The following is a 142,999-nucleotide window of genomic DNA, read 5'->3' as shown; positions in this document are numbered from 1 at the left end:
TTTTTTAAAAGTATTGGTCCTGGGGCTTGAACTCAGGGCTTTGGTGCTGTTTGGCCTTAAGCTTATTTTGCTCAAGGCTAGTCCTCTACCACTTGAGCCATAGCTATACTTCCATCATTTTGGTGACTAATTGGAGATGAGTTTCATGGACTTTCCTGACCTGACTCACTTTGAACTGTGATTCTCATATCTCAGCCTCTTGAGTAGCTGGGAATACAAGTAGGGACTACCAGTACCCACTCTGGACTCCCAACTTATTCTTCTTCTTTTTTTTTTTTCTCTCTCTCAGTCATGGGGCTTGAACTCTGGGCTTGGGCGCTGTCCCTCAGCTCTTCAGCTCAAGGCTAGCACTCTACCACTTGAGCCACAGGGCTACTTATGATTTTCTGGTGGTTTATTGAGATAAGTATCTCACAGACTTTCCTGCCTGGGCTGGCTTTGAACAACGATCCTCAGATTTCAGCCTCCTGAGTAGCTAGGATTACAGGTGTGAGCCACCAGCCTCTGGCCCAATTCATTCTTTACAAGCCTTTGGTTGGTGGTTATCTGGATTCAGGTCCCTCCTCCACATGCTCCTGCCATGTGGGAAATAGCAATCAGACTTAGCAAATAAAAATATACTCAGTTGTCTTAGGAATGTGACTTAATGGTAGAGTGCTTGCCTAGTATGCATGAAGCCCTGGGTTCAATTCCTTAATACCCCACAAACAGAAAAAGCCGGAAGTGGTACTGTAGTTCAAGTGGTAGAGCATTAGTCTTGAGCAAAAGAAGCTCAGGGACAGTGCCTGGGCCCTGAGTTAAGTCCTGGCAAAAAAAAAAAGGACTGGTTAAAAAAAAATATATATATATTCTCAGTTAAATTGGAAGACATTCATAAACAGTTGTTCATATGATATTCAAATTTAACTGGATCTTCTGTATTTTATCTTGCAAGCTTAAAAGCGATAGAATTGTAGTTAGAACATGAATAAAGACAGAGTTAGAAAAGGATATTAAAGGCTTTGAGAATAAGTGGGTGTATTTAGGAGAATGATAGGAAATAAGGTCAGAAAAATAGGTAAAGTAGGCTGAGAAGGTAGCTGCCTTCCAGTAGAGTGGTAGAGTGCTTATCTTGTATGCATGAAGCCCTGGGTTTGATTCCTCAGCACCACATATGCAGAAAAAGCTGGAAGTGGCACTGTGGCTCAAGTGGTAGAGCTGAGGGACAGTGCTCAGGCCCCACGACCAACAACAACAAAAAAGAAAGAAAGAAAGAAAGAGAGAGAGAGAGAAAAAAATAGGTAAAGCATTTTGAGAAAGTCTTGAAAGCCAGGGAAAAAGGGAAGGAAAATTAGAGTTGGTGAAAGAGCAGTTAGAGAAGTAGGAAGAGAATTACCATCATACATCATGATGTTTTTCTCACTCATCACATTGACAAAGTTCAAAAAGCCTGAAAATAGTAATATGATAAGGTCAAGAAAGTAAGACAATCTATTGGGAATATAAGTTAACCTATTTGAAGGCAATTTGGCAAAATGATACAACACAGCCTAATGTTATATATATGTATGTGTTTTGCATACCAGGCACCCTCATAAGCAACTTTACATACTAACAAAGTGAACTTTTACAGCAACCCTTCAAAGAGGAGGTGCTATTCCAGATGCGAACACTGTGGCATAGTGGTCAAATGACTTGTCTATGTTCTCTTAACTAGTAAGTGTCTGAACCAGCACTTGACTTTAGGCTGCATTCTTTTTCTAGATTTATGTTCCACCAGAATATGCACAGAGCTGGGAACCTGTTGGGTCTTCGTGCGTCCCACAAAAGACGGACGGGGTCCGAGGAAAGGTAAGTGCGGCGCTCGCCCGTTCCCTAGCCTCCCTCAGCCCAGGAGACAATCAGACACAGCGGGGAGCCAAATCCAGCAGGTAGAAAAACTCGTTTATTAACAGAGAGCAGCCCCTTTTAAAGACAACAAGGGTGGGTGGTATGGTAAGGGAGGAAGAGGAACCAATCACTGTCAAGGTCACACCCTATCATTCACCTGAGCCTTCACGGGCTGGTTAGGCACTGATCAGAAGATCAATTGGGGTCTGCCCACTCAACCCCCTCCCAGAGCCATCTTGGCTGGCCATGTGCTCTACAGTAAATTAGGCTCTGCCCACTCAACCCCCTCCCAGCGCCATATTTGCTGCCCATGTGCTCCACAGGAGCCCATATATCACACCTGTAATCCTAGCTGCTCAGGAGGCTGTGATCTGAGGATTGAGGCAGAAATGGAGCTGGGGCTCAAGTGATTAGAGTGCCACTCATAAGCAAAAAAGGTAGGGGAAGAGTATCTTGGTACTCTTGGTACTCAGGGTACTCTTGGCCTTGATTTTGTTTAAGTACAAGCACACAAAAAATTTACATATACTGTATATGCAAAAGTTATTAATTGCAACATGGTCTGATAAAAAGCATAAGATTAAAAATAACTTGATTGTCTATTGTGAAAGAGACTTTAGAGAACTACATAGAATCTACAAAAACGAGATGGATCTATATATGGGATGATTACTGAGATAAATTAAGTTTTTTTATAAAAAGCAAGGAGCTGGGAATATGGCTCAGTGGTAGAGTGCTTGCCTAGCATTAATGAAGCCCTGTGTTTGATTCCTCAGTACCACATAAATAGAAAAAAGCTGGAAGTAGTGCTATGGCTCAAGTGGTGTTAGCCTTGAGCAAAAGAAGTTCAGGGACAGTGCCTAGACCTGAGTTCAAGCCCCCAGAATTGGCAAAAAAACAAAAAACAAAAAAACCCAAAAAACAAAGAACAAAAACAAAAAACCATATCCCCTTCCCTAAAAGCAAGATATCTTTTGCTATTGTGTGTAAAAAATAATTATAAGGAGCTAGGAATGTCACTCAAAGTTAGAGCATGTGCAAGACCCTTGGCTCAAAAAAAAGTGACTTTAGTAGTTATACGAACACTATAAATGCTGTATATATATGTTTTATCTAAAAGGATGGGTGCTAAGAAAATGATCTAGAAAAGAATCAGTCCCAATGTTACCAGACAGTCTCAAGCGTGGTCCAGGTTCTTGGTGTCTCAAAGAATTGGATTTGGGTTTCTGCTTTGCTACAAAGGAGTGGGCCTGACCAAGGCCCAGAGGAATGTTGTCTAGGACAATTTTAGGTTGGTTTGGTCTGAGGGTTTTGTCTTAATGGACAGTTCTGATTGGCAGGTGGTAGTTACCTAACAGTTTTCCCACTTGTCACAGTTCATGCGTTCTGGTAGAATGCTATTAATGACATACAGTACATAAATATGAAGCCTTTATTAGAGTCTCTCCCAAAAGTTCCTTTAAGGACAGCTAAGTGCAGAATTGCGCATTTATCATTAAGTGGAATTTTATTTTATTTTATTTTTCTGGACAAACATCCTTGTTATTAGGATGTGACACCCATTTGGCTTAAAGGACATATGCTAGTACTATCCCCTTCCTCAATACTGAGATCCTCCTATTCTTAGCATCCCAAGTAGCTAGGATTACAGGCACAAGCCACCAGTGCCACAGTACCACTTCCTGTTTTCTGGTGGTTAATTGGAGATAAGAGTCTCACCTACTTTCCTGTCTTGGCTACCTTTGAACTGTGATCCTCAGAGCTCAGCCTCTTGTGTAGCTAGGATTACAGGCATGTGCCCCAGTGCCTGGCTTACAGATTTTGTTTTATCTACCTGCCTCATCTTTGATATTTAGATGGCTTTACCTTGTGAGCATATAGCTGTTTCAAAAGATTTCTTTTTAGGGCTTGAAAAAGGGGCTGCTCATATAACTTTCTTTGAACTTCAAACGTCTTCAATAACAGCTAGATTTGCCCTTTTCTGGGAATCTTCAGACCTGAATATTCTGTTGGAGATTTCTGTCTGAAATAGATTCCATGGAGTGTCAGAGCAGTGGCCAGGGTGGTTTTTATTATCAACAGGAAGAGCCAGAGGCTTGGACAAAGCAGGGCAGGCCCTGTGTGTTCAGCTGTGTCAGCGCTTAATTCTTCTGCTAGTTAAGCAACCTCTCCCGGCTTAGGGCTTTTATAAGCAGCTCCAACAGCATGATGAGGGCAAAAGAGAGGACTAGTTTAATGAAGTGTGGAGAACAGGTGAGTGTGTATTTCAAGCTATTTGGTACTGAATTAATGAGGATAGCATGCAGACACTGTAGGGTGAAATATAAACTGTGTGAACAGGAAAGAATGGAATAAACATTCCCATCCCAGGTATTTTGGAGGCTGAGGCTGGAGGATTAAGAGTTTGAAACCAGCCTGGGCAACATACTAAGACCCTAGACTTGTTTAAGCTTCTCCACCCATACTGTCCACATTCATATTGAAGTCAGAGATTTATGTGGAGATAGGGCCCTTTAAGAGGTAATTACAGTTAAGTGCAGTCACTAGGCAGGTCCCTAACCCATAGGACTTGTTATTAGAGAAAGTCACACCAGACAGGCTCATATTCTCACTGGTAAAGAAAGCCAAGTGAAAATACTGACAGAAGATAATTATACACAAGCCCAGGATGAAGGCCTCAGGAGAGACCAACCCTGTCAACTTTGACCTCAGATGTTAACATCTTTTTGCTCTAGCAGATTGGGATAGTTTGTAACTTTAAAAGTTATTGTTTTTTCAGTTTAAAATATACAAGGGACTAGGGATGTAGCTTCTTGGCAGAACACTTACCTAGAATGTTTGAGGCCTTCAGTTCAATCCTCAGCACTGCAAAACATAATAAAATATGTCATTGCTCTTTTCCTGCCAAATTGATTTTTTAAAAAACTAGTTGCTACATATATCTACAATATACATTTAGAATAGTTTCACCACACCATTAATATATTGTAAGGTTTCTTACAAGTTTTTACCATTGTGAACAATGTTGCAATGAGTGTCTTTGGACATAGTAAGTGCTGACCCAGAAAACCACTCAGACACACAGTCACATTGAAGAAAGAAGCGTTTATGTCAGCTAGAGGCTGACAGGATATCTCACGGGACAGAGAATAGCAAACTGCTCTCATTGTCTCAGAGGTAGATATAGTGTCAGGAGTCTGAGGGAGAAGAACGAGCTTGGGCAGGAAATCTTCATAGTCATAGCTGGACACTGGAGATATCAAACAGCCAGGGCAGGACATTCTATAGCTTTCTTGCAGCCAGGGAAAACATCCTATCACAGAGACAATACATTTTATATCTAGCACATAGCAAAGTCAATACATCTTATAATTGTCATGTAGTCAGAGAAAACACTATAGCAGAGACAATACATTCTATAACTGGCATGTTGTGATTATACACTAGAACCAGTGTGTGACTGGGACCGAGCATCTGGACTCTGTTGCTGATGCAGCCATGGCCTGTGGGAATAGGCAATTGTGGCTGGGGCTGGCTTGTGAATGACCCAGGGTGAAGGCTGTCAACCCAAAATAAGGGTGAATAAGCTTACAGACATGCAAATAGTGATCATGTTTCCCTATGTCAGGTGTTTAGATACCTAGAATTTGGTTTGCTGAAATGGAAGAATACACTCTTAATTTTTTTTTTTAAGGCAAGGTCTAGCCATGTATTCCAGGCTGCCTTCAAACTTGCTATTTAGCCAAGGCTTGGTTTCTAACTTACGATGATCCCATTTTGGTCTCCTGTGTGCTGGGATTATAAGCATGTGCCACCACACCCAGCTATATCTTAGTAGCTATTTCCAAATTGCCCTATAAAAAGAGCATGTTGGGCCTGTGAATGTGGCTTAGTGATAGGATGTTTGCTTACCATGCATGAAGCCCTGGGTTTAATTCCTCAATACCACATAAACAGAAAAAGCCAGAAGTGGTGTTGTGGCTCAAGTGGTAGAGTGCTATCTTGGAGCAAAAGCTGAGGGACAGTGCCCAGGCCCTGAGTTCAAGCCCCAACACTGGCAAAAAAGATAAAAAGATCATGATGTTAATTTAGATTCCTATCAGGAAAATATGAGAACTCCTTTTTCCTCCTTATTTTGTTAGATCTGGATATTATCAAGCAAATGCCAATTTTATGTGCGAAAAATGTCTTCATTGTTTTATTTTGCATCTCCTCGATTGCTAACCTGTATCTTTTTATATGGTAACTATTATTTGTTCTTTGTCTTCTCTAATTTGCTCGCATCTGCAGCCCATAGTTCATCTCTTCTGCATCCCTATCATTTCCTCTCCCATTGTTTAGCAGAAATTCCATCTGAATGTGCTGGACCCTATCATTCCCAATTCTAGGGTAGCCTCCAGCCTCTCTGCCCAAATCTAATTGATCTAACCTCATTCTCATTTACAAAATAATCAAATCAATGGGATCATCCCATGATGGCCTCTATCAACTAGACGGGAAATATGTATCTTTTATTCTTGGTAGAAACAGTGCATGGTGTCCACAATCCTTCAGGGTACACTAATTTGGGCTTGAATGCAGTGCCAGGGTGCTCTCCCTTAGCCTTTGTGCTCAAGACTCTACCACTTGAGACACAGCTCCACTTCTGGCTTTTCTCTGGTTAACTGGAGATAAGAGTTTCACAGCAGACTGGCTTCAAACCTGGATCCTCAGATCTCAGCTTCCTGAGTGTAAGGTCCACCCTGGAAAGGCTGGGCAGACTCCTCCCTCCTCTTGGCTAAGTCTCCACTCTGTACCTATGTCACCTAGGTAACAGGCACACCTGGAGGCAGTCACATCCCCCTTCTCTGAGGTCACATCTGCATCCCCTGAGGTCACATCCGCATCTGTCCTGGCCACACCTTCTCCACCCTCACCCCAGATAAGTCTTGGGCCAGGGGTGCCTCACCCCTTTTTTTGGTCACTTTGGCCAGAGGCCAGCTAGCAGTTTGGAAATAAACCTTTTTCCCTGCCTGAATACTGCGTGGTATTCTCATTCACCCACAACCTATTTAATTTACCTAACACTGAGTAGGATTTATAGAAATGAGCCATCTTGTACCCAGCAAGTCCCTCACCTTCTTCAGTCCAGGTCTTTAAAACAATGGTAGCTTCTCATACATTTTCTCCCTCTGGAGTAGTCCAGACACTAGCATTCACACTAGTTGATAGGAACAAGGGCCAATACAGGCTCTTGTCATCACAGGACTTTGGTTATCACAGAATGACTTAAGTTTCAGTCTCTAGCAACTGACTGCCAGACAAACCAATCAGCTACAGCCCCACCTTTCTTCTACAGCCTTACTCTTCCTCTTTGTTAAAGCCCTTAAACCCTCCCTTCTTCCTTACAACATTCCCTCATCATCCCCCCCCTCCTCCCTTCTACCTTCTTCCCGCCCCTATCCGTCCCTTCCTTCCTCTCCTTTCTCTCACCCACCCCACCCTCCCTCTTCCTCCTTTCCCTTCTCCCTTTCCTCCACCCCATGGTCAGGACCCCAGATGATGAGAGGCCCTCTCAGGTTTTGTCTAATAAAACCTGACTGTGGGCCTGGGAAAGTGGCTTAATGGTAGAGTCCTAGCCTAGCATGTGTGAAGCCCTGGGTTTGAGTCCTTAGTACCACATAAATAAGAAAAGCTGGAAGTGGTGCTGTGGCTCAAGTGGTACAGTGCTAGCCTTGAGCAAAAGAAGCTGAGGGACAGTGTCCACGGCTGAGTTCAAGCCCCAGGACTGGCCAAAAAACCAAAACCAAAACCAAAACCAAAAAACAAAACCCAGCCCGCCCCCCCCCCCCCCAAAAAAAAAAATCCAAAAAACAAAAATCTGGGGCTGGGAAGGTGGCTCAGTGGTAGAGCGCTTGCCTTGTATGCATGAGGCCCTGGGTTCAATTCCTCAGCACCACATAAGCAAAATGAAAAAAGCCGGAAGTGGCGCTATGGCTTAAGTGGTAGAGCGCTAGCCTTGAGCTGAAATGCTGAGGGACAGCGCCCAGGCCCAGAGTTCAGGCCCTATGACAGGACCCCCCCACCAAAAAAAAAAAAAAAAAAATCCTGCCTGTGAAGCTTCAATCTGGACTCTCCTTGTTCACTCTAACCTTAACTCTCCTTGCTCACTCTAACCTTAAACTTTTCTTACACTAGGTACAAAAGATTTGATTATTTTGAGGGCTTTTTTTTTTTTCACTGCTAAGGATCAACCAAGACCTTGCTTGTCTTAGTAAGTGATATACCACTGAGTTATACTCCTAACCCTATTTTTGAACTGTTAAATGTCTGAAAATATCTCCATTTGCTTTCATCACTTAATCATTAGGGTGAAGTTAAAAGAAGCTTTTCATAAACATACCTACTATATAATCCAGTCGCAGACATGCATTTACTTAAGGGAAATGAATACGCATGTCCACAAAGGGATGTACAATTGGTGTTCATAGTGCTTCTATTTGTAATGGCCTCAAATTGGAAACAGTATCACCAACAGTATTCACCAATAGGGGAATGGATAATCAATTATGGTATATATTCATCCAATGAAATACCAAGTAAAACACAAAACAAAGAATAGTCTAGCTTCAGAACTGCTTTTGCTGAGTCCTTGAATTAGCTAAAAGTGGGCGAACAGCTTGGTATTTCTGTGTCCATTTTGAATGTGTCTGCTTTCAAGCCTTCTATCTGCAGTTGCAATCAACATGGGCTAAGACAAGGACAGGATTTATCACTGATCAACAGCATCTTCATATTAGTGACTGAAACTATCCCTAAGGAACAATAGTGCTTCCAGGACACACCACCTACCAGACAAGGATGACTTGTTTATTCTGACCAATGATAACAGTGGTGAAAGCTCTGGGACCTTTCTGGGACCCTTCCCCAAACAATGCCCAAAGAATGCTCATCCAAAAAAAAAGCTCATCCAGACCCAATCTGTAACTCTTAAACCATGCATGCCTTTTGCTTTCCTGTCACCGAATGGAGATGAGGTTTAATGAAGAATAAGAATTTCTGGACAAGTCACAATGGTAAGAAAACTTGGCAGAGCTTTATTGAGTAAACAAGCAGGCAAGCAGACAACAGACAAAAAAGCAGACAAACAGAAAGGCAGGGACATACTCTAGCCGAGTGTGGGTACTCTCATAGGAAGATAGCGACACAGAGAGACAAACATGCAGAGAGACAAACATAGAGAGACCCAGACCCAGAGAGAGAGAGAGAGAGAGAGAGAGAGAGAGAGAGAGAGAGAGAGAGGGAGAGAGGGAGAGAGGGAGAGAGGGAGAGAGAGAGAGAGAGAGAGAGAGAGAGAGAAGCACACAAGGAGACAGACAGAAACACCCAGCTTCTTGGGCTTTTGGGGTATTTTTGGGTAAAGGCAGGGGGTCTGGCTTCTAAGTTACGCAAAGCACACCAGGTGTTATTCTCTGAGTTTCCAGGTAAGAATGCATCTTGCCATAAAACTGATCCTTATCCTTAACACAAGGAGGTGTCCTGCTATCTGCATTTTGGGGCATCCTGTCAGAAAGTTGCTAATCCTTGGGTGAGAAATGGATTCCTCAGGGAGGAAATGCATCCTGTTGTCTCTCCCTGAAGCCAAGATAGCATTTCTGTGTTTCCAAATACCATATTTCTGAATTGCTTTCACCAGGCCTCAGTTTTCTTAAGTTATCCTGTTTCACTCTGTTCTCAGTTCCTTGACTAATTAAGCATATAGCTCATATCTGTGCCTGAAGACGACAAAAGATGTACCAAAAGTGCTGTCTTCCCAGGACTGCCATGTAATAAATCTCTTTTCTCTGCCCTTCATCATGTCTCTATTTGGTGGATAGGGGTAAGTGGTTAAACCTGAACATGGAATTCCTGGAGTTTGAGTCTGGGGTCTAAAAATTCTGGTTCTAGCTGGGCACTGGTAGCTCACACCTGTAATCCTAGCTACTTAGGAGGCTGAGATCTGAGGACTGCAATTCAAAGCTGTAAGCACTATGCCTACCTTTGGTCCTCAGCTTCACCCAGACCTGAGCCCCTCTCATTCCTGGAGTTCCCACCAGACTGCTGGCCCCTCCCCCTCTCCACCCAGACCCACCTGAACTCCCATCTTCCTCACTTCCTACCCCTCAGATGCTGCTGCTACCGAGATAGTGGAAGCCGCCAAATGCTCTCTCTCCAGGGGAAATATGGCTCCTCTAATAAACCTTATAATATTCTTTCTCCTGTGCCTGCCTGCCTCTGTGTGGTCCCCTGGGATGGATGTGAGGGATCATTTCAAAAGCCAGCCAGGGCAGGAAAGTCTGTGGGACTCTTATCTCCAATTAGCCACCAGAGGGGCTGGGAAGTTGGCTCAGTGGTAGAGTGCTTGCCTTGCATGCCTGAGGCCCTGGGTTTGATTCCTCAGCACCACATAAACAAAAAGAAAAAAGATGGAAGTGGTGCTGTGACTCAAGTGGTAGAACGTTAGCCTTGAGCTGAAGAGCTGAGGGACAGCGCCCAGGCCCAGAGTTCAGGCCCCACAACTGGACCCCCCCCCCAAAAAAAAAACAACAACAAAAAACAATTAGCCACCAGAAAAGCTGGAAGTGGCACTGTGGCTCAAGTGGTAGAGTGCTTACTTGAACTGAAGAGCTGAGGCACAGTGCCTAGGCCCAGAATTCAAGCGCCATGACCAAACAACAACAATAACAACAAAACCCCCAGCTCCCCAAAACCAAACCAAACAAACAAACAAAATAAACCCAATTCTGGTTTCAGTAGAGTAAGGTAGTACATACCTGTAGTCTCATCACTCAGGGACAATGCCCAGGCCCTGAGTTCCAGCCTCAGGATTGGCACAAAGAAAAGAAGGAAGTAAGGAAGATAGGAAGGAAGAAAAGGAATGTTGGGAACATGGAGAGAAAGGAAGGAAACAGGCCAGACTCCATCTTCCACAGGCAAGGACTGTTTATTGAGATAGAACTGCAAAGGGCAGAGTCTTCCTGTGGGCTTGGAGACTGTGTAAAGCTGGGACAGGAGCTGGGTTTTATGAGGTCTGAGCAAGGAGGCAGAGGTTAATGAAAAAGCCGCTAGGTCAAGGGAGGTGGGGGTGGTTGAAGGGTCCCACACATCCATCCCAGGGGACCACGCAGAGGCAGGCAGGCACAGGAGAAAGATTATTATAAGGTTTATTAGAGGAGCATATTTCCCCCAAGAGGGAGCACATGGCCCCTGTCCCCATCCAGGTAGCAGGAGGGTCTGAGGGGTAGGAAATTAGGTCGATGGGAGTTCAGGTGGGTCTGGACGGAGAGAGGGAGGGGCCAGCTGTATGGAGGGAATGCCAGGAATGGGAGGGGGGCCAGGTGTGAGTGGAGCTGAGGACCGAAGGTGAGCATAATACTAACAGTGGTTGTATTTTTTAAATTGAGATTTGTGGCCAGGTGCAGGTGGCTTACACCTGTAATCTTAGCTACTTAGAGGCTGAGATCTGAGAATCACTGTTTGAAGCCTGCCTGTGCATGAAAGTCCTTGAGACTCTTATTCTCAATCAACTAGTAAAAAGCTGGAAGTAGATAGAAGTGGAGGTATGGCTCAAGTGGCAGCACACCAGCCTTGAGCAAAAAGCTAAGCAAGAACTTGCGGCCTTAAGTTCAAACCCCAGTACTACACACACACATGCACATCCTTCAAAAATCCTTTGTACCACTTCTTAATTAAAAAGATATACCAATAGAAAAAGGCAAAGAGTATGGTTAAGGTGCCTGGCAAACAGAGGGCCCTGTTAATACCCCAGTACTGCCTCCCAAACCCAATAATAATAATAATCACAATAATACATTGTTAGTTTCTAAATATCATTGTTACTTTGTTGTACTTTATTTTATTTTATTATTTGGGGGGGGGTCTGGTCATGGGGCCTGAACTCTGGGCCTGGGTGCTGTCCCTCAGCTCTTTAGCTCAAGGCTAGCTCTCTACCACTTGAGCCACAGCACCACTTCCGGCTTTTTTCTTATGTGGTACTGAGGAATAGAGCCCAGGGCCTCAGGCATGCAAGGCAAGCACTCTACCACTGAGCCACCTTCCCAGCTCCACTTTGTTGTACTGTAAATCATATAAATCCAGTCACAAGAAAATAGAGAAGCCACATTTTGAAAGGTCGAATCTTGGAGTCTTTATTGGAGTGCTAGCGATCTGCAGGCAGCCAATTGTCATAAAGACCTGCATCCCTGAACAGAGCTTGCACCAAGCTTTTAAAGACAACAACCACATGTTTAGGTGGAGACCAAGCCTCAGCAAGGCATTATACATAAACACAACACAAGGACCTGGGCTCCCCTGGGGCTAAACAGCATGATGTATCTATATATTTCCCAAAGCAGGACCCTCCTGGCTGTACCCACTGAGCCAGGTATCCACAATTCAAAGGATGTCTTGTCTCACATCTAGGCCTTGATGCTGAGTGGACTGCCCCTATCTCTTGGTTATGTGCCAGGATAACTGTGAAAACAACAGTCCCCATCACCTGGCCTGGCACTGGGATGGCTGAGATATTATTTGAACTCAGATTCCTCACTTCAGTCTTTTCTGACAGAATAGGAGGGAATTACAGAAAAGTATCATTACTGACTTAAGCAAAATTCCAAACCTAATTTTATATTCCCTTGACTGTTTAGAATCCAATTTTTTTTCCAACCTCAATTTCTAATAGGGATGTGAAGTCCCATAAACTGTCATACGTACCTATTTCTGAAACTGGTTTAGGCCCCACATGCTCCCTACTCAGGTTCTTACTTGATTGGAAGTTCACAGAGGACAGGGATTATGTCTGCTTTGTTTTTAGGAGATTATCATTGTGACAGTCACAGTAACCTTCAGGAAATGAATGACACATGTGCCTAGACAATTTTCTAACATATTCCCAATTCCAGAAATCTGAAGTAAAAGAAAAATAATATCTGTCCCAGCAAAGTGCTATGTAACCTTGTTCTCAGAACGGGGTGTGTTTATTTCAGAAGCACATAATTGCTAAATAAGTTTTGTTAATGATTAGATTTGTAGTGGGGAGGTGCTGTGAGACCACTCAGTCCACAATGAAAATGTAAAAGATTTTATTGAGTGAAAAGTGCTGATGCGCCAGGATTGCAACTGGACTCAGGATCCCAGGAAATGGCCCTGAGTGCCAGCCCACCTCTTCTTTTAAGCTTTTTGGGCCAGGGCCAGGAAGGGGGAGGCTGGGTGTTGGATTTAGCCAATGATTGTTACAAGAAATTTGCACCTTAAGTTTAGATTTCCTGCCAAGGTTTTGCTGGCAGGAAGCAGGGGAATAGAATAAAGGGTGGTGATGGTTCAGCTGGGTTAGGGCTCGAATTGTTCAGAAAACAGCAGAAGCGGAGTTACAGAGTTACAGGGTTATGGAGTTACAGAATTACAATTACAGTTACTAGCTAAAATAGCTAGTCACCAGGGAAGTCTTATCCACAGCACACTTATATTCATATCTTAAAATCGTTCATTATCAATTTTACACAATCCAAGTAAAATATTATATACCATCTTTACTTCCTCCACCATATGAAATTGAAGTGGGGAGAATGGGTCTGGCCAGTGCCATCTTGGCCACATAGTGGATGATAGGGCCTGGTATCTTGTTTTCATGTTGTGGGAAGGTGAAGCCTCTGCCTCCCAGGTGATGGGCATGCCGGAATCCCTGGAAGCAGGGGCAGGTACTTGGATGATAGGCTACTAAACCCGTCAGTCTAGTGCCTGAGAATGGAATTTCCTGTGACCCTGTCATCTGACTGGACCCTATTTAGGCTTGAACCAGCTCAGGCACCATTATACCATGCCAGGTATCTCTGTGTTTTGTGTCCTGTCTCCTGTCTGCTGGCTCTTCCTGGTCACCATGGCATCCCACTTCAACTCTCCATTGGAGCTGAATTGGTTTGTTGAAATTGTTTTTATTCTTTCTTTTCTCTCTGGACTTCACGGCTCAGTTTTCTACTGTTAAGTGTATTTGCTGACTGCTGATCTTTGAGATAGGAGTCCACCATGCAGTTGCTGGCCTTTTAATAAAGACTAAAATTTGACCTCCCAAAATGTGGCTTCTTTGTTTTCTGGTCGTACATAAGTAATAGGAGGCATTTACTAGTATCACTAGTATTAAAATATTGAAATATAGATCACCATGAAGCATGAGATGGGTCCTTAGATTCGAGTAGTACCTAATTTTGTTGACTTCATGGAGGGAGAGGCTCTTTTGATGGAGCTAGGAGCCCAATTAAAGTAAGAGCTGATTAACAACAACAAAAAGCATACATTAAAAAAATATTTTTACATGTACAAGAGGAGCTTCAGAAGAGTATGGAGTTTGAGGAAATGACCAAAGCATAATGCTTTTTGTTGTTGTTGTTGTAGGGCCTGAACTCTGGGCCTTGGCACTGTCTCTCAGCTCTTCAGCCCAAACTAGTGCTCTACCACTTGAGCCACAGCGCCACTTCTGGCTTTTTCTGCTTATGAGGTGCTGAGGAATCAAACCTAGGGCCTCATGCATGCAAGGCAAGCACTCTACCACTAAGTTACCTTCCCAGCCCGCATAATGCTTTTATACTTTTTAGACAATACATTTGTGAATAAACAACAAGACAAATGGACATCATGATTAGGCTAATACATTCTAAGGGTGTTACTAAGAGACAGATGGGAGGTTGGAGAAGACAGTGGAAGATAAGGCTGTGTGACTTTTGGTCTGTGAAAGACATCCTTCCTAAAGGAGTCTATGCTTTGCAGCACTCAGAAACACAGGCCAAATGACCCAACTTGCAATTAGTTCCCCAAATGAGTTCAGCTTTAAAGAATTTATATACCCATTTGATATCTTTTGTCCTACCTCCTTCAACTTTCTCGATAATAGTTTCAGTAGAAGCAGCATGCTTCAACATGGGGGAGAGGCAGTTTAGAGTTTAGATTACAAGGGGAAAAGGGAAAATGAGACCAGAGAAAGCAAGGCAGTGATGTTTGGCAATAACGAAAACAATATCAAAAACAGTAGTGTGAGAAAGCAGCTGGGTCTGGGGAGAAACTTTTGGGAGGAGATAAAGACACTCACGTGCTTTAAGGAAAATACAGGAAGTGGAATGCTGAAGAGATAAAGCAGAGGTCATAGGAAAACCCCCACAAACTCCAAGAAGAGAGAGAGATAAAGGCCCCGTGTGTTCAGGGACTGCATTTCACTTTCATTCACGTCCCTTTGTGTGTGTGTGTGTGTGTGTGTGTGTGTGTGGTTGTACTGTGGCTTGATCTCTGAGCCTTAAGCTCTTACTTGGCTTTTTCAATCATGATGTGCACTCTACCCTTTGAACCAAGCGTCCAGTTCCAAATTAAACATTTTTTTTTTCATGTGGGGATCTCTCTGTCTCTGTCTGTGTGTCTCTGTCTGTATGTCTCTCTTTTTGCTGGGGACCAAACCCAGAATCTCACAATGCAAGATAACCATTGTCTTTGGAGCTACACTCCCAGCCCCTGTTCTATCTTTGGTGTGTGTATGGGGGTGGGGTGGGGGGGTGGAGGAAGGGGTTCGTGGGGCTTGAACTCAGGGCGTAGGCACTGTCCCTGAGCTTATCTGTGCAAGGCTAGCACTCTACCATTTTGAGCCACAGCTCCACTTCTGGTTTTCTGACAGTTAATTGGAGATAAGAGTCTCACAGAATTTCCTGTCCAGACTGGCTTTGAACAGTGATCCTCAGACCTTGGTTTTTGAGTAACTAGGACTAAAGGCATGCGCCACCAGCACCTGGCTCTTTTTGATAATAATGTTCTTACTCCGATGAAGTGTTATCTCATTTCCCTGATAATTAGTAATATTGAACATTTTTCATACACCTTTTTATATCTTCTTTTGTTTGCATGTATATATATATGTCTTTATATCTACATATATATATATATATATATTTGTATATCTTTTGCAAAATGTCTATTCAGGCCTATCTACCCTTTTTAATTGTTGTTGTTATTGTGGTTTTGTATGTGGTAGTTCTAGGGTTTTGAACTCAAGGCTGCAGAGCCTCATGCTCGATGGATAAGAGTTCTACCACTCGAGTCTTTATTTTTATTTTTTAATTTTTAATGCTTTACTTTTCAGATGAGTTTTTGCCCTGGGCTTAAACCACAATCCTACCAATTCCTTCCTGTAAGGTCTATTAAATAGGTAGGTTTCATTAGGTAGCCGATGAAGAGACTACCACAGGCTATTCAGGCAGGAAAAGAAGTGCACCAGTGGCTTACACCTGTAATCCTAGCTACTCAGGAGGCTGAGATCTGAGGATCAAAGCCAGCCTGGGCAGGAAAGTCTGTGAGACTCTTATCTCCAATAAACCACTAGAAAACCGGAAATGGCACTGCAGCTCAAGTGGTAGAGTGCTGGCCTTGAGCTGAAGAGCACAGGGATAGCGCCCAAGCCAGAGTTCAAGCCCCATGACCGACAAAAAAAAAAGTTTATTTACCGAACTGCTGCCCCTGCCATATGTGGTGGAGAGGCATGGATAAGTCCTGGGCCAGGAAGAGGTGTGGCCAGGTGGGGGAAAGATGTGGCTACTCAGGATCCAGATGTGACCTCAGGGTTTGGGATCCTCCTAAGGGTCCCAGATAGGAAGCATGTGACCAGAGGTGGCCCAGGATGTGACCTAGCAGGAGGGGAAGGTGACTGCTTCCAGGTCTGCCAGTTACCTAGGTAACAGATAATGGGTGGAAACTTAGCCAAGAGGTAGGGAGGTGTCCCTTTGCAGACCTTACAATTCCCAAAGCAAGGATTACTGGTGCACATCATCACTTAATTCTTTTTGTCTAGGCTGACCTTGAACTAGGGTCTTCTCAGTTTCTTCATCCTGAGTAGCTAGGATTAAAGGTATTTCCAGTAGCATCTAGCTGCTTTCTTTTTTTCTTCAGTACTGTCATTTGAACTCAGGGCCTTATGCTTTCTAGGCAGATATTCTACCACTTGAGCCACACCTCCAGCTCTAAGGTTTTTGAGTTCTATACCCGTGTGAGTGTGCGTTCATGCGTACGCACACGCGTGCGTACACACACATACATACAGGCATGTACACCTCTCCCCACTGGATGTTAACTCTTATCAAAGATATAGTTTGGAAATATTTCTTCTCATTCTATAAGTTGCTTCTTCCCTTTTATTATCTCCTTTGCTGTGTAGAAGCTTAAAGTTTGATGTATTTCCCATTTATCTACTTTTGCTTTTGCTCCCTGTACTTTTGAGATCTTAGCCAAAAAAATCATTGCCTTTCTAGTTTCCTGAAGTGTTTCTCCTACGTCCTTTTCTAGTAGTATCATGGCTTAATTAATGTTGAATTAATTTGTGTCACTACCGAGAATTAGGGCTCTAACATTCTCATTTTCATGTTTTCGCATGTGATGACTTAATTTTCCTAGCATCATCTGTTGAAAAGACTCCTTTCTCCAATGCATTTTTTTTTCCAGTTCTGGAGCTGGGCCTGGTCACTGTTCCTGAGAGCTTCTTTTGCTCAAGGCTAGCACAGTGCCACTTGGGGCCTTTTCTGTTTACATGGTTCTGAGGAATCGAACCTAGGGCTTCATCATGCTAGGCAAGCATACTATCACTAACCTACATTCCCAGCCCCACCCTTCCTTCCTTCCTTCCTTCCTTCCTTCCTTCCTTCCTTCCTTCCTTCCTTCCTTCCTTCCTTCCTTCCTTCCTTCCTTCCCTCCCTTCCTCCCTTTCTACTCTGCTCTCCCCTCCCTTCCCCCATCCTCTCCTCTCCTCCTCCCCATTCTTTTTGTTTGTTGTTGTGGGGCTTGAACTCTGGTCCTGGGCGCTGTCCCTCAGCTTTTCAACTCAAGGCTAGTGCTCTACCACTGGTTTTTTGTTGTTGTTGTTGTCATGGGGCTTGAGCTCTGGGCTTGGGCGCTATCCCTCAGCTCTTCAGCTCAAGGTGAGCTCTCTACCGCTTGAGCCACAGCGCCACTTCTGGTTTTCTAGTGGTTTATTGGAAATAAGAGTCTCATGGACTTTCCTGCCCGGGCTGGCTTTGAACTGTGATCCTCAGATCTCAGCCTCCTCAGTAGCTAGGATTACAGGTGTGAGCCACTGGTGCCCAGCTAGTTGTTCTACCACTTGAGCCACAGTTCCACTTCTGGCTCTCTGGTGGTTTATTGGAGATGAGTTTCACATACTTTGCTGCTTGGGCTGGCTTTGAACCATGATCCTCAGATCTCAGCTTCCTGAGTAGATAGGATTACAGGCGTGAGCCACTGGCAGCCAGCCTTAGCCTTGTTTTTTTAAAGAAAGGTTCTTGCTATGTAGTTCAGTCTCAGTAAATTCATAAACTTCCTGCCTTTGTCTCTCTAGGGTTTGGGATTACAGATAAACCGTGCCTGTTTACAACAAATTTAAGTATGACTCACATACAATTATTTGCTGTTTATCTGAAATTCAAATTTAACATGATGTGCATTTTGATTTGTTAATCCCAGTAACCCTAATACCTAGGAACCAAGGGTATAATTCAACTACCAAGCTGCAGGGAGGAGGGGAGGCAATTAGAGGTTCAATCAGAGCCTATGGTAAATCCAGCTGTCACTAGGCGGCAGTAGAGGACTAAGCAGAGCAGGGGCAGGCTAGTGGTGGGGAGAGAAGAGCAGATGGTGAGGCTCCTCCAGAACCTCTTGGAGAATCTCAGATAGATTCAGCAGGGGTGGGAACATCTGACCTGACTGTGTAAGGTGTACGAAAATAATTGGTTTGGGCTGGGAAGGTGGCTCAGTGGTTGAGTGCTTGCCTTGCATGCATGAGGCCCTGGGTTCGATTCCTCAGCACCACATAAGAAAAAGCCAGAAGTGGCGCTGTGGCTCTAGTGGTAGAGCGCTAGTCTTGAGCTGAAGAGCTGAGGGACAGCACCCAGGCCCAGAGTTCAGGCACCATGACCGACCAAAAAAAAAAAAATCATTTGGTTTGCCCCTGCTACAGCAACCGGAGCTATTTCATAGCAACTAAATTTATATTAAGTAAATCATAATAATGTAAAATTTGAGGGGCAAGCAAGGAAGATTCAGGAAAAAGGTCCCCCACACCTGCCAGATAGAAACAGAGTTGAGGATGGAGCTCAGTGGTAAAGCACTTGTCTAGCAGGTCATGGATTTAAGCCCCAGTAAAGAAGTCAAGAATAGGCAGCTCACAGAAGACCAGCTTGCCCATGACTAATAAGCATGAAAAAAAAAAAGCTTAGTCCCACTGATTATTCATTCAATAAGCCTAAAATAAATGAGTTATTTTCTCTCTCCAATTGGCAAAAATTAAAATATCAGAAACAACTAATAATAGCAAGGTTGTGACAAATGTGAGAAATAATTATATGAGTTCATGCTGGTACCTGATCTTTGGATTAATATCAGAGTAAGAAATAAGAAACAGGGGGGTGGGAAGGTGGCTCAGTAGTAGAGCGTTTGCCTTGCATGCCTGAGGCCTGGGTTTGATTCCTCAGCACCACATAAGCAAAAAGAAAAAAAGCTGGAAGTGGCGCTGTGGCTCAAGTGATAGAGCGCTAGCCTTGAGCTGAAGAGCTGAAGGACAGCTCCCAGGCTCCACGACCGGACCCTCCCCCCCCAAAAAAAAAAAAAAAAAGAAAGAAGAAACACCTGTAGTCTTTAATCAGTGGTTGAACTCCTAGGGATTTATCAAACAGATTAATTCCCCCTTATATGTAGAGGCATAATTTCTGACTAAGCCCCTTGCAGTCCAAGGTAAAAATATAGCAAACCATTGCATAAAACCTCAGAACACAGTCCTGGGGCTTGAACTCAGGGCCTGGGCACTGCCCCTGAGCTTCTTTTGCTCAAGGCTAGCACTCTACTTGAGCCACAATGTCACTTCCGGCTTTTTTTCTGTTTATATGGTACTGAGGAATTGAACCCAGGGCTTCATGCATGCTAGGCAAGCATTCTACCACTAAGCCATATTCCCAGCTCTCAAGATTGCTTTGAGTCTCTGTTTTTGGAATTGCAATACTAATTAGCCCCCAAATAATGTAGTTTTCTTGTTTTTTAAATAGATTGATTTTATTCTCATTTGACAGATCTGTATTATATATTGCTTAGGAAAGAATTCTAAAAGACAAATAAAAAATAGCAAGGTGCAAAGCAATATATATATATGTAGCTTTCTTCAATTTATGTGCAAGATTGTGTATGTGTGTGTGTGTGAGAGAGAGAGAGAGAGAGAGAAAGAGAGAGAAGAAAAAAAAGAGAGAGAGAGAAAAAAAGAGAGAGAGAAATTCATAAAACATTTTTAAAAGGTTATCCAAGATACCATTTAACTTGTGGAAGGAGTCTGTGTTTGTTTATTAATCTTTTTGTTTGTGCCTGTACTAGGGCTTGATCTTGGGGCCTGGCACTGTCCCTGAGCTTTTCTGCTCAAGGTTAGTGTTCTACCACTTAAGACACAGTTCCATTTCCAGCTTTTTGGTAGTTAATTGGAGATAAGAGTCTCATGGACTTTCCTGACCAGATTGGCTTCAAACCTTGATCCTTAGATCTCAGCTTCCTAAGTAGCTAGGGTTACAGATGTGAGCCACTGGCACTTGGCTGCTTATTAATTTTTTTTAACCATGTTCAACCAAACCAAAGGAACTTTGAAGAGGAAAAAAAAAGGCTGTTAAAAACAAAGAAGTAGAGGGCAAAGTGTTCAAAATTGAGAAAGCAAAGTGGAAATGGGTGTGGGTCCTATGGAACGAGTACTAAGGTAGCAGGATCTGGACAGGACTATCTGAAATATATGAGAACTTCCTTGGTTCCTGAGTTGCCTGGCCTCTTCTGGGGTGAGTTAGGGTAATGCCTATAACCTCTGTACTCAGAAAGCTGCTATAGATGAACCTCAGCTGCTGGACCCTCCAGGCAATGAGCACAACGTTCAGATAAACTGGATAAGAGGCCAGCACACTAGGCCCAAGGTCTTTCTTCACCCATGTGCTTTACTTCTTTTAACATAGTCTTTAGCTTCACCAATAGCATGTAGTCAGGTTACCCACTAGAGTTTTTTGATCTTATTCAGTAGCAAGAAGAGACAGTTAGAAGGGACTGAAAGAGGGGCAGTTGCTAAGTTGAAGAAAGAGGCATGTGTTTGTCCCAGGAGAGAGAATTTGGTGTAATAACAATAGTTCTCAACATGTGGGCCATAGACAGGGCCCTAAGTGGGCCATGTGGGCCATAAACCGGGCCCTGACTTCATATACCATATATATAACAAAATAAAAATCATAAAATAAATTTTTCACTCAATTTTGTTGGGTACCTAAAACTGATGTAAAATATTAAGTCTATTTTTAAAAGAACAAGATTTTTTTTTTTAATTTTCCAGGGTAGCTGCTTTGATATTTAAAAAATACCAAACACAAAATATTCTCCCCAGTCTTTTTGTTTCCCTAATTTACTGGTTTCTTGAACTTTGGGGCTAATCTTCTGTTGGGTAATTTAACTCTATATTTAGACTACTAGTATCAAATTTACCTGCTCTTTGATAGCTACTACAATAATTCTAAGTGAGATGCTCTAGGAGTGGGGTGAGGAACCTGAATTCTAACCAGATTATGAAAAATTTGTCTGGCTACGTCAGAAGCCTCAGAAGAGGCAAGTGAGATCCTATTATTGAGTGCAACACTTAGCAATCACCAGCAGATTCTGTAAGTCAAGGTCAATCCCATTATTTGTGTCTGCAAAATTGTAAATTAATGCTGTTTTTTTTGAAAAATAAAAGTTAATGCAAAAGATATGTATATGGTGAATGTAATATCAAAATTTGCAGCAGACAAGATCCCACTCCACTCATATGTGATTCCTCCTTGCTCACCTCTTCCTGATCTCAGTTCTAAGTGGACTTGGCACTGTCCCTGAGCTTCTTTTGCTCAAGGCTAACACTCTACCACTTTGAGCCACAGTACCACTTCTGGCTTTTTCTGCTTATGTGGTACTGAGGAATTGAACTCAGGGCCTGATGCATGCTAGGAAAGCACTCTACCACTAAGCCACATTCCCAGCCTGAGATCTTATTTTTATTTAAAATATTAGAGTAGGAAAAATGAGGGAGGGGATAACAATGTTCGACAAGAATTGTACTCATTTCCTTACTTACATAACTGTAACCCCTCTGTATATCACCTTTACAATAAAAATTAAAAATTTAAATATCAGGATATGATTTATTGTGAATATTCAAATATAGCTGATTTTTTTTTTTTTTTGGCCAGTCTTGGGGCTTGAACTCAGGGCCTGGGCACTGTCCCTCAGCTTCTTTTGCTCAAGGCCAGAATGCTACCACTTGAGCCACAGTATCATTTCTGGCTTTTTCTGTTTATGTGGTACTGAGGAATCAAACCTAGGGTTTCATGCATGCTAGGCAAGCACTCTACCACTGAGCCACATTCCCTGTCCATGGAAATCTCCTTGAAAGAAGTTATTGAACAAGTTTCTTTTTTCTTTTCTTTTTCTTTTTCTGTCAATCATAGGACTTTAACTCTAGACCTGGGCACTGTCCCTGAGCTCTTCAGCTCAGCGCTGAGTGCTCTACCACTTGAGCCACAGTGCCACTTCTGGTTTTCTGATGGTTAATTGAGAAAAGAGTCTCATGGACCTTCCTGCCTGGGCTGGCTTTGAAATCCTCGGATCTCAGCCTCCTGAGTAGCTAGGATTACAGGTGTGAGCAACCGGTGCCTGGCATAGCTGATTTTTAAAATAAGAAATTTGTAGTAGGTAGCCTTCACGATGGCCCTGAATGACTGATTCTTCCTCCCACCTGGTGCTCTATGTGATCAAAAGTACACAAGACATATCATTTTCAAGATTAGATTTTAAATAACTGGGTTCTGTCTTGCACCTCATTATGCTTAGACTTTTCACTCTGCCTTCACATTTTCACACTGACTTCACAGTGTTGTATGTAATCCGTGGAGAAGTCACATGAATAGAAAGAAAATCCATGGATACACAATAGATGGAAGCTTCTCTCCAATTAGTAACTAAAGTGAAGCTTGCCAGCAACCATCTGAGCTGGGATGTCAATTTTCCAACCCTAATTCTTTGCATGAATGATGTTTCAGGGCCCTGTGGACAGTTTGCAAAGTCATGAGAGATCCTGAGCCAGACTACCTTTTGGATCTTGATTCTCAGAGAGCAAGATAACAAATGTCTGTCTTTAAAACTACTTAATCTGAGTCATTTATTACACAGAAATAATGGGTATAAATACCATTTATTGACAGCCTTCTAAACACCACACTTTTCCAAATGTGTAGCCCATGTGAATCTCACAATATATATGGGACATAGAAATTGTCACCTCTAGCTGGGTGCAGGTGCCTCACACCTGTAATCCTAGCTACTTAGGAGACTGAGACTCTTATCTCTAATTAGCCACTCCTAGCCTAAAGTGGTAGAGCAGTAGCCTTGAGCAAAAGAGCTCAGGGAACCTGAGTTCAAGCCCCATGGCCAACAAAAAGAAAAGAAAAGAAAATTAAAGAAGAGAAAAGAAAAGGAAAGAAAATAAAATTGCCATCTCTATTTTACACAGGAAAAAACCCAAATTCTTGGTGAAAGGACTGAAGTAGTTCCCTTACACACACAAAACTCACAAGAGAATTTCCAGAATGTTAAGTGAGAATATTACAACTAGTTCTTTTAACCATAAAGTTTTGCTTATTTGTTTGTTTGTTTGTTTTTGTCGGTTGTGGGGCCTGAACTCTGGGCCTGGGTGCTGTCCCTTAGCTCTTCAGCTCAAGGCTAGCGCTCTACCACTTGAGCCACAGCGCCACTTATGGCGTATTCTGCTTATGTGGAATAGAACCCAGGGCTTCATGCATGAAAGGCAAGCACTCTACCATTGAGCTACCTTCCCAGCCCAAGAATTATTTTTTTATATATTCAAAAATGTACTCCTAGCCTGATGCTAGTAGCTCATGCCAGTAATCCTAGCTACTTGGGAGTATGAGATTTGACCATTAAGGTTTGAGCTGGGTCAGGCAGACAAATCCATGAAACTTTAATCTCTAATTAATAAGTGAAAATCTGGAAGTGGGGTGTGGCTCAAGAGGTAGAGTTCCAGTCTTGAGTGAAAAAGCTAAGCAAGAACATGAGGTGCTGAGTTCAAGTTCCAGTACTGGTACATGCATGCATGTGTGTGCGTGTGTACATGCGTACACATACACACAATGTACTTCTATGTGTACTGAGTAGCTGAACTAGCTAACCGTTCACTGAAATATTTTTTTCTAACATTTTAGAAAGTTCCTGCCCAAATTGACATTAAAAAATATCTGGGCTGGGAATGTGGCTTAGTGGTAGAGTGCTTGCCTAACATGCATGAAGCCCTGGGTTTGAGTCCTCAGAAAGGTTGTAAGAATTCAAGTGGTTAGTTAGTTGACTAACCACTAACTAACAGTGGTTAGTTGACTTGCCTAGCCAGGATCTGAGCATGGGTCACTGTACTGTTAGGCTTGGGCCTTTCCTGTGGCTTGTGGCTGATTTGTTGTTTGTGAGATCATGCAGAGTTGCCCTGTAGGTAGACCTGATTACTGGTCCTGAAGGAACCTTAGATATCAGTGTTGACTCAGCTGTGATACACCGTCACTTGTCAAGTTCTGGTTTAGTGAGTAATTACTCTGCATCTTCCTCGCACCTGTGCTTACCTGTGCTACTCTGAGAACAGCAAGGGACAGAGTCTGGATTTTAAGAGCCATCTAAACTCTGATGTCTAAATCAGCCAGCGCTGCCTCACTCTATTTCAACCCAGTCCCTGAGTTCCATCCCCAGTAGTGGTGCGTGCACACATACAAACACACACACACACACACACACACACACACACACACACACACAAGTGCGCGTGACTTCTGGCCAGCTGGGACTTTAATAGATAGGGATCAATAGGGTAGACCCTGTTTTAATGAACAAACAAACTTACTAGGCATTGGAATTCTTTTTGTGAGTAGGAAAACATACTACATTTTTTAAATCTTTTGTATGGAAGGTTGTTGAGTCTCATCTCTTATGACACTTATTATCTAATGGTGGAGAAGATAATAAAATGAATTTAGCACACAATTGCAAATCAAAATGACATCTGTAGAACTAATTGTGCAGTTATCGCAAACACTGAAGACAGTGGTCATGGTGTTATAAAAAACCAAATGAAGTCACTAGTAAAGTGACTTAATGAAGTCTTAGGGAGTCATAGGGAGTTAATTGTCATAAATTGTTGAGTGAATTCAACCTCTTATGATATACATAGTATATGGCCTTGAACAAACATATTTGTTTTTGGTCAGTCATGGGGCTTGAACTCTGGGCTTAGGCGCTGTCTCTGTGCTCTTCAGCTCAAGGCAAGTGCTCTATGGCTTAAGCCAAAGTACCACTTGCAGTTTTCTAGTGGTTTATTGGAGATAAGAATCTCATAGACTTTCCTGCTGGGGCTGACTTTGAACTGTGATCCTCAGATCTCAGCCTCCTGAGTAGCTAGGTTTACAGGTGTGAGCCACTGGCATCCGGCTACAGCAAACATTTTAATAAAAGTAGTTGCCTATAAAAATATTTACATCCCCCTGGTATAACCCTGTTTTCACTGTATTTGATGTTGGTACAATTTGGGGAGGGGAAGGGAAAAAACAAAATGTTTAAATAGGGATACAGATTGACCCATTGCAACAATGAGATGTACAAGACGCTATGTCGAAAAATGAACTTTACAATTTAGGTGGGGTGGGTAAGTGGGGGGTGTAGTTGAGGAGGTGGGAGGGATAGGATGGTAGGGGAAAAAAAAGAGGAGGCAACAATGCTGGCTAAGAAATGTACTCATTACCTTCCTCATGTAATTGTAACCCCTCTGTACAGTATTTTCACAATAAAAAACTTACTTAAAAATATTTACAATCTCAAGGTTGTTAGTGATCTTTCAAGCCCTTAAAGTCAGCTTGAGCTGGGTATAGTGGCACATGCTTGTAATCTCAGTACTTAAGAGGGATGTAGGAAGATCTTGATTTTTGAGGCCAACGTAGGCTTCATCATGAGACACTATCTCAAAAATCCAAAGTAATCTGGGCATTAGTGGCTCATGCCTGTAGTCCTAGCTACTCAGGAGGCTGAGATCTGAGGATCATGGTTCAAAGCCAGCCTGGGCAGGAAAGTCCATGAGAGTCTCATCTCCAATAAACCACCAAAAAACTGGAAGTGGTGCTGTGGCTCAAGTGGTAGAGCGCTAGTCTTAAGCTGAAGAGCTGAGGGACAGCACCCAGGCCCAGAGTTCAAGTCCCACTATCAAAACAAAAAACAAAAAACAAAATCCAGGGCTGGGAAGACGGCTCAGTGGTAGAGCGCTTGCCTTGCATGCCTGAGGCCCTGGGTTCGATTCCTCAGCATCACATAAGCAAAATGAAAAAAGCTGGAAGTGGCGCTGTGGCTCAAGTGGTAGAGCGCACTAGCCTTGAGCTGAAGAGCTTTGGGACAGTGCCCAGGCTCAGAGTTCAGGCCCAACGACCGGACCCCCCCCCCCAAAAAAAAAAATCCAAAGTAAGTGTCAACTTGAGATATTTTATTTTTTATTTTTGAGTCCGGTCGTGGGGTCTGAACTATGGGCCTGGGCACTGTCCCTCAGCTCTTCAGCTCAAGGCTAGCACTCTACCACTTGAGCCACAGCACCACTTCCGGCTTTTTTTTTTTTTTTTTTCTGCTTATGTGGTGCTGAGGAATTGAACCTAGGGCCTCATGCATGCAAGGTAAGCGCTCTACCACTGAGCCACCTTCCCAGCCCCAACTTGAGATATTATAGGGAAGTCTTTTTTTATTTTTATTTTATTTTTTAAAAAATGTTATTCTATTAAAGAAAGTTAAAAACTATCCTAGTCAGCTGCTATAGCAAATTACTGTAGGCGGTTTGGTTGAAACAGCAGATACTTTTCTTACTGTTTTGGAGGCTGAAAGTCCTAGATCAGGGTGACAGCATGGTCAGGTTCTAAGGATGGCTTCCTTTCCCCTTTATAGACGGCTGCCTTATTGTGTTCTCATTTTCCAGAGAGAAGCTCTGGAAAATTTAATTAAAAAAAATTTATCTGTGTTTGTGTGTGTGTGTGTGTGTGTGTGTGTGTGTGTGCGCGCGCGCGCTAGTAGTGGAGCTTGAACTCAAGGCTCATGTTTTTGCTTAGCTTTTTCTGCTCAAGGCTGGTGCCCTACCTCTTGAGCCACAACTCCACTTTTTACTAGTCAATCGTAGGTAAGAGTTTCTTGGATTTGCTTTCTTGAGCTGGTCTCAAACCAGGATCTTCAAATTTCAGCTTCTTGAGTAGCTAGGATTACATGTGTAAACTACAAGCACCCAGCTTATTTGTCTTTTCTTATAACTGATTTTACTTTAGAGATTCAACCCTTATGACCTGACTTAAACCTAATACTATCATGCAGGGATAGAGCTTCAAATAAATTTTAGGGAGATACAAGTATTTGGTCCATAACAGACAATGACAGATTATAAAACAGTTATAGATTTAAAAATTATAAGGTAATTGACACGGAAATATTCTCAATATAGTCTTATTTCTGCAATGACCAGTTGCCACTTCTGATATGTGTAGAAACCTTTACCACCAGGTTTCTTTTCACAGTTCCTCATTAAATGAGGCACTAAGTCTAGTGGATCTTGGCTTCAGATATAATTTTTGACAAAGGTTTCTTTTAAAGAAGAATTTCCTCATATGTGACCTAGGGCAAGTTCCCTTACCTACCTTGAGTTTCTTTCTTTCTTTTTTTTTTTTTATTGTGAAAATACCGGACAGAGAGGTTACAGTTACATGGGTAAGGTAATGAGTACAAGCATTGTTGCCTCCTCTTTTGTTTCCCCTTTTGCCTTGAGTTTCTTATCTATAAAATGAAGATAATAATAGTTCCTCAACTGGGTGCTCAAGGTTCATATCTGTAATTCTAGCTACTCAGAAGCTAGGACTGGGCAGTTAAGACTCTTGTCTCTCATTGAAAACACACACACACACACACACACACACACACACACACACACACACACACACACACACACACACACACACACACACACACACACACACACACACACACACACACACACACACACACCAGAAATAGAGCTGTAGCTCAAGTGGTAAAGTACCAGCTTTGAGCAAAAATGCTAAAGTGACAGTGCCCAGGCTGAGTTCAAACCACAGTACTGGCACACACACACACACACACACACACACACACACACACACACACACAAATAGTTCTTATTTCATTTAAGTATTGTGAAATGCTAAAAAAGAAAATATAGGGACCTGGCATATGGCAAGCACTAGTTATTTACTTGATAAATTAAGATTCTTCATAAATATTAAGATTCTTAAGAAAAAAAAAAGAAAATAATCAAAGAAAGGTGGGCATGGTGGTACACACCTTGCAATCCTGGCACTTGGGAGGCTGAGGTTGGAGGATCTTGAGTTCCAAGTCAACCTGGACAGTGTAGTGTGACCCTATTACAAAAGAAAAGAAACAAATGTATGAATATAGATTTATTTAGTGGATGTTGTTTATATCATTATTTATAAGAGGGAAATAATTATCCTAAAAGATGCGATTAAATAAATTATGGCAATTTACTCATTCTGTTTGGTACTACTGGGGCTTGTACTCAAGGCTTCCAACTTGCTACTCAGGAACTTTACCACTTGAGCCACACCCTCAGCCTTCTTTTTTGCTTTAGTTATTTTTCAAATAGGGTCTCAAGTTTTTCCCAAGATGATCCTCCCTCCTGTGATTCCTGTCTAGCTGGGTTTACAGGCACAGGCTACCATGCCTGGCCAAATTTACATTTTAAAACCTGACATATGAATAAAAAACAAATTGGAAAGAAAAGATGAAAACATTCAACTCTTAATTGTCTCTGGGCTATGGCATTCTTGTTTGTTCCTATTATATTATCTATGTTTTTCTACATTTCCCAAACTTTTCATAATAAATATATGTATATTTACAATCACAATTTAGTCTCATAGGCAAAAATTTTCCCAATAAGCTTTGTAAAGGGCCACAAAAGGATAACAAAATCATAATACCGGCTTATAGGGTAGAGAGATTCCCTTCTACCCTCTTGAGTTCATATGTTGGCTCTTTGGCTGAATCCAGAAACCCAATTTATATGAGCTGATTAACCAGAGAAAAGCTTTTTTTTTTCTTTTGTCAGTCGTGGGGACTGAACTCTGGGCCTGGGCGCTGTCCCTCAGCAATTCAGCTCACAGTGAGTGCTCCACCACTTGAGCCATAGTGCCACTTCCTGCTTTTTTCTGCTTATGTGGTGCTAAGGAATCAAATCTAGGGCCTTATGCATGCAAGGCAAGCACTCTACCACTAGCCACCTTCCCAGCCCATAAAAGCATAAAGTCTGAGGAAATTAAAAACGCATACTATTATACTTTTCAGACAAAGAATACATTTGTGAGGAAATGATAGAGCAAACAGACATCTGAATTAGGGCAATAAATTCTGGAGTTGTTACTGAGAGACATATGGGGAGGGTAGAAAAGCAAGTGAGCCACTGCTTACACTTGTAATTCTAGCTACTCAGGAGGCTGAGATCTGAGGATTGTGGTTCAGAGCTAGCCAGGACAGAAAAGTCCCTGTGAGACTCTTATCTCCAACTAACTACTCAAAAACTGGAAGTGGAGCTGTGGCTCAAAGTGGTAGAGTGCTAGCCTTGAGCAAAAAAGCTCAGGGACAGCACCTAGGCACTGAGTTCAAGCCCCACAAGAGACAGAATTTTGTCAGGGTGACTGTACTTCAATTACCAGCCTGTGATGGCCAGGACTGCAAACAGCTTTTTACATTTTGTTTGGCAATACTGGGGCTTAACCCAGGGTTTCATACATTCTAGGCTCCAAAACAGCTTTGGTCATTTTGCTGAAGTCTCTACAGCTTAGAGTACTCAGGAAAACACAGGCCAAAAGGTCCTCCTTGCAGTTCTAGTCCTCAAAGTCATTCAATTCCTCCTTCTGAGTCATTTCCTACCCTGCTCCCTGGTCAGAGAATAAGATGCAAACATACCTAGTTATTGTCTGACAACATCTTTAAGTCTCTGTACACATCCACTACTCCGGCTGGTAAACCTTATTCCTCAGATTGTCAAATGCCCCTTTCCTTTTTCTGACAGATTCTACAGGCAGCATTAGTTCCTTTAACTTTTTGCCCGATTTACCTACTGATTTATAGATTTATTATTAATTTATATATCTGTCTCCCTCATAAAATATATCTCCTTGAAGGCTGTTATTTGACAAACAATAAGTGCACATTATAAACAATGACATTTAAAAAAAGAACATTGTTTTCACTTCCTCTGCTCAGCACTGGGCACATGCTTATTGGAAGAACAGCTGGATGAGGTATCTAGTGCAGAGTTTCTCAAGCTTGCATGTGCATATGAATCACTTAGGGACCTTATTAAAATATAGATGAAAGAGTTCCACCTTAAAGCTCTTGCATAAATCAGATGCTCCTGGATGAACTTTGGTCATCTGTGCATTTAATAAGCTTTCTGAGTTATTATGATGCATCCCATAATGTGTTAATGTTGAGAAGTCCTATTCTATTTTCAAATAAGATCATGTTTGAGTCATTTCAGGAATATAAAAGCTCACTCTGAATTTTAGTTTCCTCAGGAAAAAGCAACAACAACAACAACCAGTCAGGCACCAGTGACTCACATCTATAATCCTAGCTACTCTGGAGGCTGTGATCTCAGGATCACCTTATTAAAACATAGATGAAAGAGCTCTACCTTAAAACCCTTGACTTGTAGCATGGTTCAAAGCCAACCAGAGCAGAGCAGGAGACCATGAGAATTTTTTTTTTTTTGGTCAGTCGGGGCCTGAATGCTGTCCCTCAGCTCTTCAGCTCAAGGCTAGTGCTCTACCACTTGAGCCACAGTGCTACTTCTGGCTTTTTATGTTTCTGTGGTGCTGAGGAATCAAATCCAGGGCCACAAGCACTCTCCCACTGAGCCACCTTCTTAGCCCCAATGAGAATCTTTTTATTCTCCAGTCCTGGGGTTGAACTCAGGGCCTGGGCACTGTCCCTGAGTTTCTTTGTCTCAAGGCTATCACTTGAGCCACAGCACCACTTCTCTCTTTTTTTGCTTATGTGGTACTGAGGAGTTGAACCCAGGGCTTCATGCATGCTAGGCAAGCACTCTACCACTATGCCACATTTCTAGCCTTTCATGCGACTCTTATATCTCATGAACCACCAAAAAGCTGGAAGTGGAGCTGAGACTCAAGTGGTAGAGTGCCAGCCTTGAATGAAAAAGCTAAGGGACAGTGACCAAGCCCTGAGTTCAAATCCCAGTACTGGCACCAAAACAAACAAACAAACAACAACAACAACAAGCTAGTTACATAATTCTTTTAAGGTTCCTTCTATTTTAGTACTTTTTATTTTATTTAATTTTTATTTTATTTTTTTTTGCCAGTCGTGGACCTGAACTCTGGGCCTGAGTGCTGTCCCTCAGCTCTTCAGCTCAAGACTAGCACTCTATATTTTTCTTATTTAATTTCTGGGAGAACTAATTGTCTCCCTATTTCAGAGGAAACTAAGACCAGAAGGAATACTCATTCATCTGGGAGAAATTGTTGGTACTAGAAATGTAGCCTGGAATCACTTGCCTTGGAAACTCCATGATCCTTGGCTTCCTCCTCACACCTCCACAACAAATATCTCTCTTCTGTGGGCCTTGTTTTTCGCTGTCTTCAGAGGCCCACCAGCTCACTGCTTCTGGTTCCTGATGATGATTTTACTTGGCTTAGGAGAAATGGGAAAAGTAAAAGAAATGCAACTCTTGTTAGTAAAATCTATTTAAAGGCTTGACCTCAATTCTGAGATTATTCCTTTTATGATGTGATGGTAATGGAAGTCGATTGTTTCCTTTATGCATATCTATATTTGGTAAAATACAAACTAGGCAATCCTAGGTCATTGCCCAATTATTTTTGCAATTTGACTTGTTCTGGAAATCTTAACATGTGGTGTCTGCATGGCAGAACTTCTACAATGAATGCCTGTATTCCAAGCTGGGGGTTCTGAGGAAAGAGGAGATCACTCAGGACACTCCAGGCTCTTCCTCTCTTGTAATAAGAATGGGTCTAACGTGGGTCTGGTGATACATACTTGTAATCTCAGCATGCAAGAAGTTGAGGCAGGCAAGGCTGGAGGATCTGGAGTTCAAGGTCAACCTGGCTATATGTCAAGAGACACTGTTTCAAAAAATAAGCAAACAAAAAAATACGTGGATTTTTCAGTTCTAGAGGAGAGAAGAATGATGGCATATTGCTGTATCTCCCATTTTGATGGTTGCCTTTTCTTTCCTTACCAGCCTGGGGGTCATTAGAGTTGGGGGGCAAAGAAAGAAATCTTTTCAGTTCTTTTTTGGTTTGAAGTTTAAACTTATTGTAGTATGTGAGTCTTAAAAGCTCCCAAAGCTTAAGCTTGCTTTTCTCCAGATGGGAGGAAGGAAACTGAACTAGAATAGGAAAGGGTTTGGAGAAGGCGGGGATATTATAAATAACTTTCCTGACCTTTGTATAGGGTGCTTCAACCACACTGCCACTTGCTCCACTTCTGGTCTGAGAGCAATCTCATCAAAAGGCCCAGGCAGTGCTCACTTTCCCTGTATACTTTTCTGGTCTTGAGAGTTCTGGGGTGAATGAAGTTACTGTGTTGGTTTCTACAGCTGATCCATGAGCTCCATGAGGACAGGGAATGTCTGTTTTATTCCTCAGATACAGTCTGATTGGTTGTAAGTAGTTAATAAGTTTCAGTGAAGTGAATGAATGATTGAATGAATGAATGAATCTGACTGAGGTTAACTAGAGGAGTCTGTGCAAGGGAGACCATCTGTCTTGGAAGATGGAACTCTGAGAGGAAGAGCTAGGCAGTCTGCTCTTACCTGCTATTTCAAGACTGGTCCTTGGCACTGATAATGAAGAGGGAATTACTAATTCAGGGAGCTGGATGACTGGGATTTTTTTTATTTTTTGCAAGTCCTGGGGCTTGAACTCAGGGCCTAGGCACTGTCCCTGAGCTTCTTTTGCTCAAGGTTAGCACTCTACCACTTGAGCCACAGTGCCACTTCTGGCCTTTTCTGTTTATGTGGTACTGAGGAATTGAATCCAGGACTTCATGCATGCTAGACAAGCACTCTATCACTAATCCATATTCCCAGCCCATGACTGGGAATTCCAGCCATTCTTTTGCCTACTTCTCCTTTCTACTTCTTCCTATTACATTTCCATCACTGAAGAAGCAGGAGCCCAAAGGTGTACCCAAAGGTGTACCAAATGTGTATGGGTGTAATGATGGCGACTGGGGTTGATGAGAAAGTTTACTTAGATAACTATAACACAACGACTGAAAATATACTCTTGGGCTTCATAGAGTGTGGACCCTAGAAACTTGGGTACTGGAGGTGATCTTATCCCACATACTCCAATAAAAGGAATCTTCCTTAGTTTGGTTGACTTATAATTAGAACAATTCATTTGTGTCTCAAGCCCTGACAGTGCTTCTTTTGTTATAAGTGAATGGTGTCAGAAATACAGATGGATACATTTGTGTCTTTCCATGTCAGAATTCATTGAATAACAATTTCAGAAGCTATGCCAATTTCATTTCCATTAATTTGCCAAGTACTACCATTTCACTTGATGGCTAGGTCTACTGGCCATCATAGGTTCTTTCGTCTCAATCTTAATACTAATAGATTAGTATCAGACTTCATACAATTATACATGTAATTTTATGCATGGTTATGATTGCACCTACAGTATAAATGTCACTATGTATATGTATATATACAAACACACACATATGCCTCATAATGATTAAGAGAAGGTTAGGGTTCAAAGAGACCTTACTGAAGGCAAGAACTGAGAATTGGTATAGATGCAAAGCACGTCACTGTAGGTGGTTAGAGAAGACATTAACTTAAGGAACCCAAACATGAAGCTGTTGTGTCTAGACTCACTGAGTAGATCAGGCCACCTCAGCAGGACAGAGTTGGTAGTTCATTGTCTGTTGACCCTTGATGCATGCACCAGATGATCTGATGCTGGGTTGGTGGGTGCTGCTCTATCCCAGTGTTAGATGCCCCTCCTTTTATATGATCTAGGAAGAGAGTCCAATCATTCATTCGTCTGTTGTGCTAGATAAACTCATAGGCCTGGTGTGATACTGTTTTGATATGCCCATATGACCATGAGTTCTTGATTTCATTTGTTAAGTTCACAGACAGCAACATTTTATTTATGAAAGTTACTTGTCAGCCTGCCTTGTGATTTATGCTGGACAGATGGCGGCTGTTTACTTGCACCAACAAGATGTAGAGATATTCATCTTCAGCATTTATTCTACTGTTTCAGGGCAAAGCACTGAAAGTTGAAGGCAAGGGCTTGAAAGCTACTGTTCTATAGTAACAGAGTACAATAAAGCCTAATCATTTACACTTTATCAATGGACAAAAGAAAGGAACATCTTATGGGTGAGAGACTGGGCTGAGTGTGTGTGAATGCATTAAAACTTCCTTTCACACTATCCTTGCCAAGTTTGGAATTTCTTTTTTTTTTTTTTTGTTCGTGGGGCCTGAACTTTGGGCCTGGGTGCTGTCCCTCAGCTCTTCAGCTCAAAGCTAGCGCTCTACTACTTGAGCTACAGCGCCACTTCCGGCTTTTTTCTTTTTGCTTATGTGGTGCTGAGGAATGGAACCCAGGGCCTCAGGCATGCAAGGCAAGCGCTCTACCACTGAGCCACCTTCCCAGCCCCAAAGTTTGGTATTTCATAGTAAAGGAAACAGAGTGAAAGTTGGTTAGAAGTTAAACAGTTTGCCAAAGGGATACTGTAGATACAGTGCTGTACTTAAGTCTTGTGTGTATCTGGTCCCAAGCCTGAGGGCGAAAGATACCAGAATGCCCCATAGACATTGAGGATAGTATTAAAATTTAGCCGTTACTCAGGATCTAGAAAGACAACTTCTAGAAGTGGTGCTGTGGCTCAAGTGGTAGAATGCTCACCTTGAGCTGAAGAACTCAGGGACAACACCCAGGCCCAGAGTTCAAGTCCTGCAATTGACAAAAAAAAAAAAAAAAAAAGAGTGTCTTCTATAGGCCCCATGGTTTTCCTTATTTGCAATATCTAGTATATGTCTGAGTCAAGCAGAAAAGGTCAGATAAGGTGATGTTAGGGAAAATGAACCCTAAGATATGTATTCAAATGTTTTTTTTCTTTCATGTGATTGTTTCTAACATATTTATAAGATTATTTCTTTGTTGCTTTGTATGTCCCTCCCCCACAGTATAACCCCTGCTTTCACTGTATTTGATGTCGGTATAATTTGTGGAGGGGAAGGGGAAAAATAAATCGTTTAAATAGGGATACAGGTGGACCCATTGCAACAATGAGATGTACAAGTTGTTATGTCGAAAATGAACTTTACAACTTTGGTGCGGTGGGGGGGGGGGGGTTGAGGGGGTGGAGGTTGGGGGGATGGGGGGAGGTGGGAAGGGATGGGAAGGGGAAATGAAGGAGGAGGCTATAATGCTTGATAAGAAATGTACTCATTAGGGGCTGGGAAGGTGGCTCAGTGGTAGAGTACTTGCCTTGCATGCATGAGGCCCTGGGTTCGATTCCTCAGCACCACATAAGCAAAAAGAAAAAAAAAGCCGGAAGTGGCGCTGTGGCTCAAGTGGTAGAGCACTAGCCTTGAGCTGAAGAGCCGAGGGACAGCGCCCAGGCCCAGAGTTCAGGCCCCACGACAGGACCAAAAACAACCCCCAAAAACAGAAATGTACTCATTATCTTGCCCATGTAATTGTAACCCCTCTGTACAGTATTTTCACAAAAATAATAAAAAAAGAGCCTAGAGGGGGAAAAATAAGAAAGACAACTTCTGTTTCAAATTCTTGTCTTTTTGTTAATTGCCTTAAGGGGCAGACCCTGACTCATGGGTCACATTGACTACTCTAGGTCTCCCCTCCCTGACTTCAGGAGGCTATGCTATGACAGGGGCATTCCAGATGGATGCATTCAGAGGATGGGTAACATTAGGATTTGGTATTAATGGTTGATTTCTGGAAGCAGAAAAGTTATGAAGAACCTGTAGGAATGCTCTGGGCTGGGGCTAGGGGTGTAAAGCATCACAGATCACAGGCTGTGAAGTACACAGTGATGGGTCAATGGTTCATAATCCTCTGACTGCAAAGTGTCTGCAGTATTATGAAGGGGAAGAAGAACCACATCGGTCACCTGTTTTAGAAAGAAGTAGTCATACTACACAAACCAACATATCTGTGTATGTACTTCTCTAGGTATGTAGGTGTGCTTGTCTCTTTTTCTGTGAGTGCACTGGGATCTGGGTATATCAGATGTGTCTTCAGTATATATGTTTAGGCTGTGTGTTTGTTTCTCTCTTGCCCCGCCCCCACTCTCTGTTAGTCCTTAAATAACATTACCATCCAGGCTTGGTCTGGTCCTTTTCATCTCCTTATTCAACACCCTTCTTTGATTAATCATGACCAAATGGCTTTTAGTATGGCTATGACTTCTAAATCTATACCTTAGTCTGCTTTTTTTGGACCTGAGCACTAGATCTGTATCTAGTTCCTTCCAAACACCTCAACTTGGCTAATAGACATTCAACCTCACTTAGAAATCTTATCAGCTATATGTCTCACATTGCTATCAAAACTTTATCTGACCTTTTGCATCCTTACTTTTTTTTTTTGTCAGTCGTGGGGCTTGAACTCTGGGCTTGGGCACTGTCCTTGCACTCTTCAGCTCAAGGTGAGCACTCTACCTCTTGAGCCACAGTGCTACTTCCAGTTTTCTAGTGGTTTATTGGAGATAAGAGTCTCACGGACTTTCCTGCCTGGGCTGGCTTTGAACCGCAATCCTCAGATCTCAGCCTCCTGAATAGCTAAGATTACAGGCGTGAGCCACTGGCGCCCGGCTCTTCTTATCATTTTTAATACTTCTCCAAGTTTGCAGATTGGTTGGGAATGGAATAGGATACATGTGAAGATTCTGGAAGTTGTTTAGAAGTATTCTGAGAGTCTGAAATGGACATACAGAAGTTAGTGAAGATTCAGTGGCAGGTCAGGAATCATTTTAAACATCTTAGAGATGAACTGCAATTCCAAGGAAGTCAAACTAAGAGAAGAGAAGGTGTTGTAGCAAAACTACAGAAGTCAGAGATAGAGAAGGTCATGGAGTAAGAAGAGGCTTCATTGGAGGAAGCAAAGATACTTTTCACAAAATGATGACTATTCACCATTTCTAGCCTTGTCCACCTGTAAGAGCTACCATTAATTAGATAATTTTAGGAATAGTAAACAATAGACATTTGCAAGGTCAAGTCATGATCCCTTTTGACCTGGATCCTGCTTACTTCTCTAATTTCTTCATTTCTACTCCCCAGCCAGTCTAAGTTCTACAAGTATCCCCCTGAATTCAGCATTCTTCTTCTGTTTTTAGGTACACATATGAAGCCTAAAAGTCATATACATTGGCAATGAAGACTAACTTGTCCTTCCAGATTTAGCCACAGCTTCCTCAATTGTGAAAGGTGCAATTAATGATTCTGATGGGATATACTGTCATATCTTAACTATTCTTGTTGTTTGTTTCTGAGACAAGGTGTCAGTGTGTTGTTCAAGTCAGCTTGAATCAGGGCTGACTGGCTGACCTCAGCCTGGGCTCCACTGATTTCACTTCAGCCTCCCAAATAACTAGGACTCCAGGTGTGTGACACCACACCCAGCTTTACATTTATATTAGTTATGACACCACATCATTTTCTGTCTTGCCTGTCTGAAGTAACTTGTATATTATTCAATATCCAATGGAGCTAGCACATATTAGGTACACAGAAAATATGTGTTGGATAATGAATGAGTGAATGAATAGGGTTATAGTTTTTTTTTAATAGAGGAGACAAGCAAGGAAAATTACAAAGCTGTGTAGAAAGGACCAAGTAACAAGTCCTTTTATGTATGGAAAGGAAGGAATATCAATGTTCAGGCATCCCTAACCCACTTTCTGACACCTGATAAAACACTGAATTCGAAAAATTGAAAAAAAAAAAAGTGGGGCTCTGGTGGCTCACACTTGTAATCCTAGCTACTCATGTGGCTAAGATCTGACGATCACAGTTCAAAGCCAGCCCAGGCAGGGAAGTCTGTAAGATTCTTATCTCCAATAAACCACCAGAAAACAGGAAGTGGTGCTATGGCTCAAATGGTAGAGCGCTTACCTTGAGCTGAAGAGCTCAGGGACAGCACCTAGGCCCAGAGTTCAAGCCCTACGATGGAAAAAAAATTGAAAAAAATACCTTATTCATATGAATGAAATTAGGGTAGACTCTTTTTTGGGAAGAGAGCAGTGAGGGCCTCTGGTTTGTTATTGTGTATATTACTCAGGAGGCTGACACCTCAAGAATATAACTGAAGGGCTGAGAACATTGCTTAGTGGTAGAATGCTTGTATAGCATGCATGAGGCCCTGGGTTCTATTCCTTGGAACCACACAAACAAAAAAGTAAGTAAAATTAAAAGGAAGAAAAGGGCTGGGAAGGTGGCTTAGTGGTAGAGTGCTTGCCTTGCATGCACGAGGCCCTGGGTTCGATTCCTTAGCACCACATAAGCAGAAAAAGCCAGAAGTAGCACTGTGGCTCAAGTGGTAGAGCGCTAGCCTTGAGCTGAAGAGCTAAGGGACAGTGTCCAGGCCCAGAGTTCAGGCCCCATGACCGACAAAAAAAAAAAAAAAAGAAAAAAGAAATAAAAAACCCATTAAGAAGGTAACTGAAGAGAATCTAATGACTATTGACAGATACGTGTGTAGGTTAAAGAAACTTACCAATTTCTGATAGCAGACTGAGTCTTTGGAATTTTGGAACCTATAACATGAATTAAACTTTTACTTTTGGCCAAGAATAGTAGTAGGAGACAGACTCACAAATCAACTTTTTGATCCACTGTGGGTCAGAATGTTACAGATTTAGAGCTAAAGAAGGGAGGGAAATAGGCTAAATATGGGTCTTTCTGGGTCTGGATAGAGATTTTCTGGGCATTCAGATGCTACATGTTTTTGCTCCTTTTTTTTTTTTTTTGGTCCGGTCGTGGGGCCTGAACTCTAAGCCTGGCCGCTGTCCCTCAGCTCTTCAGCTCAAGGCGAGCACTCTACCACTTGAGCCACAGCACCACTTCCGGCTTTTTTCTTTTTGCTTATGTGGTGCTGAGGAATCGAACCCAGGGCCTCATGCATGCAAGGCAAGTGCTCTACCACTGAGCCACCTTCCTAGCCCCTGTTTTTGCTCCTTTTATGAGTATTTTCAGTAATCACAGCAATTTTTAACTGAAATGATGCTGTCATGTGTTATGTCATCTAGAATGCAGCCATAAAGGATAATAATGAAGTTAGAGGTTTCTTGGAGGTCACACTGGAAGCCATCTAACCAGTTTTGGTTAGCCCACCTGAAGAGGGACTTCAGACTTATAGGCATTTTGTCTTTAAAGATAAACAAGGTTAGAGCAGCTAGGTCAAGTATGAAGGTGGTAGAGTTCTTTGCCTCCCATGCATGAGCCCCTGGGTTCAATTCCTCAGCATCACATAAACAGGCTGGAAGTGGCACTGTGGTTCAAGTGGTAGACTGCTAGCCTTGAGCTGAAGAGCTTGGGGACAGTGGTTAGGCCTGGAGTTCAAGCCTCACGACCGACAAAAAGAAAAAAAGGTCAAGCACACTTACAAAATCAATCATTAGTGATGAAATAGTTATTTCAGGCCTGAAGTTCCAGGAAGAGAGCATGAAGGTAATCATGAAGAAGTATAGCCTCTAGAATTGCCTCATACTCAGGCCTTATCTATGCTCTTCTATCATCCTCAGATTGGCCTGTGACTCTCATTAGCTCACTCAACTCTAAGCCAGAGTCCTGGTTAGCACATAGACCTTAGGCTTCTGGGGCAGAGTGGAAAAAGACCAAGAATGGATCTGATTGATGGGCAGGTGAGTAAGAATAACCAACATGGAGGAGAGGTATCTGTTTTGTGGGTGACCTATGTACACGATTGCCTATTGGGTAATCAAATACTAACTCAAATTCTGTGGATGACCATTCTAGATATTTTTTTTTGTATATTTAGGTATTTGCTCATGCAAGCTTATTAAAATCTGTGACTAGGTCTTAAGTAGGACAGTGACATTTACATCTTTAAAAAGCTTCACAAGAAATTTTGCTAGGTCACATTAGTTAAGTTAATACAGTATACCTTCTCATTTCTATGCAAGCTAGGTCCAGAGAAATTATTTTTTTATTTTTATTTTTTTGGTCGGTGGTGGGGCCTGAACTCTGAGCCTGGGTGCTGTCTCTCAGCTCTTCAGCTCAAGGCTAGCACTCTACTACTTGAGCCACAGCGCCACTTCTGGCTTTTTCTGCTTATGTGGTGCTGAAGAATCGAACCCAGGGCCTCTTGAATGCAAGGCTTTACCACTGAGCCGCCTTCCCAGACCAAAAATGAAAAAAAATGTCCTGACTTGGATATACTATGAGAAAAAAGTCCTTAAGGGACATTAGAGAGTTTTGGCAGGAAACTTAAAATGTATTTCACCTATTTAATAGCCTGATTCCTCCATTTTGTTGATAAGGAAGCAAAGGCTTTCCAGGCAGCATATTTTGTAGAGATGTAAGTTTCTGGTGTGTGTGTGTGTGTGTGTGTGTGGCAGGGAGGGGGGAGAGAGAGAGAGAGGGAACATTTCTTGGGGGCAACAATTTTCATTCTCCTATTTTGGTAAGGGGATTTCCCATAGCCCTTGACTAGAAAGAAAACAAAGCAGGTAAAATTCATTGACTGCTAGGGCTCCATGCAGGTGGTGCTTGGAGTAGAGGAGGGTGAACTCTACTTTCCTTAGTTCTTTCCCTTGTTAATCCAGGTTCTGAATTTCTGGTTGTCAATTCTATCTTTAGAAGATGGCTGTCCTCTATTTATGTAAGGTCAATACATAGGTTTAGGGAAAGGTGATTAAGGCCCAGAAGAAAAAGTAAGAGACCCATTGTGGGAGGGGGCTCAGTTCCTGTCTCTCCCTGGCAGCACAAGGGTTCCTATCCAGGATGAGACTCCTTGATGGCTGTTAACTAGGGCTGGTTACGTTTCACCCTCCAGTTCCTAAGCCTAACATCACAGGTATTGTCCAACTGAAGATCACAGACAACTTGCCCATCCTTTGAGATGTGTCTGAAATCTTAAATTCTGCAAAGCTTGATAGACTTAAATTTCCTCTTTCTCATCTTACACAACATATTTGGGCTAGGCAAAATTTTAGAGATCATTCACTCATAAATAAGGAAATCAAGGCAAGAGAGGGGAAGTGATTACAGGGAATGGAAATGCAAAATTGGGACTAGATTGGATTCATTTGACTACCTACCATTCCACTCAAGTCTCTCCCTGATTCTGAACAAATACAGTTCCAAATGTGCTTGAGCATTTCTAGTATATATCAACATTATAGTCACTTACAATGTATTTTTTGGCAAAGTTGCTTCACTCCTTTGGGTCTGTTATTATAGTGTGTGTGTGTATGTGTGTGTGTGTGTGATCAATTGTCTGAGTTGTGAGAGGTATGTGCCCAAGGACAACTGAGAATTTGAGTTTGCTTCTATATTAGCGTTATGGGGTCCATAGGTAGGTTACTGCTTGCCTTTTTAGATGTCTCTGTTTTACAGTGAAGGATGGAAGTCAATCCATGGTTGCTGGTTTTGTGCTTGTGTATACTTGTTTAGTGTTTAACAAGTGCCTACATTTGTGTAGTGTGATTGTAATTCTGTATACAAAGAATATAATTCTTTGTATAACGTTGGGTTATGCATCTCTGGCTTCTATCTGTCTATATCGGTATTTAGATCTATATACATACATGTACAGTTAAAATGTTTATCATGCCTGTGTAGACTGAATGTTCAAAGCCTGAAGGGAATTTGTCGTTTTTATTCTCGATCTATGAGAAAATGTTTCTGAATGCGTGCCCTGGGCAGAGATGTGTTTGTCTTTGAGCATAGTTTGCTCCTCACTCAGGCACTAGGGGTCACGGTCACGTTCCGGGATGCACTGGCCCCGCCCCCAGGGCAGGCGTGGCCTCTGGGTCCTGCCTCCGGCCAGCCGGGAAACCTCATTTTTCGGGGCAGAAACCCTGAGAGTGCAGCCGGCGCCGGCAGGCGGGCCCCGCCCACCAAAGATTCAGGCCCGCTCATTGGTGGAGGCTGAGATGACGTCACAGGGCTTACGGACAGAACCCCCAGTCCTCGGCGCGCGGGAGGTATATTGTCCTTCATCCTCGGCTTTGTTCCACGGTCGTTTGCTTAGCTGGCTGTGGGTGCGTCCCGGCCGCTGCAGCCCGGAGCCCGGTGCCAGCCGTCGTCGCAGCCGCCGCCGCCGCCGCCGCCATGGTGTCCCCGGTCACGGTGGTGAGTGAGCGAGCGAGCGAGCGAGTCAGCGGCCGAAGCCCACCGGTCTGAGTGACTGGCCGCAGCAGGCCAACCTGCCGGGGGCCCAGGAGGAGCCCAGCGTCCCCGGGCGGGAGGCGGGGGTTGTCACGATCCCCACCCGCGGCGCCCTCCTCCGCGCGCCCCCCGTCCGCCAGCCCGAGGGAGGAAAACACCGGGCACGTGACTCGGAAGCGTGACTTTGTTGATGAGCGCACAGGCGCGGGTCGGCGGGGTCGTGGCCCGGAGAGCGAGGCTGGCGCGGGGCGCGGGGTGCTGCGTAAGCGGCCCGCGGGGAGGCGTGGGAGCGGGCGGGGGCGCGGTGCGGGGGGGCGGGCAGGCTGACGGGGACCTCCTGGGAATCCTGTCCCAAGTTGGTTTCCTCCTCTTCCTCAACTTAGGAACAGGTCAGAGACGTAGGCGGGGTCGCCCCTGAGTCCCAGCAGTTGGGATAAGGTGTGAGGCGAGGATGGATCCTGCTCCTTTTCAGACTTTCCAACTCCTGCCTTTGTCGTCTTCCTATCCTTTTTCTGTTGCTGGGTTCTCAATATGACTCTCAGGGTCTCCCCACTTTCTCGGCTTCTCCTAGAAAATAGGAGACTGGGAAGAGGAGGGAGAGGACTTGTCTATGCTTCTGAAGCCTAGCAAATGGACATGTGAGGCTCAGCATCCTCTTCCGTCTTCTCCCTTGGACATGCCCCCACCCTGACCAGCCTTGATAGAGGACTTCTCAAGGAAAGCAAAAATCATTTCTGCTCCAGACTGTCCCCTCTGGCAGGACAAGACTAGGCTTGGACCCTGAAATTCTGCCTCTTCCCCACTCCACTCTCTCTAGGTACCTGGTAGGCTAGGAGTTACATGTGTCTTCAGACCCCTGCTCTGGATAGCTTACCCAGGAAGAGACACGAGCATTTTGGGCTCAGTGCGGATTTACAGTGAACCCCATCTGCTCCAAATTATCCTCAGAACCTGAGAACTAGTAGTCCAAGGAAGAGCTTCAGGGGATCACAGACTCAGAACATCTGCAGCAGTCCCCTCCCCCAGCTTGGACCATGCATGCAGCGGCCTTGAGTACAACCTTTCTTTAGCTGCCCTCCCCCCTAATCTGGCTGAGACCAAGTCAGCTGCTCCAACTTCCCCCTCTCAGTTCCCCATCTCCTCCCAGCCTGTCTGCTGGCTCCAGATCAGAAGCTGGGACAAGAAGCCCTCCCCACCCCCCTTCCTGCCTCTTTCTGGTGTGCTTCAAGTCGCTCTTGTTCTCTGGGAAACAAGTCTGACTGACACGCACTCATCCAAGGGCCTGAAATCTCTATTGTTTCAAAACAGTTTTCTTACTCCCAATCCTGGGTCTATTTTGCTATCCATCCTTAGCACCACTCCTTGTTCTTGATGCCTAAGACAAGTAGCTTGGAGGCTAAGGAGCAGGCTGGTCAAGAAGGAGAGCTTGTGGGTTGGAGGTAGTGTTGTTGCCAACTCTCCAACATTCCTGGCACTACCTAGTGTTGCCAAGGCCCTAAGCCTATGTCCTGGTCTCATTGCCCAAGGATCATGAGTTGGACAGTCAGGTGTCTCTGTGGCTTCTCAATGACTTCACTCCAGTTTGCTGGAGGCAGGGAATAATGGGGCTAAAGCAGCTCTAGGATGGAGAATCAGCTCCTGGGGACAGGGTTTAGAAGGGAAAAGCATTGGGCTGCTGAAGGGGATATTAACCAAAGGACTACTATTAGCTACCTAGTGAGCAACCATTCTGGCCTAGCTAGAGTAGACCCGAGTAAGAACAACAGTGGAGCCTTTCCTCCTAAAGCTTGAGCCCCCCGGGCAATGAGTTTATTCACACTGTTGGTTGGTTGGGAAAGGATAGTTTGGGCCTTCTTAGGATAGTGTGGAAAGTGGTGTTAGGAGAGGGGAAGGGGGAAGGGTCCTGGCTCAGAACTATGGGTTTCTGAGCTCTGAATGTTGCGTTTGTCCTGTGTTTTCCAGGTGAAGAGTGAGGGACCCAAACTGGTACCCTTCTTCAAGGCCACCTGCGTGTATTTTGTGCTGTGGCTGCCCTCATCCAGCCCATCCTGGGTCAGCGCCCTCATAAAATGCCTGCCCATCTTCTGCCTCTGGCTCTTCCTTCTGGCCCATGGCTTTGGATTCCTGCTGGCTCATCCAAGTGCCACCCGAATCTTTGTAGGACTTGTCTTCTCTGCTGTAGGTGATGCCTTCCTCATCTGGCAGGACCAGGGCTACTTTGTGCACGGTCAGTGATCATAGAAGCTGCTTGGGTTAAAAGAGGTTAAAAGAGGGTCCTGGGCTGGAGCAAAGAGGAAGAGGGAAATATTAAACAGGGCATTTCAGGGTTCCTGAGGCCAGGGACTGTGGGGTTTTGTTGGAGAATGACCTTGAAGGGGATCTGTTGATCAGTTTTAGAGTTCTTATGGGAGTGTGTGTGAGAGAACCATCTTTACCTTTTAAGGATCTTCTCATCCCTATGACTCCCAAAGCAAACTGCTGGGTTATCCCTAATCCCTTTCCCTCCATCCCTAGTACTCATTAATCACCAAAGGTGCCTTCAGCATCCTTTTTCTTCTCTTATTTTCAGGTCTGCTGATGTTTGCTGTGACCCACATGTTCTATGCCTCAGCCTTTGGCATGCGACCACTGGCTCTCCGGACAGGTCTGGTGATGGGAGTGCTGTCAGGCCTGTGTTATGCCCTCCTTTACCCAGGGCTCTCAGGTGCCTTCACCTATCTGGTGGGGGTCTATGTGGCCCTTATCAGCTTCATGGGTTGGCGAGCTATTGCAGGGCTGCAGCTAGTCGGAGCAGCTTGGCGCTGGACTGAGCTAGCAGCTGGCGGTGGTGCACTGCTGTTTATCATCTCAGATATGACCATCGCTCTCAACAAGTTCTGCTTTCCGGTGCCCTACTCTCGGGCACTCATCATGTCCACCTACTATGCTGCTCAGATGCTCATCGCCCTTTCAGCTGTGGAGAGCCGAGAGCCAGTGGAAGACTACAGACTGAGAAAGGCCAATTGAGGACCCAGGGTCTGCTCACCTCTTTCCTGGGGCTGGGGTCCAGACCCTGGGAACCTGAAGGAGCTAGATCAGGGTGGTTCAGTGATCAGTCCCAGCCTGGGACAGCAGGTACCTCTGGGGGAATTGACAAGTTTGAGGGGGAAAGCAGAAGGATCACCCTGGCAAAGCCAATGGTTCAGGACAATGCTGAGAGCCCAAGAGGCAGCCTCATGCTCCTTGTTGGAGTAGACATTGTCCCACCTGTACTCCATCAGGACTGTCAAAGCCCCACTGGAGGGTGATGGTGCTCAGTTCTTGACCCCTCCATTTATCTGCTAGGTTGAAGAGTCACTCCATCTCTATGCCTAGGACCACTGGCCATGCTGGGCTATTCTACTCTAACCCATTCTGTTCTACACAAAGTTGAGGGAAAGAGGGAACAAATCTGCTGAGATGATGCAGAGGTGGGGCTTGAAGCCCTTTTCCAACTAGGAATTGGGAAGACTGGAAGAGGGTGGAGGCTCCCTTTTCTTGTTACTTGAACAATCTCAATTCTTAAGTGGGAAGGTGAAGGAGTATCTATCTAGGCTAGGCAATAGGAGTAACTTCCTTAGTCTGGGAGGTTGCGAGTACCAAGGATTAAAGTTGGCCCGGTCTCCCGCACTGGTTGGCCCGGAGTTCAGGCCCCATACAACCACCTTTAGATCCTGTCCTCAGGGTTAGGTGAACCATGCCAAAGGAAGGGGCCAGAATGATGATGATGATGATGATGATGATGATGATGATGATGATGATGATGGTGATGTGTGTGAGTGTGTAAGTGTATGTGTGTGTGAGCATGTGTGGAGGTGAGTGATATGTGATCTTGCCTAATTTGTCTATGTCTTTCTCTGTCATATGTCTTTGTCCTGCTGTCTATAAAAGAATCAAGAGAAAGAGGGTCTCAGGGAGTTGCTGAGGGGTGTTGAGCCTGGCTCAGAGAGCTAGGACCCCTCCCCACAATGCACCAACAATGTTTTCCTCCCTGTATCATATGCACTGGGAGCAAGAGGGGGTTCCAGTGACACTCTGGACTCTTAAGCCCCAAGTCACATGCAATGCAAGGGGAGTAAGGATGGACAACTCCATCCTCGACTTCCCATGTGAAAAAGAAATAAAATAAAAACCAAGGGCTATTGGCTTCCCTACTTTGTCTGTCTGTGTGGCACGTGCCTGTCCTGGACAGGGGATAGAGGCATGGTGCCAGGGAACCTAGTTGTCCTCACAGCTTGGGTCACAGTTTTGGCCAGAGAAGCTTGGCGCCAGCCTGGTTCCCTGGCTGTGGTGACACTATGCTGGATTAAGTGGGTCTCACTTCCCTAGTCACATGTGAGTATAAGGCACTTCAGCAGGATGGGGGATGGGTATACTTTGCCCCTGTCCATATTTGTCCTTGATACACTCCCTTATGCATGAGCGCCCAATAATTTTGGGACCTTTAGCTACCTTCTGCTGCCTACCTCCTCCCATCTTTACATCTAATCTGCTGCCTGCTCCAAAATATTGCAGACTTCCTTCCAAGTGTCTCTTCCTTAGACCTTTGTTTAGTTGAGCAGCTAGGAGCAATGTGATTAGTTTGGCCAACTCATATACTAGACACGAAACCTGCTCACACTAGGGGGACATTGTCAGTTTACAGGCAAATACCACTTGTAGAAAGGGAAGTCTTGAGTGGTGGGGAATATACCATTGGTAGAGTTGCTATACATTTTTGGGGTTGTGCTATAGTAGATTCAAGTTTCATGTCTGTTCAATGATTTTTTCAAACTTTTTTTCTTTTGCTATGCTAGGGATCAAAACCAATACCTTTCACATGCTGAGAATGTATTCTGCCACAGAGCTATATCCCTAGTCCCAAACTAGAGTCTTACAGAGATCCCTTAAGGGGTGTAGCAAAAGGAGGAGAGGATTGAAAGTCTTAAATACCTTTTGTGTGTGTGTGTACTGGTCCTAGTGTTTGAATTCAGTTCCTGGAGGCTGTCCTTTAGCTTTCTTAGATTAAGGCTAGCACTCTACCACTTGAGCCACACCTCTACTTCTGCTTTTTGGTGGTTAAATGGAGATAAAAGTCTCACAGACTTTTCTTTCCTCAGGCTGGCTTTGGACCACGATCCTTAGATTTCAGCCTCCTGAGTAGCTAGGGTTACAGGTGTGAGCCAGCAGTGTCCAGCCAAGACCTATTATTTCAGGTCCAGCATTTTTTTCTTTTAAGGAATCCACTGAAAAATATATATGAAATCATAAGCTAGGTGCCAAATCCCTTTTATTTCGGATAGTGAACTCCCTGGGCCCTATAAGGACAAAACCCTCATCCTTTCAAACTCCAGAATGCTGAACATAAGGCCTACTATGTGAAGAAAAGGAGGGAGCAGGATAGGGGGAAAGATCAAGTCAGTAAGACTTGCCCCCCATGCTCTTGAGAGGAAGGGATGGATACATTATGCTTTAACTCATGAAGTCCCTCTCTTGTGGGTGGGTCCTATACATGTTTGTCCACATGATGCCCATTTTAAACAGAAAAAGAAAAGGGTGAACTTGGTGAATTTATTGCCCTATTCCTAGAATGTTTTCATTAACACACACCAGCAGGCACCCTGAACTATAGGGGCCCATGCCGAGGACATAGAAGCCATATATCACAACATCTGATGCCTGGGCTGGAACTCACATAAGGTGCTTTGATTTCTTTTGCAGATTTTCCATGATTGATGCTAGCAATAATGTCTGAAACATCAAAGTAAATGTTCATTTAGTGTTACTTTTGCTGCTGGGGGCTAGGAAAACTCCAAATTGTTTTAGTTATCACACAGGAACTGAAATGGCCTTGGGGCCCTCAATCTGGGTTGACTGTGTGTGGGGCTAAGAATTGCTATTTATTCAGTACTTATTTATCAGGCATTGGGGCAGGCATGTCCATATAGGATTTCACTTAAACCTCACAATCTTGGTAGGTAAAAAGGCAGACATAGAGGTATGATCACATGGACGGTTATTGGTGCTTTCAGGGCCCTGGGTCGATGCTTTAGGGTCCAACCAGAATTAAGTAGTCAAAGATCTGTCTGTGGAATGAAAGCTGGAAAGCTCCTCCAGTGCCTCCTGGCCTAGTTCTATTACACAGATCAGCAGCTACTCTGGTGGTGTCATCATCTCAGTACCAGACACTTAGTGGAACACTTGAGAGATAGAGCAATAGGATATTGTCCTTACTCCATAAGAAGGCACCTGTAATTGGTTCTAAAATGGCCTGTAGCCATAGAGACTAAAGCAGTGGGAGCAACACCACTAGAGTGTGATGAGAGAGAGAGGAACAGAGAATGAGGGAGGCTTGTTGGGATTTTATCATGAGGATCAGAAGAAATCTAGGAGGGAAGTTAAATAAAAGAGAGCAAGGCAGATCAGCTTTGCATTTAGAGGTTTATGGCTAATTGTGAAGACAGTTATGAAGACAGTAACCTGTGTGGGAAAGAATAAAATAGCTCCTGCTGCAGTCACATATGTGAACAAATATGCAAGAGAAAGGATCCCCTTTGGTCTTCTCCATTTGTACCTTCCGCCTGCTCTTGTCCTAGGCCAGTATTTTTCATTTGTGATGGATGAGTCTGGTTTAGGCTTGATGAGCAGTATTTTTTTGTGTGCCAGTCCTGGGGCTTGAACTCAGAGTCTCAATTCTGTTCCTGAACTTTTTTACTCAAGACTAGCTCCCAACCAATTTAGAGTTCCACTTCCAACTTTTTGGTGGTTGAGTAGAGATAAATATTTCATAGACTTTGCTGCTTGGAGTGGCTTTGAACCTCAATCTTCAGATCTCAGCATACTGAATAGTAAACAGTATCTTTAAAAAGTGATCTAGGTCCACCAAAGGTTGCAAATCACAGATTATCAAAGGGGTCAGACACGTCCACATCTTAGCGGCCAGGAACATGACATGACTGAGAGGATAGAAGAGAGGTAAGAATATTTGCACCACTTGATGGCAAATTTCAGAATGGTGCCATGGGCTGGGATATGTAGCTCAGTGGCAAAGCACTTGCCTAATAAGTGCCATGTCCTGGGTTTGAAACAAGAAAGGAATGGTGCCAGTAAATGAAGAGAGTTGACTGATGGCCCACAAGACTCTTATTTTGTGCCTCTGTTGCCTCTCCCACGTGGCCCCCATGCCAGCCCTGGTGGCTCCCTCACCATAGACAGTGTGCGGCTTCTGGGATCCTTGTCCAGCTCATTCTCCACTAGTATGCTGTACTCGCCAGGTAGGTATGACAAGGGTACACACACTGCTGGTAGTGTTGTACCAGAATTTGGAGTTAGCTGTGATGTTGACATCACCTTTGTACAGGGTCACAGTGGCCCATGGGTTCCCAAGGAAGGAACAAATCATGGTGCAGTCCTGGCCATGGAGCGCTGTGTGTGGCTTGTGTGGTGTCAAGAAGCAGAGTACATGGCACCAGTCTTTATGCTGGTAGAGCTTCTGTGTGGTACTCAGGTCCTCAACTGCCAAGTGGGATAATGCAGGATGTGAGTGTCCCCAAAGGCCCTCACCTGCCACCCATGCGTGGCACCTAGGAGACCCAGTCTTTAGAATGCCAAAGACTTGGACCAGATTCTTAAGAGCTAGTGATGCTGGAGGCTCTAACATTATATGCTTCCCCAGGATTTCTTCCGACTCTTCTGAATGTCCATACCACTCTGGGGGTCCACTGCAGTCTAAGCTGGCTTCACAGGTGTTTACACTTTCCAGAGCCTAGGAGCCTAGGTGTCTGTCCAGTACTAACTTCGCAGACCTTTACAGCTGTTTACCCTGGCCTTTAACTTCTCCAGACTTCCTGTGCCAGTTCAGCTTCCAGAGTATACATTTAGCCCTTCATTTTCTTATAATATCTCTATCCTCAACCCATTCTCTCCAGGATTCTCAGACCTCATATTGGCTTGCTGGCCAGAGTCCCAGCCCTCACCCCCATTTTCACCTCCCTTCAGAGCAGACGCAGGTGTACTCTGTAATTCTTCCTGGTCCCTATGTCATCTCAGCCCCTAAGGTTTTCTCCCTCCATGTTAAGTATTACCCCTAAGATTTTGTGTGTATGTGTGCCAATACTGGGGCCTGGACTCAGGGCTTAGCAGTCTTCATCTTCATTAGCATTTTCTGCTCAAGGGTGGCTGGGATAAGCTTGAACTTGGCCTGGGTACTGTCTTTTAGCTTTGTTGCTCAAGGCTAGTGCTCTGCCACCGAGCCACAGAGCCACTTCTGATGGTTTATTGGAGATATGAGTCTCACAGACTGTGAGACTGTGACCCTCAGATCTCAGCCTCCTGTATAGCTAGGATTATAGGTATAGATATGAGCCACCGGTGCTGGCTTAAGATACTGTTTTTGCTAAGCTTTCCCAACATCTACATTCCAAGTGTCTCAGATGTTAAAACTTCTGTCTTGAGGGTTCCCTGAGTTTAGCTCAACTCTTTTGTTCCCTTCTGTGACTCCCATCATCTCCTCTATCAGGGATATCCCAGACATAACCCAAACCTTAAGTTTACTACTCACTCTGGTCCTTATTGATGAGCCAGGTATTTTTGGAGTCCAGCCAGTCACTGTCACCAATTTCATTGTGAGCCACCACTCTGAAGTAGTACTTCCTTCCAGGGATCAGCCCTGTTACCGTGTACTTGTTAAAGACATGCTCTTGCTGCTGTGAACCAGGTGGGGCTGCTTGCATCCCACTTCGAATGACATAATGGGTATCCTCCTCCTCCTCCTCCATATCAGAGCTGTGGTTCCAGGTCAGGGTCACTGTATTAGGGACTTCCTCATAGAGCTTCAAGTCTGTAGGAGGCTGGGGGAAATTTAGGACATTTAGAAGATCTGTCAGTGACCCTTGGGGAGGATGTATTGTATCCCTAACCACAGCCACAGCCTGATTAAACGGGGATATTACTCTTCTTTGAATCTCAGATAGCAGAAGTGCTGGAATCAGAAAGCTCTGTTTCTGAAATATCACTTGGCCATGCAGTAGTTCTGTGACTCTTGGGCAAGATGTATGTGAGACTCATGTTCCTCATTTGAAAAATGAAGACTAACAGGGATCACTCATAAGAATAATGTCTTCTTTTTGCCAGTCCTGGGGCTTGAGCTCAGGGCCTGGTCTCTGTCCCTGAGCTTCTTTTGCTCAAGGCTAGCACTCTACCTTGTGGAGCCACAGCTCCACTTCTGTTTTTTTTTTCTTCTGTGAATGTGGTACTAAGGAATTGAACCCAGGGCTTCATGAATGCAGTCACATTCCCAGCCCTAAAAGTTCATTCTTTTTCTTGGGGATTTAGAACTTTTTTTTTCAAAAATGGGGTGAACTTTTGCATCATTTTCTCTGTGCTCACCAGATAAGAATTGAACCAGGTAAGAAGCTGTTTCGAGGACTCAGTTCTAGTTCAATGTTTTCTGGGCTTCAAGCCTTTGAGAAAGAGAAAACAAACAAAAACCAATCCTTTTCCTTCTTCCCTCTTTACGAAGGCTGATAAAGCCTGGCCTTGAGGTGGTAAGGTGGTTTCTTTAACCTTAGACACTATACTGGGAAGTTGTGCTTAGGTTACTAAGCAGTGGAGAACTGCATTTTGGAGGAAGTCCTAGGAAACGTCTGGAGGGCACTGCTCATTGGCTGTACCTGTCACATGCATGTGGATGTCATAGTGTGCCTGTCTAAACGCATTCTGCAGCAGGGTTCGATACCCTCCTGAGTCAGAGCACTTGGTACAGTAGTACCAAATGATGAGGAACTGCGATTAGTTCTTGCCTTTGGTGATTGTCTCCCCACCCTTGGTGGTGATGCCATCTTTCTGCCGGGTCATGTCAAGTGGTGGTGAGCCCTGGCATAGTGACAGCAGAGGACACCAGAGATCATTCAGATGATATCTGAAGAGAAGGCACTTTCCTATTTTCAAGGAGTCTGCTGTTGGTTGTAGTGCCAGGAATCTGGCAAAGGACAGTCCAATACAGAGATTCTGATGGTTATAACAGCCATCTTTGTTATACAGAGGGTCCGTGGGGGCCAAGGTCAGGAATAACTCACAGAGAAGGCTGCATGGATGCAGAGGGCTGTTCCTGCACGCACCACCAGGTGACTCTTCAGCCGGGCACTTTGGTCAAGTTTGGGAGCGGCTGAGAAGGGAGACAATGAGGTAAGGGCATGGAATTCTCTTTTAAGCAGACTCAGCTTTAAGCTTCCCCTCTACCACCTTCCCCAACTTCCCTTTTTCAGCTCCACTGCAAGCTATACATCGAAATGTTTGTTTTCTCTTCTGTCTTTCTCTACTAGTATAGAAGATCTTAGAAGACTAGTCCTATGTCTTAAGTGTTTTTGTATGCCCAACACTTCCTTTGGCACACCGAGGATACTGTAGGCACACAACAATGTTTTTTTTTTTAAATCAATGGTGTCCTTGAGGTTTCTTCTCCTAGCTCTCTCACAAGAAATTTGACTTTTTCTTGAGCATAGCATTACCCATTTTTTCCCTGTTAGATGAGTCCCCAGTGTATCCTCACCTGGTGGTGGTATGGCATGGACTCTTTCCTCTAACTCCTCAGGTTCCCCGACCCCAGCCCTGATGCAGAAGTATTTCTGCTGCTTGTAGAGGCTACCTACTGTGTAGCAGGTGCTTGAGATGGGGATCCTTGTGCACTTGGACCATTTCTTGCTGTCTTCAGCACACATCTCAAAGATGTAGCCAGAGGGTAGGTCACCTGTAGGCTCCCACCATCCCAGTGAGAGGCTTAAGATAGAGGTATCAGACACATGCAGGCCCTACACCAGGCCTGGGGGTTCTGGGATAGCACAGACATTCAGTCAACAATGTCTGAATTCATTCACTCACCTCATGTCCATTTCTCAAACTTGATTCTCTCTCTCTCTCTCTCCTGACATTGCCCTCCCTCCTTCCCTCCCTTCCCCCTCTTTTCCTTCCTTCCTCCCTCCCTCCCTCCCTTCCTTCCTTCCTTCCTTCCTTCCTTCCTTCCTTCCTTCCTTCCTTCCTTCCTTCCATCCTTTCTTCATTTCTTTCATTATTTTTCATTACTAGGGTTTGAACACAGGGCCTCACACTTGCTAGATTGGTGCTCTACTACTAGAGCTATGCCTCTAACCCTGCATTTGCCAGTTTTTTTAATTTTTTATTTTTTTTTAATTTTTGCCAGTTTTGGGGCTTGAACTCTATCCCTGGGCTTTTTCTCAAGGCTAGCACTCTACCACTTAAGCCACAGCACTACTTCCAGCCTTTTCTGTTTATGTGGTTCTGAGGAATCGAACCCAGGACTTATGCATGTAAGGCAAGCACTTTACCACTAAGCCACATTCTCAGCTCTGGTAGTTATTTTGGAGATGGAGTTTAGCAAATTTTTTCTGCCCAGGGTTGGCCTTGAATTACAGTCTTTTAGATTTCAGTCTCTTGAGTACACTTCATACTTTGAACCCTCACTTTCACTACCACCTCCAATTCCCATAGGTAATATCCTCAATACCCAACCTTGCATACTCAGCAACCTCCAAATTTGATTACTGACTTACCAATTCATTCTTAAATACTCCAAATTCAAGGCCACCTACTTATTCAGACCTCTTATGTTCAAAATCCTACCCTTTAGCCAAGCCATTTCACCACATCTCTTTATAGGTAGCACCTCCACCTCATTTCTTTCTTTCTTTTTTTTTTTTTTGGGATCCGGTTGTGGGGCCTGAACTCTGGGCCTGGGTGCTGTCCCTCAGCTCTTCAGCTCAAGGCTTGCGCTCTACCATTTGAGCCACAGCGCCACTTCTGGCTTTTTTCATTTTGCTTATGTGGTGCTGAGGAATCGAACCCAGGGCCTCAGGCATGCAAGGCCAGCACTCTACCACTGAGCCATCTTCCCAGCCCCTCCACCTCATTTCTTAAATTCAAGACTTTCTCAACTAATTACTCAACAGTCCCATTCAATCTTCAACAGGCCTCTACTACCTCACCTAACCAGAAATACTTGAAACCGTACAAACTTTTTCTATCCTTCCCCTTCACCATTCCTGATGCTCTATCTTTGTTCACAAGCTTTCTCTTGTGTGGAAATCCTGTCTTTTTATGAGGTTGGTTGTTTCCAGGGAGTGGAGACTGATCCTTCCTGTCAGACTTTCCAAGCAAAGAATTTCTCTCTCAACTTTGAAAAGGCTAATTCTACTATGTGCTGGAGCCTGGCGGCCTTGTACTCACTAATAGGATCTTTGGCTATCACTGAGTTGGATGGCATACTGGAGTGTCCAGGGCCTGCCTTATTCACAGTTATAACTAGGAATTCTTACTCTGTGTCTTCCAGGAGACCATCCACAGTATACTTGGAACCTGAGACAGAAAGATGAGATAAAGGTGCCCAAGGGGTGTAAATTATGGAAGAAGAGCCCCCCCCCCCCATGTTGTTAAAAAAACCAAAAGAGTTTGGAGGGGATAGAGTGTGTTCTGAGCAGCAATGGACCCACTCAGCAAGACTTCCTGGGCCTCTATCCCTAGGATCTTACCTTGGATGAGGTCCTTGTTAAATGGTACCCGTAAAGTTACTGCCTTTCTGCATTTTAGAATATAGCCAAGCACTGGAGATCCCCCATCCTGGTTAGGGGCATTCCATGCCATGGTCAGTTTCTTTGGTCACATCAGTTACTTAAAGCTAGGAAGCAAGACTAGGAGGTTCTAGGGAGGACATAAAGAGGGCAAAGGTTGGGGGAGGGGAATGAAAACAGTGCCTCACCTCATGTTGACCTCTGCTCACACCTAAAGAAAAGTTAATGATTTTTTAAAACTTTTTGCAGATAAACATTAAGTGGGGAGTAAAAAAACTCATCATTAAAAATTAGTATCTGGGGGGCCGGGAAGGTGGTTTAGTGGTAGAGTGCTTGACTGGCATGCATGAAGCCCTGGGTTCGATTCTTCAGTACCACATAAACAGAAAAGGCCTTAAGTGTCACTCTGGCTCAAGTGGTAGAGTGCTAGCCTTGAGCAAAAGAAGCTCAGGGACAGTGCCCAGGCCCTGAGTGCAAGCCCCAGGAGTAGCAACTAACAAACAAAACAAAACCCTACCACAAAACCCCCCAAACTAGTATCTGGATTCTATTCCTAAATATTCCAGTTCAATTGACTTGGTTTAGTGGGCAGGCATCAACATTTATTAAAGACCCCAGGATGATTCTAATGTGTAGGCAAGAGTAAGGAAGATTACTGATTTAAACCTTCAACTGGTGTGACACCCATCCCCCACACCACAGCTCTCAATTTACTATCTTGACACACTGAGGTGCAGAAATCAGTTGGGAGGGTTGTAGCAAGTAATTAATTAACAATCATAATTAAAATGCTGATATTGTCAGGGGTTTTCTTTGGAACACAGGAGAATGGTTTCAAGGTTATTATCCTTAAAGTAACACCATGCTCTCTTAGATTCCAGGGTGATTACTGGAATGGAGAAAGAAGGGGAGTTAGTTTCTGGAATTGTGCACTTCTGGGTGTGCCTATGAGGGTGTGTTTTATATGTGATCTGATTGGAAAAAGTTGGAATTCCTGCATACACATGGTTTTCTGTTCTTCCTCTACACCATTTATTTCATGAGACAGTTTGAGAAGAACCTATGGAATTCCTTGCAGTGTTCATCACTGGCTAAAAGCCTCTGTTCTGACCCCTCTGTTCTTCCCTGTGAGCAATAGGCAGCCTTACTGACCTATAGGATTTCCCACAAACACTTCATCAGTCTCCAGTGGGTCACTCACACCTGAATTGCCTGCCAGGATATGGAACTGGTAGGCTTTCCCCTATTCCACTTTGTTGATGGAGAAGTTGGCGACTTGCCATCCACTCTCCAATCTTAACCCAGCACTTCTTGCCAACTGCCCTTTGTTCCACTGTAACTGTGTCACAGAACGTCCTCCATTGTCCTTTGGGGCTTTCCATTTCATGTGTACACATTACCCATGAGCTCCAGGAATTCTACTCGGCCCTGGGGAGGCTATAGACAGAGAATAACTTTACAATGAGACAAAGGATTAGAAGGCCTTGGCCCACTCACCAGAGATCTGGCCAGATTGGGCAGAACTGTATTCTGAGCTTTCCTTTCCTGTGTCCATTACCCCTCCTTCAAAGACTTGCCCAGAAACTTTGATCCTTTTTCCTCTGATGCTCCTGCCTGCCTAGGAACAGGTTGGGACCCTGCTTTAGCTGGGTCATTGTCCTCTTCTAGACAAATTGTTGTCATCTTCTGAACTTCTGGAACACCATTGCTTTCTGGTGTCATAGTCAACCCTATGTTATAATTATTCATCTTCCAGATTTATCCCTTTTGGGCTGAGAGACTGCTAGGAACTTCATTTCTATGTCCCCAACATGGAAAAAATGGAGGAGATGTTCATTCATGCTGTTAAACTCAATTAAAAATCCTTAACATCCACAGCATAGTGAAAATGCAGGTGGAGGAGGTGGTGGTGCTTCTGTGTGTGTGTGTGTGTGTGTGTGTGTGTGTGTGTGATGAATATATTAAGTTCACTAGGAGGGCTAGTTCCTCCTCTTCATATTCTGACCACTTCTAGATTCCATTCTGACCCCCTAATCCAGATTTCATATTATTTTTAATCCTAAACCCTCTCATTTCCTACTCCATTTCATATTATTTCCCACATACTTCAGCATACAATTTTACCTCTTCTCCTAAATCTCAAGTCTTTTTCATCTCATTTCCATATCTCCAACAATGTCCTTATCATCTAGCTAATAATAACACTTAAGTGATATATTGGAAGGTCTACTTGGGTATGCACTTGCAAATCATTGGAAATGAGTAGGGGGAAAAACCCACCTTGTTCCAATTGGAAAACAGGTTTATAGGGGTTCATTTGACCCAGGTCACTGAGGAAATTAGTGGACTTCTGGTTGTGAAGCCGGCACTTCAATCCTGTTCCCAGAAACTCTAGCTCTGTCTGAGGCCTCCTTTCCACCTGCTACCTGAGTGCTGGGTGCTGGGTATCCTCAACTCTGCCCTGCCTTGCTGTCACCCAGCACATTGAGATGCAGTGTAGCGATGGCTGTGCCATGGTCAGTCTTGAGTTTGAGCATGATCAGGCCACTGTCTTCAATGCAGTTTGAGAAGGTGAGCAATGACTAGTCTTCTCCACACTCCATGGACATGTGCTCCTCCTCCTCTGTCACCTCCATGCCATACTTGTACCATGTCACTTTGGGCAGTGTCCTTGCCTGGAAGGTCATCTTGATGTAAGCTGTGTGACCCACCTACAGGGTCACAGGGTGTGTAACTAGTGCCTCAGGATTGATGGGTCGATGCTGAGAGGATCTGCAGGGGATGCCATCAAAAAAGCCTTGCCTACTAGGGGTAAGAGGAGCCCTTGAGGAAGAGAGAGGCCATGAGAAGGTTTCACTGAGCTTTGTCTACCTTGAGTGGACAGTACTTGCAATGAATACTGAGGCTTCACTCTCTGCATCCTTGGCCTGGAATGTCTACTTGCCTTCATGTTCTGGGCCCATACTGGGGAAGATGAGCTTGAGCACCACACCTGCTTCATGATCTGAATGCCTGGCAAGTCTGTGATCTGCAGACAAGGGGCAGATGTGAGTGCAAGTGTGGGCCAGCCTGAACTTCTCCTTCCCGCTCCTGGCCCCTGCCTCAGACCTTCTTGCTACATCTGTCAGCCACATACCCTCCACCTTCTCATCATTAAGCACTACACATACTCAGTGGGGCTCCCAGTGGCTGCGTGCACATTGGACAACACTCCAGGGAGAAAGAGAGGCCGGGATTGGGTCTGGGTGTTGGGGCAGAAGGGTAGGTAGTGGGATTGTGGGGTAAACAAGTGGTTTGGCAATGATCAGTAGATGATTTTCAGATGGTCAGTGGGAGGACTGGAGCAAGTAGGAGGTAAGTGTTGGGGAAAGGCTTGTGGCTTGGGATATGCTACCAAGAATACTGGGAGATGGTTAACATGGAGTTGACGAGTGGAGGATGGTCATCTGGGACTTAGGATATCCTGATGATAAAGGGGACTAGATAGTAGGGAATGCAGTTTGGTTCTTTGTAGAACTGGGATGTTTAGTTGTTGCTATGCTGGTCTGTATGATACCCAGAGTCACTGGAGCTGAGGGTGGTCAGGGTCAGTGGAAAATAATTATGATTAAGGAGTAGGGGATAGTCAAGACCAAGTGGTTTGGGATGGTTGGGGCTGCAAGGGATGCTCAGAATCTAGAAGTAAAAGACAAGTCAGGGAAACTGAAATAGAATATTGATTGGATGGTGAGGATGATCAAAGTCTAAGAGGTTTAGATGTTCAGGATATGGGAGATTAGGGATGGTTAGGATTTGGGAAGATATGAATGGTCATTTTGGGAAGATGTAAGTTGGTTATATTTTGGTGGAAGGTTGGAGCCAGGAGAGATGTATATCAGTGTCCAATGTAAGGAATGCTAGTGTCAATCAGAGTGGCTCATTTGGATCAACAGTGTGGGCTCGCACTTTCCATAGTGAGAATGGCACTGCTGCAGTATTCAGTAGGGTCCCCGTCCTTCATGGCTACCACAGTGTATTCGCCGCCATCCCTGAGCTGTGCATCCTCAATGACCAGCTCTGCTTGTTTGCCCTCATGATTCATGCTGTACTTAGAGCCACATGTCAGCAACTTTCCATCTTTCTTCCACTGCAATGTCACATACTTGGAGGTCAGCTCACACTTGAGGCATGCATGGCTCCTTTGACATGTGCATTTTTGAGGTTGCGTTTGAGGTTGCTCAGAAATCTGATAGGAATGCTTGTAGCCAGACAGACAAGCACTTCAATCTGCTCTCAAACCTGTATACTCTCTTCTTACATTTCCATGGATCCCTAGTCTTATTTTTTTGCCAGTCCTGGGGCTTGAACTCAGGGCCGGGGCACTGTCCCTGAGCTTCTTTTGCTCAAGCCTAGCACTCTACTATTTGAGCCACAGAGCCACTTCTGGCTTTTTCTGTTTATGTGGTACTGAGGAATTGAATTCAGGGCATCATGCATGCTAGGCAAGCACTCTACCACTAAGCCACATTCCCAACCCACCTATTCTTCTTTTTGACCAAAGAAAACACTAGAACTTGAGACACTGAATTCATTTGAAGTACACAGTAAGGACAGTCCTAGTTCTGTCTTTGACTTGCTAGTTGACTTTACACAATGCATGCACCTGAACCTTGGTTTCCTTACATGTTAAACAGGACAATGTTTATAGCACTACAGTTAATATTTCTGAAGTCATACTTGCCTTGTTGGTATGGTATCCAGATTTTTGTATATGCTATTACCTCTGCTGATGTCTCTTCTCTTCCCCCTTCTGGAACGCTGAAGTGGTTTAGTTCTTGGTAAAGCTAAGCCTCACCTCATCATATCATAGTTGACATCTAGTGGTACCCCATCCTTGGGATCCCATAGTTTCTATGTCTCTCTCCTCCATCACAGCAATAATGACTGCATGTGATAGATTCCAGTAGTGATTTGTGTGTGGGTGACATTGTTGATTGGTATATCCACCATCCATACAAATCTCCAAACTATTTAAAATATTGGAGAGAAAGTAGTCAAGAATAACATAGTCTTGTAGTAATATATGATACTAGAGCCTCAAAGTCTAATAATTTCTTGTGCCATGTCCTCCCAGTTGATGATAAGACTAGTGTGTTTTTATTCATGGCTTAAGAACTCTTGATTTTTTTGTTTGTTTTTGTCAGTTGTGGGACTTGAACTCAGGGCCTAGGCTCTGTCCTTGAGGTTTTATTGTTCAAGGCTATCACTCTTCCACTCTGAGTCACAGTTCCATTTCTGGTTTTCTGGTGATTAATTGGAGTTAAGAGTCTCACGGACTGTCCTGAATAGCTAGGATTACAATTGTAAGCCATCAGTGCCTGGCAAGAACTCTTACTAAAATTTCATTTTCATGTCTTCCTTTACTACTAGAGTAAGAGTTTTAGAGGAGCACCTTCTAGTACCCATCACAGGGCTTTGCAAAGAGGAAATGGATGGATGGATGAGTGGATAACCATATGAAGGTTGTTGTGGCATGAAACCTGCCCCTCAGACACCTACCTAATTACTCACTGGTCAGTAATAGTGAACTGAGCCTTTTGCTCCAGGTCTCCTGCCTGAGCAGAGCACTTACCAATGTTGCTGAGTCTGGCATCTTTAATCTTAAGCATATGAGTCGGACCATCTTCAGACACTGAGATTTCATTCTTGTCACCCCTCTTCAGCTCCTGCCCATTGAACCTCCACATAGAGTTGGAGAGGTAGACTTCAAACACAGCTGTCTGGCACTCTGTCACCCTCACTGGCTTCATCCCTCCTAAGCACTTCAGTGGCTCATCTGCGGCAAAGAGGGGAGGTGGATAGTGAAGGGGCATAAAGATCCTGGGGTCCATGACTTCCTATAGACCACAGTTGGGGGAAAGCATTCTTTCTTTCCTTCCACTTGTGAACTCTTCTTCTCGGGAGTTCCCATTCACAGTCTCCCCTTCAGTAATGTTAACAGCGATTTAAAAAAACCCAGTTATTTAGTTTAGATACATGATAGCCGTTATTCTTGCCAATTTGCACTTATTAATTCATCCAATTCTTATCTAGGGAGATTTTTTTTATTGTGATTTCCCATTTTATAGACAGGGGAAATTGAAGCAAGGAAGTTAAACAACTTACCCTAAACTCAATAGTTCATAATTGACAGAAGCTGCGGTTTGAACCCCAGTAGTCTAGCTAGAGTCTGTCCCCGTAGACCGCTATGCTACTCTATTCAATGACACTTATCTCCCAGTCTTCTTCCATTTAATTAACTTCTATACCCAGGTCGTCCTTTTGTGCATAGCCCCACAGTCTTCTCTCTCCAATATTTATTTCTGTGGGATCCTCCCTGGCCATTCCTGTACCCTGATGTTCCTCTGTTCTTCCATGGCCCCTTTCATACCCAATACTGTGAGCTGTGCACTCATCTATTTGTCACTCATGGCCAGGCTGTAGGTGCTGTCATCATTCATATTGACATTGGTAATCACCAGCATGTACTTGGTGCCCACCTGCTTCACATTGTACTTGCCAATGGAGTACTGGATCCTCAGTGGCTCAGTATCCTGTCTCATGGAGCAAGTAGGTAAACTGATGAGGAAAGTAGGAGGAGACATCTAGAGCTCCCGGTGCCTCAAAGCAAGGCTAAGCTGAAGGATGTTTATCCTTCTCTCAAAACATTATCCACAGCCCCTACACTGTTACTAGCTTCATATCCAGCTTGGTGGGAATCCGAATCTCTGTCTCCCCACAAGACCCAGACTTTCAATATGTGTGAATTCAAAAGATGCCCTTTCATAAAGGCACAGATCTTTAGTGAGTTCTGGAACTATTTGATCTGGCTTTTCAGTTTAAAGGTGCATAGTTTGAGGCACAGAAAGAGGAAACAACTAAAAAATAAAACCCAGGCTGAGTGTGGCATTTCATGCTTGTAATTCCAGCTGCTTGGAAGGTGGAGATCAGGAAACTCATGGTTTGAGGCAAGCCTGGGCCAAAGGTAGCAAGACTCCATCTCATTCAATAAGCCAGGCCTAGTGGCATGTGCCTAAAGTTCCAACTAAGATGGAGACCATAGCTAGGAGAATTGCATCTGAGTCCAGCCCAGGAAAAAACATAAGACCCTGCCTGAAAGGTAACTAAAAGCAAAAAAGGGCTGGAGGTATAGCTCAAGTGGTAGAGTACTTGAAAAAAATCCCTGAATTCAAGCCCAGTACTGCCCAAAACAAAACAAAAATCAATGAAGACCAATTTTCAGCCTCTTTTGACCATCTTCTTGATGGGTGGGAGAGAGACCCTGGCTTCTGGATGATGAGAGGGTCAGGGAAGACATGACATTGCCAGAGTGAGTCTGGACTAGGTGTTTCTGTACCTTGATCCATAGCATTTTGACATTGGGGTCCTTCAGCTCCATGATACAGTCAAAAACTACTGTGGTATCAGTCTTTCCCTCTGTCTTCCAGGGGTTTCAGAATCCAGGTGCCATGAGAGATTATTTTCACAAGTGTTAAGGGTTCAACACAAAATTACAAGCGTTAGTAGTATCTGGAGCCTGCTCAGGCTGTGTTCACAATCCTTGTCAACACCTGTAGATGACTGCAAGAAAGTACTAGGTTTATTTATATGGATCACCTGGAAGATTTAGAACAAGAAGATGATAAAGGAACCATTATTCAAAAAACAGTGACTGCATATCTGAACCCACTGCATAGATGATGTAACTGTATTATCAATTCACTTGACTTGGTTGAATGAATGAATAAATAACAATGGGAAAACAAATGAGAGAAGTATAAGTTTAAACTTTAAGTTTAAACTATAAGTTTAAACTGAAACTTATAGATACTCCCGTTTACATAATTAAAAACAGTGAAACTGGGATTTGAACTCAGGTCTGCCTGACTCCTCTATGTAAGAATATTAGTAAGTCTATGTAAGAATATTAGGTAGTAGTGAAAAGAGGAGACAGAGGGTGACAAGGTCTCTTCCTGCTCTTGCAGCAGACTGAATGCCTCTGAGTATATGTGTGCAAGTCTGGGGATGCACACAGTGAAGCCTAGCTCCCAGCCTGCAGGCCTCTGCTCCCTGAAGAGCAGAGGCCTGCTTCCACGTTTTTCTTCATTCCTTTGAGGTTCTTCAGCAGCCCCCAGAAGTCAATCAGTGAAACCATGATCTCTGCAGACCTTTTCAAAGTCCTTCTTGAGCACCTTGGACAAAATCTCTAGCATCTCTTTCTCATCTGTTACTTTCTGCTTCTTCTTAGGAGTGGGAAGAGCTCTGGGGGAGGGGAGAGGCGGGGTAGGAGAAGACCAAGCTTGTATTCAGTTCTTCCCTGACCTTAGACACCCTTCCCTTCTCTATGGATTCTTGGAGCTGGGGTCTCTGTTGTAGAACCTGTGAGAGATTCTAGCTTCGGGTGGGAGACAGAACCCTGAGCGTGGGACCTCTAAGCTCACCTCTTCTTTAACATTTTCTTGAGATCTAGTTTTTCTTGACCTGAAGACAGAAGACCATAGTTAGATATAGGAAATCTGGTTCCTAAGAACCAGGTCGGGACGAGGGGGCTGGCTTAACCTCTGTCACCAGCAAGGACACAGGATAGATGACACCTGCATAGTCATTACTTACAGTGCACTTGTAGTAGTCAGAGTCATCTGAGGTCAGTGGTTCCAGCTGGATCAGGATCAGACCATTAGTGGGGGAAGGGGTGGGAACTACACAAGACGTTCTATGAGGTGGGTAAAAAGAGCAGAACTAAGTGTTGGATATATGTGTGGAAGGCTGGGTAGTCTGTGATGGGAAGTGCCAGGTAGCAGCCAGTGTAAGTATGCATGTTTGCCTACAGATCCCAATAACAATAACATAGTCTGCTTTATGATGAGACTCTCCCTCTTGGCTATGAACTACTAGAGGTTGAGCATTTTCTGAGTTGTAACACTTATCTGCAGTCTTTGGCATTTTGTGATTTAAACAATATACTCCTTTGTACCAGGCACTGGGATGAGTGCCAGAGGAAATGGGTGAATGAGATCGACTTCATGCCTCTCTGTGTGAGGATCAGAGCTGAGTGGGCTCTAGGAAGCCATTGCTCTCAGAATGCCGGAGCTTGTGTTAGAGGTCGCTTGCAGGGAGACTCTAGGACAGCTTGTGCATAGCCAAGAGGGTCAGGGATGGGACTCTGGGAGAGAACCAACTTCTGTCCTTGGGGGAGAAGGGCAACCTTTGTCTTTCTCACTGAGAAGTGGGGGCAGGACCCGAGGAATGATACGGACAAGAGTAGTGCTAGGACTGAGCCTTCCAGTGACCTGTCCTCCCTTTTCTCAAAGAACCTGAAACCAAGTTACAGTTAGGTAGCAGCTCTCAGGACGTAGCTCAAAAGATGGTTACCTGTAAGGACAATCAGCCCTTGGCAGGACTCTTCTGGAAGGCCTAGTACCCTAAATATACTCTCCTACTCTCCCTTGGCAAGACTCTTCGGGGTACTCTGATCAGTCTAGTCCCTGCCTATGTCTGGATACTACTCCAAGGCTAAGTCGCTCCTCACTAAGGCCCCACCTCTTTCTAGCATTTTCTTCTTTAGTTCTCACCTTCTGGACCCCCCAAACCCTCCCACCCTTGGCTTCCATTTGGCTTCCCAGTGCCTTCTCCAGGCTTGGGCAACAGATAACTTTGGTCATCAGTTGGTTCTGGCAACATGGGGTCTCTGAGCTAGCCTCCTCCTATTCTGTTGCAATGCCAAGGCCATGACAATCTCTTTATTGTCTGCCTTTGTTTTGTTTTGGGTAGCCATGGAGGCGCTCTAATCCAAGAAAGTGCTGGACAGTCCACCCCTGGGCCTCCCACCTGGCGAGGCAGCTGGACCTGGGGATCAGGCCATACCTTCAGCACGTGTTCCTTGTTAATGCTGTCGTAGTCTATCTTGGGCGACTCCTGACGGGGAGGCCACTCTCCCTCTTCCAGGAGACATTGGGTTTGGGGTTTCCTTGAATTTGGGCTTGGAACACAGCTTTATCCCCTGTGGTGGCCAAGGAATACATGTTCGTCCCTTAGCCTGCAGGCTGGACGCTCTGCCCACTCCCTGTGTCCTCCCAGGGATTTGCACCTGGACCCAGGCAGGGGTGGGACCTTCAGTTTGTATCTGTGTATTGGGGGACATCAGGGTGGGAATGGAAGAATCAGAAACACAAGAATCCCAGGGAGAGAAGGACACACTCTCTGGCGAGGTGATCAGGTAAGATTTCTCCATGAACTCAGGAACATTCTTGCCTGCAGGGATGTTGGAACGTCAAGTCACCAAGCTGAAGAACTCCACCGTGCTCGGGGACTTCCTTGTTACTACTTCCTCTGTGGGTCGAGTGAGAGGTCAGAATGGGCCCCAGATGGCTGCGCAGCCTGGTGAATGGAGGGTGACGCATCCTTACTTAAGGAATGCTGGAGCCCCGAGAGACAATGAATCCTTGAAAGGACCTGAAGAGTTGAAGTCCCTTCAGGAAGGGACACAACCCAGTCCTATTATAAACTCAAAAGGTTACTTCCCTTTTGAGATTTTCTCTGTCTCTTGGGTTTTCTTTCCTGGAAGTCTTAGTACCCTCCAGCATATAGATGGGTCAGCTGAGCTCTGTTCTAGACTTTCTCCATGCCATTCTGGAGGCCCAGCATTCCTTGGCTTTGGAAGTCGTGATTCTTTGGAAAGGACACATTCCCACTCCAGTGGAGCTATAAATGGAAATTTCTTTGTGTGTGTGTGTGTGTGTGTGTGTGTGTGTGTGTGTGTGTGTGTGTGTGTGTGTGTGTGTGTGCTGGGGAATCAAACCTAAGGCCTTAGTAAATACTTTACCAGTAAGCTGTACCCCAGCCCCTAAGGGCATATCCATGTGCTAATATAATTTTATATTTGAAAAACAAAACCCACTTTTTTGAAGTATAAACTAAAGAGAATCTTCTTGGCTGTTGAGTTATTAATGACTAACAATTACTCTGATTCATGGAACACTGGCCTTGTATCACAAACTGGGCTAGGCACACATCATAGATTGTTTTTTCTAATCAGCACAGCACTCCAGTGAAGCAGGTGATCGTATTTTTGTCTGCAGATGCCTTTTTTCCTGTTTTTGTAAAATTATATATTTTATTTATTTACTTTTAATTATATATTTTAAATATACTTTTATTGTTACAATTAAGGTGTTGTACAGAGGGGTTATCCTTCCTTTTTCTGCAGGTGTCTTTTATTTGACTTACACAATGCATACACAAAAGAGTAGGCTTACATCTGACAGAGAAAGATTTTATATCAAAGTTTCAATTGTGTTTTCAACACTGGACTTGTTTTCCAGTGTTGAATGGAAAGTGGAAATGAGCTGTGGGCTGCACCTTTAGACAGGGTCTCCACGCTTACCCTGCATTCATATTTCCTGTCTGAGCTCTCTGCTCAGTGTTTTTTAAATCTGGCTGCACCTTGGAATCCCAGGGGAGCTTAAAAATTCCAGATTTAAAGAGGAGAAGATACAGTAAAGAATTCAGTGTATATCCTACAAAAGCTAGGGAAGGGCTGGGAGCTGAGAATGAAGAAGGGTGACATTGGTCAAGATGCATTATATTCATACACTGCTTTGTTAACTGGCAACTCCTCTGCACAAATACTTCAAAGATAATAAAAACTTGATGCTTTAATGGTCTGGGGTTAGACTAAGATATTGTCATTTTCCACCCCACCCTGCTTCTACACTGAGCTGACTCCAATACGCAGCTAAGCAATGAGGCTAAGAATCACTGGTATAATCACTTGAATTCACAACGTCTGGTCTAGACTGTAGACCCTGAGTCTCAGCTGTGCCATTTGCTCGGACTCTCTGGCCAGAAGTTGCTGGTGTAGTGTTAATCTGGTGGCCTTGTATACAGAGGACTCTGAGGAATTCTGTTCTTCTGGGATGTTGAAGGGAGAGGCAATGATTGTAAAATGGATATTCAAAATCCTGGCTCCTATCCATCTTTTAATAACTTTCCACTAGAGACATGACTAAAACAGTATACTCTGTTCTGAGACCCTTTCTCAGCTCTCCCTGGGATTTGCCCTCCTCTAACTTTGGCCTCCAAGAAGTAAAAGCCTGGGAGCTTATGTCATTTGTTTACATGTTCATTCTGTCTTTACTGGTGGCCAAGTCACCCATTTCTTAAGTGAAGCAGGGTCAACATTACTCATAGTAGATGAGGTAAACGGTCCTACTTTCAGCTTGCTTGAAATCATGCAGTCCAGGTGCCTCTGGTTCCAAACACTTTAAGCAATTAAGAGTTTATCAGTCCTTCACAAACACCATGTGATTGGTTTTTCCCAATCTGTTTTCCTAGAAATGCGATCTGTGAGTAAACATCAATCTGGGTGAAGTGCAATCAAGCCCCATATTGGAAGTACAAGGTTGGGAGGGATTTGCTGTTGGTATTCTGTGGCAAAGACCAAGGCTACGCAGGTTGGGGGCTGTAGAGGAAGAAAGGAGGCCCTTTCCCCAACCCTCCTCCCCTGCCACATCCATTCCACTTGCCTCCCACGATCTTGGTTGTTTGGGAGAAGGTCTGCAGGTGGGTGGTGGAGCTGGAGAACTCCATGGACACATGCTCCTGTACCATCTGCTGGTGAATGGTTGTCATGGTGACAGCAGGTTTGTGCACTCACCTGTTTAGACCAGGGAGAGGATGAGGACATGAATGATAAGGAATTAGGAGAGATATTCAGAGGCGTGCATGCACACATATGCACGTGCCTGTGTATGTGTGCACAGGGGAGATAGGAGTACAGAGCAAATGGCAGAAGAGCAGTCAGGCAGCACCAGGCCTACACTTTCTGGGCCATCATTTGTTTAATCCCAATCTCCCTTTATCCTATAAGTTACAAGGACCAGTGGGCCTGTTCCCTCATGGAGTAACCTGAAACCATTCCAAGTTCTGGGAAGGGAAGAATATAGGGATTCAACTTAACTTACCCAACCAGGCAAAAGCCCCCAGGAAGCTGAGAACACCTGCTGGGCCTAGGGAAACAGTGCTGCGTGGTTCACCAGAAGGGACTGAAGTCCCACCTAAAGAAGAACTTCCTGCCTAAGCTGTGCTGGAGTGGCTCTTAGAAGGAAGCTATGGATCTTCTTCCTGAGCTCTGGCACTGGTGGAATGCTAAGAAAGATGACAATGCATTTCCACAAGGCTGAATTCACTGCAGAGGTGACTTGGTAAAGACAGGAGTTTAATTTTTATTTCTTATACTTTTCCGAATCAGTAACTGAATACATTGAAACAATATAAATATCTTTCCATTCCCAAATCCCCCATTTCCCAAGTCTCCCCAACAGGTGGCAATGTGTAATCTCCAGCTCTTTCTAGAATCCCTTCACTCAGACATGGACAGATGCTCTTGTCCATGTCCTCATTTTACATACCAGGCTCCCTGTTATTACACTGTTCTGTCCCTTTCTTTTTTCATTTACTGTGTCTTGGAAATCTTGTCTTGTAGTATGTAAAGGTTTTCTTATTCTTGTTAACAGCTCATTTCAGTGAATGGATGTAGCTGCTGTCACCTTTATTAACAAGTACAATATGGTTTTTTTTTTTTTTTGGTGCTGGTCCTGATCCTGAAACTTAGGTTCTGGGTGCTGTCCCTGAGCTTTATTGCTCAAAGTTAGTACTCTGTCAGTTGAGCCACAGCTCCACATTCAGTTTCATTTTTCTTCTGATAGTGAATTAAAAAGCCTCATGGATTTACCTGCCCTGGCTGGCTTTGAACTGAGATCCTCAGATCTCAGCCTCCTGAGTAAGTAGGATTACAGGCACGAGCCACTGGTGCCTGGCTTAAGCACAGTTTTTAAACCCCTAGTTTATAGATGAGAAAACAGATATCCAATTGAATGGATCTGTACAAGTTCACTTAGGACAGATTCCTAGCTTTTTGACCCTCAGTCTAGTTCCCTTCCAGGGAAACAAGTCTTACTTTTGAGCCAGGTGATTAAAAAAAAAAAACCCTCCCCTACTCCTACTCTATACATTTCCCTGGGCTGCTTCTACTGCTGGATTCTGAGACCAGTTTTCTATCCCAGCTCCTGCTCTCATCCCTTGTCCTCCTCTGGGCTAGAAGGTACCAGACTATGCCCCTTTCCAAAGGAAAGAGGGAGAAGGAAGTCTTTTACCTTCTGCACTGACCATCAATTTCCAACACTTGAACGTCATGTCCACTGCTTTCTTGCACCAACTGTGGGGGCACTGAGAGCCATCAGTTCCTTAGATGGCTGCCCCCCGCCCCCTCGCTACTGGGGGAGATCCCTTACTCAGGCTCTTAACTTCAGCCAGATGGCACACTGTTTCGGGGGTGGGAAATGTAGGAGGGAAGCTAGCTGGATCCAAGGCTGGAAAAAATGGTAACGACGAGATGGGAGGCAGGCTGGTGGTGGCTGGTCCAGTGGCATTTCTTTCCTGTGCCCTGTGGTCAGGGTTTTGCCTTGCATTTCTGATGCGTGGGAACTCTCTGGGCTATGAGGGTATATGCAATGTCCTCCTGTGCATTAGAACCGACAGGGTTTGGGACTAGAGTTGGTATTGAGAGTAGGCACGTCAGGAAGGGTCTAGCAGATCTGACACTTTGCACCCAAAGAGGGGACATTGTTCACATTGCAGTGTATGTGTGGGACATACACAGCTGGAATGGCCTTATGGGGTCGCCCTGGTGGAGGAGAGGAGAATGTTAACTCTCCTCTCCTTATTCCACAGCCCCAACGCTGGAATCTGGGTACAAGGGCCATTCTGCTGGAGAGGTATCTCTATGGGATGGTAAGAGCAGGCTTCTTTTTCTGAGACCTCTGGGCTGCTTCAGCTGCATCTGTTCTTTCCTCATAATCTGTGACATAACCTGTATGCCTGGACCCTTGATCTGGGTTGTAAGGACCAGCTGGCAGGTCACCCTTTGATTACCCCACCCCCCTTCCTGCCCTGGGGTGACCTCCATCCCTGAGTAGTGGTGTCACAGCTACTTTTGTTCCATCCCAAGGGGCAGAGGATAAGAATAGAGCAGGTGTGTCTGAGGATGGCTTAGGATCTCTGATTCCTTGGTCTCCTGGGAAGGGCTACTTTTTAAGCTCAGGCCTTACAAGGGAAACTGCTAGGCTGCACAGCTGCTTTTGGGACCTGTGAGGCGAACACGGGGTAAGTGGGGTGGTCAACAGGAAGGGACCTGAGTGTGACTTGAATGGAAGGGATTCCATCAGCCTTGGCCTCTCTGGACTAATTTGTGAACCTCCCACCCCCAGCCACATTGCCTTTCCTGGAAGCTTTCTATGCTGATTTTTGAGCTTCCCTATGGCTCAGGGCACCTCAGTGGTCTGGGACTAAGAGTGTTGAGAATCCTTGCAGAATGGATTTACAAGTTTGCAAATCTGGATTCTTCTTATTTTCCCAATCTGCACAGGGGCACCAGTGAGTATGAGGTGTGTGTGTGTGTGTGTGTGTGTGTGTGTGCGCGCGTGCGCGTGCAGGAGCATGTGTGCATGGGCTGGGAAGAACAGCCCAAAGCCTTGAGGTACAGGAAGGCAAAGAGTAAAGGGAAGAGATAAATTACTAACTCAGGAGACCGAGTTTTGCTCAAAATGCTGTTTATTGCTCTATTCAATGACCACGAGCGAATTATAAAAAGACATCAAATGTCTCTGTCTGCCGTGGAATAAATACTTAAAGTCAGCAATAGAAACACGTGGCTCCAAGATAACACATGTGGCCAAAGAGTCATGCATGCCCTGCTGACGGGCTCTCAACACACGCATGGACATGGGAACACACCACACGCACGGCGACACGCAGCGAGACTTTTGGGGAGGCTTTCCCACAGTGACACAGAGAAATGTCCCACACAGATCAGAAGCCAAGTCCTTACCCTAACTCAGCCTTGGAGCTCCCCTTTTCCTGCAACCAGGTCCTTTGGGCTCTCCATCCCCACTTGTCCCCTACATTTCCAGTGCCTCACAGGCTGGTCATTGGCTCCTGAGGGGCATCTGACACCCAGAAGCCACTCTGACCATGTTGTTCACCCCAACCTAGAAACCTTCCCCAGCTTTGTTTTTGCTACCAACCCATCAAGAGCTCCTTTGCCTGGCCTCTAAGTCTTCAGTCCTGTCCTCTACATCCTAGTCCCAAGAATTGGGCAGAAAATAAAACACAGTTTGCCTGTTGGGAGAAGTAGAGGGACGTGAGGGTACCTCAAGGCAGGTACCACTGCCTGGCTACTTAGGAACTGGAGCTTATTACCCCTTTCCTGGCCAAGGAGACACAGTGTCCGGTATAGACAGCAGAGATGGATGGGCAGACACATTGTGGCAGGACACTCGGATGCGGCATAGAAACATTTTGGATCAAACAGCAATGGAACCATGGTTAAAAATGAGGCCCCAGGTCTGCGTGGTGTGGGTCAGGCCCTGGGGCCCCAGGCCTGGCCTGGCACATCCCTCCCTTGCCTCCCTCGACTCCCCAATATATACAGTAGGAAGAGCTAGGTTGGGGGTAGGGGGCTAGGCCAGGCTAACAGAGGAGGGAAGGAGCAGACTGAAGAAAAGGAGGAGGAGGGAGCAGGGATTGAAACAAGCCCAGAGTCCAAGGCAAGGCCCTGGAGGTGGCTGGACTGAGGACCCAGACTCAGGCTGGGCAGTGCCCAGAGGACCTCAAGAGGAGGTGCGTGGTCACTCTGGGGACTTGCGGGACAGCTGCTTCTCATAGAGGCTCATGGCGTGGTGCACAAACTGGTACTGCTCACATGTCTGGATCATGCCACCCCTGCCCAGCAGAGATGCACAATGGGATCACAGGGATGGGTTGAAGGAGGGGGCCCCCAAACCCACTGAGTACCAGACCCTTGGGAGGCATGCTGGTGGCCTTGTTCTTATGCAGCTTGGTGAGAGCAACCTTTGCCAAGAAGGGCCTTTGGCCATATGTGTCAGGAGCACAGATGACATGCCACCTGCTCTCCGACGCTGTCCTGTCCACTAGCTATGTCTGTCTCTTCACTTTTCTTCCATAAGAAGAACTGTCTAGATCCTGTCTTCTTTCGGCTGCCCTCTCTGAGCCAATCAACCCGTGCCCGGGGTGCTATCTGCCCCTGATCCTCAAGCAGTCAGTGTCTCCCTAGTGACCTCAGGCTGTAGCTGCTCTGCATGCCCCCACCATTACCCGTGGGCTGACCTGTCTTGACGGAGCTGGCACGTTGTCTTCAGGATATCCACAACACCCTCATGCCGCAGCTGCTGGCAACAGATGCTGGTGGCAATGAAGCAGCCGGTCCTTCCAATCCCTGCACTGAGGGCCGAGGGGATGGGTAGGGTGAGGGGAGGGACAGCCCAGGGATGTGGGAGGGTGGACCTGTCACAGCTAGTGGCTGTTAGGACCCACCTGCAGTGCACAATGATGGGGGCACAGTGGGGCCCCTCCTGCTGGGCTGCCTCTTCCACTTCCCGTACCAGGTGCAGGAGTGGAGGGGCCCGGTCTGGGGTCTTCTGGTCAGGCCAGGATGTGAACCAGTAATGCTTCAGGCCTCGTTCTTCAGTCCCACTCTGCCCAGGAGACAGAGGCCCCACCCCAGATACACGTGAATGTGTTTAGTCCCCAAACTGCTCAGAGAAAAAGATGGCACGTGAGGAGCACACAGAGAATGGGATCCCTTAGCCATTCTGCCTATACCTTCCTGCCCAGTGGCATAGGACAGAGGCCAAAGCTTGGTCAGCAGCCTTGTCATCAGTCTTCACTTCTTTCCTCCCTCTCCGCCCCACCCCCCCATCATCCAAGAGATGCTATGAGTCATTCTCCAATTAATTACTGTCTCCAGGTTTCTTATGATAAATGTCCCAGTTTTCCCTTAGTCACATGACCCAGAACAGGGTGAAAATATACCACCATTCCTTTCCCTTCTCTCTGTTTTGCCTGCTCATCTCTCCATCCTCTTGTCCACATCCTCCTCCCTGCTTCCCCCCCCCCCCAACTGACCATCATCATCTCTCCACTGAGCTGAGATCACACTCTCATCACTGGCTACCCCAGGCCCACAGCAGTCAAGATGGTCTCTCCATAGCACAGATCTGGACATGCTGTGCTGTGCTTGAAAAACCCTTTCTGATAGATCAAAAGTTTATGCCCTCCCATCCTCTGATTAATATACCAAAACCTACTTTCCAGTGCAAGGGTCTTGGAAGGTAGGGACCTTTACCATATTCCATGACCTTAGAGACGAGGCCCCTTCTGTCACATGAGGCTGGAAAGTGGACCCTCATCAGACCTGACTATGCTGACGCCTGACCTTGGATGTCTCAGCCTTCCAAACTGTGGGAAACAAACCTGTTGTTTATTAGCCACTTAAACTATGGTGTTGGTTATAGCAATCCAAATTGACCAAGGCGCCCATCAATGGCTCTCACTGTTCTCTGAATAAATACAACCCAATCGCCTAAGTCCTTAGCCTGGCAAATAAGACCCCCAGTGTTAGGACCTAACCTTGCATCACATGACACTGCATGCTTGTAATGGATGTTCTAGCACTACAAAAGAGATGTAAAAAAAAACCCCTGTAGTATAGCATGCATACACGTGCGCACGCGCGCGCACATGCACGCACACGCACACACACACACACACACATACACACACACACACACACACACCGCTAGCTGTTCCATCTCCCATGTCCTTACTTTTTTTCTGCTGGGAATGCTTTCCGTACTTGTTTGCCCCTAGTCAGTTCTTGCTCATCTTGCAAGACCCTCGTTGGCATCACCACTTCCAGAAAATCCTCCTGGAGGATGCCAGCCTGTGTCCTTCTCTCCCCCCAACAACTCCAGCATGGTACTTACCATGGCACTTGCTCCTTGAGGAGAGTTCAGGTTTTGGGCAGCTGGGTTCTAAATACCCAACTCAGAACCAAGCCAAGGACAGATGATCATAATAGTTTATGGATGAAGGTAAATATTTTCAAACCCTGAATGTCTTGGCTTTTCCCTCTAACCAACCAGCCACACAGCTCTAGGAAGATTAAGCCCCTATACCAACAAGCCTCTGTTTCTGGGGGAATCTCTACTTGGAAAGCTTGTTTCTCAGGTTTCGGGGTTACCTGGCTCTGACAGCCATCTCAGACTCTAGTGCTCACGTTCTGGCTCTTTAGGGCCTCCAGTGAGATTTACGTCTTGGAAGTGGCTCAGGTGGGCACTGCCCTTTAGGGCTGAAGTTTCCACCATCCAGTGGGAGAGCGACAGCTCAGAGGGCTAAGTTTCAGGCTTTGAGCTCATTTCTGCTGGACTCTGTGGCTATGAGCATCAACAAGACTTCCCAGGCTATTTCTGGTTGCCTAGCTCACCTTGTCTGCCCTTCTAGGTTATTATAGAGGCCACTACCTTCCGTAAACATGGATCTTTTATTGTTTCTCAAAAACAGAACCTCCTAATCCCCTGTTTCCAAAGGAACAGTTCCTCCTATTATGCTCATCCTGGAAGAAGCACAACTTTAGGGGTGGGAGGATACTTCCCCCCTACTCTTCTGGGCTGTTCTGTATTGCTCATAATTTGTATGCCTTTCTTTTCTTTTCTTTCTTTCCTTTAATTGCTATTTTTTGCAACTACAGCCTTCCTGTGCAAACCCATAGCAGCAAGGATTGCCTGCTCTCTGGTGGATATATGGGGCACTACAGGTCAGAAGCTTCTCAGTTGAAGGGATATTACAAGGCTGGGTCTCAAAGTCATAATAAAAGGTCAGGGCTAGAAGTTTCTGAGGTCCAGTCTACCTAGACCATCTAGGCCTTGGAAATATTTGAAGCAGAAATAGGAGACATTATAAATGGCTGTTCAGAGAGAGAGAGAGACAGTGAATCCAATAGCATTACATACAATTGAAGTTTGGGAAATGCAGTTGGGACTTGGTCCTGCCTCTGACTCCCAAGTCCATTTATGATTCCTCAACCCTGATTGCTAGTAAATTCTGGGAGTGACATAGACCTTTATTTCCATCATAGTGAATTTCTGGGTGCTGCGAAATGGGCTAGAGAAGGTAGGGCTGCATTAGCAGTCAGAGATTCTCTGTAGAGTACCTAGTTAAGGTTCTACTTTCCCACCCCACCCCACCCCTCCACCAGCCCCAGGCCTCACCCTGAGGGAGATGATTCGCAGCCGGTAATCCTCAGTGTGAATGACTTTGCGCACAGTGATCTCCAAGCCATCATACACCACCTGCTCCTCTGGCCAATATTCAGTGCATTTCTGTAGAAACCCAGGCCAAGCTTATGATCCACCCTGGTTCCCTCCCACATCCACTCCATGCCTTCTGCACCACTGGAGGGATTTACAAGGGCAATGTGTGTGCAATTAGAGAAAGTTGGGTCAGATCTTAACTTCTTCATTTGTTAAACTACTTCTCTTTCTTGAGCCTCAGTTTTCCCATCTGGAAAATAGTAATTTAGTGAAATGGGGCTACGATAGACATAGGCATCCATCCATCCATCCTGGTATTCTGGAAGGCAGCACAGGGTTGTGCAAGATTCTAGGCAATGGAGAGGGAAAGGCCAGCTCCAGGCTGTGTGTGGTCATGAACACCTGACTTAACATTATGGTGCCTCATCTTGACAGTGGGCTGAATACCATTAGTCATAGAGTATTATCCCAAGGATGAACAGGAAAATAATGGCACAGGGGTCTTTACCTCATTCATCTCCTCGATGTTGGTGATCATGACAATGATGGGCGTGTGCTCCTGCCATACCATGCGCCAGAAGTCGGCAACCGTGCTCACAATGGGTCCCTGTGTGGCGATGTATACCTTTTCCTCCCCACCATAGCCCTGCAGCCGCAAAGTTCAGCCTGTTAGGGCCAAGGGAAGGGCTCCCTGGAGCCCAGTCCTTATACTTAGCTCTTCCCAGGGCTGCCAAGAACCAGACTGGGCTAGGGACAAGTCTAGATCTGATGGCTTAGGTTTCTTCTTTAGTGGGAGGCCACTGAGGTGGGGCCACATACCCGGATGTAGTTGGCATTGATGTAGCTACTCAGAGGGTCGTCGGAGTCTGGCGAGGTCAGACATACTCTGCTGTGAGGATCTGGGGTGAGAGGAGACAGGTGAGGCTGGGAGCTGGGTCTTCTAGTCCAGGCTTTTTTAGCCCACTGGACAGCACCCAATTTCTTCTGAGCCTAAAGTAGTTCTTCCTTTCCCTACCCAGTAGCTCAACACTGACCCAGATTTGGTCCATGCAGGCAGGTGAGTAGCCAAGAAGGACAAAAGGGTACAGAAAGAGGCCCTGGCTCTTCTCCACTTCTGTAGGATTAATCCCTGCCATTTGCCTGTACCCTCAAACTGTCCTTGTAGTCATCTTATGTTCTGGAATGTGGAAATTTAGTCAAGAAAGGAATGACCTAGGGTACAGAGCCTGAAGAGCAGGTAGCAGCCAGGGTTTGAATACACATTGTCATTGACTTCTGTCTCAGCTTATAAAAAATGTGGTCTTTCTAAGCCTCAGTTTTCCTACCTATAAAGTAGGGATAAAGATGCCTCCTGTCAGCCAGGCCCTGGTGGCTCATCCTTGTAATACTAGCTACCCAGGAGTGTAAGATCTTGAGGATCATGGTTTGAAGCCACCATAAGCAGAAAAGTTTGGTAGACTATATTTCTAAAATAACCAGCAAAAAGCTGGGCTGGAGGTATGGCTCAAGGGGAAGAATGCTAGCCTAGCAAGCTCAAGACCTTGAGTTCAAAGTAAAAAGATGCTTCCTTTTGGGAAAATAATCAAGGAAACATGTGAAATGCTATATCAACTGCACAGTGCTTTATAAATGGAGAGGTTGGCTAAGGTTTGAAGGTAGGAAGCTACAGAACAATACTGGGACAAAAAGATAAAACTTCCACATCTGTATCTTTGACGCATAAACACATGTGCACAAAGGTTTCCCCCCCCCCCTGTAATCTTTTCACATGTCAAATCCCATAGTAACAGATTCCCATAACATCTTGTTCTTCCCTGAGTAAAATTTGCTTTGTTCCAGTGACAGTCTCTCTGCATTGACTAACCCGTCAGCCTGAGAGGCTGGGGCTGATTGCGACATTGTGTGAAGTGGGCAAGGAAGCTGACTGGCGGAGTGGGGGTGGGGGTGGGAGGGGGATGGGGGGGTGGGGGGTGGGGGGTGGGGGTGGGTAGGGGTGGGGAGTTGGGCCAGGAGCTCCAGTTGCTTTGTCATCTGCATTGTGTCTTATCCCTTTGTGGGCCTCAGTTTCTCCAGGACTAAAGCCTAAAGGCTTTTTCAGTGTACCCATTATGGGGTTCCTAAAGGCAGTGGTACAGGGGGTGATGCCAATTAATACTCCATATTCTGAGCCAAACAGCCTGGGTTCAGATCCTGATAGTGTGACTTACATGTGCCATTTACTTAACCTCCCTGGCTTTATCTATAAATTCCTTGCACGGTGGCCTCATTTGTTTAAGAAAGGGTTAAGGAATTAACATGAATAAGCAGGGCCCACAGACCAGTACGCTGTGCAGACCGGTGTACACACAGGTCATTGCAGATAGTTAACTCTTGTTGGTTAGTACAAGTTTTACCAGGTACAAATAGCTACAAAGAGGGATTTCAACCTGGTGGGAGCAATGGAGATGATGGGCATCAGTCTTCCCTTTTCAGCCCTTTACCTGCCTCAGCCTAGTGACTAAATCTTGGCATCTCACTGGGGACTGGACACTTTCTATGAAGAAAGTGAAGAAGGGTGGCAGGGAAGGAGAGGAGTGTGGCTAAGTGAGGGTGGGGGGTGGAGGAGATGGGGAGGGATTCTGACTGGACCAGGCTGCTCTGCTTGGCCCATCTCTCTTCTCCTTGGCTGCACTTGCCCAAGTTAGGTGGTTGGAGGACAGAAGTGGGCACTGTTCTTTCTGGCCAGATGCTAGGGTCTTTGCTATTAAAAAGAAATCACTGTGGTGATGGTAATGATTCTATTGCACAGCCCTGGGTTAAGGCACAGACTCTGTCTGGTACTGTGAAGGTGAGACAGAACTGACTTCCAGATCATCAAGAACACACTCTCTTCCCCAGAGAAGGGACAGTGTTGGATAAGCAGACAAGTCATGCATGGCATACGGGCACTGGGGCTGGGTAAGCAGAGGAGACCTTTGACTTGGCTAAGGTGGATGGGCTTCCTGGAAGAGGGGGCACTGGCTGGAGCTGGAGGAGGAACAGTGAACACTGCTCTGATTCAGGTACTCAGGGGCAAAGTTGGGATTGGTGAGATGAAGCTGGATCTTAGAAAGGATGATGATGACAGTGCTGAGGAGGAGGAATACACAATTAGATTTCTGTTTTGCACCACTTTGGTAGCAACACTGGAAGACAGGCAGGAGAAGAGAATGTAGAACTCAGGAGAACAAGTTAGGAGATTACTGCAGTGATCCAAGTAAGTGCCAAGGTCACAGGAAGGCCCTGCCTGGCAAGATTCCCAGGGTACCCTATGAAAATGGCACCTCCAAACTGGGCAGTGTGAAAGCTTAACCCTTTCCCCAATAATCTTATAGTAAGGATGGGGAAAGGGGGCTCAATTTGGCATTTGTTCATTCATTTATTCATTCTCATTCATTCATTTAAACAGGTGCAGAATGTCTCCCACATGCCAGGTGACTGCCCTCGTGCTTGGGACACTGTGGTAAAGGAAACAGAAATTGTCCCTCTGCCTGCTGTTCTCAGGGCTACCACCTGGATGAAGACGATGGCTGTCTACAGACTTGTCTCTATGTGTCCAGAGTCTCCTTCTTGCCTGATTTCTGGGTTCCTGGAGCAGAGACTCAAGAAACATGTTCTGAATGTGCCTTGGCATCAGATCTAAGAGGTGTTCTTGGCTAAGTCTAACCATCCCTCTGTCCCCCAGCCCAGTGCCTGAGGATGCAGGGTACAAGTTCTGGTTGGATATGGATGATATTCCATGCTGGGACTGGGAGTTTAGAGGCTCAAGGAGTGGTTGGAAGTGACTGGAGTCTGTCAACAACCTGGTGGGAACCACTGCTGATGCCAGCAGCCATTCAGGATGGCCAGAAAGGTTGTGGGATACCCAAGCCCCTCCATGCAGGTAGAGCTGGGAAGGGGAGGGCAAGATGAGGGAAGAGGTGAGCAGCCCTGAATAGTTGCATCCTGGCCTTAAATGGTGCTTTGTTTAACCAGAACTACCTAGAGACTGTGTAGCCATAGCAACCACAAGTCGATATTTTAAAAGTTAAAAATAAGTCATGACATCTTACATGTTGTTGGAGATGCTGATGGTAAAACTGCTTTAAAAAAAATCCTTGCTACTCCACAAACTGTGTGGAGTAGGTTCTAGGGGATTTATTTCCAAGAAGTCACCCCCAAGCTATCCCAGGAATGAAAAAGACACCACACGGATGGAATGGGGACATGTGGTCACCTGGACTAACTGTTCCCCCCCCCCCCCCCAGAGGAGGAAAATCCCCCCTCAGACCATCTCTTGCTCCGACAAACTGGGTGGCAGAAGCTCGCTACTGTACAGGAGAGTTCCTTCCCCATAGGGTAGATCACACCTGTAATCCTAGGCTACTCAGGAGGTCTGGATGGCTCAGCCTGTTGGAAGACTGAGAATTACACTACACTGAACAAAGACACCAAAAAAAAAAAAAAGCCCAATTCTAGGATGCAGAGGCCTACGTTGGAAAATCAGCTATGTACTTCCTGTCTGTTTAACTGTGGATGAGTTCCTTAAACTTCTCTGAGCCTTAATTTCCTCACTTTAAAATCTGTCCATGCTAGCCAGGGGCTAGTGGCTCACGCCTGTAATCCTTGCTATTCAGGAGGTTTGGAGGATCTGAGGATCCTGGTTCAAAACCAACTTGAGAGGGCTAGGAAGGTGTCTCAGTGGTAGAGTGCTTGACTTGCATGCATGAGGCCCTGGGTTCGATTCCTCAGCACCATATAAGCAGAAAAAGCTAGAAGTGGTGCTGTGGCTCAAGTGGTAGAGCACTAGCCTTGATCTGAAGAGCTGAGGGACAGCGCCCAGGCCCAGAGTTTGAACTGCAGGACCAAAAAAAGAAAAAATGTCCATGCTGAGTGGAGAAAGGGTATAAATATACTTGTCAGTCCCTGTGCACAGTGTGGGAGCTGCTTTTTCCCTTGGGGTTCTGCAGTACCTAGCATACTTGGCCAAGGAGAATAAGGGTTTAGTCAATGCTGTGTAAGGAAGTGAAATTACCCTCTGAGTGTCTTTCCCTGTCCCTTTCCTGCTTTTCCCTTCTCTTCCCATGATGCATGTCCTGTCATCCTTGGAGGCACAGCTCTAGACTTAAGGTCTTACCAGGTAAGAGATAGTGCCTTCCCCTCCCTCCTTCCTGGGACTTTGGGGAGTAGTACTCACTGGGTAGGATGGTTTTGTACCGGTTCTTTCGCACTAGTCCAGGGATGTCATATTCTTTTGGATCCACAAAGTTCATGGGGATTTCCTGCCAGAGGAGAACATGGGTGGGTGGGGGGGGAGTGTAAGCAGCTTACTTACTCTCAGACATGTCCAAATCTAGGGGCTAAGTGCCCTGATTTCCAGTACAGTGGTTGGCTTGAGCACATGCATTTGTTCAACCAATGTTTACTCTTAAATGAGCTGGCACCCATGAGAATTGACACTAGTGCCTGACACATGTCTAAGTATAATAAATGCTACCATTATTCTTTGCTGTGGGCCAGCTTGGTATAGAGCAGCACTTAATGAATGAAAAGGAAAGAATAAGATAAAAAAAAAGTGACCTCGCTAATCACTGCCTTCTTCCCTGCTCTGTGTGCATCTGCCAGTCCAGGTGACTTTGCTGATCTGTGTTCCTTCCCTGGGCATGTGTGTCTCATGAACTGAGTTCATGCTGTGGTCTCATTCATGGAATAACTCCCACCTCACCCTTGTCTGCAATATCCTGTCTAAAAGAAAGACTACTGCCTGAGAACCCTTTCCTCCTCTTCCAGGCCTCCCTCTTCACCTCCCAACAACTCTGGTAAAAGTGACCCACGCGCCTACCTCAAAGTCTTTATGGACTTGGCCTCTTTTTTTTCTCCCAGTTATGTCTGTCTTTTCCCTGTGGTTGACTTGCCATTCTCAGTCCTGCCTCCAGGTCTGAGCTCATGGCATTCTCTTGGTCCGTCTCCACCTCTCTAAGTTGTCCCCATTGCTTAAAGCCAGCCCCCCAGCTCCATTTTCCTCCAGATGCCTGTGAGGGTGACCTCCCAGTACCACTTGCCTCTGTACTCTTTTCCAGTCTGCACAGTGTAGCAGTCAACCGCACACAGTTTCATATCAACTTTTGAACACACTCTAAGGACTTTGTAAAATGCAGCTCATAATACCAAGACTTGTAAAAATCAAAAGAAGGAAACAGGAAAAGCACACGCACAGCACCGCGCGTGCAGTGGGTGAGCAATGCTGTGCTCCTTCCTCTCTGGCAACATGTAGGCTATCTTCTGAACAGAAAAGGACGAGGAGGATGCCAGCTGTTTCTTCGAGGGGAGATGATGGTGGAGCTTGGAGCAGGAGCTGAGGCTGGGGTGGTGGAAGAAGGCTTACCAGAGGCATTGGGTGGGGAATGATGGGAGAAAGGTACAGGAAGACAGAGGCACAGTGGGACTGGCAGTCCTTGCAGGGGTTGGAGAATTGAGCAGAAGGTTGGGAGAAGGCTGGTGCTAGGCCAACTCAGGTTGAGTGGGTCAATTTCTCCTGTAAGCAATGCCAAGTTCTGGAGAGCTTAGAGTCTGGTTTGAGGGGACTGGTGGGTGAGTTCACCTGATTGGTGAACTAGCTTAAAGAAAATGCTTAAGCTGAGGTCTAAAAGTCCTCCTCTCAGCCCCTTATGCCAAGAAAGAACTATGGGCGCACCCCTATGAGGCAAGGCCAGCACTGCCCTAGATGATAGAGAGCTCAGTATCAAGAGACTCACTGTTGCTATACATCGCTGAGCCTCACTTCAAACCTACCTTGTTATGGAAATACAGGTGACAGAGATCTATATCTTAGTTTTTTAACTGGCTGAGCACTCAGGCAGGGGAATAAGGAGATTATTTATCGGGCTTCACTTCAACAGGAGGCAGCCAGTGGTGGTTGCGGGAGCTTCACGAGGGTTGAGACCTAAGCTGGACTCAGCGGTGGGGAGGAGGGGAGGTGAATGGAGAGCCGTCAAGAGGATGATGTAGTTGGCAATGTTGCAGAGGAGGATGGGAGGTCAGGACAGTGAGAAGACCTGGCTTGCTTTGCCTCTCAGACCACAGTCCTAGAAATCCCACTGTACACTAATCGCCTACTAGGTACCCTACACACACGATCTGTGTTTAATCCTTGCAAGAACCCTATCATTTTCGTCCCATTTTCCAATGAGGAAATAGAGGTTCAAAGGGGAAGAGTTCACCCAAGATGGGCAGGAGAGGTGATAATGAGGTCTACACCAGACAGGAGCCTGACAGGCTCACAGCCTTATGAGCTGTGAGAACCATCCACTCATAGCAGGGTGACTGGCTAGGGGACTCACAAAGAACTCCGCTTGTAGTAGGAAGGGGTCCAGGGCCTTCTCATGCAGCTCCTCAGCTTGGAGGACACGGGAGGCACTGAGCAGGTACTCGTGGGCCGACTCCTCACGTGGAGACACGAGGTGGCCGAAGCCCTCCTCGTTGCAGCCTGGAGTGCACATGTCCAGGGTCAGGGAGACATTAGAACCCCTCCTGGAAGGACAAGGGAAGATGAATTGAGTCTCTAGCAGGAAAAGCCTTCATCTGGGGCCCTCAGGTATGGAGAGAGGAGGGAGGATGGTCAGAGGAGAACAGAGTGGGCTCCAGGAAGAGGAGTAGGCGTCTGACAAGAGGACCCTATCCTGAGGAACATGAGACTCAGCTTCCGAGGTGAGGGCTCACATCCTTGTCTCTTGCTTTCTACAGTGGGGCTTTGGGGCCCCAGTTCCAGAACTCCATCTAAAACATCCCCAAGAGGGTCCTCCCCTGGAATCACATATGTCTGCTGGCAGCCCGTGGGGGACATACCTACTGAGGGCAGAGACAGGGCTTTAGTCAGAGAGAATGGCCCCAGATTTCTGCAACCCAGTTCTGAGCTCAGCAATCCTGAGCGAAAGCTGCCACTGGGTCAAGGACATCTCATCCAAGGGCAAATAAGAACCTCAGCTGCCAGGGAAGGAGGATTCCCAGGGGTAGCAAGGATGGCCATATTGGATGAACTCTACTATGCTGTCTAAAACCAGAGAACAGGAACGGCCTTCCCACATAGAAAGGGGAATTGCCTTGCCACAAGGCAAGGACCAGTATTGCCAAGGCTCTCATCCACTTGGTGGGTACAAAGGTTTTCTTACTCCCCATCAACTACTCTTTCTATGACATCATGTAGGCACCCACAAACCCTGTGAGATCCACAAAAGCTCTTGGAAGAAGGTATTTATACCTCCCATGGAAGACCATGAAACACTCAAAAAGCAACATTCTGTGGTCAAAAGACTCTGGGAAATGCTACATACCATCTCCAGACATGAAAAAAGTCCTGCAGTAAGGAAATGGACCCAAGCTTTACAGAGCAAGGAGAGTCTGTAAGTGTGCAAATGCACACACTTATAACATGACTGTAGTAACAGTTGTTTTTTTTTTTTAGCATTCATCTTAGGGTACATTGATCTACATGAATCGCCTGAAAAGCCCAAATATCCACACTGGCTAAGCTATGAGGCTAGTTTGATCCTGGCTATCAGAACTCAGAGTCCAGCAGCTAACCCTTCTGGCTGGGAGTGGAGAGCTGAGAGCCCCATCGTACCCACCCCTCCTCCACCCCTCCCACCTCTCCTGCAGACCCATGGATTTGACGGTCAGTGAGGCAGGGTCCGCCTCAGGTTTGATGTCCATCACACAGTCGAACACAGGTGTCTCGGGCACAGGGTCCAGGTCCAAGAAGTCATCCTCAACCTTCTCCTCCATCCACTCTGAGTAGGTGAAGGAGGGCTGGCGGCTCACTGACTGGCGTCTGTCCTCTGGTGGCAGTGGGGTGGGTGGTTCTGGGGGGGGCTTTAGGAGATGCCACACCTGGTTGGGAACATAGGGCATTTTGGGCCTGGGACCAAAGGGCTGTCCCCTGGATTCCTGGGGAGCCATGGGCTTGAGCCCTCTGCCTTGCAAGTATCTACAGCAACTGCTCTTTTGGGAACTGTCTACCAGGTGCCACTGTGTGCCTAGAGAGCAGGTTCCATGCTCCCACCCTTCCTCCCTGTTCCTCCTTCCACAAACCCTCAGTTTCTTGTGGACTCTGCTTCTGGGTGGGACCTGGTGTTCCCTCCCTCCCACAGTCTTGGCCACTTTCCCTAGCCCAGATCCCCGTAAACCAATTTTTAGAAAGGAGACTTTCACTCTAGGCTGCATGTTCTGGCGTAAGGAGATAGATACCTATCTTTGCCCTACTCAGATTCCAGGTTATTCAGCTTGTAGGTCATCTGGTGGGGAGGAGATCTCAAGAAAGAAGAAGAAGGAACTGAGTGTGGGGTTAGGAGGTGTCTTACCAGTGTGGTACCGAGGACCAGGCCCACAGACAGAGAGACAAGCAGCAGACTGGGGACCCCCCAAGTCCCAGCGTCCAGCCAGGCCTGGAGAACATCAGACACGTGAATCAGGCAGAGAACCCATGTATTTCAATACCAACAAAACAGAGACTCTGGAAGCTGCAGCTTTGCTCTGGGCAAGGAACATGCAGACAGACTTCAGGGACACAGAAGCATCCTGAACTAAGAGAAGCCCCATGGAGAGGTTGGGGAGGGTAGGACTGGAGGCCCCCCCCTTTACCCTGGGACTCCCCAAACTTACTCACCTCAGGTTCCAGCTGGTTCAGGAGTGTGAGCGAAGAGGAGATAAAGTCTGTGGCATTCTGCAGCCAGGTGTGGCCATGGCCGCTGAGCCAGAGCACCCCACAGGCAAGCTGGGGCAGTCAGGGGAGCAGGCTGAGTTCAGAGCCCCCCAGGCTCTTTGCTCCCATATTTCTCTGCAGAGTTCACTTTCAGTTCCCAACCCAGAGGCCCTAAGGAGGCTCCTGAACCTCTCAGGTCCAGAATGGGTGACTGAGGGAAATGTCCAGGACCTATGTATCCAGAAGAGGCCTCAGGACTCTTTCTGGAGAAAAGCTGGCTAAAGGCAACAAAGACTTTCCCCGAGGGAGATCCCACGCATATAAAAGAGTAAAAGGGAACTTTCCCAGAAATCAAAGGTTAGGAACTCTGTGCTCCTGGTGAGACCTCAGGTTAGGGAGAGTAGGGTATGAGGAGCTGGGCTATGAAGGTGTAGCTCAAAATCCCAGCCTACCCCTTACACCCATCTTGAGGACTTAAGACTCACTAAGGACCACAAGAAGGTCCCCTTCATCCTTCCATCTTCCCAGACGGCCATCTTTGGAAGGAAGTAGAAGGCCGTGTCCCTCAACCCACCCTCTCTCCAGGCCTGCCTGAGGCCTGTGACATTCTTACCAGGAACTGAGTGGCAGCAAACAGGCACAGGCTGCTCCTTATGGTGAGGGAGTGGCTCCCGCCTGGAGGTGGTGGCTTCTGAGCTGGCTCTGAGGGTGGTGAGGGTAGTGGGGGCGGTGGCATCTCTCTCTGCTTGTCAGGGAGTTCTTCGGCCTTGTCCAGCCCTTCCATCACGACCGGCTGCTTGGGGAAACCTGTGGAAGGTGGGACATGCGGGCCATGACTCTGAGTCCTGCTCCTGCACAGGGCTCTGCCGACCCACGGCGGATGGAAGGTTTCTTCTGGGGTTGCTGTGGCTTCTTCTCAATCCGGGATCAGCCAGCGTGGCTCCACTTCCAGCAGTCACCCTCGATTAGCAAAGCAATATTCACCTACCTTCGTCAGACTGAGCTAAGTGTGGGTGGACAAATTATTTCTCTTTTATTTCTCCAGTAACAGAGTTAAAATGGCAGGAGGTTTTTTTTTTCCAGAGCTAATATCGTTGTATTTACGCAGCTTCATTCTTTTCCATTTCTTAAAAGGAAACAAAAACAACCACCTCGAACTCAATTAGAAAAAGCAAGAGGAAAAAAATAATAAAAGAAAAAGAAAAAGGGTATATCCAGGCTGTGACCCTGAAAACCCCACCTACGCCTGCCTGGGAATTTTGTGTGTGTGTGTGTGTGTGTGTGTGTGTGTGTGTGTGTGTGTGTGTCTTTCTTGATCTGTGCTCCAACTGAGGTGGGAGGCCGGACTTTGGAGAGGATCAGGGTCGTGTGTCTTGCCTACCTCTAGACCCCTCCACACACTGAGAGTGGGGTGGGGAACGGTCAGGTGATATGGAAGAAAAGTCTGGTGTAGGAGGATTGGTCAGATTCTGGGATCCAGTGTAGGTTTATCTTTAGTTGGATGTGATTTCTGGAGTCTGTCTCTGTCTCTGTCTCTCTCTGTGTCTGTGTCTGTGTCTCTGTGTCTCTGTCTGTCTCTGTCTCTGTTTCTCTCTTGGTCTCTCTGACTGTCAGTCTGTCTCTGTCTGTCTGTCTGTCTCCTTTCTTTCTCTCTGGACCTCAGATTCCCCACCTAGAAAATTGGAGTTTGGTACACCCCTGGTTTTCTTACTGTGCCTCGCAGTTTCTTTTTTTTTTTTTTTTTCTGGAGCAGTAGGGGTTGTCACCAAGTGCTCCAAGTCTCTCTGCCTCTGCATCAAGTGCAGAAGCTCTGCTCTTCCGCTGAAATTATTCAACAAGAGTTTCATTACTAACACACTGAAATACCATTGGCTGAGACTTGAGCCCCTGGCTATGGTGGAGGATTCCAGGGGCGGCCACCTTGGCGAGCTTCAGATGTTGAAGCACCCCACCCTGACTCAGGTCTAAGTTTATCACCAAGAAGAGAGGGACCAACAAAATGGATGCATTAGCTGGATGCCAGTGGCTCATGCCTATAACCTTAGCTACTCAGGAAGCTGAGATCTAAGGATCACGGTTCAAAGCCAGCCTGGGCAGGAAAGTCCATGAGACTCTTTATCTGCAATTAACCACCAAAACGCTGGAAGAGGGGCTGTGGCTCCACTAGTAGGATCAATGCCCAGGCCCTGAGTTCAAGCCTAAGGACTGGTGTGTGCACACATACAAATCAATGTATATAGACTGAGAGTTGGAATAGGTCTGTCTACACATTACTGTGCCTATAGGACAATGGACCTCTTTTCTGGTTAGGTAGTGACAGAACCATCTGAGGCTAACATACCTATGTGTGCATGCACTTGCTTATTCACTGGACAAACATCTTAGGAAAAGCTAGGTAGGCCTCCTCAGCTGGGGATAGAAGATGGTGGCCAGAACTGACTCCAACACAAGGAGGGGGAAACGATGCAACAAAACACATGCGCTCTTGGAAGCCAAGACTGAATACACGTTCCCCCAGCCTCCATCTAATCAGGAGCCACATCCCTATTCCTCAGCAGAGATGAAGGACTCAATCACAGGGACACTTGCAGGCTTGTTCTCCCAGGCAGGGCAGCCAATCATAGGACTCCCTGCAGCACATGTCCACTCCTCGACCAATCAGATCAGGAACGTATCCTAGGGGAGGAGGCACCAGATCAGAGAGAGAGAGAGAGAGAGAGAGAGAGAGAGAGAGAGAGAGAGAGAGAGAGAGAGAGAGAGAGAGAGGGAGGGAGGGAGGGAGGGAGGGAGGGAGGAAGGGAGGGAGGGGGAGGCAATTGTCACCTGGCTCTGGAACTGTTCCCTGCACAAGGAGTTAGTTTCACTGTTTCTTTTGCTTTCAAATCAACTTTCTCTGTCCGCTTTAAACACTTTACTGACCTTTAATTCTTTAATCGGCAGAGAAAATGAACCCAAACTCTAGACAGTATCACATTTACTGAGCCTATTACATGGCTTACATCAGCAGTGTGGTGCGGGAAGCCTGGTCCTAGAGACATTTGTATTAGTAGCATGGCCCCTTTCTCAGCTGCTGATCCTGGCTGGCTCCCACATGCTGTGTTCCAACCCTACCCTTATAGCTCATCAGGTGAGCCTGTCCAATGAATTTTTCAAACGTTATTCTCTCTATCTGGAACATCCACCTAACAGACTGTTCGCCTCCCCTGCCTCCCCCATACTTTACCAGTGTTGCTCCTGTTTACCTTGCAGGTCTCAATCAGATGTGGCCTGAAGGAGGTGCTATTCCTTCATATCATTAGCAGCAACAATACTCCTTGGCATGTGTAGACTCTATTCTGAGTGCTTTAACATGTGTTGCTACTTACTTTTCACAGTACCCCTATGAAGTTTGTTCTTTTATCATCCCCATTTAATGGGGATGAAGAAAAGGAGGTATAGAGTGGTTAAGAGATCTTCCCAAGGTCAACTCTTTGGTACCTGGCAGAGACAGGTTCAGTTTGAGGTAGTCAGATGGGCCCCAGGTTACATTATTTTCAATGTAGTTTGTAAAATGACTTGTGAAATGTCAGCTCTTTTAATTGCCTGGAAGTCAAAGAAGGAGTGGTATTGGTTTTGCTCATCGCAGTTATCTACAGTATTTAGTACACATCTTAGCAATTAAGTCTGCAATAATTATTTGCTAAATAGGTACACAATGGACAATGAGATTCTTTTACCCGTGTTCTTACCTAATAAAGGGGAGTAAGAATACATACTTAAGGGGAGTAAGAATATATACTTAAAAAGTTGTCATGAAGACTTTAATATTTTTCCATGCTAGGGATCTAACAGAGGCAGGCAAGCACTATTACTTAGCTATATTCCCAGCCTGAAGACTGTAGATACTACAGATAAAACACTTGGAATGGCTCTTGACATTTTAGTATGCACACAATAAATGATAGATTATAAGCCTTGCCTTCAAATGACTCTTAGTTTTATGAGAAAAACAGACCAATAAATATTTGTTTAGAGGATAATGCATTAAGTGATTCAACTAAGAACTAGTGGAATCTAAGAGGGCTGTACCGTCCAGTTACTAACCATGGAGGAAGTTAGCTCAGTTCCTGGAACAAGGTGAGAAAGGAAAACTGCTTTCCAAGATCGATCATGTAGGAAGCCAAGAGTTTCTACCATTGATGAATAGTCATTGGATTTCTTGAGGTAAAGCTAAGTGTGGAAGGATACAGGCCTGGAGTAACCTGGCTTCTATGCCTAAGCTTGCTGTGGACCTTGGGCTATCCTTTTTCTTTCTTGGCCCATTTCCTTATCTATAAAACGAGGGTCTTAGCTGCACACTGGTGGCTTAGGCCTGTAATCCTAGCTACTCAGGAGGCTGAGATCTGAGGATCATGGTTCAAAGCCAGCTTGGGCAGGAATGTCCCTGAGACTCTTGTTTCCAATTAACCACCAGAAAACCGGAAGTGATGCTGTGGCTCAAGTGGCAGAGCACTAGGCTTGAGCTGAAGAGATGAGGGACAGTGCCCAGGCCCAGAGTTCAAGACCCACGACCAACCAAAAAAAAAAAAAAAAGAGGGTCTTGCATAAGAACTTAGCTCTTCTTAGATGTTTATGCCACCTTTAGAGGGGAAAGACCATCAAGCTCACATGGACTTTAATGCTTTCTTTTAAAATTCATGGGCATTCTGTATACTCTACTATGGTATATCAACACCCATTTTGATATTGAGATGTTTCTCCCTTCATTCCCAAAGCTCTGTGTCAGGTTTATGCTCCAAAAAGATGTGTGACATTTATCTTGTGGCTTTGCCCTCAGGGATACACGCACCCCAGTCTGAGAAGCATGGAAGTTGCCTGCAATTTATCATGCAGCCATTATAAGTCACTATGTTGATGAATATTTAATACTGTGGAAAGAAATTTTGCAATATGGAGTAAGATAGGCAAGGTAATAATACAGTATGATTTCACTGGCATGGCTCAGGAGGTAGAGTGTCAGCAAATGAGCAAATGTGTCAGATCAATAGTTTGAATCCTGGTCTTTGCCAAAAAGAAAAAAAATCATGGGAGTATAACTTTGCTTATAAAAGGTACCTGATGTGAGACAGGAGGTTCTTATGCACCTGTAGAGTGGGGGTGGGGCACCTTTTCCCTGCCAGGGGCCATTTGGTGTGATGTTAGCTAGTATTGACATTTATGTTGCTATGCAGAAAGCCCTTAGATTCATTGGATTTTGAGTTCCACATGCAGTTGCCTGGGCAGATGGGCTCGTGAGCCTCATATGATCTGCTGGCCAGACATTGTCCATCCTGCTGTACAGCTGGGTGTACAATTCTATAGTATATGAAAGACTATAAGCCAGGTATTAACAATGGTTTTTTTTGAGGGAGGGTGAGAAAGAGGTGATTTTATTTACACATTCTAAATTTCCTCCAACAAATATGTAGATATATGTACATGTATGTAAATATATGTAGATATATGTAGAATATATACATATTTGTGGTAAGTTTTTTTTTTAAAGTTAAGTGTTCTGAGTTCAGGTATCAGGAAGCCTACTTAGTATGCTCAGATGTAGGCTTTGACCCTACCTGTCCTATTCAAATGTATGGGGTGTGGCATAGTTCTTCAGATTCTGCAGAGCTCTGTGAGACTCACCCAGCAGAACAGCTGCTCAGAAGGCAAGTCCCTTTGAGAAGGTGGGATCATAACTTTTGTGTATGAGAGTGAAAGGTAACTTGCCGTATACATTATAGGGGGCCCAGTATGTAGATCTCAGGGACAAAGGGAAGAACAACATTTTTTCTTAAAAAAATTACTTATGCTGGGTGCCCGTGGCTCATGCCTGTAATCCTAGCTACTCAGGAGGCTGAGATCTGAGGATCATGGTTCAAAGCCAGCTGGGGCGGGAAAGTCCGTGAGTCTCTTATCTCCAATAAACCACTAGAAAACTGGAAGTGACGCTGTGACTCAAGCGGTAGAGTGCTCTCCTTGAGCTGAAGAGAACAGGGACAGCACCTGAGCCCAGAAGTCAAGCCCATGACCAACAAAATACAAACAAACAAAAATTACTTGTCATTTGGCAACCTTTGGGGGCCTGATGAACCCAATTGCTAGGTGTTTACTGGGGAACAGGTGGAGATGTACATCATCAGAGTAGGGTTTACTTACTTTTTTTTTCTGAATATAGACAGGATATATTTTTACTCAGGAAGTCACACTTTCCAATATATGCTATATTCTGCAAATAATTTTAGGCGATTCCATGGATCTCAGTTAAAAAGCAAAATACAACAACTCCTGTTCTCAGGATGGGCCATGGGAGTCTATCATAGAAAATGGTGGAAGCTGCAAAGGTGGAGAACTGGGCTAGGAACTTGTCTCTTTGGATTCAGTCTCTTCTCATTCTCATACATGAATCCAACACACATTTACTGAATGCCAATATGAGAAGCACCGGGAACACAAGGATTCACTCTTATGCCATCCAAGTAGTATTTTCTATGTGCTTGATTTGCCAAGCACCAAGTCAGGCTCTGGGAATTCAGCAGTGGACTATTTTAATAGACTGTCTGTATGGATTACCAGGGTCCTGGGCCCATTTGTCTTCTTGGTCTTTGTCCTTCTGGAGATGATGTCAGCTCTTCTTCCCCTGCCCTCCTTTCTGTTCACTTATCTTGTTGTAGAAATAATAATACCACTTCACTGGGCTGGCTGTTCCATTCCCAAAGTGCTTCTTACTTGCACACAGTTGCATTTGCGTCTCTCGGCAGCTCTATGAGGTAGACATTGTCATCATCAACCCCATTTTGTCAGTGAGAGGCGGATGCTTGTGTCAAGGACTGGTTTTTCAATAGTTCACAGTGAGGTAGTTGCCTTGCCAAGCATGAAGCCCTGACTCAGAGGCTGCTTGCTGACAAGTGATTTAATATTGGGCTCCTCATGGGCTTGTATCTCATGCAGGGAGATTTTCCAGGCCTGGAAATCGAGGCTTAGAGAGGTTAAGTGGCTTGACCAAGTAAGCGAGGACTTGCAATCTGAATCCAGGGCTTCCAGATACCAAGTAATGGCTCCATTTTGTCATACAGCTTCTCAGGAAAAGGATATCAGGGCGAAGGTAGGAAGGATGGTAAGAACTTAGGAGGGAGGAGGCCCTAGATCTGCAGGAATCTTGAATTGTAATTAGTTGCTTTGGGGTGATGATACAGGTTTTGTGCCTGATGTTTACTTGATGAATCCTCAGAGGTTCAGTGGTATGGAGAGAAGGAAGGAATGAAGGAAGGAAGGAAGGAGGAAGGAAGGGATGGAAGGAAGGAAATTAAGTCATACCTCTCTGTGAGACATGAATTCAGTGTCCTAGGCCAAAGCTCCAGGGATTGTGGATAAGGGAAGCAAGCTAAGGGTCTTCAGGTATCATCAGCTAGAGCACATAGGAACACTATGATCCCTTTGTGTTACCCAGTTCCAAAATCTCACCTCTAAACTCTGCAGCTACTGTGCCCGAGGGCTGGTGCTGCCTGAGCTTGAGAACTGTGGCTGCCTGTCAGCTGGTGACTCATCCCTGAGCTCCTGGCAGCAGCAGCCCAGCGGAACTAGAGAGGAAGGCTGGCTCAGTCTGTTCTTATTTACATGGGGAAGGAGGCTCTGTCCCATTCAGCTTTTCTTCTTACCCAAGCTGGCCAGGAGTGACCTCCCAGACAAGCCGACACAGTCACAGGGGATCCTGCTCAACAGAATATCATACTCAGTCATACTTAGTCATGCCTGGGCTTTCAGAATCACCAATTTGTCAGAGAATGACTGATAAACCCTGAAGGATATCTGAGCCAGCTTGCTAACTTCTCAGATGGAGAAACTGAGGGCCAGAGAGGACCCCTGGCTTGCCCAAGATCAAAAGCCAGCCAATGGAAGAATTTGGAGTCTGGCTACCATAACAAGTACTCTTGGCTAAGACATTTGAATGTTTACCACATGCTACGTGTGCTTTGCATGCATTAAGATGCTCAATCCTTACAACAATCCAGGAAATGCAAGTGTGCTCTCACTTTACAGATGAGGACAAGGAGGCATAGGGAAATTAAGTCACTTGGCTGAGGTCCATGAATAACAGGTAGAGAATAGTACTAGATCCGAGGCATTCTGCCTTTCAAAACCCAGCCAACATATTAGAGGAGACTACCTCTCTGAGCCAAATCCAGACCTCCCACTTCTTGTAGTAGCTCAGGTTTGAGAACTCTCCACTCCTTATCTATCCAGATGACAGGCTCACCCCATATCCTATAACTGTGTCCAAAATGCTACCATTGGAACGTGTCTCCTTATTGTAGGATTGCTGGCCCTCTCTCCTTGTGAGGATGGAAGGAAGAGTTGGAGGGATAAGGTTAACTTCAGGCAATTGCTAACAGTTTCTACCTACGGAAGGTTAACAAGATGGATTGCACTCCATTATGCTCCCACTTTGTCCACTCTGAGCCAGGCACATCGTGAGCCTCATGCTGTTCAATGTCCACAGCCATGCTGTGATTGATATTTCTATCCACCTTGTATACATGGCGTCATAGAGACACAGAGTGGTTAAGTGATGTGCTCAGGATCACAGAGCCAGGAAATGAAGGGCCTGGAATATGAATCTAGGTCAATGGCTCTCTGTATTTAATGATCTTCCTTTTGTTCCACAGGAAGGCCTGGAAGCCCACAAGAAGGATGGACCACATTAAATGGCCTTGTGCAGAAGTTTTTCTTGGGTAGTCCCTAAATGTCAGAGGAACTGAGAAGGGCCAGAAGGTGGGAAGGTCTTAGCATTCAGTCCTAATTAGCTTTGGAGGTCAGCTACTACAGCAAGCACTATCAGCTAACAGCACTGCTTTAGGACCTTAGAGAGAGAGAGAGCATGACCTTGTAGGGCACGGCTGTGGTCTCTGCCCTCACTGGGAGAGGCTAGAATGGCAAAGCCCTATTTGGGGGTGTGCAGCAGGCAAACTGGGAGTATGATGGCATGTGATGGGAGAGGGAGGAGTCCTCATCTGTATTTGTATTAGGCCAATGTCTGAACATCTGCTCTTTGCCTAGCTCTTTGGTAGGCTCATCTCCTGCCTCAAGATGTTCTGTGTTCACTACCTTACACATGTAACTGTAACCCCTCTGCACATCACCCTGACAATAAAATTAAATAAAAAAGATGTTCTGTGTCTCCACTCCAGCATTGGCAAGCAGGATTCCTTAAGAGTGGGCACTGCCCAGGTTGAAATCTGTATCGTCTCTCTCTCTCTCTCTCTCTCTCTATCTGTCTGTCTGTCTGTCTGTCTATCTATCTATCTATCTATCTATCTATCTATCTATCTATCTATCTATCCATCTATCCATCCATCCATCTTTTTCCACCCAGAAAAGGCAAACAGACAGTACTGGTTTCCCTCTATCCCACTAATCTTGCTAACTAAAGAGCAACAGAACCAAGAGAACAGACTAAGAGAACCACAGAAAGGGAGATAAAACAACAAGGACCTGAGAAGAAAGAGCGGTGAGAGCATGAATCTATTTTGGATGGTAAGCTGGCATTTTTAGCTATCTCTGCATTGCCCAAGCAGGCAAGAGGAGGTGGAGAAGAGAAACAGATTTTGAGCATGAGAGGGTTCTAGAGTACATGGATGCTCACTGCTTCTCAGTCACGTGGACTGGGCAAGTTGCTTAGCCTCTCTGTAACATCATTCCTGTGGTGATCTTAAAATATATACATGCAGGGAATTCCAAGGGGACACAGACTGGAGGGGGACATGAAGGGAAGAAGCTTTGAAGAAGAGAATGTGGTAGAAATGATGTTACAAGACTGAGAAGCTAGGCTACAAAAGTTGATGCAGCACTCTCTGGTGTTTTGTTTTTAGGAAATCTGGTTTCCCTTAGGCTGTGTGATGAAGAAAGGAGACTTCAGTGACTGCAAGTATTGCTTCATTCAATGTTTGTGACTACTGTCTGATTTAGGCAACAGGACCATTCTTTTAAAGACAGGAAAACAGGACAGGAAAACAGGACAGGAAAACAGGAGGGTGATCAGAAGTGATTTGCCCAAGGTCATCAAAGCTCATGGATAGGAGAGCCAGGACACATGCTCAGGCAGACTTGGCTCTGGGTAAACTTTCCTCTTAGCCAGATTCTGAGCTGTCCACCCCAGATTGGGTCTACATTGCTTCTCTAGGATAGAGAGGACAAGGACTAACTCAGAGTGAAGGGGAGAATAAGGCTCTCCCTCTGGAATAGACCACCACAAGGTAGGGTGGGTTCTTCTGAAAGGGGAAGATAGAAAAGCAGCACTGGGACCCCAGCAGGGTGCCTGCAGCTTAATTCTGCAGTGGGAGTGGGACTGACTGATATTTATAGGCATTAGAGAGGCTGTGCTATGGAAAGCAGCATACTGAAAAACAAGAATAGAACTGGGTCTGGAAGTTTGAGGTAGGCTAGTTCTAGCCCTAAAAGTATCCTGGGGCTCTTCTTGTCCCTACAAGTGGCTTTGTTTCCAAGCAGGGAGCTTCTTGGAGTGGCCTGCAGCCCAAAGAGTTGGAGTTTTACTTATGGAGGTCATAAACTTCCTGTCTGACATTGGGTAAGTGACAATCTCACTGAACTTCAGTTTGTCCTCTGGAAAACAGATGTACTAAAACTTATCTCACAAGACTTTGAGGATGAAGTAAAATACACAAAATGCATAGCCTGGTGCCCGACATACGGGGAATGTTCTAATGATGGCTAGAGAGGAGGTGAGGTAGGGGGGAGAAAAGGGAGCCTGAGGCAGGCAGTGCTAAGGATTTCCTTTTCTTCTTCCAGGTGAGCCCCTAGGAGGCTGATGGGTGCCCTACCTGACCGTGGGCAGGAGCTTTGAGGCTTCAGGCAGGGATCTGGGGTCTGTGTACAGAGTGGGCATGGATTGGGGGTAGGGGAAGCAGGGCTGCTTTGTCTCTGCCAGTTTATTAAATCCAGAAGGCTGACAAGGTTTCAAAACAAAACACAACTCAAGCACTCTTTGGAAGAACACAATAAAATGGTTCTCTCTGAAATTGCAAACAGCTTTCTTGCTACAAACAAAGGCTCAGTTCTTTGTGCCTCTCTGGAGCGGAGGCCTACAAGTACATGTGTGCAAAGGGTCAATGAAACTCTTAGGGTACACCTCTACTTCTCAGCTGCCTACGCGGAGAACTAGAAGAACTGGCAGCAGAGGCCCTAGGGAGATGGGGTCCCAGGGGTTCCAGTGCCTGAGACTTGAGCACAAGTGAAGAAGAGAGGATCAGGCAAACTCGAGAGTGAGAGATCTTGCTCTACCTTCGCATATCCTAGATGAGGAAACTGACATTCAGAGTGGAAGAGGAAGAACCAAGATTGGTTTGTCTTTAACCCTCGGGTTCAGCTCTCTATCATTATTAAGTTAGCACTCTAAGAAGTGTAAGAGCAGCTGTCTGGGGGCTACTCAGAAAGTCTGAGACCTGAGCCCAATGGCAGTGGGAAGCCAGGTCTTCACTTGGGGTTTTTTGTGGGTCCTGTTAAATGTCTTCAACGATCTAGAAAAGGGAAGAAGACAGGAGAAACAGTAGTGCTGTCTCCAGGAACTGCCACCTTGACAACTCAGCAGATTCACAACACTTAGCTAAATGTTAAACATCCTGACTGCTCTGTCAGACTGTGTGACCCTGGCCATTCCAGTGTCTTCCAGACCTTCTGCGAATTCAAAGAAAGGGTCTTTAAAGGCCTTTGCAGCTCTGAAGACCCACTGATTTTTTTTTTTTTAAATCTAGATCTGCTGCTCAATTTAATTCAATAACTTTCCTTTTATCTTAGGATAAAGACCAAAATCTGTGCCACAGCCAAAAGAAAGAAGCAGCGTGCTCTGACCTCTGCTTCTCTCTCCAGGTCCCATCTGCAGCACTGCTCTCCAGGTTCGCTCTGCTGGAAGTAGTCTGAAACCATGAGTTCTGTTCCAGGGTGGAAATGTCAGAGACCTTTTCACACAGTCCCTAAGGGAGTCCCTAAGGCACTGTTCCCTCCTGTGTTATTGATGACAGGGATAGGGAAGGATGGCAATGCATCCCCATGGCTAAAGGATCTGGTAGGCCAAGTGTCCAGTCACATGTCAGGGAGTACTTAAAGCTTTTAGCAGCAAAAGAACAAAGAATATATGGAAGCATGGAAAAAGCACAGTGCTGAGTGACAAAATGAGTTCATGGTTCCATTTTAATATGTGTTCATAAAGTACTTTGACCAAAGTTACTCTCCTTTACCCACTCCCTTCACCCTCCTCCCAATTAGTACATCACTCCTTGCTACCCCAACCCCAGAACCTGTTGAATTTTTTGTTGTTGTTGGTGGTGGTTGGGCTTGAACTCAGGGCCTGAGTGCTGCCCCTGAGCTTTTTATTGCTCAAGGCTAGCACTCTACCACTTAGAATCACAGCTCCACTTCTGGTTTTTAGGTGGTTAATTGGAGATAAGAGTCTCACAGCCCTTCCTGCCCTGGCTGGCTTCAAACAGTGATCCTCAGATCTCAGCCTCCTGAGTAGCTGGGATTATAGGTGTGAGCCGCCAGTTCTTGGCTGATTTTCTTCTTCTTTTTTTTTTTTTTAAAGAAAAATGGATGAGGGGCTGGGAAGGTGGCTCAGTGGTAGAGTGCTTGCCTTGCATGCATGAGGCCCTGGGTTTGATTCCTCAGTACCATATAAGCAGAAAAAGCCAAAAGTGGCACTATGGCTCAAGTGGTAGAGTGCTAGCCTTGAGCTGAAGAGCTGAGGGACAGTGTCCAGGCCTAGAGTTCAGGCCCCACGTCCGACAAAGAAAGAACGAAAGAAGGAAAGAAAAGAACGGATGAAGGAAAGTAATAGAGGGAATTTGATCAGAATACCTTGTATGCCTGTATGGAAATATCACAGTGAACACTCCTTCTCCATATAAAGATCATTTGTCAATAATAATGTTAGCAAAGGTACACTTTGATTTCCAAGATGTGCTCAAATCAGACACATCACCAAAAGAAAAGATCCAACACACTACAGATGTTCTTTGATTTATGATACAGTTACTGCTCAATAAATCCGAAGTAGAAATGTTTTTAATATACCTAACCTACTAAACATCAAGCTTAACACCACAGTGCAGTGTTCAGGCTGGAGGTGTGGCTCAAGTGGTAGAGCACCAGCTGTAAGTAAACAAACCAAGTAGGTGTGAGGCCCTGAATTTAGCCTTAGTACAAAAAAATACCTTTGAATTCAAGTCCCAGTACCAAAACAAACAATCCCCCCCCCAAAAAAAAACCCAAAGACCAAATTAAACCAAAACAACAACAACAATAACAACAAAAAACCCAATGAAGTACTGTAGAGTAAGTTGTTGAGTCTCCTGATCTCCTGGCTGACTGGGAGCTGTGCTTCCTGGTACCATGTTAAGAGTTCTATATTGCATGATGCCAGCATGGAAAGAGATCAAAATTTAAGAATTGAAGTTAGGTTTCAACTGAAGGCATATTGTTTTCACATCATCTTAAAGTTAAAAAACAAAAACAAGCTGTAAGCCCAACCATTATAAGTCAAGAACCATCTGTACAATATACACAGTTAGAACCCAAAATACCGCCACCCATTCTGCAAGGGCAGAAACAAAAATACACAATTAACACAGTCATTGGAGGGGAGCAGGCAGCAGTAGGAGATACAGGGAATAAGTGAAGGAAAGCAGAGAGGAGTCTTTTGTGGACCACCACACCAGAGTATGTGCACTAGAGTATGATCACCAATGGTCTGAAAAGTTCCAACATCCTCTCCTAAGGAAACCCTAAAGCAAACCACTCCATGGGAAGCTGCTCCAATGTCCAAAGGGAGAGAATGAACAGAAGTTGAGGTCCCTTTGTTTTGTCTGATTCCTAGAATGGGAGAGCCAGGGAGAGATCCTGTTGCTTGAAAATCAACATCTCCCAAATGGGAAAGATTCATAGATTTGGCTGACATGGATTGTCAAGTAATCTTGAATCGACTCTTCCCCCTAGCTGGTTCACCAATGACTCTCAAGTCGTTTTGTTGGATTTCTACAGGAAGAGGGGATCCCCTGCCTTGGTGACTGTCTCCATGAGGCTCCAGATATGGTTAACTAGTCCTCATTAGGATCTCTGAGGTTGGATCAATTCCAGGTTTTGGGACTGTCAGCATAGAAAAGAAGGTAACATATCTAGAGAGCCCTGCCTTCCCTCCCCACCTTTGCTTGCCAAGAATTTAGTATTTTGAAGTGGTAAATATTTTTTAAAATTTATTTTTGGAGAATAGGGAAAGATTCCTCCCCCTCTCCCTAAATGCAAAAAGAGAAAAACAAGTTATCTGTAGCTACCATACTGAGAAAGGAACTGGTTTCTTTTAGAAGTATTTTCTGGTATTTTTCTCTCTGTGCGTGGACTTTTTTCTCTACAGGTCATTCTGTTTAAAGGCATTATCTTATGATCGTATCTCTTTGAATTATAAAAATTCAATTTTTTGGTCAGTCTGTGCTGCTCCTGGGGCCTAGACTTAGGGCCTGGGTACTGTCCCTGAACATTTTTGCTTAAGGTTAATACTCTACTACTTGAACTACAAGCTCCACATCCAGCTTTTTGGTGATGAAATGGAGGTAAGAGTCTTAAGGACTTTCCCACATGGGCTGACTTGGAACTAAGATGTTCAGATTTCAGCCTCCTGAGCAGCTAGGTATGAGCCACTGGTGCCTGGCTAGGACTCAGCTTTTAAGCAATGTGGTAGACAGCCTCTAAGGAAGTGGCCCTAAATGACACCATCTCCTGGTGTTCACCTCCTTGTGCAGTTTCTCCCACATGGTACTAGTGTTAGCCTATGCGGCTAAGAACACCCAGCAGAAGCGAAGGCAGGCTGGTTCTAAGATTAAGTTTGGAGAAACTGTGATTTCCATCCTGGCTCTCTTGAGCTCTTACATGCTCTCTTGATTTACTCACTGGAGAAACCAGATGCCTTGTTGGGTGGCTGCTCAGGCAGCAAATGGAGAGTAACTGAGACCCCCCTAGCCAATAAGTGGCAGGGAACAGAAGTGTGCCAACTACTTATGAGTGAGCTTGGAAGGGGATTTTCAGCTCTAGACAAGTTTGGAAATTACTGTCGCAATGGAGATATTGTGAGAAGCTGAGCTAGAACCACATGGCTAAGCCTTTTCTGGATTTCTAGAATGCAGGAAATTATGTGAGATAATAACAAAGTTTCAGGGTAATTTGTATCTAATATATGCAGTTTCCTTTCTTAGACAATGTGGATTAGGCAGAGACACCCTAACAGGCTGGGTATGGACCACTGGATTTGCCCAGGATCAGGACTGAATGGACTACTAAGGTTGGCAGGGGGTGTTACTGTGTTGGGTGGAAGACAAAAACACAATTCAAAAGAGTCTTGTTTGTGATAGAGAAATGGCTTATCTTAATTTATGTGATATTTAACAGGGATGTGGGTAAAATAATCATCTTTCTTACAACCTAACAGTTGCAGGTAGCCATAGCTTAAGTGAAGCTAACAAAAGATGTAGTAATTTGTGCAAGATCTCAAGCTCCAAAAGGACAGAGACTAAGTTCGTTCACATTCAGGTCTGCTGAATCCAAGAATTAGAAAGAGTTAACAATAGCAAGTGAGAGACTTCATGGTTCATGAGTCTTCCATTACATGCATTAACTCAGTGAACTCTCAAGCTGCCACATTGAGACTGCTTTTCTTATTTCAAGTGTAGGCATCTGATGGGAGGCCTTAGGTGGTACAAGAATTTCTTCAAGCCCAGCTATGAGACTGATACCCAAGGTGGGACTCTCGAACATTGATTCTTAGTACTCAGCATTGTCATTATACCAGGAAAATGACTTTTGTCCTAGCCTTACACTTTTTTGTGCATGCCACTACTGGGGCTTGAACTCAGGATGTAGGCAGTGTCCCTGAGCTTTTTTTTTTGTTCAAGGCTTGCACACTACCACTTAAACCACAGTTCCATGCCCAGCTTTTTGGTGATTAACTAGAGATAAGTCTCAGGGACTTTCCTGCCCATGGTAGTTTCAACCCATTATCCTCAGATCTCAGCTTACTAAGTAGCTAGGATTACTGGTGTGAGCCATAGATACTTGGCTGGCCAAACACTTTTGTGGTCTCTGCTTAAATCATTCATGAGACATCTTCCTCATGAGTGAGGAGTCCATGGATCTAAGACAACAACCCCCAGGTTCTGGGTATCCAAATCCCCAGATTTTCTTGCTCACAGTGTTCTGAGCCTAATTCCTGGGCCTACTGCTACCCATTTCTGACTGCTTTATGAGAATATGCCATGCTGCTGTATGTGTTCCTGGTTTGCTAAGGTGACTGCTTGCAGAGCTGTCAGACTCCCATCCTCATAAATTCATATACAAGTTCTTGTGCTTGACTGAGCTAGGGTGAGGGGGTTGAGACTGGACACAGACCAGCTTTCACTAGACCTTGTATTTTGGTGCAGAAATCTGAGTAGCCATGACTGAGCTAGGGTGAGGGGGTTGAGACTGGACACAGACCAGCTTTCACTAGACCTTGTATTTTGGTGCAGAAATCTGAGTAGCCATGATTCAAATTTGAACAGGTTTTCAAAATCCTTACACATGAATAATTGTCAAGGTAGAAGACCAGAACATCTTTAGGTTCAATTGATTAGCTTGAGTTCCAGCTAAGCTCTTTAGATGTATACAAAACCTGCAAATATTGGGAATGATTCTGTATATAGTTGTGCTCTTTGCAGTGGCAAGGAGAAGAGTCAAAGACAAAAGAGCCAAAGATTTAAACTATGTAGGGTGAGTAGCTTAAATAAAGGAACACCGAGGAAGATAATGGGATATAGTGTGGAAGTTAAAGAACAGTCAGAGAGGAAGAAATGAGTTTGGAGAAGCATGAAAAGTTATAAAGAGAATGAGCTGGGGGATTAAGGAAGGTTGCAGATTACCTAAACTCCATCTATGATGAAATAGTATTTATTTTCCTTCTCTTGAATATATACTCATCTTGTAAATCCAAGGCCAAGGCCCTGGGTTCAATCTGTAACACACACACACACACACACACACACACACACACACACACACACACACACACACACACACACACACACACACACACACACACACACACACACACACACCCAGACAGAGGAAGAGATGGGGAGGGTGGGGGCAGAGAGAGAGAGAGACAGAGAGAGAGACAGAGAGACAGAGAGACCGAGAGACAGACAGAGAGACAGAGAGAGAGAGGAGAGAGTGAGGAAGAGAGTCTCTTGCATGTCTTTGAAAGTTACTGGAAATCACTGCCATATAAGAAGTTTAACCGTTTTGAGACCACCATGTTGGAAGGAAGCCCAATGTAGTCACATGGAATGAAAAGCCAAATGGCAGTGCACTGAGGTGCCAGCATATAAGATACATCTTGGGAACTTTTTCCCAGCTCAAGACCCAGGTGAATTCAGCCAAATGGACAACATTTGGGAGACATGCTTAGGCAAGTTTCTTGGAGCAAGTAGAATGTGTAAAGCCTCTGTTTTCAGACAGTTTTTAAGGCAGTAATAGCTAAGCCACACAGATGTTGATCTGAAAAGAGCAAATGAGATGATTTTACAAGTTTTTTTTTTAAGGATAGAAAGTTCTTCTTGAGGTATGGACTGATTTATCACTGAGCCAGTCCAAAAAGAAAGGAGATGGCATGTGTCTCCATGTGTCTTGGGAATGCAATGGATGCTTACTATTGGGCAGGGAGGGGACTGGACCCGATAGGTCTTTCTTCTGGTTGTAGTGAGTTCTTTTTGAGTCCTCGCATCTAACTTCCTGCAATTTCAGAACTGTTTCTGTCCTGGTCAAGGCAAATACACAACTGATTCCCGCCTCTGGAGTTTCTCCCTGCCTGACTTTGCAAGCAGACAACACTTAAACCTGAGTCTGTGCTAGTTCTGTAGGGTCTCAGGCCTGTGAAGGGGAGAATGTAAAAGAGCCACATCCTCACTGCTGAAGGCTGGCCCAGTCTTGCAGCGTAAGTCTTGAGAACAAGAACACAAAGATGTCATGATTTTCTGTTTGTTATATCCTGGAACAATCATCACTATCATCAGCTACCATTTATTAAGTATTGTGCAATAAGCACCCTAGTTCCAGAGATTCATTTAATTCTCACAAAATCTCTATGAAGCTCTGATCAGATTATCATCCTTAGTTTAGTCTGAAGATTTGGAGGCCAAAGCAGTTAGGTCATTAGACTGAGATCATACTTCTGGTCAATGGCAGATCTGGGATATGAAGCCAGCCTGTCCTGAGTCTGTCTACTGGAGACACTGAGAGCAAGATTTGGTGATGTCACTCCATTTCACATCATGCTCATCACTAGCAGCTCTGCTATCTACCTCCTCCCCTGGTCCCCAGTTGCTAGGCCTTAGACTAGGCCTGTGCTGATGGTGGTTGGAAAAGAAGCAGAGGTCTGGCATCAGCAGTGTTGCTTTCTCTCTTGTCAATGTGAACAATGACACACAGAGAGGCAAGTTTGAGTTTGACTATATCAATATGTTTAGGTGACTATTAGGTGACTGTGAACAAGAAAGTGAGAGTGAAAGAAAAGGAGGATAATCTCATGAAAAAGAGGGTATATGAGGGAGAAGCAAATATACGTGTATGCATGTGTATGAGGCAGAGAAGGCAGTTCAGGAGCCACCGAGCCCCTACAATAATACCTGAAACCGTGTGGCTCAGAGTCCAGGAAAAGGACAGAGAATGTAGAAGGAGGGAGGGAGGGAGGGTGCCTTCTGATCTTTGTGCATGTGTGTAGATGGATGTGCAGTCATGGGAGAGAGATCTAAAGAGAAAGAGAGAATGGGTGAATCTGTTCATCTCCAGGAAGCAGGTGGATGAAGTGGCAGAGCTGAGAAAGCCACGCATGAAAGAGGAAGAAGACATGCAGGTGTGTCCTTTGGAGCTATGTGCCTGCCCCCACAGGGCTCTGTGAAGCAGAGTCAGGCCACGTGCCTGGGCAGCTGTGTGGATCTATTCATGTGTGTATGCGGTTAACAGGAGCGTGTGAATACACGTGGGAGTGGGAGTGCTGGGGGGGGGGAGGGGGGAGGAGGTATGAACTACTGTGCCTGCCCTGGGGTAGCTGTGGGCTGCCAGGGAGTGATGGTGATGTCTGAGGATGCAGGAAGTTCAATCTGAGAAAACTACATGACCTGCCTGATGATAGCTAGCTAAGGTCCAGGTGACCGTGGCTGCCAGGGTGGTGTGTGTGTGTGTGTGTGTGTGTGTGTGTGTGTGTGTGTGTGTGTGTGTGTGTGTGTGTGTGTGTGTGTGTGTGTAAATGAATGAGTCACACAGGCACGGATGGTCCTTATTCTGCCTGTGGCCTGTAACTTGCCTAGTAGAGGAATGAGAGACCATTTAGGGCTGTGTTTATTTAAATACCATCATTATTCTGCAATTGCCTGCAGTGTCCATGGGTTCCCTCTCCTCTCCTCTTTTCTCCCCTTCCTTCCTTCTTTCCTTCCTTCCTTTTTTCCTTCCTTCCTTCCTTCCTTCCTTCCTTCCTTCCTTCCTTCCTTCCTTCCTTCCTTCCTTCCTCCCTTCTTCCTCCCTCCCTCCCCACTACCCTCCCTCCCTTCTGACTTTTTTGTGCTGGTATTGTGGTTAAACACAGGGCTTGGGTGCTGTCCCTTAGCTTTTCTGCTCAAGTCTGGTGCTCTATCACTTCAGTCACAGCTCTACTTCCAGCTTTTTGGTGGTTAATGAGTCTCATGGATTTTCCTGCCCAGGCTGGCTTTGAACCACAAGCTTCAGATCTCAGCTTCCTAAGTAGCTAGGATTATAGGTATGAGCCACCAGCACCTGGCAATGGGCTCTTTCTAAAGGCTCAGCACTCTAACTCTCTTGTTCTATATACTTTCTTTTACGTTTCGATTGCAGTTTAGGTCAGTGGCTGACCTATATTTGTGCCACAACTGTATTCATCAGATTCACATGTACTGGTCTTTCCCATTGTCCTTTTCTTGACTTTCACTTTCTCTACAGCATTTTACCACTATTTGCCATATTATCTTTCCTTATTTTATTTACTATTTATCTTCCTTTTATTGAAAATGTCTATAACAGTACTTACTACATGTTAAGCCTTGTTCTACCCTCTCTAAAGACACTGAATCTTCCAACATTTCTATGTAGTAATGATTATTAATCTTGCCATTTTGTAGACAGGAGACAGTGGGGATCGAGTAGTTTGTTTAGGATTATTCTACAGACAATGGTAATGCCATGCCTGGGACCAGAGTCCCAGCTCGTACCCATCACGTAGTACTGTGCTGTGAGGGTAGGCAGTTTGGTTTACTGTTGACTCTCCAGTGCTTACAATAGTCTCAAACACATGGATGCTCAGTTAATAGTGGATAAACGAAGACATTAATGAATAAATACTGAGTGTGGAGACAGAGAGATGAAGCTGAGAGATACGTGCCTGCAAAGAGCTCACAGTGCCAGAGAGGTGACAACACCAAACCAGGATGCATCAGAGGGACACACAACTTGCCTCACCCTTGGCAGATAGGACTTTGTAAAGGAAAGACTCAGAAGGGGTCAGGCTCAGTGATAGTGTCTATGTCTCCCCATCCCCTGGGGACAAAAAACCTTCACTCTGCCTCAGTTTACACTCGTTCCACCGGCACAGTGGAAGTAGAGCAGGGTATTGGTCATGACACAGCTCTGGAGACTGGATGGACTGAATCTTTCCTCTATCCAACACCAGCTAAGCAACCTCGAGCAGGTATAGCCTGACTCCTAGGCCTCAATCCTCTCACCTTTAAGATGGGGGCAGTAAATGATACCAACTTCCTGGGTATTGCCTAAGGCAGGCAATGTGCCAGCTTCAATGGAGATGACTAATATTCCTTTTCCATTCTACTTTGTTTGTTGGCTTTGGGGGAGGGATGGGAGAGAGAGTTAGAATTAAACATATTGTGCTTCATTACTGTAACCTATCTGTTGTGACTTCTTCCTATCTTCAAGAAGTGGCCCAATGCAGAACTTATCCATAAGCCTTCATTAAGGCAGACACTATGTTTGTTTAATCTACTTCTACATCTCCAGCACTCAGTAGCATTTCTGAGCCATAAATGTTCAAAAAAGTATTTGTTGAATGAAACTGGGTGCTGCTGGCTCACACCTGTGATCCTAGCTGAGATCTGAGGATTGTAGTTCCAAGCCATCCTGGGCAGAAAAGTCTGTGGGACTCTTTATCTCCAACCAAGTAGCAGGAAGCGCAGGTGTAGCTCAAGTGGTAGAGCCATAGCTCTGAGCAAAAGAGCTGAGAGTGAGAGACCTTGAGTTCAAGCCCTAGTACTGGCGCATACACACGAAAGTATTTGTTGAATGAACGAGTGACTTATTTACTCCGCAAGGACTGTTGTGAGGATTAATATTCATGTTGTTGTTATTTGCATTTACAGAAGGACTGTAGATCTTTCAAGGTTAAGCACCTAGCCTGTAAACAGAACAGCCAGACTCAAATACTCCCCTCCCCCCTGCCATGTGCTCTCCTTTATACCACACTCTTCTCTGGACTCCTATACATTGTGTCCTACTTTCTGTGCATTTTTTTCCCCTAGCTAGTGGGGCCATCTCTGATGGTAGAATCATCTCCAAATTCTATGACTCATATCTGAATCACAGAACTATTTAATAGTTGAAAGGGACTTTGATGTCATCTAGACCTCCCGCCCACTGTGGAAATTTCCTTTCCAATGCCTCGCTTCCTAATACTTGAATGCCTCCAGTGATGGAACACTCATTTTCATCCCGTGGAATCATTAGTTCTCTGACTAGTCTATTTGGAGAGTCAGAAAGCAAGTTCTGTCTCCCGTGGGCCCACAGGCTGCTCTCTCATTTCTGTGCACTGGGTTTACACCATCATCCTAAGATACACAGAATGGATCTGCACATGACAGCCTTGCAGATATTCAGACAGCTGTCACATTCATTCAGAGAATTCTTTCTCTTGAGCTAGCTGGTTTGGTCTCCACAATGGCTCCTCCTGGGAGATCTAGCCATCCTCCGCCTGATCAATGGAGTGTCCACAGGGATCAACGGTGCCCTGACTGTGCCAATGGACTCATTCAGCATGCCTGAGGAGCTTCACAGGGAAGCTTCACAGTGCTGCGTGCATAAAATTACTGATTATTTTGAAGAGACATGACTTCAGCATCTTATGTGGTTGTTTTCAATGTTTATCTATTTCAGATTGATATTTATTCGTAAGGAGAGTCTATCATGAGGTTTCTGACAAGCCACAGATAAACATTTGGGAGGTGACATGAAAATGTATTCTATGTTACAGGATTATTCTTATTTTTCTTCTCTTTCCTCTTCACTTGTCTTTTTTTTTTCATATGTTCCAGTACTAGGGCTTGAACTAGTACTAGGGTCTCTTACTCTTACTTGCCTCTTTTGCTCAGAGCTGTGGCTCTACCACTTGAGCTACACCTGCACTTCCCCTTGGTTGGAGCTAAGTCCTGGGGCTTGAACTCAGAGTCTGAGCCCTGTCCCTGAGCTTCTTTTGTTCAAGGCTAGCACTCTATCACTTGAGCCACAGTGCCACTTCTGGCTTTTTCTGTTTATGTGGTACTGAGGAATTGAACCCAGGGCTTTATGCATGCTAGACAAGCACTCTACCAGTAAGCCACATTCCCAGTCCTTATCTCTGTTTTCTAACATTGCTACAATGGACACTAGCCAGTGAAAAACACAAAGATAAAAACACTGCTAAAGAGAGGATAGGGTCCGTTCATTAAAAACCTCCCTGCTCCCTTTTCCTTCATTCCTTCCAAGGCTGTTTATCATGACTTGTATACCACTCCAAATGGAAGGCCATGCTGCCACCCTGTGGGCATCAGAGTCCTGGTCATGTCTCTAGTGGCCGTGGTCAGGGGTCCAGCCAGCCAAGCTCCTACAGCTGCTGTCTCTTGGACCACACCAGCAAGTTCATGGCTGGCAGTCATTTTTGCATACCATCCCCTACCTTCCCATTCTTCATTTAGACCACATCCAGCTAGTTTATAGTTCTTCTTCTACACTTTTGAAATCTGCCCAACAAATCACTGGTCTGCAGTATGTTCCTCTCAGCTCTGAGCAACCTGGCCCTTCCCACTTCGGTCCACTTCCCAGAATACCCCGGGATGCTCCCTCCTCTTCTAGGAGATGCTGCTAGAGCAGCTCCAAATAGTAACAGGACAGAAGACACCAGGAATTAGAAAGGAAGATCCTCATGCACACGGAGACCTTGGAATAGCAAGTGAAAAGCTAGCCAGTCTTCACTGCAGTCCTGGGTCAGAGCCCTGGGGCCTCTGGGTGCTGGGGAGACTTACCCGGCAGCCTCTCACTGCAGCACATGTCCAGGGCCCCTTCCTTGGAGTCATCAGCTGCGTGGTTCTCTCTCTCACTCCTGCAGCAGGAGGAAAAACACGAGTTGATACTGTTGAGCTGGAGTCAGACTCTGAGGAAAAATAAAAGCCCTGTTCTGTACTGTGTGTTCCTTAGAGTAACCTCATCTCATCAGGGGGACCTAGGGAAAAGACCAGTCTTCCCCAGGCCAGGCTGCAGTGGTGGGAGCAAGTGTCTTCCATGTAGAATTATCATCACCATCCTTCCTATCAGGGAAGGAGGGATTAAATGTGTACAAAGCTCTTTAAAATCTTTACTGAACTATTTATCCTTACCATGATCCCTCTGAAACAGGAATTATTAAACAGGCATAGAGAGGTTAAGTAACTTGCCCAAGATCACACGACTCATTAGGCTGGAACTGAGTTTGAAATGATACCTCAGGACTCCAGGCTCCTGCTCTTACTGCTGTGCTGTTCTACCTTCTAATTCCTATAGCCTTGAATCATGAGTAAACAAGAAGAGGAATAACACACAATCCTGTGTCTAGCTTCCTAAGATGTTCAAGAACCCTGGGTTTCTGGCAGTGGAAAATGGCATGAAGAACTTACCTTCAAAAACAGCTAAAGTAGGAGTAATAAATATATTTTGCATCTTCTAAATGTTCCCTAGATCAGATCTCCCTTTTTGTGCCAGTACTAGGGCTTTAATTCAGGGCCTCATGCTCTACCTTGGCTTTTTTTTACTCAAGAATAGCCCTCTACCACTTGAACCTTGCCTGCACATTCAGCTTTTTGCTGATTAATATAAAAGAGCCTGTCAGGATCAAACTGGGATCCTCAGATCTCAGCCTCTTGAGTAGCTAGGACTGTAGGTCACCAGTGCTCAACATAGAACATCCTCAATCTAGTCCATCAGGGAACCTTACAGAGGTTCTAGACTCCAGAACCCCAGTAAGCTGGAGAACGGCTGCTAGAAATCAACTAGACTTCAGGAAGTACCTTTGGAGCTGACATACCTTGTGGGTAACCATGTAGCTTACAGGGGTAAGCTTACAGCTTACCTCTCCTGTGGTAATAGCCTTAGGGCAGGTGTGTACTCCAATGCCCTTGGCTGTCCCTCATGTCTGCCCTTGGCACTCGTGACTGACCACAAAAGCCAGGCTGGATTCCTGCCTTTACATGTTTACAATACAGACTGGAGGCCTGGGATTGTACTGTTAAATGCTGAATCATGGTCATGAGAAGGGCTGCACACCTCTGCTGCCCGGGCCACTGAGAAGCCTAATCCTTCTCCTGTGGAGCCCTGAGCAGGCAGCATGTCCATCAAAACCGCGAGATGCCCCAGGATTCTCTGTTAGGCCTCCCTGCCTCCATTTTAGCAAAGCCAGTGGGATGTACTTTCTGAAACTGGCACTCCCAAATCCTTTATCACAAATGAACTAGCACAATACTTGCCATAAGACCAGGAGATCAGATGACTCTCGGCCCTCTTGTCCTGCAATCTAGCCTCTCTCACCGTTCTTGGGGCCTGTTTAAATCTGCCCAATGACAGATTTAAATAATTAAGGGCAAACAGGTCAGGTCACACTGGCCCCTAAAACAGTCTCCACATGTTCCAGGGCAGATGGCCGATGTAGGCAGTATAGTTTACATCCTGAACACTGGATGAAGCAGGGTTGTTTTTTAATTTAATTAATTAATTTATTTTGCCGTGTGGGGCCTGAACTCTGGGCCTGGGCGCTGTCCCTCAGCTCTTCAGCTCAAGGCTAGTGCTCTACCACTAGAGCCCCAGAACCACTTCCAGCTTTTTCTGCTTATGTGGTGCTGAGGAATCGAATCCAGGGCCTCATGCATGCAAGGCAAGCGCTCTACCACTGAGCCACCTTCCCAGCCCTGGATGAAACAGGTTTTAACTAGAACCAATCCCTTAAAATTCAAATTTATCACATAATGTTCCTTGAAGAAATACTTTCATGACACCCTACTGCACTTAGGTTATGAATATCCTTTCATATAGTTCACTAGAGGATGTATGACTTGTGTGATCGGGGCTATATGATAGTGTATGATCTAGCCTCATTTATGTCTCTGATTTTATCTCCCCTTGACAGTCACATCCTGAAAAATTAGAGAACGGCCCTTGCTGCCCACCTGAATCATCTCCCTTCCTTTTTCCCCTAACAAACACATCCTGTAACTTTAAAAGAGATCATAACCTGTGACCCAGGTCCATACTGGGTATTGATACATCTGCTGAACTCAGATGCTGTTAAAAACTCCTATGCTGTGACTCAAGATAAGATTGCTCTCCCACCTGAACTCCATCTTGGCATAAGCAGCCGCTTCCTCTGTTCCTATCCTGCCCCTAACTCCATGTCAAACAAACCACCCCTGACCTCTGCCCTGCCTGAGTTCACTTTTCTGCCTGATGAAAAGGGACCCTAGTTGTAAGGGAGGTGACCCATTTTCTCTTCAGTACACCTGAAGGAGACTTGGTTGTCCTTCTCAGGTTTTGTTCCCAAATAAAACCTTTTGGTCTGCTGAGTCCATCTTTCTGCTCTTTTCCCTCACCCCTTTCACTCCATTCAGCCATGCTGGACAGGTTGTTGCCTTCACATATACCTCATCTGTGTTGTCTAGAGAGGCCTTCCAACTCTACTTCCCAGTAGTTTCTCCTCATTACGCTTGACACAGTAGGCAGTTCCATTTTATTTTATAATATTACTTGATTGGCATCAAGCCATTAGGCAGCAGGCTACAAAAGGACAGGGTCCACCATTCCTGTTTTATTTATCACTGTATCTTCAGAGGCTAGCCTGGCTCAGAATAAGGTTCAGCAAATAAACACTTGTGGAAGAAATGGATGCTGCTGCCCTGATATTCTTGTGTGTGTGTGTGTGTGTGTGTGTGAACACATCAGGGACATCTGAGCTACTTGTTGGTAGTTCTTTGTTAAGTTTGGAACCCACCTCCATAGCTGCTATCCAAAATAGTCAGAGAGTCATGGGGTTTGGAAGTCCTCTCATTTCACAGAGGAGGACATGGAGGGAGAGAATAGGAAAGTGACTTGTGCTTGGTTGTATTCTGAGGTGGTAACCACAGGACTTAAGTTCTAGAACTCCTATACCCAGCTTCTCAGTCCTGTGCTTGCTTTTTAGATCTTAATAGTCAACCCAGGTGGAGGGCATTTATGAAGGTGGCCATGGCAAGGGGCAGAGAGGTAACCAAGGAATTCAGATACCTCTGGAAGGGGACCTATGTGCGTGACTCACACCTGCTTTCACACCTTAAGCCTCCTAGGCCTCCAGCCGAGTTCAGAATAGCTCAGTGCGGCATTCGTGCAAGGGACTCTATAAATAAGCTTCCTAGAAAATGACTAATTTCATAATCAGAAAAGCAGAAAGAGTAGCACCTCCCGACTACAGAAGAAAATGGAACAAGAGTCACTGCTCTGCCCTATGGTTGAACAGGCACCCTAGACCAAAGCTGTATGTCTAAGTTGTTCAGGAGAGGACTTAACTAGATTCCCAAGGTGATGGCACATTTAAGTTGGATGAAGAAGCTCAGAGTCTGAGCTTTGCCCTCCTCCCTGCCTACCAGGAGCAGAAATAGCTTCTTGTAATGGATTTCTATAGGCTTGTTCTCTCTCCCCCTCCATCTCTACAAGCCAGGCAACAGGAGCTGAATGCTGGCCTGTGTCAGGGACTTGCTGGCTCCCTGCTGCTACTCTTAGAATCAGAAAGCCCCAGAGATGATGGGATTGATTCAACAAGCATTTTCAGAGCAAAACCCAGAGCTGTCCCACGAATATAATGTTAGCAAGCCAGGCTCCTTCTTACTGGCCCCTATTTGTCTGAAGAGCCAGACATGCAAACATGATAGTACCCAGATAACTCCTTTAATTGATGGTATACATGGAAATGTCTCTGCTCAGTAGTAATGGGCAGGAGCCTAGAAGTAGTCTGGCAGGTGAGCAGCTGGTTTTTAGAGGATAATCCTAGGTAGGTGATGGGTTACAAGGGAAAGAACTTCTTGAGCAGTGCAAATGGTAAGAGTGAGACATACAGGCCTGAGATGCATGGAACATTGGCACTAACCAGAAGTTAAGCTGGTCAGTGGGATGGGGAAGCAGATGGGCCTAGACTTTAGCAGAGACCAGAGAGCAAGAAACAGCCCAGGCATCAGGAATCTTGCCTCTTTTGTGGGATGGTCTTCTTCTTGACCATGTGGCTTGGCTGTGCCAAGGTGTGGCATAGGCTCCCCCATGGCTGGCCTGGACTGTGAGGTTTACAAGCAGAAGGACTGGTGACATACATTACAGGAATAAACATCAGACCCAGCAGGTGGCCCAGCGCCTAATTTAGTCCCAATTATTTCTATTTTAATTGTGATACAATCTGCTGAGCATAAACCCACCTTTTTAATGTATAGAATTCAATATCCTTTAATATATTTGTGATGTGCAACCACCATTATCTAGTCCTAGAATATTTTTTTTTGTCGGTTGTGGGGCTTGAACTTTGGGCCTGGGCGCTGTCCCTCAGCGATTCAGCTCAAGGCGAGCACTCCAGAATATAGTTTTTTTTTTTTAATCACTATCCAAAGAAACTATATATATCCATTAAGAAGTCATTCCTCCTCCTCCTATCTCCACAGTCTGACAAACATTAATTTGATTCCTATTTCAATGGGCTTCTCAGTTCTGGATATTACAGCTAAGTGGAATCATAAAATATTTACATCACATGTATCCTTTATGTTTGGTTTCTTTCATTTAGCCTAAGGTTTTCTAGGCTCACCCAAGTCATCCATGTGCCAGTACTTCATCAGTTTTTATGGCCAAATAGTTTCCCACTGTATGGATGGGCTAACTTTTATTTGTCCAGTTATTAGTACATGGACCTTTGGTTCTGCCTTTTGGCTACTGAAAATACTGTTGCTGTGATACACTTTCATATCATGCTTCTACAAACTTATGATTCTGGGCACTCCTGTCTTTGCCTTGGGCCTGAGTCTTGTTCTACAAACATGGTGGTCAGACTTTAAGTTCCTTACAGCTTATATCTTTACCTTCAGTTGCTAATTTGCACTTGTTATTACAGCTACTCACTAGTGCTGAGCTCTGGAGAGCCGGCCTGGACCATCCCTCCCAGCTTCCAGGAGCTCATGGCTGGTGGGGGAGACACAGTAGCTACTGTGAAGTGTTAGGCAGTGGTCTATTTGGGGAGGACTGGGCCTACTTCTCTTCTCCCAGGGGGTAGCATGGGTGTAGGGGGCATCTTAAAGTGAAAACTAGCTTTTACCAGGACTTATGCACAGAAAGGGGACAGGGTTGGTGCAGAGGATATGAGCAGAGAAATAATCAGCCTGTGTCCACAGTGGGTGAAAAACGGAGAGTTGCTGGGGCACTGAAGCTAAGGTTCCTGGGTGTAAAGCTGAGCCAACTTAGGAAGGTACGGCCTTTAGTTTGCCCTTGGAGCTCTCTGAAAGCACCCTTCCTTGTCACCACAGGATTCTTCTAACTCGTCTAAAGCTCTGAGGGCACTAGACAGCTCTATTGCGGAATCACAGCGACCCTCTTTCACTTCCATTCCTTTGGTTCATGCAGCTCCTCAGCTTGCAAAATACATTCTTTCCAAATTTTGCCAAATCTTACTCCTCTTCCACAGGTCTGAGATATTACCCATTCCTAAAGCACTCTCTCATCCCCAGAGAAGAACCAAACTCTCTTATCTCAGCTTCCCCACATACTTTGTTCTGTTGCTATAATAAGCTGTTTATGCACCTGTAAACCCTTCCTTCCCTCCCTCCCCACTCCGCCCTGCTGCACTTTCAATGACTTGGGAGCATCTTCCCTTCATCACTGATACTCAGCACACAGCCTGAGCCTATGGGAAGTCACAGTGATGGTCGAATGTAGAGCAGTGGCTAGGGTCTGGGAGGGAAGACTCCAACTAGGAGCTTTCCAACCTACAGAAGATGGACAGGCCATGGCCAGAAAGAGGTTCATAGTGCTGTTCAGATTTTTTCTCCCAGTATATTCAGCATTCAGGGGTAGAACACATGCCAGTTGCATGGAGAAGAAATGACCAGGATGACTACCTATCATAAATGAGTCACTTGTTGCACCCACCTTGGTGGGTGGGCTGAGAGACCCACGCATGCTCACTCACCTAGCTCCCTCAAACTTCATTCCCAAGGTATCCAGGTGGGGAAAGGTGCCATCTGGGGCCAGGTCAGGAAGTTTTCTCAGCAAAAAAGCAAACTGTAAATGTGAATATAAGAGAGAGGTCATGTTCAGAATGTCCAGGTGGAGAAACTGAGGGATAGGAAAAAATATAACTTTCCTCAAGCCACAGTGTGTGAGAAATTGTTGATAGGTTGTTCACAAAGACCTCATTTATTTTTGCCAGTCCTGGGGCTTGAACTCAGGGCTTGGACTCTATCTTTGAGCCTTTCTGAGAGTTCTAGCTCTTAAGCCACAGAGTTACTTCTGGCATTTTCTGTTTATGTGGTACTGAGGAATTGGACCCAGGGCTTCATGGATGCTAGGCAAGCACTCTACCACTAAGCCACATTCCCAGCCCAAATCCTGATTTCCTTCTTTTTTTTTTTGGGGGGGGGGGGGTCCGGTCGTGGGGCCTGAACTCTGGGCCTGGGCACTGTCCCTCAGCTCTTCAGCTCAAGGCTAGTCCTCTACCACTTGAGCCACAGCGCCACTTCCAGTTTTTTTTTCTTGCTTATGTGGTGCTGGGGAATTGAACCCAGGGCCTCATGCATGCAAGGCAAGCGCTTTACCACTGAGCCACCTTCCCAGCCCATCAAATCCTGATTTCTTATTGGGAGTTACTTCTTACTTTATACCTAGTGCCTGTCTGCTCCTAAACACAAGGAGACCCCCCTACCCCCAAAGCAGAACTTGATCACTCATCATTTCTGTTATACCTCCAAGGCCTCTTATCAACATTTTTGCTGCCAAGGTTACTCAGTCAATTTCTGTTGCTGGCAGCCAAAGCACCCAGACTGATATGTGCAGAAGATTTGGGGAACAGGCAGGCTCTGCGCCCAGGACGCCCAATGCCTAGTTCACTGCTATTTCCATCCCGCCAAGCCGCCTACCCTCCTGGCCCAGCTGTCCACTGTCCAGCCATCTGCCCATGTCTGCGAAGACTGCAAACTTGGAGTGCTCTAGATCCCAAACACAGGGTCTGAGTGTTCTCTGGTTGGGATGTGCCTTGATGAATGACTTTGATTCTATCTTTGCTCTGTTGGTGGGGGGAGTAGGGGAAATGAACATGACTCAAGGAAGGGAAGACAAAAGGGTAGTAGACAGGCCCAGAGCTCTAAAGGGCTCAGACATCCTTCAGGAGACTCTGACTCAGGAACTAGCCCATCCACTTGTTCAACTTGTGTTTACTAAACAATTCACTGTGTGCAGACCACATCTGAGGCTCTAGGAGCACAATGAAATAAAAGCACCGCATGGAAGATGCAGGTAAAGGAAAGGAAAGGCAACTTTGGGGCAAGTCTAATGGGACATGTGCAGGGTGTCCTGGGATCACCGAGGAGGCCCTGCACGAAGCAGAGGAGTCATGGGATTGAAAGGATGAATGTGGGATGTGGGTAGGTGTTCAGGCAGAGGGAGGGCAGGTGACAGACCTGGATTTGGGAGAAAGCAGGGCACATTCAGAAATGGAAAGGACCTCGGGCTTACAAGCAAATATGGGAAAGGAAATGTAGCACAGGATGGGAAACCTGGCTGAGATGCTCCTTGGTAATGTTTTCCTTCTTATCTTCCTTCTTCCCCCCACACAGAGCACACAGACCCCTACCTATCTCCAGGGAGGTATGGTTTCAGGACCCAAGACCATGTTCCCCATGTGGTTCTGTGTCCTGTGGAAGCTGAAGCTCCTAGCTGGGATGATGGCTTTCTAGGGTCAAGGAAGGTGAAGAACTGATCAGTTCTGTGACATGTGTGTGTGTGTGTGTGTGTGTGTGTGTGTGTGTGTGTGTGTGCAAAGAGGGCCAAATCTTATTCTCTGGGGCTCCTGGGCTCCACAAATGTACATTTACCCAAAGCATAGAAGCAGCAGACTCTGGAGAGGCTGAAAGTAAAATATCTCAGCTCTCCAGTGTGGCTTCTTCCAAGTATCCTTGGTATTGTTATAGCAGCAAGTGAGAAGGGTACCCCAGAAATGTTGGAGATTGAATTTCCTACCCCAGGAGAGATGGGGAGTGCTGAGTTCAGCCTTCTTTTATTTAAGGAACACAGTAAGACATTTCTTTGTGTTGGAAGGTCAGGAGACTTACTGTGTTACAGCTCAGGTTCTACAGTCTCCCCCTCCGCCTCTTCTTGGGGGCTACTCCTAATTGGTTTGACAAATCCATTCTCTTCTGATGGTAGATTAGTAAGGATGGAAAGGAATAGGAGGAGCTGGTCAGAGGGAAGAAGGAAGCAGAAAAGATAGAACTGGGCTCTAGCCACTGGTTTAGGAACACCTTCCACCACCCTTCCTGATAAAGAATATGACAATGACAAACAGTATTAACACCAGAAGGAGCATCAATCTCTACTGATGCCTTGTCACACATGCCAGGTGCTATTCTGAAGGCTTTACATGTGTGACATGCTTATTCCTTGCAGCAGCCCTGGAAGGAACATACTATCACATGCATTTTCCCAGTGAAAGATAGATATTCAGAGAAGGGGACAACAGAGATACTACTAGAGTCTTGCTCCTTGCTGCCCATATTCCTAACCTTTCTTCTCCTCTTAACTTCTAGACTGCCAAAATCCTTCCTCTACAGACAGAAACACAGTATGCATTCTCAATATGAGGCTTGGGGGTAAAGGTGAGGATGGGGATTTGCAGGCTCACCTCTATCAGGGTGCCAAGGGAGCTTCCTGTTGTGCACCCTCCCAGAGCTGAATGATGGACCTCCTGTTTGGACATGATCTTAGGTTTCTCCATGAAGCCTTATCCCAGGCTCAGGAGAGGTTAGCTGGGAATATGTGATGGTGACATCTGTGTTCTATCAATAGTAGAACAAAGGCATTCCCCAGCCCTGGGCTATTATGCTCACAGATTACCATGCCAGTTTGGATCAGTCATCTATCCTGATCTGAATCTCAGTTGCCTAAATGAAAATCAAAGGGGTTGAATGAATAGCCTCTAAGCTCCCCCTGCCCACCACCCGACACCATTTTTTTTCCCAGTCATGGGGCCCCGGGTGCTGTCCCCCAGCTCTTTAGCTCAAGGCTAGCGCTCAACCACTTGAGCCACAGCACCACTTCCAGCTTTTTCTGTTTATGTGGTACTGAGGAATCGAACCCAGGGCGTCATGCAAGTTGAGGCAAAGCACTCTACCACTGAGCCACCTTCCCAGCTTCTCCCCTTTTAAACACCAACACCAACACCAACACCAACACCAACACCAGGTCAAGGTTCAATTCTGGGACTGTCAAGGTTGAAGGAGACAGATGGTGGAGTGGCAGTGGTCCAGCAGAGGGCGCTCACGGCACTAGGGAGGCCAGGCTGTTGTCCCGGCTGTGGAGCATGGGTAAAGGCTGACATACCAAGTGTGGTGGGCAGATCAAGCCAGAATCAATTATTGATGGAAGCTGTGTTCAGTTGTATTTGATACTGTGGGTAGATCTATGTGTTTATAAACTGTGGCAGGCAGAAGCTCACGTGACAACTGAAGAATTTTAGGGTTCAAAGATCACATGGACAAACACTGTGTTCTTTAAGATTTTGCAAACATTCTGTTCCATTCTTTCTCTTTACCCACGTCCCCCCCCCCCCCCCCCGCCAGGTGTACAGTTTAATTTGCAAAGAGAAAACAGGCAATCACAAATGTGGAGGTGTGATCACACCTTCTGTAGGGGGTTCTGGTATTTTCTTTTAGCTAGACTCTCGAGCCTGTCTGTAATACCTTGGAATGTACTTTTCTTTCCACTGGAGACATCCCCCTTTTATTTCTCTAACTAGAAAGCTTCCCTATCCATTTTAATACCTTGTTCAAATGTTGTCTCCTCAATAGAACCTTTTCCAAACCCCCCTCCCCCAGAAGAGTTGGGTACTTTCTTTTCTGCTTTCACCTCTTCTCAATGGTGACCATTTATTGATGCCCACAGCTCTGTCTCATATACAAGCCTGTGATGTGGAATAACTATGGTTAGAATGGTTAGATTCTGGATCAAGTGCAGATCCTTCTCACTATAACCCTATGCAGTAAACAGTCACCTTCTCTTATTACACATGTACAGATAGGATTGGGTGAGACTGAGTCATTTGTTCAAGGTCAAACACTCATTTTGTCTGAACCCTAAACTTGATCCTTTTTATAAACCACTAGGGTTTACAGTCTCTGTGTGGACCTTCCTATTTCTCACTACTATTTTCCCCTCCCTCCCTCCCTCCCTCCTTCCCTCCCTTCCTTCCTTCCTTCCTTCCTTCCTTCCTTCCTTCCTTCCTTCCTTCCTTCCTTCCTTCCTTCCTTCCTTCCTTCCTTCCTTCCTTCCTTCTTTCTTTTCTTTCTTTCTCTTTCCTGGTCCTGGGGCTTGAATTCAGAACCTGGGAGCTGTCTCTGAGTGCTATTGCTCAAGGTTAATATTCTACCACTTGAGTCACAGCTCCACTTCTGGCTTTTTGGTGTTCAGTTGAAGAGTCTCAGGGACTTTCCTGCCTCTTTTCAAAGACTGGCTTTGAACTAAGATCCTCAGATCTCAGCCTCCTGAATAGCTAGGATTACATGGATCAGCCATCAGCACCTGGCTCTTGCCTAATTTCTTTCTGACACCAGGAGTATGTTAAAAAAAACTATTTTTTAAAAGTAAATGAAAAATGGCATAGAGTTTGGACTTTTACAAATGGCTCAGTAAAAGCATCATAAAAGTAAATGTACAGGATTTTGGACTGCATTGGGGTGCATGAGTATAAATCAGGACCAGTCCCATTGGTTTCTTGATACTGGCCAAAATACCTGATTTGCCTGGGCTTCAGTCTCTTCCTCTGGGAAAGAGGGTAATGGTGTACATACCACTGAGGTCTGCTATGAAGATAAACTGAATTTTGATTCTCACACAAAGTTTTTACATGAGATACAAAATGCTTAGAATGGGGCCTGGTAAACTCCTAAAAATGCTAGTTGTTGAAGATAGTTCATGGCAAATAAGTACATGGAAGAGTGTTCAACATTTTTATAGATGAAAATCAAATCAAAATTGTACTGAAATTCCATCTCACCCTAGTCAGAATAACTACTCTTAAGAAAGCAAAAATAAGAACAAATACAGGTAAGGGTGCAGGAAAAAAATGCAACCCTTTTACGCCATTGGAGGGGATGTAAATTAGTGCAGCCACTATGGAAATCAGTATGGAAGTTCCTAAAAAAACTGAAAATGCAATTACCGTGTGATTTTGTTATACCGCTCCTGGGTAGATACCTGAATAAACACTAGTTAACTTATAGTAGAGATTTCTGCAGACCCCATGTTTATGTGGCAACATTCAAAAAAGCCAAGTTAGGGAATTAGCCTAGGTGTCCATCACTAGATGAACGGATCAAGAATGTACATATGCATACATACAGAAATGGAAACATTATTTAGCCATAAAGAAAAATGAAATTGGGGCTGGGAGGGTGGTCAGTGGTAGAGTGCTTGCCTTGCAGGCATGAGGCCCTGGGTTCAATTCCTCAGCACCACATAAGCAGAAAAAGCCAGAAGTGGTGCTGTGGCTCAAGTGGTAGAGTGCTAGCCTTGAGCTGAAGAGCTGAGGAACAGCACCCAGGCCCTGAGTTCAGGCGCCACGACTGACAAAAAAAAAAAAAAAAGGAATGAAATCATGTTGTCTGTGGGAAAATGGATGGATGTGGAGATCATGAGATAAAGTGAAATAACCTTCATAAGGACAAATATTTCATGTTTTTGTTTCATAACTGGAATCTAGCTTAAGTAAAAAAAAGACATTAGTGTAGAAAGGAGCCTATGTGGGAAGATGAAAGTGACCAAAAAGAAGGAGGGAAAGTGGACAAAAGATAGTGGAGATGAGTTTGATCAAAGTATATTATAAGCAAGTATGAGAATGTCATATTGAAACCTGTTGTTCTATACCATTAATACACATTAATTTTTTAAAATGGAAACATTTTAAGGTCTGTAGTGAAACCAGTTGAAGATTGTTTTATTTGGAAGAAGAAACTTTCTCTAGTAATGCCTCTTGTCAAGGCACAACTTCCTACCTCTTTTTTTGTGAAACAAAAAGAAAAATTGTTTAACTGCAGCATCAACAATATGGATAAGGATTAACATATTGTAAATGTTCTTTTTTCCATGTAAGTTAACTATCTTTGTTATCACTAAATGATAATTAATTTTCAACTTATGTGCATTATTAGGCTGTTAGAATTCTTTTGATGGTTAAAATAAAACACATTCAATAAGAGAAAAAGGGAGAAGGGAGGGATAAAGGAGGTTGATTTAGGGAAAGAGGCTGATGGAGTACATGTATCCATGTATGAAATGTCACAATGAAACCTCTCCTTGAACAATCCCCTCATGTATGCTAATAAAAAGTCCTTAAAATGAATAAAAGCATGTTGGCATAATTTTTTTTTTGTTAATTGTTCCCCAATTAACACAGCCCTTTTCTCCCTACAGATGAGGTATCTATGGAGATTCTGACATGAAACGTGTAGTGTTGATAGTGAGTGCACACACAAAAGCCCTAATTTGTAGCATTTGCCATAAATTCTCATGGTGTAAATTCTTCCACCATGTTTATACCGCCAGTCTTGGAGATGAGGAATTTTACTCAGTCTCTCTGTGCCTCTGTTTTCTCATCTGTAGAATGGACCTGCAGTAATATCTACCTCATATTACTTCTGTGATAAGGACACCTAACTGTCTCAGAAGAGCACAGAGCATATTATGTAAGTGGTTAGCCAACAGTACTTCTGATAAGAGTCTGAGCTCAGTCTCAGCATTGTTTGTTGTGGTATAAACCTAACATCTGGCCTTTTCCCTTATACCTTGGCAGACAGAGTCCCTGCCTTCTAGGATTGAGGTCTTACCTGATCTTGTAGCTCTTCCATTCTCCTGGAAGTTGAATTTGGACTTCACTTGTGTTGGTTACACCCTGACTACACATTATTTTGTATCTGTCTGCCTGCCTCTGATCACACTCTGAGACTTCTCTGATGCTTTTCCTTGGCCTGGACTGCCCGCGATGCCTTGTGTTTTGCTTTGGCTCACCTTTGATAATATATTCTGGGTCTGCTGCCTACTTCCTTGCTCATGTAGATCCTTCTCATAGGGCTTAGGTGCATTTATAAAAGAGAAAGCTTAGATCCAGAGCTAAATCTTTTCTCACCTGCAGCCAGGGACCTCAAGCTCCTGCCATACCTACTGTGGTTCTAGCATCTCCAGCCTCTGATTCTCCTCTGAGTGGTGAGGCTTGACTCAGCTGTGGTAGCACAGGTAAGAAGACACTCTAGGATTCGATGAAGTCAGACAAATGGATTCAGAAACAGGCCTGGGATAGGTTAGAAAGAGGCCGGGTGTGGAAAATTCAGTGGATCTGGGGCTTTTACCATAAAAGAGTGTAAGTTAGGAAAAAAAAAAATTCAGATGACACCAGCAGTCAAGGTCCACCTGAATTCAAATCTAACAAATACAAGTCTATATGTATACCTGTTTCTAAATACCTTATTTCCTTCGGTCCTGTGACAAGCCCATGGAGAAGACATTATTCCATTTTGTAGGAGTTAAAAGCTACTTAAGAGGGTTTAGGATCTAACATGAGAATTAAGTAGTGGTCACTCTGGTCCCATGCTGGTGGCCAATGGAGAAGACAGAATAGAGCCTGGCCCTGAGCCTACGATGGTGGCTTCTCTTACTGCTTTGTGCTTGGGACAGATGGAGTCCTGGGTCCATGGGCTACTGTCAATCGAAATCCATAGGAATGGGTTGAATCTCTCACAATATGATAGACTAATTCTGAGGATGCACATCTTAGGTTAACCATTGTGCTCTGAATAAAAAAGGATGGATTCAGAAGCAGAGACCTGAAATCCTACATTCTGCCATCTTCTCCCCCAGGGGTGCCCTGGGCCTTACATTGCCTTCCCTGTAACAGAGTTCTCCAGGGTTGTGGTGAAGATGGGGAGGTGAATGATGTGAATAGAAAATTCTAGGTAGTCCTGAGGCAGACATTCTCTTCACTATTCCTGCTGACCCAGTTCAAAGCCTCATTGCTGTTCTCACTTGCAGTCTTCCTAGCAAAGGAGATGCTTTTGCTCTTTATAGCAGGCAGTGCCATCAGCTATAAAGGTCTGCTTCCTATTTCCTCAGGGTCTCCCAGGGGTTGCTGGTGCTAATGAGAACAGGGAAGAGAGCTAGAGGAGAAGGGACTCCTAGCAGAGATATACTGCTCCCCTCTGGAGAGCTCTGGGCTGTTTCCAGATTCCTCGAGTCAGACTCAGAGCCCTTGAGAAAGATGAGGAAAAGAACCAGATTCTCCAAATCTTCTTCCACAGTGAACCTGACCTAGTCCCAGCTCTGATCACTCCTGCTTCTCAGCCATTGTCTTCCCTGGTTCTCAAGCTTGGATAGGAGGCTCCTCTGAGCAATGGACTTTTGCTTTCTACTAAGGCCCAGGTCAGTTCATGCTTTCCTTCAGGAAATCTATATAGTGAGTACTATATGCTGACTACCCTCTGCTGACATTTTCCCCTTTGTGCTTTTGTAGGACATGGTAATGGGTCACAGACCAGTCTAAGCTGCTCTGTGGCTTTCCTGTCTATAACTTTGGCTTATGTGAGCTGGTCAGGCTGAGATGGAGCTAGGGATGGGCCTCCTGTAGTCTCCATATTAGTATAGAGAAGGAAACATGGAAGACAGGGCAGGGGGCATCCAGCTTTTTGCTCTACACTCAGATTTGGAAGGGGATGGGAAGGAGAGACTGGTTGGGAGAAAGAGAAGGCCGGAAGGGCAGCTGTGTGAGACTCAGTACAAGGGTCACAACAGGATATCATGCTATGGATTATTCCCTGTTGGGTAACTTCCCAGCCCAACACAGACTCCTTTTTGAACATCTCTGAAGTCTCCCTCCTCTGGTCAGCCTTCCCTGATTGACTCTGACCTCCCTCCTTTCCCTGGCTCCCAGAGCTGCACTGCTTTGTGTTGAGGGATCCACGCCCAGGGGAAGGGCTGGAGGGCTCTGTTTCACTGTCGGTAAGTTTCAGGCAACAACTGGACATTTTTTGATTCCTTCTTTTATCAACGTCAGGGAGTGGTCTTGGGATATATATTGCATACTTTTTCCAGTCTTTAGTTTCTTGTGCATGGTTATTTGAAGTCATGTGATCTTTGATGAGATAATCCCTAGGCAAAACCTGCTATAACCTTGCTCACAGCTGGCACTCTATCTTTTGAGCCAAGCCTGCTATAATCTTATCTCTTTCTTCCTCCTTTTCTTTCCCTCCCTTCCTCTTTGTCCTCCTCCCCTTTCCTTCCTTTCTTGTGCTAGTACTGGGACTTTAACTCAGGACCTAGGACATGTCACTTAGCTTTACCACTCAAGAGTGGCTCTCTGCCACTTGAGAACACTTCTGGCTTTTTGGTAGTTAATTGGAGATAAGTCTCAGAAACTTTTCTGCCCTGGTTGGCTTTGAACCTTGATCCTTAGCTCTCAGCTTCCTGAGTAGCTAGGATTACAAGTATGAGTCACTGATGCCCAGTTTATCCATTTCTCTATTAGGGTTTGTGTGGAGCCTGTGGGGATACATAGCTGGGATTCAGATTCTGTTTCTACTAGTCTACAGTCCAGAGACTAGAGGCAGACATGTGACAAGTGCAAACTGACACTGTCCTATGGGAATGTGTGTGTGTGTGTGTGTGTGTGCATAATGGGAGCATCTAGGAGGCTACAAGAAAGAGAGCTGAAGGATAAGCAGGACAGGGGGAGGACATTCCAAGCACACTGCATGAGCAAAGTGCTGGAGAAGAGAAAGAAATGAGCACCTTGGTCTGGTTGGAGGCTGGATAGAGAATCTTGGCACACAGCAGAGGACTCTGGACCTTACGATAAGACACTCATTTTAATGCAAAGGTCATCCCCCACAAGGGAAATGAAGCAGGTATTGCCATTTTTGTTGACATTTAGAAATCCTCCCCCTCTCTCTGTTAGGTGCTTATGTGAGTGCTACCACATGGATGGACACCAAAAGCTACTTTCTGACATAAAAGGCCACATATGGGGTATGATTCCACTTATATAGAGTTCAAGAATGGGCAAAACTTGGAGCTGGGAATGTGGCTCAGTGGTAGAGTGCTTGCCTCGCATGCATGAGGCCCTGGGTTCAATTCCTCAGCACCATATAAACAGAAAAAGCCAGGAGTTTCGCTGTGGCTCAAGTGGTAGAGCACTAGCTGTGAGCTGAAGAGCTGAGAGACAGTGCCTAGGCCCAGAGTTCAAGCACCATGATCGACGTGGGGGAAAAAAAAGAATGGGCAAAACTTGGGGCTGGGAATGTGGCTTAGTGGTAGAGTGCTTGCTTAGCATGCATGAAGCCCTAGGTTCAGTTCCTCAGTGCCACATAAAACACAAAAAGCTGGAAGTGGTGCTATGGCATAAGTTGTACAGTGCTAGCTTTGAGAAAAAGAAGCTCAGGGACAGTGTCTAGGCCCTGGGTTCAGGCACCAGGACTGGCAAAAATAAATGGGCAAAACTTTTCCACAATGATAGAAATGCGAACTTTGAGGGGAGGGGGTGATAAGAATGCTCCCCCATTGTGGTCTTGGTGATAATTATACAAGTTCATATGATTGTCAAGTCTCACTGAATGGACCACTTAATATCTATACATGTGACTACTCAAAAAGTATACCTTAAAATTATGTGGGTTTTTGGCTGTCAAAATGAATGAAGGTACTGACAAATATATATGAGGTTGGACCAGGGGTGCTTTCTTAGCCGAGGACTCTAAAGATTAGTAGATCCTGTGTGGGAAAACACTGCTGCAGATCACACAGAGCCTTATAGGAACTGAAAGAGCAGAGAGAGAATGTGGCTTTGCCTGTTTATAAAATTTTTTTTATAGTCATGGAAGCCCATAAGGTCCAGGCATTATGTCCACAGAAAGTGGCAATCCTTGGTCTTCAACCCTTTAGCTTAAGAGTCCCAGGAAGACCCTCTAAAATACTACAGATACCACAGAGGCTAGAAGTACATGGCTAAGGAAAGGGTATTGGTAGATGTCAGAGGAAAAAGGAAACATCTCACCCTGGCATCCCTGTCTCCTGAATCAGCACCTAGGCTAACAGGGACTGTCTTCCTCGGAGATGGAGTATAGTGGGTTGGTCTCTCTGAATTCCTGGGCAAAGAAGAACACAGCGAACTTACACTAAAATACTCGCCTGAACTCTTCCTTCAGGAAGCCTTCTCTGAACCTTACTCTGGGCAAGTGGCTCTCTCGTGTCTTTTTGTCCCTACCCTGAACACTGTGACTGCTTACATCTGATTGCTGGCTCTGCCCATTAAATTCTCTGTGTATTCCTGGCAAGTTTATGGAAGGTCTCTGATTCTATTCCAGTAAACAAGAGGATTATAGAAATCCTCTTCCCTGAAATGTTACAAAGATTAAGTAAAAGGTAGAATTTATTATTACCATAGCATGCATGGAGAGGAAGCACCATTTCTAGGTGAGGTTGCTTCTCAGTGCTCTCCCCTCTTTATTCCCCACAAGACCCCAACTCCTCAGGGGCCAGGGTCTCCCAGTCCAGTTGACTGCTGAAGCTCCTGTGTCCACCATGAAGCCCAGTGCAGTAAATACTTGCATGCATGAATGAATTCCACCCACAAGGAACTCTCCTGAGAGCTTTCTTCTCCACCCACAGTGCCTCTAGATCACAATAATTCTTCAGAAATGGAGGTTGGATTCATTTGTATTCTGTTCCTTCTTTCTTTTCTATTACTTCCAAGGACATGCAGAGCTCACACAAAATTTATTATGATTATTTTTTAATTAATGGCTTCTTCCTGGACCCTTCCCTTCTGAGACTACACTTGGAAATCCTTTTCATGCGGGACAAATAAAAATCCTTGTTATTTTTTATTTTTGTTGTAAAAAAGCACCCCACAGCTTCTCAAAAAGTTAAACATAGAAATACCATATGATCCAGTAATCCCACGGCTAGGATTGAAAGCTGGGGACTAAGCACACACTTGCAATGTGCCCTGGGCCCTTGCTCATGATATAGACCGCCCCCTCCGCTTTCTCCAAGCTCCAGCTTTTCTGTTTTTGTTTTTGTTTTTTCCTTTGAAGCCACATTGTTTGCACCCATGAAATCCACCTGCATCTTCTCATGAGTGACACTTTCTTCCCCTTTCCCTCCCAGGTTCTGCTGTATCCATGTGAGGATGCTCAAATCAGATGCCTTGAAACTCTGGGACGGAAACACTGTGTGCTTGGAGATGTTCACTACTGACCATACTTAACAATAAATAAAGGATCAAGGTCTGAGGAACACATTGGGGATAAGAAGATGACCACAGAGGAATGCAAAAATTATAGTAAACATGAAAAATGCAGGCTATAAAACTACATGTGGACTGGTTTCAACTATGCAAAGTACTGACACTTGGAAAAACAATAATGCAACATGTCCTGTTAATTTCACATTTGTTCTCTAGTGTGGAAGATGACTGTATTGTTTTTACAGTTATCATTATTTTTTAGGCTGAGCGCTACTCATAGGCAGGTAATTAAATATACACTATTCACTTTGCAACAATCCAAATGTGTACATACCACCATCACTGACATCCACAAATCTCTCTTGAGTGGGTTCCAGAGAAATAAGACAGGGAAAAGAGGGCAATTCACATCAACTCTTCAAAAAGATATACTGAGGGGCTGGGAAGGTGGCTCAGTGGTAGAGTGCTTGCCTTGTATTGAGGCCCTGGGTTCGATTCCTTAGCACCACATAAGCAGAAAAAGCTGGAAGTGGTGCTGGAGCTCTAGTAGTAGAGAGCTAGTCTTGAGCCTTGAGCCCAGGCCCAGAGTTCAGGCCCCATGACTAACAACAACAACAAAAAGATATACTTAGGGCTGGGGATATACCTCCATACGTGTGGCTTGCTTAGTATGTGCAAGGTTCTTGACCAGAGCCCAAACTTAAAGACCAACCAAACAAACAAACAAAAAACACCCAAACACAAAAAATACAAAAAAATCATGTTGTTGGCTATGGTGGTGTATGACTGGGAAATGGCTACAGAAAGACTACAAATTTCAGACCAGCCTGGGCTACCTTGTGAGACCTTGTCTCAAGAAAACCCCAACAACAACAAAACAGCAACATAGAAGATGCAGTGGGACTTGATATGTCTCTTAAATAACAAATCAATTACCTTAGCACCAAAAGGAAGGGACACTTAGAATCTTTTGGCACCACTGTCCTTACGAGATAAGGCTATGAGCATTTTATCTACAACGTTGGCCTAGGAATGAAGACCAAGATGCTCATACTATTCTACAGTTGCAAATGCTACAAGCAGTTCAAGAAGATCCCTTCTCAAGCCAGCTATGGAAATTTGAGTCATGCTTGCTTCAAGGGGTTCCCAGGACTGAGGGTAGCTTTTGTTGCAAGTGTCACAAGCTCAGAGAGAAAATCCTCCCTCAGTCTTCCTGAGCTTTGCAGACCCCGGTGGTTGACATGCTACTTTCATATCTTGTGAGATGGGAAAAGATGGAGATCGTGTTGAAGAATGGGGAAAATCTTCTTTTCCATAATTTTCTAGTTTGTGGTAAGGAAAAGCCTTTTAGTGATACTATTGTTCAAAAACAAAAAGCTTTGTTTTCTTTATGGTTTTTTTCTCAGTTTGCAGTTTCTAGAGGTGACAGTCCTGTACATGCTGATGGAACTTGGACCAGGAGGTCAGAGATTCTATGATTCTGAAACCACACGTCAACTTGTCCATTATGAAGTCCAATCTAGTATGTGGTCCCTCTGCTGTAGGGAACATCCAGTTCCTCAGCAGGACCCCTGCCTGCCCCATCTACACCAGATCATAACCATGTCTGCAGAGGATTCGAATCCAGGAACTTACACACAACTGTGTCAAGTACATGGGCAAGATCATTGTTCCATGGATATTTTCTGGTGAGCTGGTTCTATCTATGGTATAGGTCACTATGTAATTCTCAGTGTCCACACATTCCTTGTGCAATTTAATTAATGCAGCTAATTGCTCTATGTGACTAGCTACCTTCTGGAGCTTTGCCATTTCTATGTGTAGATTCCATTAAACAATCAAGTAAGTGCCTCTAAATAATTTTGCTCTCCCCACTGACCTCTCTGTAGTCTTGGGAATTTGTCAATTTATTAGAGGTGATAATGCTTTGTCTTGAAAATCTGGATCTTTGTGCAAGAAATGAGTTTCTTTAAGATGTCTGTGAGAAAAATGATGGAGAGTACAAGAGTTAAACAAGGAAAAATATGAAAGCCAGAAGGATGTGCCTTTGTGCCAGAAGCAGATGAAGGAAGACTAAATGGATGAGTATTTTAATTATTTTACTCTCACTTCAGGTATGTTTTTATTATTTAGTCTTAGTAGCAGTGTTTAGAATATCAAGCCATACTCAACAAAATATGCAGATTTGACTCAAATTTCCATACTTGAATGACAGCACAGCCATTTGAGAGAGAGAGAGAGAGAGAGAGAGAGAGAGAGAGAGAGAGAGAGAGAGAGAGAGAGAGAGAGAGAGAGAGAGCCTGCCACTACTGGGGCTTGAACTCAGGTCTTCACTGTTTCACTATCTCACTTGGCTTTTTTGTTCAAGTCTGGCGCTCTGAGCTATATTCACACTTCTAGCTTTTTGTAGTTGATTAGAGATGAGAACCATCATGGTTTCCTGTCAGATTCCTCAGATCCATGGTCCCTTCCTAAGCCTTTCTCTCTCCCCCCCCCCCCCCCCTCCTTCTGGGCTCTTTTTGTGAATGGCAGCTTCAGCCATTCAATCTCATAGCTTTGCCATCACTTCCTCCCTCCCAGTAGTACACACATCCAATCAGCTGAAGGATTTGGTAACACAGAGAATTCCCCTTTTTAACCCATTCTTACAACCACCTCCCAAGCCTTTATTGTTTGTTACTTAGAGTGCTGTCATGGTTTCTTACCTAAGTTCCTCCTCCCCCAAACCTCCTAAAAAAGCAGGCTCTTCTTCACTAACCCAGCTAGAGTTACTTTCCTAATGCCATGTTTGATCCTGTCTCTTCCCTATTCAAGAAGCAAAAGCCAACACAACCTCCTCCACCTTTCTACCCAGACTTCCTTCCCAGATCTTCCTTTTTTATTCTGTTTGCCCCACTGTGAGTGAACCTCCTCTTCTTAGTTTCTATATACCTACTCCAAGTCTCCAAACCTGACTGCCCTCTGCTCATGCCATTTCCACTTCTTGGAAACATTTTACCTGTCTTCTAAGGTACAAGTCATCTAGATAGATCTAGCTCAGGGGCCACCTACGGTCTCCAAGAATGCACCTTGATCGTCCAGAAGAAAATCTCCCCTTCATCCCAACTCTTTCCATGTCTGTATGACTTCTCTTTTAGAGACAGACATAAGAGAAGCAGAAAGGACAGATAATATGATAGAGAAAAAAAAAAAAAAAGCCCTTTCAGACTGTAGAGTCACATCATTTCAGCCAGAAGCCTAGATCTCTGGCTCTGACCTTCTTAAGGTTATCTCCCTATATAAGTAAAAAATCTTAGTCTGGACTTCCCTACCTGCAACATGGGGTTGCTAATCCTATTGATATCAAGAATAGATTATGAAGAGGAAGCATAAGTGACCAAATGTAAGAGTTTTGATCCTGTATAAAGATTAATAATATACCCTTGTTAAGGTATAAAAATAAGAGATAAACAAAAGTACTGCCCCTCTACTGTCTGAAGACTAAATCCAGGAATAGGTCATTGAGGGAGGGATTGTTCTAAGGGAAGAAGCCACCGTCTCTAAAATAATGTATCTGAAGAAGGGAGAAGGGTATAGGGTATATCCATATAACTGGGGTCCAAATGGTTTTAATAGCTACCCATTCCTGAGCTTTTCTATGTCTCAGTCACTGTGTTCAGTGACCGTACCTATATTATCCCGTTAAGTGAGGGATTATTTCTTCACAGTGTAAAAAGAGAGGAAACCAGATTCATAGGACTTATATAAATAAGTGCTCTTCTCTTTCCTCTCTCTTACCTCCCTGTGATAAATGGGATAGCCTCAACTATAACCTGAAAATTTCCTATTTTATGGTCTTAGTTTTCTGATGGGAAAACTGAGATGCACGGAGGTAGTGAATATTTACTGAATTGCACAGCAGTGAGGAGGAGCCGAATGCTGGAACCCAGTCTCTCTACTTCCAGGATGGAATCCCCTTTCAGGCAGTAAGCCCTGGGGGTACTATTCATCATGAAGTGTGTGTGTGTGTGTGTGTGTGTGTGTGTGTGTATGTGTGTGTGTGTGTGTGTGTGATGGTGGCTCCAAGAAGGACTAGAGTTATGCCACCTGGCTCCTCTGCCTATTCCATCAAGAAGAAAGCTCTTGAGACAGAGGATCAGGCCCCTAGAGGCTGAACAGTGTCTTTGCCAACTTCCAACCACAGCCTCCACCAACGTTACAGACTTCAGACCTTCACTCGTACTCTAGCTCTGATTGTATTCCCTCAACCCATCTCTCAGGACATCCTCTCTGCACCCAGCACCCAGCATTGCTCTGAGGACACCCAGCTGCCCTTGAGGGAGCTTGTGTTAAAATACCATTTGAGCCCAGCCGAGCTGTAACTCAATCTTCCCTGCAGCTTTGTTAGCCAAACCAAGAGGCCCCATTTCACAAACACCCAGGAGAACGAAGTGGCCAAGGGGATTGGCGACCTCCATGAAGGGATGATGAAAGAAAGCCTGTAAGATTGGATTTTCTGGGCTCTGAAGGGAGAAGGCAGACTGGCTGGGAAGTATGCAGTCAGGTCCATGTCTGGGAAGAGGATGAATCCTTGAACATTACATCACCTGGTCCCACAGAGGTTCAGTGAATCCTGGAAAGCCCAGGGGTAACACGGTAGAATGTGATTTCTGGTTCAGAGTGGCTCTCCCAAAATGAAATCCCAAACCTAAGTGCTTGTGAAATAGACCTCTCCTTTGAGGTAGAATTTCTGTTTGTCTATCTGCAACACACACATACACACAGAATAAGGACACACACACACAGACACACAGACACACACACACACACACACACACACACACACACACACACACACACACAGAGTACGTATGGTGGGAAAGGAATGGCACCTGAAGCTCCAAGTCGGGGCAGGGGTGAAATGAATGACAAAGATTCATCATCACATACTCAGGATATATATTTGGGTTCTGGGGCTTCCCTGGGGTTCCAGTTGGGGAGAGAGAAGAAAATGAGCCCAAAAGCTAGAGACCCCACATTCTAACGCAGCTTTTGCCACTAGCTCTCTGGTAACCTTGGTCAGGCTGCCTCGACGGGCCTCAGTTTCCCCATCTGCAAAATGGAGGGGTTAGTGGGTTTCCAAGGTCTCTCATTTCTGACCATTTAAGCTGTGTGAGGCCGGATAAGGGATCTGATTTGGGCAATCCCTGGTTTGGCAGGAGGCTGGGGCATCATGGGGACACACACACACACACACACACACACACACACACTATGCTGGGGGGAGGGGACACAACTGGGCTTTTATTTTGGGAGTGGGTGGGGCGCGGGGTAGCTAGAGGTTCCGGGGAGACGAAGCGAGCGTTGGGAAGGCTAGGAGCTGTGGTTTCGAGGCCCGCTGACTAGCTCGGATTTCCGTTCTCCCTGGGGGGGGTGGGGGGGAAGGGGGGGGGGGTCTCAGATTCTGGAGAGGTGCTGCAGCGCACAGCCGCGCACCAGCCTGGGCCGGCCGCGGAGGCTGGACGAGGGGCCGCGATCCAGATCCCTCCTCGAGATCGCGCAAGGCCGCTCCCTCCCCACTGCCCACTGCCAAGCCCACTCCCCGGCAAGGGGGACCCCTCTCCCCCAGTCCGGGGGCGTCGGGAGCCCCATGGGGGGCGTGGCGGGGGCGGGCTCTGGTTCTTGGGTCCTAAGGGCTGGAGGAGGTCTCAGTTTAAGCCCCCTCCCTGCCCGGAGAGGACCCCCCCCCCCAGCCCCCTCCACCTGCAGACTACGCACACAAAGGCGCCCACGGAGGCGCCGCACTTACCGGCCAGAGCGGGCTCCGGGTGCCGGGGAGCGGGCAGGCAGCTGGCGGGAGGCTGTGCGCGCGCGAGTGTGCGTGTGTCCCCGTGTGTGTGTGTGTGTGTGTGTGTGTGAGATGGGGGGCCGAGCCCAGCTCCGTGCGTCTGCGTCTGCGGGGGCGTCCGTCCGTCGGTCCCTCCGTCTGGATCTGTCTGTCCTGCGCTCCCTCGCCCGGACCGCCCCACCGAATGCGCTTCAGCTGCGGAGTCGCCGGCGCAGCCGCCGGGTCGAGTCGGTTCCCCCAGCCCCGCTCCGCCCCGCCTCCGGGCCGCTCGCGGAGAATTGCGTAGGGCTCGCCGGGTTGGTGGGGTAGGGGGTGGGGAAGCTCCGTCAGGGCCCAGGGCTGGGGGGGGGGGGACGGGTAGGGGAGGACCGCAGATCCACCCCACCCTACAACCTCTGATCCCCCCCCCCACACTCAGGCGTCCCCCCCACCCCAGCAACTCCGCGCGGAGTCCCGGTAGGCCCCGCCCCCACGCCGAGGTTGCCCGGACCCGGAGGGCGGGGGCGGGGGGAGCACCGCATCCATTTCATTCATGATTTTCGTCTCCCCGGAGCCCCAGGGTCGGGGCTGCGCCTCCAAGGCGACCGCCAGAGGGACCCCAGCGGGGCCTTGAACACCCAACCTGGAGCGGGCAGACGGACGAGGGCAAAGGCCAGCGAGACGTAGGGGAGCCCGAGGGGGGTGGGGTGGGCTAGGGGTTGGTGGATGGGTGGGGGGAGGCGGTGCGCGGAAGGGGTGCGGTGGCGTTCCCCGCACGATGCGGACATCTCCATCCACAGAGCAGCCGCTTCCCCGGCATCCTCACGAAATCCTGGGTCTTCCCGATCCCCCAGGACCCTCCGCTGGGTCTGGCGCTCCCGAGAGGGGCGCACACCTGTCGGTTTTCTCGGGGGCGCCATGGGGTTCGGATGTGCACGCGCCCCAGATTCCCCAGGCTGGACCCTCGCTGGGCGGGAGAGATCTGGCTATCCATCCCCACTGGGGGATTGTTGAGGCTGTGGCTGCACACAGAGCCAGGATCCTGTGCACCATTTTCAAACGGGAACACCGAGAACAGAGAATCACTGCAGGGCTACTGCCTGGTTGGTTGTAGCCATCCACCCTCCCGGAGCAGGATTTCCTCTCTAGTCCCCGGGCGCCCACCCTTGACCTCCTGCAGTTGGTTCTCTACACAGCAGTTAGAGTGATCCTGTAAAATGCCAAGTCAGTTAACATGGTTCCTTCACTGGGAATCGTACCATCGCTCTCCATTTCAGCTAAAAGTGCACACCATGATCCTTAGGACCTCCGTGAGCCGGTTCTCTCTCAACCCTAACCTCATTTGCTGCCATTCTTCTAGTACTTCCTAGTGCTACTCATATTGACTTTTTTTTTTAATATGTCACCAAGATGGCAGCCACCCTGTGCCCTCAGGACTGTTGCACGAAGATTCTCACTACCTGAAGAATCTTCCTTCAGTTAAACGAACGGCTTACTTCTCAATGTATCACCACAAAGAGGTCTTATCCTATTTAAAATTGCAAGCCTTCTCCCGCTATTTAAAGAGGAGTATTCATGATCTTTATATTGTGTTCCCTGGCCCTGAGGCTCACTGGGCTTTCACTGTCAGTTTCCACATCATTTCTCTCCCCTGTAGTCTTCTAGTCTCTCCAAACTACTGCTTTCCACTCTCTAGGCCTTTGTTCAGGTTGTGCTTTTATTCTGGAACATCACCCTCCCATGTCCTGCCTAATTTTCAAGGTCTAGTTAAGATACCTCCTTCTCTGTGGACACTCCCTGCTATTTCCAGGGAGGTATTTCCAGGCCCTCTGCCTTCAGTTTCTCCTGTAGTGGAATTCCTTTGTTATTTTTCTCTAGGTGCATTGTGAACTCCTTGGCAGCACAGGAGTGTGTGAGGGGAGCAAACAGTGATCAGGGACCTGCTCTCGAAGCTGATCAACACTGCTGTGGAGTGGAAGGTCAATGTCCCTCACATGGCATCAGCGTGGTTAGAGAGATACATGCATGAATTCCCTAGTATGTGCCAAGGGCTGTTTCGTAGGTTTCTAGTGCATTGCTCTATTTTATCTTTCTGTCAGTTGTGTGTGTGTGTGTGTGTGTGTGTGTGTGTGTTGTGGGCCTGAACTCTGGGCTTGGGCACTGTCCCTCAGCTCTTCAGCTAAAGGCTAGTGCTCTACCACTTGAGCCACAGCGCCACTCCTGGCTTTTTCTGCTTATGTGGTGCTGAGGAATTGAACCCAGGGCCTCATGCATGCAAGGCAAGCGCTCTACCATTGAGCCACCTTCCCAGCCCCTGTTTCGTAGGTTTCTAGTGCATTGCTCTATTTTATCTTTCTGTCAGTTTGTGTGTGCGTATGTGTTGTGGGCCTGAACTCTGAGCCTGGGCGCTGTCCCTCAGCTCTTCAGCTCAAGGCTAGTGTTCTACCACTTGAGCCACAGCACCACTCCCTGCTTTTTCTGCTTATGTGGTGCTGAGGAATCGAACCCAGGGCCTCATGCATGCAAGGCAAGCACTCTACCACTGAGCCACCTTCCCAGCCCCTGTCCGTTTTGGGAGGTAGACATTTTGATATGCCTGTAATGTGAAGAATCAATGACTGAATGTCACTTAAGGAGTAATTTTTTTTCAACTTAAGAGGTAGTCACTTCCAGAGACAAGCTTACAGAGCTAGAGTGCCTTTAACAACCCAGGCCCTGCAGCTAGTGCACGTGAGAGGAGAAAGAGGGTTTAGGCAGCCTATCCCATAACCTTGCTCTACCTATCTCAAGAGTCATAGAATTGAGGTCTTCACTGGGCTGAGACCTTGCAGGTTTCTGTTAGTGCTGCGTTCACCTGTCCTGTTCTAGAGTATAGTTGTCCTTCCTAAAGACAACTTGGAAGCCCAGGGCTGCCTGTTGGGCTTTCAATCTGTGTGTTCTGGGCTCAAAGCCCAGTTTTAAGATCATTGTGAATGGTGATGACCATCTCAGGGTGCTAAGGAAAGGGAGAACTTTTCAAATGGAAAGTAATGGGGGATCAAAACTAATCTTCCTCCTTTGCTTTTTATTCAGGAGTCTATCAAATAGAGATGTACCTCAACTGGCCTTCTCACCTTGTTTCTGCCCTGATGACCCTCTTACTAAAACGTTTCAGATTCTCCTAGTTCCTTGTGAGGCAATTGAAGAAGGAAAGTCTAACGTTTGTGTGGGGTTTTGGAAATAAGCTATCTATGTTGCTTCTGTGCATTCTCTCCTGTTTTCTGCACAAGCCCCTTCAAAGGCAGGAATTAGTATTACTGTTCAGGAATGAGTCACAGAGGGATCCAGGGGCTTTCCGGTGGCCATAGAACTCACTCAGTAGCAACTGAGACTCTAGCCTATGTCTAACTGTCCACTGAACCAGCATATCTCCCCTCACCCCATCAACATGGAAAGTGAGCTCATCTCTTTCCTTTCTCTTCTCTGATGGGGAAGAAGGAAAGAGTTCTCTGAGGTCCATGGCAGTAAAACACTTGTAAAGTTGGGAGGATTTAAGAGGTTTACTGACTCATTTTGTGTGACTCATTTACCCTGTCTTGTTGGTGGGAGGAAGAGGGGTTTGGGAAAGAGGAGGAGGGAGAGGGGAAAAATGGTTTGAGAAAGAGAGAATGTCTTTCTGGTGGTTTTTGAAGGACTATTAGGGTTTAGAGTCAATGTTTCTTGCTTTTGGCTTCACTTACAATACACTCTATTGGTAATGAAATGTCTGGCTTCCATGAAAATGCTCTTCTAAGTTTTTATTTATGCACTGACTTATTTATAACTTACTCCAATCCACAAAGGATTTGAGGTAGCTTACCACAGAAGCAGAAGCCATAAAAAGTGTTAAAATATCAATAAGGAATAAGAACTAAGGACCAAGGAAAAGGTAAATACACTTTGAGAGACAAGAACAAGGCCCGGTAATTACAATTGATTTTTTATAGAGTTCTCTCTGCGTGCAAAGATATTTTTGTGCATTATTTCACTTAATCCTGAAAAGAGCTCCGTGCGCTTGGCATGATCTCTGACTTCATTTTGAAGCATAGGGGCTGATGCTAAGATAAATGAACCACGAGGCATCAAGTTATGTAGCTAGTAGTGATAGGTCCAATGTTTCAGCTCTGTTTGATATTGAAACCCATTCCCTTAGCCCTTATGTTTTCATCCTCTCTAAAGAACAAAAGGCCATAGATTTACAGAACACAGAGGTTTTTGAGGCACTGTGATGAATCTTAAATTTGATTCTGATTATTTTGGATGACAAAAAGAAAGAGAGACAATCATGTAGAACTTATGGCTTTACCTCTTTTTTTTTTTTGGTTCAACAGCCATACATTTTCTGGCTACTGTACTTAGTACTGGAACCTGGGGCTACAGGTGTGGGTCAAGCAGTAAAGCACCTGCCTAGCAAATGTGAGGCTGAGTTCAAACCCCAGTACTGCCCCAAAGCAAGCAAGCAAGCAAGAACAACCTCTAAAACATCAATAAAAAACTGGACCCTGGCCCTTGTTGCTTTCTTCATCTATCCCAATCTACTATTATTTTTTCTTTTACAAAGACATAGCTTTCTTCCTTCCTTCCTTCCTTCCTTCCTTCCTTCCTTCCTTCCTTCTCCCCACCCCCCCTCTCATTTTTTGGTCGGTTGTGGGGCCTGAACTCTGGGCCTGGGCGCTGTCCCTCAGCTCTTCAGCCCAAAGTTAGTGCTCTACCACCTGAGCCACAGCACCACTTCTGCCTTTTTCTGTTTATGTGGTGCTGAGGAATCGAACCCAGGGCCTCATGAATGCAAGGCAAGCGCTCTACCACTGAGCCACCTTCCTAGCCCCATAGTTTTCTTTTTAACATATTGTATAATTGATTTATGAATGTTATTATATGTTCCATATATTGTGATTTTCTTACATAATATTAGATCTAAGTTACAGTCTACATTTATTTATTAACTATGCATTAGATAATTCACATGCTTAATATATTCATTGTATTTGGGGGGGGGGGTTGGTCATGGGGCTTGAACTCAGGGCCTAGGTGCTGTCCCGAGTTTTTTTGTTCAAGGCTAGCATTCTACCACTTTGAGCCATAGTGCCATTTCTGGTTTTCTGGTGGTTAATTGGAGATAAAGGTCTCACAGACTTTCCTTCCTGGGCTGGCTTTGAACTGTGATCTTTAGATCTCAACCTCCTGAGTAGCTAGGATTACAGGTGTTAGCCACCAGCACCTGGCATATTCTTTGTTTAAATTTCTTTTTTTCTTTTTTTTGGGGGGGGGGGGTTCGGTCATGGGGCCTGAACTCTGGGCCTGGGCGCTGTCCCTCAGCTCTTCAGCTCAAAGCTAGTGCTCTACCATTTGAGCCACAGTGCCACTTCTGGCTTTTTTTTTTTTGCTTATGTGGTGCTGAGGAATCGAACTCAGAGCCTCAGGCATGCAAGGCAAGCACTCTACCACTGAGCCACTTTCCCAGCCCCCATTGTTTAAATTTCTGACATGGTTCAATGATAGAGCAAATACAAACCCTGATTTCAAACTCCATATCACCAAAAAAGAAAAAGTCTGATTATTCTCACTATAATACAAGGTCCACCTAGCCATGAGTCATTATCTGTGTCATTGATATATTTTAAGTATCTAGGACAATGCCTGGTGTATAGTTGGTGCTCAATAAACTTTGGTTGAATTCTAGAATATTTCAGAGGGGGAAAAACAGACCAATATATCTGAAGTGCCAAAGTAGGTCACTTATTTTTGCTAGCTCATACCTTCCCTTCTCCCCACTTTATCTCTTCTCTTCCCTTCCCTACTACTATAAAGAATTTGAGGAAGTGGTAGCATTTAGATATGAGAGCAAATCTTGTGGATACTTTTCTGATGTAGGTCCGTAAGGTTTATATTGCCAGAAATCTCAGTGTCATTGTGAGAACTAATGAGTAAGTGAGATTGGTGAACCTTATTTAGGGGCAGGGATCTTTCTTTTCTTTTCTTTTCTTTCTTTTTTTTTTTTTAAATTTCATCCTTTATTGAGCACAAGATGTCAAGTGTGGGATAGCATCATACTGCCCCATTTCCACATTAACCAAATTAAGGCTTGTTCGTGTGTGCTAAGAGTAGTTGCTCCCAGATGTGAATTAGTAAGCTAAATTCAAAAGTGAAACTGGCATTTTCCAAATGGTAAGATAAAAATACTTTGTATCAAAGTTACGATTTAAAAAATACAAAAGTTAAACCCACAGTTGAAGAGAAACTTGGCAATCCTGAGAGCTGCCCAAAAATGTCAGCTCTGGAACTCATCTAAATCCTGTAAGCAGACACGCCAGGCCAGCACCTGTGGGAGAGGAGGTTAAGTAGCTCTGGTACTGTGTGAGTTTAGACCCAGCTGGGCATGTGGGGAGCAGTGTGGTGCCCAGGAAGCATGCAGCACAGACATTGTGGTAGTAACAAGGCAGGGCCAAGTTCTATAGCCAGAACAAACAGTAAAGTGACCCCACCTGGCATTTCCTAGCTTTGGCAATTGTCAGGTGTTTCCAGTTCACCTGGGCACTGTTATGGGCAGGCAGCAGGGCTGAGAACTGAATCTAGTCACTGCAGATGCACAACCACTCAACTTCAGGCCCTGGTTTCCAATCCTCAGTGTCCAGGGGAAACTGCTGCTACCAGGGCTCAGACTTGGGGTAAGAGGGGAAGGGAGGCTGGCTCAGCCTCAGCTGTCACCCTTCTGAGCTGAGGCCCAGCATACAGAAGCCAGGAAGTAGGCAGAGCATGGTAGTGGTCACTGTACAAATAGGCAGACAGGCATGAGTCAGGGCCAGCTGCTAGGATAACATGGACTGCTGCACGGCCTTCTGCAGCGACTGCCTTGTCTCCAGTAGAAGCACCACTTCTTCTGAGCGCTTGGTGAGCCGCTTCCGGGCCTGGTCATGTGTCACCATGGTCATGTCCCAGCCATTTACCTGCATGATCTTGTCTCCAATCTGTAGCCCAGCAATTTCCGCAGGACCTCCCTCAGATACACGTGTGACATAAATGCCCTTGGCGTAGCTTGTGAATTTCAACTCGTTGCACCACGGCGGTGACTGGCTGGCCAGGGATGTAGGACGTCTCGACCCTAACCCGGGAACCGAACGCCACTCCCGGAAGCCTGGCCCGAGAACCGGGGCAGGGATCTTTCAATGAAAGCTAAGTATTATCACCACCCCTAAATGAGGGAAGGCAATCCTGGCAGGGATAGAGCCACAGTGTCCAAATGTTACTATATTGCAAGGATTTGGAACTTAAGGCTGATGCTATGGTGAGGGAAATGGGAAAATAAATAGCAGAGCTTTTGTGTAGAGCAATTGATTTGAGTCAAGCAGTTTGGTGTTTCTAAGAGCTCACCTCCAGCGTCATATTTCCTGGCTGCAAGCCTGAAGGGTAAAAAGGCAACCAAAGTCATTAGCAAAGTTTCTCAGAGAAGAACTTTGCCAAGACCAATTGCTGGGGTATACACAGTTGGAGGATAAGTGGTGTCATATCCCTGTAGGAGCTGACTACAGATCAGACCAAGCCTCTGGGAGTCAAAGATACCAGCCTGTCATTTCAAGGTGAAGGCCAAATTTAGATTTTTTTTCCACTTCCAATGTGCCTGGCTGCTGATCCTCCGAAGTAATATCAGAAATGCTTGTCTCTGGAGGAGTAGGAATCAGAGCTTTGTATTCCTCCCAATCTAGGGACTCCATTGTGTAAGGCCCCATTACAGGCACATTTATTGGGCAGATGCTTTATTGAGGGCTGATCTTGAGCTTCTGACTGCTACAGAAGCCTGGCTTACATCACAGAGCAATTGGATTCCCTATTACCATGGAACTTCTATTCCAATGGGACACACTGACATCGAGCCAGGTTACAATGACAAATAGCAGGATAATTTTAGACAATGCTAGGTGCAATGAAGAGATAGAAAAGCAGGCAGGTTGATGGAGAATTAAGATGAAGAGCTACAGCGTTCACTTGAGAGTTGAGATCTCTCTCAGAGGTGATGGATCTGAGCCTCCAGTAGGAAGCAGAAACTCTGAGGAGGAAAGCAATTGCCTGGCCAGCCTTTATCTTCTAGTTTGAGTGAGAGAAGAGGAAGGGGAGGAACTCCATGGCAGAGGCCATGGGAAGAGTTTAGATTTTATTCCAATATACGGGCAAGCTACTGGAGGTTTATTTTGAGGTGTGTGGGGGGGTTAGCTGATGAGAACTGCGCATGTGCTCTCCAAATCTAAAGAACAGAAGCACGGAAGACGCCAGCCCTCCTGCTTTGGAAGTGTTGTGAAGTGCTTCCCAACTGGCTGTGTCTCAGAATCATCTATTTAAAAAAAAAAATAGCTGAGGGGCTGGGAAGGTGGCTCAGTGGTAGAACGTTTGCCTTGTATGCATGAGCCCCTGGGTTTGATTCCTCAGCACCACAGAAGTAGAAAAAACCAGATGTGGTGCTGTGGCTCAAGTGGTAGAGCACTAGCTTTGGGCTGAAGAGCTGAGGGACAGCGCTCAGGCCCAGAGTTCAGGCCCTACAATAATAATGATGGGGGTAGGGAGGGAGGGGAAGCTGGGTGCTCACTCCTAAGTAGCTAGTTCTGAGGATCATGATTCAGAGCCAGCCCAGTCAGCAAAATACATGAGAATCTTACCTCTAATAAACTACTCAGAAAAGGCTGGAAGGAGTACTGTGGCTCAAGTGGTAGAGTGCTGGCCTTGAGCAGAAGAAGCTCAGGGACAGTGCCCAGGCCATGAGTTCAATCCCCAGGACTGGCAAAAAAAAAAAGAAAAAAAGCTTCTGAGGCTCTGGTGCCTGGCAAATCCAATTTAGTGTGATCAAGACGAAGTTCAGTGATGAAAATGTTCCTAGATGCATCTGTTGACTAGCATGGGTTGGGGAATCATAATCCTAGTCAAGATCTTTTGCTTTTGGAGGAGGAAACTGAAGTACAAAGAAGAGAAATGCTTTGTCTGAGTTCTCACAGGAAGTTACTGGCTAACCAGCCTCCTGACCCCACACTACTTCATATAAGATATTCTGTGGTATTGTTATAATATTCTATGTAGCACATTAATTTATGAATTATAATTTGGATAATTCGCTGTTCAAATGTCTGTCTTTTCCTGCTAGAATACAAGGTCCACATGGACAAGCATCTGTGTTTGTAACATTGATACATTCTAGATGTCTAGGACAATGTTTGGGCCTCAATACATTCTATGTATGAATGTATTGAGGTACAGAAATAATGGCTCATCTATGCAGGGGGGAGAATTTACTAGGAGGCCCTGCAGAAGCTCATGGATATTTGTGTTTTTTTGTATATATTTTTATTGTAAAAATACTGTGCAGAGGTGTTACAGTTACATGAGTAAGGTAATGAGTACATTTCCTATCGAGCATCGTTACCTCCTCTTTTGTTTTACCCCTACCATCCCTTCCCTCCCCACCTCTCCAACTCTTACCTTCCCCCCCACCAAGTTGTAAAGTTTGTTTTCAACATAGAGTTCATGGATAGTTGAACCCAGCTTGAGCAGGTGGGACCTGGGAAGCTCCAAAAGTTTGCAAGGTTACGAAGATCTCCACAGTCCCATCCAGAACACCCAATCCACAGTACCACAGGCCACAGGACACAAACCAGAAACCAGAGGCTGAAACAGATTCTAGAAGGGTTCTATTCTTTTTGTTGTTGTTTTTGGTCGTGGGGCTTAAACTCTGGGCCTGGGCGCTGTCCCTCAGCTCTTCGGCTCAAGGCTAGCGCTCTACCACTTGAGCCACTTCCAGATTTTTCTGCTTATGTGGTGCTGAGGAATCGAACCCAGGGCCTCATGCATGCAAGGCAAGCAGTCTACCACTGAGCCACCTTCCCAGCTAGAAGGGTTTTATTCTTAACTCAATTAATTGCCATTGTTAAAAAGACCTGGGTATTTCAAGTAAAAAAAAATATATATTTTAAAGAAACAACAGAAGATGTTTATATATATGTATATATATATATACATATATATAGTAAAAAATGTTGTACAGAGGGGTTACAATTACGAGTAGGGTACATTTCGTAGCGAACATTGCTACCTCCTCCTTTGTTTTCCCCCTACCATCACTTCCCTCCCCACCTCCCCAACTCCTCCCCCCCCCCCGCCCCCACATTGTAAAGTTGGTTTCAACATAGTGTCCTGTACATCTCATTGTCACAGTGGATCAGCCTGCATCCCCATTTAAACGTTGCACAATATCCCTTCCCCTCCCCAAATTACAAAAATGTATATACAAGATGCAGAACATCGGCATCAAATCTGATGAAAACAGGGGTTATATCATGGGGGAAGAACATACAAAATTTCCCTTGTTTGCAAAGACT

At 45.4% G+C, this 142,999-nt stretch overlaps 3 protein-coding genes and 1 pseudogene across 5 annotated transcripts; 1 reads left to right on the top strand and 3 right to left on the bottom strand.

The window, feature by feature from the left end:
• Window positions 1–42,292: 42,292 nt before the first annotated feature.
• Tmem86a (transmembrane protein 86A) lies at window positions 42,293–46,628 on the top strand. Its single transcript, XM_042691514.1, has 3 exons — window positions 42,293–42,427; window positions 44,426–44,690; window positions 45,033–46,628. Exons 1-3 carry the CDS (start codon window positions 42,407–42,409, stop codon window positions 45,467–45,469), a joined length of 723 nt encoding a protein of 240 aa, XP_042547448.1. The 5' UTR covers window positions 42,293–42,406; the 3' UTR covers window positions 45,470–46,628.
• A 1,523-nt stretch (window positions 46,629–48,151) lies between these two features.
• Igsf22 (immunoglobulin superfamily member 22) lies at window positions 48,152–67,689 on the bottom strand. The gene is given in 38 exon segments (XM_042691754.1): window positions 48,152–48,211; window positions 49,315–49,333; window positions 49,674–49,733; window positions 49,735–49,975; window positions 51,021–51,159; window positions 51,161–51,201; window positions 51,204–51,338; window positions 52,132–52,333; window positions 52,537–52,625; window positions 53,010–53,288; window positions 54,701–54,829; window positions 55,003–55,121; window positions 55,123–55,171; window positions 56,194–56,327; window positions 56,329–56,377; window positions 56,380–56,439; window positions 56,442–56,478; window positions 57,432–57,442; window positions 57,518–57,787; window positions 57,790–57,813; window positions 57,929–58,036; window positions 58,039–58,077; window positions 58,160–58,210; window positions 58,213–58,251; window positions 58,987–59,233; window positions 59,236–59,278; window positions 60,592–60,856; window positions 61,451–61,613; window positions 62,417–62,498; window positions 62,500–62,530; window positions 63,145–63,202; window positions 63,204–63,321; window positions 63,501–63,540; window positions 63,591–63,717; window positions 64,924–64,976; window positions 64,979–65,059; window positions 65,257–65,388; window positions 67,584–67,689. Coding segments are annotated over 38 exon segments (3,930 nt in total).
• On the bottom strand, window positions 67,635–132,681 carry Ptpn5 (protein tyrosine phosphatase non-receptor type 5). 3 transcript variants are annotated; one of them, XM_042691512.1, is made up of 15 exons: window positions 132,606–132,681; window positions 114,509–114,600; window positions 108,318–108,394; window positions 85,535–85,728; window positions 84,886–84,993; window positions 84,581–84,664; window positions 83,869–84,110; window positions 82,565–82,754; window positions 80,422–80,506; window positions 76,047–76,126; window positions 75,736–75,873; window positions 75,186–75,296; window positions 72,451–72,611; window positions 72,244–72,357; window positions 67,635–67,714 (listed from the first exon to the last, which is right to left on the bottom strand). In XM_042691512.1, the coding sequence occupies exons 2-15, from the start codon at window positions 114,526–114,528 to the stop codon at window positions 67,711–67,713; spliced, it is 1,608 nt and encodes a 535-aa protein (XP_042547446.1). In that variant the 5' UTR covers window positions 114,529–114,600; window positions 132,606–132,681; the 3' UTR covers window positions 67,635–67,710. The 3 variants fall into 3 exon arrangements, with proteins under 3 accessions (XP_042547446.1, XP_042547444.1, XP_042547445.1); XM_042691510.1 differs by lacking the exon at window positions 67,635–67,714 and adding an exon at window positions 70,659–71,838; XM_042691511.1 differs by lacking the exons at window positions 67,635–67,714; window positions 114,509–114,600 and adding an exon at window positions 70,659–71,838 and having other exon boundaries at window positions 132,606–132,678.
• Window positions 132,682–139,330: 6,649 nt separating this feature from the next.
• Window positions 139,331–140,024, bottom strand: LOC122117880 (annotated as a pseudogene).
• Window positions 140,025–142,999: the final 2,975 nt, after the last annotated feature.

This window comes from Dipodomys spectabilis, unplaced genomic scaffold (genome assembly GCF_019054845.1).
Source record: "Dipodomys spectabilis isolate Male_0828 unplaced genomic scaffold, ASM1905484v1 ptg000145l, whole genome shotgun sequence".
Taxonomy (NCBI): domain Eukaryota; kingdom Metazoa; phylum Chordata; class Mammalia; order Rodentia; family Heteromyidae; genus Dipodomys; species Dipodomys spectabilis.
The sequence above is the reverse complement of the archived record's forward strand: the minus strand, read 5'-3'. Positions and strand labels throughout refer to the sequence as shown.

Excerpts from the sequence above, each read along its gene's own strand:
- Tmem86a (XM_042691514.1), top strand. The coding sequence starts at position 42,407 with ATGGTGTCCCCGGTCACGGTG. Across the intron at positions 42,428-44,425 it reads TGGTGTCCCCGGTCACGGTG|GTGAAGAGTGAGGGACCCAA; the intron begins GTGAGTGAGCGA and ends TGTGTTTTCCAG. Across the intron at positions 44,691-45,032 it reads CCAGGGCTACTTTGTGCACG|GTCTGCTGATGTTTGCTGTG; the intron begins GTCAGTGATCAT and ends TCTTATTTTCAG.
- Ptpn5 (XM_042691510.1), bottom strand. The coding sequence starts at position 114,528 with ATGAAGTTTGAGGGAGCTAG. Across the intron at positions 82,755-83,868 it reads TCCATGGGTCTGCAGGAGAG|GAGGGGTTCTAATGTCTCCC; the intron begins GTGGGAGGGGTG and ends TTGTCCTTCCAG. Across the intron at positions 80,507-82,564 it reads TACTACAAGCGGAGTTCTTT|GAAATCCCCATGAACTTTGT; the intron begins GTGAGTCCCCTA and ends CTCCTCTGGCAG.